Source organism: Cricetulus griseus (genome assembly GCF_003668045.3).
Source record: "Cricetulus griseus strain 17A/GY chromosome 1 unlocalized genomic scaffold, alternate assembly CriGri-PICRH-1.0 chr1_1, whole genome shotgun sequence".
Classification (NCBI taxonomy): Eukaryota; Metazoa; Chordata; class Mammalia; order Rodentia; family Cricetidae; genus Cricetulus; species Cricetulus griseus.
In genome coordinates this window covers 161078802-161222980 of record NW_023276807.1, presented here as the reverse complement: position 1 = coordinate 161222980, position 144179 = coordinate 161078802, and the positions used below count along the sequence as shown (strand labels likewise).

Below are 144179 nucleotides of genomic sequence, written 5' to 3'. Positions count from 1 at the left end.
ATTTATCTCCTCCTAACATTGTAGGAATTGAACTTAGGTAATGAGGATTGGCAGCAAGCCACCAAGCCCTCTCTCTGACCAGTAGCATAGGTTTTAAGTTATTCCTGTCATTGTTGGGTAGGAGTTTTATTATAGGAATTGTAGCCAGATATAAAAACACTTAGATGTCACTTAGGAATCTATTTGAAAAGCACACTCAATGAGGCTCCTGGGGTTTTAAGTTCTAAATGGAAAGGCTTTGGGGTTTTGAGTTTTCAAGGGAAAGATTTCTTAGGGTTTCAATAATTTCCCCCTCTTAAAATTTAAAACTAAAATGGGCCTGGGCCTGTCTATCAAAGTCCACTGGAATACAAATGTTGCAAATGGTCCAGTCACAATTTTACCCGTTATGCAGATTTCACGTGCTCCCCCTGTCCTCCACAGAAATTTGTTCTAGTGACTAATATTTAACTGAGTTTTTCATAACAGTGACTCAAAGTCTTTGAAAAACATCCTCAAGAAGCTACTATGGGATTTCAACTGAGTTTTAACAGCTGTTTCTGCCACTCTGCCTGTAAGTGGAACTTGATTTCCCTTGGGGAAATTCCATTAATTTGTTTTTATTATTTTAGGATAACCAATATGCTTTGGCTGTCTGGGTTCTAACCCTGGAAATGTTGTGGGTGGCATCGTGAGTCTGCTTTTAATCTGTGTTCCTCTCTGGGTTTTCTCTGAAGACCACCCAGATGGATGGATGAGGCAAGAGCAATCTGAGTGGCAATGTAAGCTGCTTCTTGTCACATGCTACATCCAGGATGAAGTAAACCTGCCAAATGCTGGATGGAGTGTGGGGATGGGAGGGATTCTCAAGAGATCAGGGCACTCAACAGTTTTTCCAGGTAGGAGAGAAATACTCTCTTCCTCTTGATTTCTTCTATACAAACTATCCCTCAGGCACTTAAGCTCATACCTATAAGAATGTACCAAGCTGGAGAACTCTCTTCTTGTTACAGCTTGCCTTGGTGAGGCCTGAGTAAAGCTTTAGGTTGTCAGTAAATTAAGGCTCATGAGTGTCTGACAATTTTCTTATGCTAGTGTATGTGCAGTATTAATACATGGAAGTAAGATGACTCTGAAATGCATTTCTGCCATGCATTTATCAAGCACAATTTTTAAATTGTTCTTACATTTTTATTTATCATGAAGGGAACCACACAAGGATCTACTGTGAAGCTTAACTAAAAGCAAGTTTCAAAGAGGCAATGCTTGACAATTTTCTTGAAATATTCAAGAAGTTTGGAAAGTAAAGAATTTCCTAAGTGATTTCATTTTAGTCCATTTAAAAACAATTACACAATGGAATCAAGTACAATATACTCAGTTATTTTTAGTAAACTAATCTGTAAACTTCTCACATAGTCAATCAAGGTAATAAGGATACACTGGAATTGATAGTGAGTGATAAAATGGACTAGGATAAAATGAATAAGGATATAGGTTTGGTGAGAATATGTAAGAAAGGTTTGGATCAAACAATCACATCACCTCCATGAGGACTGTACTTGATGACATCATTACTCTAATTCATTGCTTAGATGTGCCTGCCTCATAGACTTAAGTTTCAGAAGCCAATTTCTCTGCAATGCATTGATTTAGAGACAGTTTCTTTCTTCTTGATTCTAATATGCAAAGCATCCTCAGGCACTGTGCCCATGTCTGTAGCAATGTGCTTAGGAGAGAGCTCTTCCTGTTAGCTAGACTTTAAGAAGAATGAGTGGAATGACAGCAGAATGAACAAAATGGCTTTCTCCATTTTTATTTCTCTGCCCATAAGCCTAGTTGCTTGATGAGTACTGTTGACTGTTAGGATACATGGAGCTGGTAAGATGGGCATAGGAATTAGTAACTTCAAAAAGAAACCCCTCCTCTGCAAAAATTGTGTATGTTTACTGTAGACCAACATGGAGCACCACCAAAGAAAATCTGTTTTAATATATTACTTGATATAATTAAGATGTACCAATCAAAACAAAAGGAACATGAAATGATTCCTATTTAGAAGTGTCCATGTTCCACCTGGAAGCTGTGTATGATGGTTAGGGCTGCTGTAACAGCATGGTATGGGCATAAATAAAGAAATGATTTCTTCACACTGCCTGTAGACTCGGCTTCTGAGAAGACCTCCTGGCTTGCAGATGACTGCCCTCCGCTCTTATTGTGTCCTTAAAAGACCTTTGCTTTGCGCACACTGGGAAAGAGAGATCCCTGCAATCTCTTCCTTGAGGTGGAAGGTCACTAGTCTTATTTGCTTAGGAACCATTTTTTTTAACCCCAATAAATCTAAGTTGTCTCCTTACGATGCTATCTTCAAATACAAATACATTGGAGGTTAGAGCACTAAAATGAATTTTGACAAGACAGGTACCAAATTTTGAATATAAGGATTATTTAATTGGTGCTGCAATAAAGATATAAATAAAATACCATTGCTGCTTAGACAAATTTGGGATGAATTCTGACTGAGGCTGGGTAAAATGTCACAGTGGAACCAGTATTTTAGTTTGTCTTGGAAACTCCTAGACTCTGACTTTGACATGAGGTTTTATCTGCATAAGCTTTACTAAGAAATTGCTCTAGGGAGAAACTAGTGAGGAGGTAGTGGCAACAGGGAGGGAAAAAACACAGGCCAGTGCCAAAAGAAAGCAAATACAGAATAAGGGCCCAGGCAACACTAAGCAGAGGGTAGCTTCAGCTCTATGCTGTATGGGAACCTAGAATTTGGCATCTACCAAAGTTGGCCTGAGTCAGGAGAGCTGGTTGTTCATACTCATACACTAAGCAAGATTTCAGGGTTGCCCTGACACTGGACTGGGATCAGGCAAGCCATTAACTCCCAGGCCCTCCATGCTCTGGCCCTGCTTTTACAATTGCTCCAGGAGTTTCAGGAGAGTCAGTCCCCTGTAGTCAACAATTAGAAGCAAAATCTTATAGGTAATTCCACCTGCTAGTGGCTAGTATATCCTGGGTCATTCAGATGACATGTTCATCTACAGATTAGGTTTCAAACGATAGCACTGTATCTAACCTGACAGTAGTATAAATAAAAATCCCAGACACCTGAAGACATAGGGCCATAACAAAGATGGATGGCAGGAACACAAACTGCGATAAAACTGTGAAATGTTTTGGAACTATTGACTGTAGAATCTAAAAATAGCAGTTATTCCATGGGAGCTTTCTATTTTAAGGCCCCACCCTGAGAATGGATATAAAAGTTGGGAGTATACATGCTTGTGATACTATTTCATCTCCATCCCTGGTCCAGCATTGAGTTTCTTCATGCCTTTAGCTGTAAACCTTGTGTTTTATTTGGTGTTCTGGCCTTTTAAGCCACGAGAAATGACTTTGCCATTTCTCTGTCACTTGCTCAGTTGATATGGCCAGGCTGACTCTTGAGTCTTAACTTAGTTCAGACCTCTTACGTAGCATTTTGAATTTCCTACCACCCTCAAAATCAGCTTCCTAAAGTTAGTTCTAAGTATGCACAAAATCCTGGTTGTATATTTAAAGCCCTGGAGTACTAGAATTGATAAGGTTGAATGAGACAGAATCAGATTAATGGATCCAGGAGGTCTGAGAATGTCATTTATCCTCTCCTCTATCAATGAAGTCCTGAGTTGCTACCATCTCTTAGCTATTTGGAACAATGTACTATGAAAGTGAACTAAGTAAGATGTAGATTTAATAGTTATGATGTTAATCTGAAAACATCAACATGTTTAAAATAATCAAGCAGATGTATTTGGAGGTAAGAGTCCATTTTGAGATAGCTCTGTATTTTATTATACATTCTGGACATTGGAATCATAGTGCTTAAATCCAGGATCCAATTTTTAAAGATATCTAGGATCTTGCTACACTTCTTGGTTACCATTGCTCAAGAAGTAGCTGGGTGGGTGGTGGTTCACTCCTTTAATTCTAGCATTTGGGAGGTAGAGGCAAACGAATATCTGCGTGTTTGTGGCCAACCTAGTCTACAGAGAGAGTTCTAGGACAGCCAGAGCTATACAGAGAGACCCTATCTCAAAAAACCAACCAAACCAAAACAAAACAAAAGAAGTAATTTGTGTATATTCAGCACAGTGGCTTCCACAGCATAAAAGGAGTCCAATACATAATGCCACGACTCAATAAGCACTGGAGTAAACCCTGATTATGGAGAACATCTTGCAGAAGTAGAAAATTCACCTCATTAGTCAGAATATCATAAGCATCCTAATGTTTACTCTCTATATTGTGACTACAAAGCACTAGGCTTGATGGATCTGAACCCTTGACTTAATCAAATGTTGGAAGATTAAAAATAGCATTTGTGTCTGGTTAATTTGGGGTAGTATGCCCTCAGCCAGCTGTAAGAACAACATGATTTCAAATAGGTCCTTTCATGACTGAATTTAACCCCAGTATATTAGGCAAATCCTTTCAGACACACGAATTCCCCAGCTAATTGAGCCAAGTTTCACCAACCATAATTTTTACTGTCATGAATGTCTTCTCTCAGGATTTTTGTTCCTTTTTTGGGATCTGTCAAATTGCATGGTGAGTACTCTCTGCACCACACACTCCCTTGTGGTCCCAGCCCACCTAAGGCCTTGCAGTGTGTAGCTGACAAACAAACTCACAAAACTTTCTTAGTGATTTTTGGTGTTTCAGTGATCTTCCGTGTTACAGGGCAATCTCAGCATGGAGGATGCTACTGGATGAGCTGGTAAATAGTCAGGCATGTAAATGAATCGCTGGGAGGAAAAGTGCAATGAACCAGATTAACTTTGTTATCTCAAAGTCATTCTTAGTATACTTCTGTTCACAACCCCATTCCTTTTAGGCTTGTCAAGATATTTATACTTGACCTATAGCTCCCTCTCCACCCCTACCACGAAGCCCTTATTGTAATATCCTGACTTCATACCTCTGTGTGAAATAAGCTGGGCTACCTTGTTCTGTGAAAGGGCTGAGTTTTATATTTTTTCACATCTCAGCACTCTTTGTTAAAGGAGTCTGACAGTCTCCAATGACCAAAGGAGAGAAATCCCAGCCCGAAGGCAAAGCATACACTTGTGGTGGCAGCTTCCATGGCATCCCACATCAAGTCCCCTCCATGAGAGGGCAATATCTGTTCTCTCTCTTTCCAGTTCCTTTCCAAGGGATATAATTTTGTCACATGGGCACTGTCTACCAAACCAGCTCGAACAGGCAGTGAGTTGTATGACTGTGTACATGGGCAAGGGATGTGAGAGGAACTTGAAGCTGTGGTGCACGGTGACCCCAAAGGGAGAGAGTTCCTGGAAACTGAACTTCAGCCGAAACCTGTGAGTTTAAAAAAAGTAAGAAAGTAAATGTCAGCTTATACCACAAGAGTAAGTTATTGACAGTGGATTAGAGAAAAAACATAGTAATTATCTACACATTCCTATCAACAATATTTTCCTCATAATTTAATAATATTCCCACTAGCCTCTAAGTGGGGTTTCAATGCTATTTGTGAACGTGAAGAGAGAATATTAGAAAATGAAGCCATGAAACATAAAAAGTTTAGTTGTGTTCCTGCTTAGTTTGCTTTCTTGCCTCCCCCAACCCCTTGAATTCACAAATCTCAACAGGAACTCTGTCCCCTCCTCATGATTTTCATGACTTTAGAACTGCAAATGAAAGATGCATAAAAAGATGAACTGCCACTCATTTTTTAAAAATCATTTTCTTTGCTTTGAAATTATATTCTTTCTTTTAAAAAAGGTTCTCCCAATCCTCTCTGTTTCAGTGTAAAATGTATGGTAGGGACCTGTAGTATGCCCATCCTCCTGTGGTCTCTAATAATTTTCCTGAGGACATTCGGAAGAAAGCAGAAAGACATGGAAACCCACTCTTACTCAAGAGATATGCATTCAAATTCTAGTTCGCATCATTTATCAAATGTTTGGTCTTGGGTAAATCTTTCTGCCTTTTCCTGTAGCTTAAGAACAATTAAACCTATCTCACAAAGCTATTTTGTGGAGTGACTGAGATGAGAGTTTCCAGACATCAGATAAGCTTTAGCACAGCACAAGGATTTAAGAGACCACTGGTATAACACTAGGGTCAGTCAGCTCAAAGAAAAGAAAAAAAAATAAAAAAGAAAAGAGAAAACACTTAGCACATGAATTCCTGGTTCTGGGACTCCCAAGTTTTGGATATCTACACGAATAACTTCCTCATTTCCCTTATGTGCTCTGCCAAATACAACTTGACTGATCCCCACTATGCTCTTGGGAATTAGCTATTATTTTCTCATTTCAGAAGGTAAAAATGTTCAGTCAGCTGGTACTGCCTATATTTCTAGCAGACAGTAGAATTAAGAGTCACATCCTAATCTAAACCATAACTCTGTGATGGACCTTCACAGTTATCTATAAAAGAGATTATGTTCTCCCAAATTCCACAATTTATCTTTGGAACATCCAAGACCCTGTAATGATATTAACATTTGTTTTGATAGCTAATGTTTGTGACGGAGATATATGGAAGTTTCAAGAGTCTGAGTATAATATAGTGATAGGAAGTACCCTTTGTACCCTTTACCTGCTTATTACATGTTACATTGCTTTCAGTTACTCTTGTGTGCTTTTCAGTTAATTGTTTTCACCCATGAAAGTAAGGTGCACTTGAAAACCATCCTTATCTCACAGCCAAGGAAACAATTGCACCAAAAGCTGAGTAAATTGTCACAGTATGCAGCTGGGGAGGGAGTAAGAGGACCTGATATGTATGATCTATCCCAAGAGGCCCACAGCACTGTGTCCTTGATGGTCTATGAAAACATATCCACAAAGCACTTCAGTCCAGACAATATATGTTAATACTTATCAATCCTCAATAGAAAGAATTTACATTTTGTGTCTCCACGTTCATAAGATGCATCTCACACAATCTCTGCATCATTTCATCTAAATCCTTGGTATACTTCATGTAGGGAATGAAGATGAAAGAATCCTATATCCTTGTATTTTCTCATTATTTCAGCTTGTTTAGGAACATGGGTGAGTAGAGAGGCATGGTCATGGCCTTTGTAGAGGACTTTCCTTCAACCATTGTGGTAGCCAGAGCAAAGGGTTGTTGTTAATATGTGTCTCTAATTCTAGCTTTCTCACTTATAATTTAGAGATAGAATGCTAACTTAGAGGGTTATTGTGAGAAATAATGAGATGATTATTGATAGTATCTTTCTTACTGTAGAGGTCTAACGAACATCAATTTCTTCCATTTTGTCTTCCATTGGGATGCATTCCATTCAGCTAATCACTCAAACACTACATTAAAAACAAAACCCTAAAACAATCAATTCCTCCTAATTTCTTGGACTGTATAATGTCCATAAAGGTTTTTCAGGACACGTAGATTGTGATCTGTACATAGTGACCTGTTATACAGGTAATGCACAGATGTGGTTTCATGGCTCAAAGTCTGGCTTCATGATAACCTATCTTAAGATTACTTTGACTATTTCAATAACGGACTACTTTAGCTGACATGAGTTACATTTATCATTAAAGCTGTTAAGATAATTTATTTGGATTAATGTTATATGTCCTGGTTTGCTGGAGTCATAGTGATTGCCAAATCAGGCTTATCCCCCCACCCACCCCCACCCCTGCCCCAAATATAGAAGCCAGGGAATGTAAAGGAAAATTTCTGGCTGCTTTTATTGGATGCATCTTTTATTCATTTCCAAGGAAAGATGATGTATAGTCCTGCAGAAAATTCTGTTGAGTGGGAAGATAGTGTCTTAAAGAGAGAAGGCTGAGGAGGCCTTCAGAAGCCAGACTCCAAAGGTGATTTTTGCAAGACTTTACATAAAGGGCTTTTCAACTTTGAAAGTTTGGGGAGAAAGCTGTCTAATACCTCCTGGCACACTGACTCTCTATTCAGGGAGAACTATAACAAGAATTCACTTCCTTGTTGATTCTGGAAAAATCAAAGAAACTTGATTATGAAAGAGATCCTACAAGAGCAAGAGCTTTGCCAGGGTCATGAGGAATCCAAAGCAAAATTAGAGAATTCTCAAGCTGTCCAACCTGCAAAGATAAAAGTAGAATTTAAAACAAGAAAGAAAAGGAAAGAGGTACTGTTTCACAGCTAAAGATTAAAGAAAGAAAAAGGTCCCCACACAGAGAAGTGATGAGTATTTGTGGAGTAAACTTTCTCCAGCTAGGGAATGTTAGAATAAGAGATGAAAGCACAAAGAAAATCTAAATGACCTAAAGTTGAGAGTAAGGTTGTTATCTGGGATGGCCAATTTGCAAGCACAGATGAAATTATCTAGGGCTTAATCTGTATCTCCAAATCAGATAAACTTTGTATATTTGTGAACTAAATTAGAGTCATGTAAACCCTGAAGACTTCCTGGAACATAGAAAAATGGCAGAAACTCAGTTAAAGCCAGCACAAGGAAGGCAGTGTGAAGATTAAATAAGGCAAACCTATCCATCTCCTTGGACAACCACAAGGGGAAACTGCTGACACTTTGAAGCACACAGCAGCAGGCCCTCAGCACAGTTACAAATGGTGGCGGTGTGGTAGTGAGAGAGACATGGTTAGGTTTTTGTTTTTCCTAATCTGGGCATTGAACAAGGGCCTAGTACATGCCAGGCAAGTATTCTACCACTGATTTACATGCCCAACCACCAAGACATCTTTGAGAGTAAGAAATATCCAAGAGTTTTGCTGGTGCATCCCGATGAACCTCAATTTTTGTGCCATTTTTCCCTCCAAGGGGAAAAGTAAATTACATGAAACATTGATACATAAATTATATTTTAGTATATTAGTAATACTCCTTTAGAAGTAAAAACACAAAACAAAACTTATTTCTTCTAGTTGTTTTCACTAACGTGTTAAATTCTCTGTGAAGTTGGGCAATAAAATACATGGTAGACTTTTGAAGGAGCTTAATCCACTTAGAAGTAGAATCACAAATTAACTTCCCAGTATGAGAGCAGTAAGGTTACTTAACCAGTTAGAAGTTTTTAAAGCATTTCTTGGTCACAATTGTAACTGTGCTTACACACACATATACCCACACATACCACACATATGTACCAACACGCACACACCACACACACACACACACACACACACACACACACACACACACACACACACACACACATGAAAGCAGAGAGTGTGGAACTGTAAATAAAGGTGAATTAACTAAAAAATCTTCTTTTCAGAAGAGACTGTTCATCAAAGTCACAGCTGGCTGGAGACTCACTGGGGCTTTGAGACACTGCCAGAAACATCTGGATACCCTTTGGAATATTCAGTCAAACCCGACAACCAAACACATTTAGCACTTTCTGTCAAACAGTAGAATTGGCCCTTTCAATATTTACCCAGTTGGGGAAATACCTCTGACTTGCATGAAATGTAGCTTCACAGGACTAAGTGTATTCTGGCAAAAATACTGAAACTTGGAAATGCATCATTGGCATAAAAATAAATAAACCATGTTTTCTGTTGATGTGAGGATGCTAGGAGGTAACCTTGATCTAGCTTTACTATAAAATAGGTCATATTAAACTTGGACAAGAACACATTTTGAAATGCATAGTTTAGGCAGCTATACTGATTGAAAAACAAGGTCTGTTTGAAGTAATGATGGGGACACAGCTTCTGACTTCATAATGAAAAACCTGAAGGAAGTAATAAAATAGTTGTGCTTAGTCATAGATAGCCTATCTTGGAGTCCCAGAGAGATGAAGTGTGCTGTCAGAGGATGTTGATCTCAGCAAGTTTCTGTATAGAGAGAACAGTTCTTGGAACTCAGTGGTTATCTACAAGTGTAGAAAACCAAGCAGCAGGCATGCCAAAGTTCAATTAATTACAGCTCTTCAGTTGTGCATTGAAATGTTCTAGTAACACAGAACAACAGCTGATTGTCTGGATCTTGAATTCATAGTTCAGAAGTTGGAGTTAGGCTAATCAGTTCCCTTATCTTTGCTGGTCTTTGCCGGTGTTATAGGCTGGATTATGCCCCACCCACAATCACAACAATTAGGTTTAACTTCTAAACCCTAGGACCTCAGATTGATATATATTTGGGAACAAGGTGTTTTCAGGAGCAACTAAGTTAAAATAAAGTCGTTGGGCTAGCACCTATTCCCCTATGGGCTTGTGTCCTTATAAGAAGTAGAAAGTGGGACACAGATTTGAACAGAGGAAGATAATGTGGAGATGCAGGCAACACACCCTTTGAACTAGGAGACACAGTCTATAAGCCAAGGGAAGAGGCCTAGAGTAAACCTTTCTCTCTTACACCATAGAACAAACCAACTAAATGGGTGTGGTGGCATAGGTCTTTAATTCCATCACTTGGAGGCATGTCTCTATGAGTTCAAGGCCAGCCTGGTCTACATATCAAGTTTCAGGCCAATCCAAACTACATAATGAGACCTTGTCTTTAAAAGAATAAAAAGTCAACTTGGCTAACATCTTTGTTTTTGGTCTTCTAGTCCCCCACACAGTAATAAAATGAACTTTACTTAACCCAGTCCATAGTTCTACAGTATCTATCATAGGAGCATTGGCACATGAGTATCAGTTCTCTCATGACTCTTCAGGCAGCTGGTTTGGCCAGCCTGCTGGTTGTTAGATTTCAGTTGGGATGTGTGGAGGACTTAGAGACTCTTCTTGTTTGGCCATGCTCATTCACATGGTACCTGAAAACAAGAACAAGTACTCTAAGATCTTGGAAGACTCAGAACTGAGATAGTATCATTAAATTAAAATACATTGCTGAATTTTACTGATCAGAACACGCCCTCGGACCAGTTAGATACAATAGCCAATAGACTCTACTTATTACAAGGAGGTGATATGGGCTACTATAGCTCTTGTCCTCTTGCCCAATGGCTATTTGACATTGCCTTACTTCTTCCCTAGAAGAGGTATGTGTGATAAGATTATACTCCAGCACAAATTCTGGAAACATTTTGAGTCAAAAATACACACAAGTTACTATCTAACATTTAGGACTAGGATGTTGAACGTCATGGGTGATCTTAAATACATCGATTCTTCATTAAAATAGTATTTCGCAGGACTAGAGAGATGACTCAGCTGATAAGAACACTTGCTGCTCTTGTAGAGGACCCAGGTTCAGTTCCTAATACCCACATGGTAACTTGCATCAGTTGCAATTCCAGTAACTCTGGTTCTGGCCTCCGAGCATATTGCACACAGTTGGTACAAATGCACACATACCGGGAAAGTGTTTATCCACATTAAAATGTTTTTTAAAATGTGCTTTCTCAGTCACACCAGGCATGAACCTACTTCTGGTGTAGTATTTATGACTCATCTGGCAAGTAGGTCTGAGATGGCTGACTGAAGAGTGGCAGTTAGGATGAGCATTCTAAAAGTTCCAGGATAACAGAGGATGAACAGAAACTCCCTCTACACTAACTGTCAACCCTTCTTCCACAGCTGTATGGCCCCTTGCTAAAATCACTTGGAAAGCACTTCTACTCATGCTTCCAACTTCATTGTCCCTTAGCACACAGCTACCTTGAGTTCCAGGAGCACAGAACAGCATAGCTTCAATCTGATGAACTGTATGGAGAAACTCAGCATCCAGCATCAGCTAGAGCACTTCTTCTGTTCCAGGAGACAGGGTTATGTAATTTCTCTAGCAGACCCACCTCCTTAAGATGGGCAGGTGACAGAGAGGTCTTTCATTGACCTGGAATCTGTGTCACTCTTCCAAACTGCAGGTACAGGTGAGCTGCGTGCTGTTTAGAAAATGGATAGACAGCTGAAACTATGTCAAGAGTTAGGTTACTGTGACTCTTGGATTGTGTCTTAGAGATTTCACAGTCAGTCAAACCTTGGCCACTTGAAGCTAGTGGCCACAGAGACAGGCTAAATGGAGGTGGTGACTTCAGACCCTCAGATGTGCTCTTAGCCTTGGGTGCAGTTTCTTTTAAGGTGCTATAAATGCCAGCTGTGCTTTCTGTGGTTCACTGCTGTTGTCTGAGAATGTCTCTAAAGCCAAGTTTGATGATTTTGAGGTGAAGGAAGTTATGATGAATACATATTTCACTAATTTTGAGGATTTCATATGATGGAGACCCTTCTCTGGGTGATGATCGTTGAGGATGAAGAGGAAACCATTGTGGAATCAGAAGAGGTGAAAGCAGGAAGATTTTGTAGACACTCAGGAAGGCAGACTCTGAAAAAAGCCATAGGATGAAGATTTGAAGGTTATAAAGACAAGCCAGAGAGGACTGCTAGCTTGAATTTCCAATAGTAATCAGTGTTCCTGAATACCACCCAGGGGCATTATCTAGGCATTATGATGGCAACAGATCTACTTACCTGTATCATGATCTACATCACTAAGAAAAATAACAACAGCTACTTTACTTAGGCCTGCTATAACTCTCACAGAGAGCTTCATGGGAGCAATTTTGCCTTGTAGGAGTTGATGGAGTTGACAGTGACACCATAAGCACTGGAGAATGAACACATCTGTAACCTGTGGTGTTCTGGGCAAGTGTGCGGCAAGCACATGTTCATTCAGCTGAGGGTGTCGATAGATAAGACTTACTGGTGTTAAGTGTAAATAAAAGTAATCACGAATGAGGAAGAACTGCCTTAGAATTATCAGAATTATCACTTGCACACACACATTAACTGCTCTGTTGTGATGGCAGACGTGATATGGCTGTTTCAAGCATCGCTGCAGTGGTGGACTATAAGCAGGAGCTGGGAGCCATAATGACTTCCTTTCCCATCAAGTTGGTCTCACAGAATTTTATCACATCAACAGGAAAAGAAATTGACACCGATACTTATGTGCCTGCTGTTGGTGTGTGGAAAGCTTTGATAACAGTGTGTGAAGAGATGCAACATCTGAATGAGTTTTGTAATGATGGCTCTAAGTCTAAAGCAGAGTACAGCATCTGGATTCTTTGAACAAACTCTTAGGCCATGATGCCCTAGATGAGAAAGGGCATAAAGTGAGTGATAAATGAAAACATGATTTCCTTTCTTGCACACTATCCACCTAATTCATTTTCCAGACCAGTTTTCTAGTCCCAAACCCATAGAGGAGGAAAGTTGGTACTTAAACCTATCCACTAAGAGGAATTAGTATGTCTGGGTCAGATTACACTGGACCAAAGGATGTGGTGACTTTGTCACCCTTGATGAACATGATGGTTTGTTCTATTGATAATCTCAACAAGTTTCCATAAAAGGCAAACAAAAAGGTAAGAACAGCGCACGAGTAGAAGAGAAATTCTTTGTGGGACTGTCTCCTGAACAGAGACAGGAAGCCATGTGGTTCCTTTGAGGAGAAGAAAAGAACAAAGAAGGAAAGAATAGCGAATAAGAAAAACTCCAGACACAGCACAGTCTGGAGGAAGCTGTTTGGGGGTGAGACAAAAGCAGATGGAGAAGAAGCAAACGAAATTGAGACTGGTAAAAGCAAAAAGGACTGAGAAGTCACGCCAGAGATAGAGTCCTGTGGCCACCTGTGAGCATGCTCAGAAAGAGAAGGCACAATCCATTCACTGTGAACATCTGTGAGCATGCTCAAAATACAGAAGGTACAACCCATTCCCTGTGAACACCTGTGAGCATGCTCAGAAAACTGAAGACACAAGCCATTCCTCATGGTCACTTGTGAGCATGCTCAGAAAACAGAAGGTACAAGCTGTTCCTCATGAGAAAGTGCAAATTCTATAGGTAACTGAGAAATCTTGATTTTTATTATCTCCTCTTCTCTTGGTTTGGAGTTTTAAAGAGTTTGTACATAAAAGGACTCTATTTCAGTCATTTTCTTCCAGATAAGGATATTATTTTGATAGAATTGAATAAAAAATATGTGACAAGGGCCTTGCCACTAGCAAAATTCCCAGAATAAATCAGCAACCAAAATGGGACTTCAACTTGAACTATGAACTCATAGAACCTTAGTACAGATCATATATTCAATTAATAAAATCCCACATACTTATAAAAAAAAGTCCCTTTAAACTTACCATCAGACACGATAAAAGATTATTCACTCAATAAGCAAACACTGAGTGGTTCATTAGTGGCTGCTTAATGTGATAAGTCCGGGGAATACCAACTGGAAACATTATCCCTCCCCCATTGTAGTATAGGAGACAGATAATAGGACTAATAAGTTAATTAAAAACAGAAAGTGATGACCATTAGTTCTTGTGTTAAGTACACGTATTACTATGAAGGAAGTATATGGACCTGAAACAGGACAAAGTCTTTACTGGCAGGGATCTGACAGGGCCAAGTGAAGGTGATCGTGAGCCAAGAACTAAAAATGAAACAAATTACCATTGTAAGGAGAGTTAGATAGGAAGTGCAAGGCCTCAGCGAGTGTAAGATCATATATGATGGAGCAAGATTTCTTAATGGGAGACCAGTGGCTCATTACTGCTGTAGAGCATGAACCAGGTGGAGTATGAGCCAGACCAAGCTGGGCACACTGAGAAGGCAGAGGACTGGATTCATTCTAATGAATGGGATTTTGTAAGTGATTTCAAGTAGAAAGTGACATGGCCTATTACAGAGTATGTGCAGAATAGACCAAGAAGAGAAATAGGGGCAATGAAAGCAAGTTTGAAGTTGCTGCAATATTTCACTTACTGAGGGAGGGTAGCCTAGAGCAGGACCTCTGGATAGAGAACTAGACAACAGAGGTAGGAACTAGGTGGGAAACCATGATGCAGAAAAAGAAGTTTGGCTTCAAGTGAGGACAACAGTGGAGTGGGAAGCTTTCATTCAACTGCAAAAGGAAGACTGAACTTAGATGTAAACAGGCCTCACATTCTGAAGTGGCCATTGTGTCACTTCCCACAGGTACCTCAATATGAAATAGTTCTCAACAGCCAAGTAGACACAAACAAGTTCCCAGGATTCCACCTCCCGCCTCATGACTCTATGTGATTTTACCTGTGAATTGTCAAATGTCAAATTATTTCGAGATATGCTGTTGATTGTTCAAATGCAGTTTAGCAACACCCCTTCAAACTGGAGTGTTTCAAACAGAAATCAGGCTGCATCCCAGACCAGGGGTAGTAGTAGTCTAGGGAGACTTATGCACCAATCTGCAAGGTAAGGTAAGGATCAGACAGTACCTTAGAAGTCAAGAAAGAACTGTGGTGGTACACCAGAGAGCAAGAGGAGAGAAGGGGTCCTGCTTAGACCAAAATGCTGTAGCCAGGTTCAAGGTCTGGTTGTATGAGCGAGAAGCATTGGGGCAAGGCAGGCAGTTTGTAGTCAGAAGCCAGGTCAGATATCGTTGTGGGTCAATTCTAATCAGAAAATGAATATCTTCTCTACTCTGTTTTCCCCCAATAGCTGTATTTTATACTGTCTCTCTATTTTGACTGGAGAGAGGTAGCATGGAGAGTTACTTTGCCTGGTGTGAATAAAATGTCAAAAGCAATATATCGGTCTGCTGGCTCCTTTTTGAAAGACCTAAAAAAAATGACATCATTTTTATTTTTGGAAATTCTCACTTTGTTCTGACTTGATCTATGTGGTTTGCTTTAGAGATAATACAGCAGAAACTCTGGCCTTATAAAAGCTTTTAACCAAACACATTAAATTCTGATATTGCCTACAATAATTCAGTTTTGATTATACCAACTTATTTTTTTCTTTTTATATTCCCATTTTTTCCTGACTTTGCTATTAGCTATAAGCTCTCTTTCTGTATCTGAATTGACCAATCCTCTACTCTGTGAGTTTTATAAACCTGAGATGAGTAACCCATCCATCTTCCTATCATGGGCATGTCCTAAGGAAGGTTGCAGGAGACTTGGGGGAGGGGATGAACTGCATTAAAAATGACACACGGTGTTTAAGGGTAATAAGGAAGCCAATATAGACATAGTAGAGGGAATGAAGGCTCATTAGATGATAGAGTGAATATCCAAAAGCAGGTGATTTCAGAGGCAAGATGGAGAAGGTCAAGTGAGGTAGAGGAGATACAAGGAGAGGGGGAGCAAGAGTTACTCTGAGAATTTAGTTTCAAATCCTCAACTGTGCTAGATGTATTGAGGAAGAGAGGGTCCCCAGAGATGAGCAGAAGCAGAATCCTGCAAGGCTGCTAGGCTGTGGCATGGAGTTTGGACTTTATTTTGTGTGCAGTGGAATTGGGGGGGGGGGCAGGGAAAGATCTTATCAGAAGTCAACATGGTCAGACTTCACATTCTGCAAAGAGTGAATTGTCTGATCAGTGAGAGTGAGGTCTAACACACCTGCAGGTAGCCTTGTTTAGCCCTTCCTGTAGCAGGACAGAGGAGAGACGTTTAAGACCCCAAGTAAGGCAGAAACCAAGAAAGAGAGTGACTGGGCCAATTTAAGGAACTCAAACACTGGAAAGTTTAAGACTTGATGAGGAGATGTGAGAGTGTGATGAGTGGCGGGCCTTGTAGAAGGTTTGAGATGCCTGGCTTAGGAGACAGGAACATGATGGTGTTACCATGAGAGAAGATACAAGACTGCTGTGGGGCAATGGAGTAAACCGACTGTGGAGGGAGAGAAACAGCTCTTGGAGCCATTTTGAGCTTGGAGTGGCTGCATGCTTTTTGAGAAAAAAAAATGCTATGGGATAGTGTACCTATAAAACTCCCCAGCTGCAGGGGGTTCCCAAAAGTGGTTTCAATAAGCCTCATGCCTTTGGGACCCATGTTTGGTGTCTTAACATAGTATCTTCTCTCTATCCCTTAGAGACCTTGCATTTCCTGCTGTGGTTTCTGACCCACACTATGCTGACACATCTCCACCTACTTAATTGAGCTCATTGCTTCCAAGTCAAGATTGGGTCTTCGTTCTTACCAGTGTCCCAGAATCTTGTTCACCCCTTTCATTCCTCTCCTATCATGGTCACTGATTGATCCAGTAAGCCCCCTACCCTCGTCAGTTCCTTTAATTGATATTTCTACTTCTAATCTTTCCCCTTCATCTTTATCATTCAGACTATCACTGGAGCAATCTACTTGTGAAACACAGCTGATCACATTGCTTTGTCATTAGGAAATATCAGTAGCCCCTCGATGCTAAAACAGTTGTGTAAAGACCCCTTTGTTTTCTGGTTTGTTTCAGTTCCACTCTCTAGCACAGATACATACCTGCTGTGTCATTCGTAAATGATGCAGAGATACTCAGACCCAGACTTCTTAGAATGCGTTATTTCAGGCAGGCTCTGGGTGAGTCGAGAGAGGGCCTTTGAACTACTTTGTACTTCTGTTACCATTTGCATACAGATTTAGTTAAAAATTAACTAAGAACACTGGTATGAGTGGACTGTGTCACCCCAAAATGTGGGCTCTGACCCCAGGTTCTTGTGGGTGCGGTCTTATTTGAAAATGAGATTCTAAAGACATCATAAGAGGAACCAGTGAAGGTGGTCCTAATCCAGTACAGCTATTCGTCTTATGGAAAAGGGAAACTTTAACATAAGGAGACTGCTGTAGGATGACAGAGGCAGAGGCTGAGATTCTAAGGAGATAAGCAAAGGGTCACTACCACTGAAAGTTCAGATGAGGGCATTTTTTTATAGGTTCCAGAGGTAGAATGAACTGCTAACATCTTTAGACATCTAGTTTCTAGAATTTTGAGGCAATATATGCCTGTTGTTTTATGCTATCAGGATATAGCATGCTGTTATAGTAGTCCTAGGAAATTGATTCAGAAAGCACATTTTTTTGGTATAGTAAACAGCATAGTAAGCTGGTCCACCTGTCTATGCTTGGGATACTGTTCCTGCATGCCTCAGATTTGCTCCTGTGTTTGTGTGTGTGTGTGTGTGTGTGTGTGTGTGTTTTAATGTGTAATTTTACTGCATCATCCTTGAAGAATTTACAATTTAGGGATTTTGAAGAGAGTATTTACAAACACTGCACTTCTCAGAAATTCAGTATTGGCCAAGCCAATTCATTAAAGAGTGAAAGTTCATCACATGCTCAAGTAGCTGAATTATGTAGGCTTCCAGCTCACCACAAAGTCCATTTCCGTGTAACATCACTATTGATAAAGGCTGTGGGGTGCTATCTAATTTATGTTTACACACTGAACCTCTTTGTCTTTCTTTCCAGACCTGTGATGCATTCTCTCAAAGGCTTTATATTTTATTTTAGTTTAGTCTGGAGGCATTGCAAGGAAAGGGTTCTTGTACATAAGTTATAAAATTCTGACTTTATCTCAATAATTACTGTATGGTGTTTGACTATATTTATCAAGTTTATTTCTTTAACATTGTATTATTTTTAGATGGCCTTGATTTCACAAGTATAGTTTTTTTTTTTTTTTTTACCTTGAATGTCAACCCATTCATCTCCACCAATAGAATGCTACAGAGTAATTTGACAGATAACATATGTTAGGGGTTATATAGTCACGGTTTCATTTGTCTTCACAAAAGGATTAGTGAGGTTTCAAAATGGTGGCCGTGGCACTGGAACCCTAGTCTTTCAAATGACAGAATCAATGGCCCCATCTGTTGACATCTTGCCAAGACAAAAATCTTAGCATTCAAGCTTCACGAAATACTTTTTCTTTTCAAGGTTCCTATGAGCTTTGAACTTAATTTTAATTTTATTTAGCATGCCTTATTTTAATTATTTAGCTGGGTTTGTAGCCCATTAAGTGGAGTTCCAAGATAAGTATTCCTTTGTTGTCTGTGTTTCAGTAAAAGTCCATGCATGGAACTAATATTTCCCAAGAGGATCAGCATAAGGCAATGTCAGGATTTTCTGTTTTACTCTAAACTTCTAGAAAACAGGGAACTTATTTTTGTTTGGTTGTTTTTTCTATTTTGACTCATTAGATTACAGTTTTGTTTGTTGAATTAATGGTATGGTCAATACATGAATGGACAGTTTCAGCTGTTAAAAGACCTCTACGTGGTTAATTTTCCCTCTGTATTTTCCAGGGTTTTAGAGCAACTGATAAATGATCATACAAAGGGACCTGTAATTGGTCTCATTGTTCCTAACCACATACAGAGTGAAGCCCATTCGGCTTTACATGAGGATTATAATATAATTCTAAAATCAAGAAAATGTAAGTATCACAACTGAGGAAATACATTTTTATTTTATTTATATGTTGTCTTACTCACTTGCATTTGGGAATTAAGAATGCTTCCCATAGCTTAGTGATTCTCACACATTTTCTTTATTTTATCTTATTTTATGTTATTATCTGTCAGAAGGTGGAGCTTGGACAAGCTAATTATGCCATTGGCTGAAGTTCAGAGACAAGCAGGGTGGTGATTAGCTTACAGAACACTTGTGACACAGGAGTAATGTGGACTCATAGTATGGATCTCTTCTCAAAGTGTGGTGAGGCCTGGGAACCATTGGGGCTCCTAAGACCTTGGCATCAAGGCATCTGCGATGGGTAACCTTCACTGTCAATTCAACTAGGTTATGGATTCTCTAGAAGACAATTCTGTGCTCATTGGTGAGGATATTTCTATCCTGAATGTTGGTAGCATCATCTGTGATCTGAAGTCTGGACTGGATAAAGGGGCGGGGGAGAGAAAGCTTAGCAAGCAGTAGCTGTCATCTCTCTGCTTCCTGATGGAGGACAAGTTCCCTCGAACATCTACTGTCATGTTACCCCCACCACGGCATTCTCTCAAATGGGGAGTCCAAATGAGCCTGTTCGCCCTTCATGGCTTCCACCAGGTCACAGCAACGTAAGAAGTAATGAAGACAGCATCCTGGATCAGAATGGCTATCTGGACAGCATTGATAACTTATTTTTTTCATTCTTTGTGGAGTTTCCCATATACCTTGTGATAGAAGATAAAGCATTACATTGAATATAGATATTAACACATAAATCTAGACTTTGGCATCTTCTATCAGGTCAGCATTAAAGAGATTTACTTAAAAAATTCTTCTTTTCATTATTTTTTGGAAAACAGCTATTTTTATGTTTGTATGTAACAGTTATTAATAATAGTTATTTAAAAATGAACAAATGTTTATAAAATTTCTTAGCTTTAATTTTGAATATGATAAATATTGATAGACATAACCCACATAAACAAAAATGTGTAAAGGTCCTTAATAATTTTGAGACTATAAAAGTCTTCTGAGACCAAGTATTCACAACCTCTGATCTAGATAAATATGGATTAGCAAGAAGTTTCTGAACCCACTGTCCACCCAGAGAGCATTGCGTCCAGGAGGCTTCGTTCCTGCTGGTGTGGAAGTTGGGTGCCAAAGCCGACAGGGAACCGCATCTGTTCCATCCACTGCTATGTTTCTCTAACCCACACCCTCCACAAAGTAGTTCCCTTCCTTCCCAGGAACCTGCATCCAGAACCAGATAATATTTCACCTCTGGCTCCAGGCTAAATTTTGGTGTCCATTATCCCTGCTGCAGACCCTTCAAACTGTTACTCCCTCAATGCTGATGGATTTGAGTTCCGACACAAAATCTCAGGGCATACCATTGCAATCAGCTCTTGTAGGAGGGATGCTAACTAATTATGCCATTTTTGAAATGTTCTCTCAGTAAAGGAGCCGTTCAGCCATGGAGGGAAGTGGAACAACTGTTAATCGTAAAAAGCTACAATTAAAATCAATGCATGCCTCTTTCGTTTTTCTTAAATTTAAACAAAAGTAGAAGGAAAAAAAAGTCATTCACCTTTGATCTTATAGCTAACAACCCTAGCCATATTCACATACCCACTCAAGAATGTTTGCTGATGACCCAAAGCCACGAAATGGAAGCAATTAGTGGCATTTGACAATGTGTCAAGACAGAAGATGGGTTGCATCTTAGAGCCTTCCAGTGCATCGTACTGGCTACACCCAAGGCCTGGAGTTGATTTATGATTTGCTGTCTCTAAGCAGATGGTTCTGCATGGCGTTATGGCATCAAATGAGTTCATTTAATGGTGCACTGTTTACATAGACTGAGAAAGACCTGAAAAACAAATTGACCAAATGAAGGACTGACTCAAAGCAAGATTCTCAAGTATCCTTATAGCAGGGAAATATTATTGCTTACTGATTAAATGAAACTTTTGGTGTCTTGGAGGGTTTTCTGGAAAGATCAGTTAACAGACAGTTTGAATTTGGAAAATGAGACTACTTTATGTCTCCAACAGGGTCCTAATGGATTTAGCTTCTCTTGGATGATTATACAAAGAGACAAATGTAATGCATTTTAAGCTAAGGTTCTGCTATTTGACTACCAAGATAGGAAAATAACGGTCCATATCCATGTAGTATTATACTGAAGACAAGCCAATGAAAACTAAATAATATGTAAATTATTTTATCTTCCTTATTTTGGCATTAAAGATAATGTAAATTAATGCGTAATGACAACATAAACATATGAAACAAATAAAAATTCAAAACCCAGCCAGTAGTAAAAATCAACCATGTTTCCCTATTGATTTTCAGGTAGGGATGGGTGTTCTTTTAAAATTTATAGTTGGGAGTGCCATTTATAGATCTGTGGCACTATGCCATTCCTATGTGTTGGAGCACATGGCCGCTGGGATTCCAAACAGCTAGCTCATCTCTTGTCACTGCTCCCAAGGACACACCGGGTGGTGGTGGTGGGGGATACATTCTCAAACTGTGTTTCATTCTAAATGGAAGTTATGACTGAATAGATTTTTAATGCTACTTTCCCCCATAGAACTTCTCTGATTACCACGAAGGAAAGTGTGGTTTGGCTCCTTAGGAATTTACAATTTAACCCTACGAGGTCCATGAGCATCTGGATTACAAAACTCTTTGATGGAAGCTGTCATAAAGGCAAAGGCTCTGGCAGGGTCAGGACATCATAAAAACAGGCTCCATGGTATGCCTGATTCTGTGAGACAAGTGTCTGGATTGAGTACATATTTGTTTCTTCTGCTACTCACCACTAATGTTTGGCTTTAACCCTGCATACAGACAGGCACCATGACCCCTATCTTCTAATCCTCAGTCACCTCTTATTACTACAAGGTTATCATTGTCTCCTAGTCCCCGAATACCCAGGCCAAATTAGATTCCACTGAGCTCTTATTACTGGGGTGGCTACCAGAAACAATGTGATCCCTGGACCAGGGATCCCTGCAATGAAGTAGGGAGCCTATAAACAGTGCTATACAGGATCTCAGACAGGAATTTAGTGGATCCAAACTGCATTTTCACATACTCTCTGGGAAGCACATGCATATGAAAGTCAGAAACTTCTGTTTGGGTCCTCCTAGGACACTAGTGCTTTCCTCTGATAGGCAGACTTCCCTAGGCAAGCTACAAATGCAGCTCTCACATGCTAGAAAGCCCTGTCAAAGATTTGATACTATTGAAACTCTGATGACATGAAGCAGATGGTGCCAGTACCATTTTAAGAGCTTTCTGGGGGATGGGAGAGCTTGGAGAGATGGCTCAGTGGTTAATAGCACTGCCAGCTCTTCCAGAGGACTGGTGTGGGATTCCCAGAGCCCACATGGTGACCCACAACAGTCTGGCACTCCAGTTCCAGGGGCCCGACACCCTCTTCTGGCCTATGTGGGCACCAGGAATATACATGATGCACAGACATACATGTCTACAGAACACCTATAGATATAAAAAGAACATTCTAGGCCTTTTTTATTCTAACTTGCAGAGGTTTCATCTCTGTAACAGGTAAAATACATTAACTTATGTTGGTAGTCCAGTCATGATAGCCATATATTTCTAGAAAAAAATGGAATGCTTTTATAATGAAAGAACAGTTTTTGATATGACTAAAATATTCCTTTTAATTCCTGATCTAAAATTGATTACCCATGTTTGTGTACACACACACACACACACACACACAATATGTATACACACATATATTTACTCATGCATGTACCTATGTATGTAATCACACACACTTGACTTTCTAGTTGGCATAATATTACTTTTGGGAGAAAAATTCAAGCCATAATAGTTACTGTTATTTTCACTGTGAAAATTTAAAGAAGCCAATTGCTACATGATGAAGTGACATTTGAAAAAGTTGAACTGTTCCCTTTATAGTTGAAAGAAACCTGACCAATAAAGTCAGTAGGATTGTCATGGAATATTTAGTACCTGAATGAGAGTGGTACAAGCATTTTACCTACTGGGACTGTAGTCCTGCCCCAAGCTTCCCATTTCTGAACAGCTTGTACCACACTCACCCCCCTAAGCAGCATCCATGGACTTCCTGCTGTTCTTGGAATTCACCAAGCTCCCTCTGGCCATTGTACTCATTTTTTTCTTTGTCTTCTGCTCAGCAATCTCCCCTAGGTCATGCTGTGATGGTTTTGCTTCAACACTTCAGAGAGGCCCTATGGGAGCTGCCTCTGGAAGCAACCCTTCACATGCAAACTCTCACCTACAGTCTTCATTACATCATCCAAATTAGAAAAACGTGTCTCATATTTGTATATCTATGTTTGATCCCTTCCATTGTTTCTTTTCTTTGAACACGTCACTCACATTCTGTATCCTGCATAGTTGAACATTCTTATTTGAGTATTTTGTGTCTTTTATTTGTATATGGCTTTGCAAAATGAGTATTGTATTTTGTGCACAGTTACTTTATGTTATATAAAACCTATTGGGCTTTGTATACATACCTCAGCACACACAACACACAAACATACATATATCTCGTGGTTTCAATTTTCAACCATCTTTGCCTTTTCAATATCTGATCTGTTATTTCCAAGTGGCATATATTTATGAAGGGTATACATACTTATCTTCTCAGGGGTAGACACGGAGACTCCATATTCTCCATTCTAACAGAAACAACAGAAGAAGTTGTAATAGCGGGCAACTCTTTTTTGATCCCTGGTGAACCCAAGTGAGACGTTCCCTAGGATACACAGCATATCTAGAAGAAGAACTGACAGCAGACTTGCATATTCTAATTTGAGTAAATTCTAGCTCTCTAAAACGGTTTTTACCAGTCTAATCTCTCACCAGCTAATAATTTAGGGTTATGAGGAAGGGTCTATATCTACATTCTTTCCCTAGCCCTCTATTGCTTAAAAATAAAGAGAATGCGGAAAGTAGACTTCCTCCAGGATGGGTAAGGTTGTGGCTAATTATCAAGAGTCTGAATAATGTACTGCCTGTTAACTATTCAGGAGCTGAATAAGTACAGAAAGCAAGTATGGGTTCAAGGAACTAGATGTCCCTATAAGGAGAGAGAGAGAGAGAGAGAGAGAGAGAGAGAGAGAGAGAGAGAGAGAAACTGAGTGAATAGGCATGACGGATGAAAGGTTGTAGTTACAGAATGGAATAGTCTGTTGGCTTGTGTTCCTTAGAAAGTAGAACTATAGAGCCCACGGCTGAGACTTTATTCAGGGGATTACCCCAGGGCAGCAGGAGGGAAGAGAAAGTGGAATCGAGAAAGTAAAAAAACAGATGCAGGGTGATAATTACCAATTTTACCACAGTGCAGACTCTCTGCAACAAAGTTGGTTGCTGAGTCATGGAACAGCTGCCAGAGGTGAAGAACCACTGAGTCTCAGCACAGCTCTTGGGTGGGCAGACAGGCCAACAATTTATCTGTTGTCTTCATCCTGGCTCCTTCCCCTCAGTGGTCAAGGTCAACTCCACAAGGCATGGACTCCACTGTATTCCTGGGCTGTGTTCTGGTCCCCTCCAGCTAGCATCGAGGGCAGTCAGAACTCCTGTGAGTTCAGACAGGTCAGCCCATGGGGCTGGAGTTACTAAGGATTCCTCAACAATGAGTGTTACAGAAGCTGTGTTAGTGTGCTTCACAGTCCCAGGGAGAGTGAATTAAATGGTGACATTAGCCTCAGCATTATAACTGTGGCGATAGTGTGAGCCACCACTAGTGCTCTTGTGACTGAGAAGCAGAGCCAAAGGTCATGATCCTGGAGGGAGGTGGGTCCAGGCTGCTATGGTGTAGGTATATGCTATCAGAACCAATCATTTCAGTAACAATCCAAGTATGACTGTGGAAGTGATGGCTGAAGTGAAATGGCTATTAGGTATGGGGTCAGTTATGAGGAAACTGAAGAGTTTAGAGGCCATGTGTGGCCTCTTGAAACAGTGTGGACTGGGGGGTCGCCAAATACTATGGCCTGGTACAGAGAGTATGCATGGGCATGTTAGCTGCTTTTTGGTTGTTGTGCCTAAAATATCTGAAGGAAGCTACTTGAAGTAGAGGAAAGATTTCTTTTGGCTCAGCTTGGGTGGAGTTGTTTGAATGCTCCATGTGCACGACTTAACAATCACTGCAGTAGGAAGCCATGGTGGAGGCTTTTCTTCACTTCCTATATAGGTCATAAAGTCCAGTAAGAAGGATCCAGGGGCAAGGGATCCACTCCCCAAGGACCCACCTGCAGTCATCTACTTTTTCAAGCTAGGTTCTACCTTCTGAAGTTCCCCAAACCTCTCCAAATAACACCATTAGTCTACAGCCAATCATATCCCCCCCAAAAAAAACTGTGTTATTTAATGAGCACTCACAAGTAAGAAAAAAGTCACTCTTTAATAAAAATCAATGCAGACAAAACCAGACACCTAGATTAATTTGTATTTTTGTACTTTGTAGGAAAACTTACTATCTGTTGATTCCTGATTAGGCAGAGTGCTAACTCTTTAAATGAAGCAATTATCATTCCAATCCATTGTCTTTATTTCTTAAGGAGAATCAAGAACATCCTCCACATTCTATAGACTCTCGGAAGCACTAGTTTAACTATCCTGCATGATTTATGACTGCATGTGTTAGGAGATATGAAGCAAAGGTGAAGCAAATGGTAGTCACGTCCTTAGGTGCTTACATTCCACTGGAGAGGTATAAACATGGATTGACAGTGGCAATAGAAAGAAGAAAGTGATAAATGCTATGAAAAGGGCTGAGATAAAATGTGGTGCTGGGGGCTTCTGATGGAGGACCAGATGTCTACAAGCAACAATTGATGATAGAAAGGGGGAAGGGTTAGGAACAGAGTCCTGGGATCTTTCGGATGATATAGAAGTTGAAGTAGTAAAAGGAGGAGATGAACATGGTGGAAATGAAGGCCAGTTAAGACAGGGAACACAGGGAGGTCTAGCTGCTGCCTAGGGAGGTAGGAAAAAATTCCAAATGTGTCTGTAATTAATGCCCATGAAGCTCACCCTTCTTCTCACTGGAATCAGAGGGGAAAACTAAGCAAGGTCACTGACCCCTTGGTAATTTTAGGCTATAATGAAGCAATGATCCCAGTACTGGGATTGGAAGATTGTATGACATTGGAAATAGTCCTAAATTAGGATTTGGCAAAGCCAAAAGAAGGAAGACACAGTGGACAAAACAGTTGGAATGCTGCTCAAGAAGTCAAGTTTTAAACTCATCTGGAAACAAGTGAATGAAGAATGTAGGAAAGGAAGCCATCGTAGGAAATGGAGAGAAACTTGGCAAATGGGAGGATACAATGTGAACCAGCAGGATGTTAATTTTGTTCCTTTCATGTCCCAGATCTGCTGACACCTACAAGAAGGCTTAGCATGAGTGTTGAGGGCTCTGAGGTGGACTTTGATGCTAACAGCACAGAGCTTGTTCTTGTGGAGGGGAAGTAGAGTAACAAGTCTGTGTGTAATGGGTCTCCACATGCTCCTCTGCAGCAATTCATCCCAGGAAAAGAACTCCAGTTGAAAGAGATTGAACAGGCATTTAGTAGTCTAGGTGCTTGGGAGTCTGGAAACACTCCTAGAACCTGCTCCCAGCTCAGCTTCTGATATGATTCTCTGTAGCAGGGGACACTGAGACTTTTACAAGGTATTGTGACTGTACTGGAACTTCTATAATTGTGTGTAAAGTGAGGAGAAACGGTCCTTTTTGTTTTCCACATCACTGTAAGCTACACTTGAGTTTCGACATCATGAGAATACCTTCTCTTGTGACAAGGTTTAAGAGTGGTCAAGGGTACCAAGGGTAGAAGAATCACACCCAAGAGGAGGAGTTTTATGCATTAACACCTTTTTTGTGCCCAAGGACCAAAGAAAGGAGCTTAGAGGTAAGCCGCATTCCTCTGTCAATGACAGAGAAAAGGAAGTAGATAAGGACATTCACTCTGTGATAAGACTGAAGAAGTCAAGATCATCAGCTTTGTCAATGCAGTGAAAAGAGTTATTTAACTCTTTGAGCTTGCTTCTTGAGGATCATCTGCCTAGTGCAGTCAATGGTGTAAGTGCAAAAGCATCAAGCCATTACCATACCAGTAAGGACTTTACACAAAGGGATTCATTCCCTCTGCTGGCAGGTGCTTCCCACCTCCAGTTGATTCTTACTCATCTTAAATTTGAATGACATTATTTTTCCTCAGTGAAATGTCTCTGGGTCCCTCTAGCAGACCTGACACTGCCTACTCACAATCATTGTCTCCTTGTCCTCCTTTGTCGAGTCTTCCAATTTGAGGCTGCAGTCTTGAAGATTTCACAGGCTAAACCTGAAGAGCCCAAGTCAAACAACCAGAGCAACACTCCACTATTTCTTGCTTCTGGAGCTGGGCACATGACCCAGTTTTGAGAAGTGGAAGATGAGAAGTCTCACTGGAAGTTTCTGAGAGAGACTGTCCTGTTCTTGAAAAAGACACTGTGTTGCCTTCTGGCAGGGCCAGAATTGCATAACTAGAGAGTCTCCAGTCCAGAAGACTGGGTGGGGCAATTCTGGGGATAAAGCTGGCATGCTAGGGATAGCAGAGAAAATAACGGAAATGGTTCACAAACCTCTCTGGAATTACTCAGTGGGTGAATTGACTGACTAGACACTCTTGACCTTGGGACTTCTTGCTGCATGAAACAATAAATGCCCTTATCATTTCAGACATTTTACTTGGGTTATTTATTAATAGTGGCAGACTCCCGTGACAGCCTCATATTCCCATCCTTTTCTTTCTCACTATTTATCACATGTATATTTAATTGTTTAGTGTCTGTGTCTCCCACTGGATTGTAGACTCTAAGTTGACAGGATAGTTGAATCCTGCTCATCATTGATTTTCCAGGAGTGAACAGTGGGGGTGAGTCAGGGTCAACTTAAAGCCTCCAAGAAAGAATGGGTGACAGCCTCAAATTCCTAAACAATAGTGCTCTTCCATCCTTTTTCCCTTCTTCCTCTTCTTCATTGTCTGCTTTTTCTTGCTCCCCATCCCCCCTCTCCTGAATTGTTTGTTTTTCTCCTGTTTCTCTGCTGACAGTGAAGCTGACCTGAAAGAATACTACCTGGTTGCTAGGAGAGCACCCAAGTTCCTCTTTATCTTTAGTTTTATGCCACTCTCTGTACCCCACTACTGGTTTTCAAGCTTTTACCTCAGCGAATGGAACATACCTGTGACATGGTTGACCTAGTGAACACACACTGGACCAAGAGTTTTCATGAAACACATTTACTCCTAATGTACTTCTTGTATTCTTTGCTCAATGTATCAAGTCTGACTTAAAATCCTTTCTCACCATGACTTACTCATGACTTTATTTTTTCGATGGATTTCCCCCTTTCTTTGGAATTCTTCACCCCAATTTTCTCTGGAAAGGCAGCATTGGAGGCCAGCATAAAATGTACAGACGTGTGAAAAAATACCTGAGCTTAATTTTTCCCCAGTTAGCAGAAAAAAACAAACAACCGCTCTTTATCCTCTGAAAATCAATGGCCCCATTCAATAAGTGTACACGGTCCTCATTCTATGTGGGTTTATGTATGTAATAGTGCATACTGGAGTTACAGGAGACCCACAGCCTCCGGTTGGTTGACAGCCCCAGAGAGAGGGATTCTAACGTTCTCTAGATACAAATCGAAGACTAGACAGACCCTCGCTGTACTGTCCACTCGGCAGAGAGACTGTCCTTGTCCTTGTGAGTCTGCCAGGATGTTCCTCTGGAAGAAGGAAGAAAGGGGAACTTGCTACAGCGGGATCTCACAACACCAGAACACAGAATACCGTGGCGGGTGAGTATGTCCATTTATATTTAGAAAACCAGAATGCACACCTCAGGATACTGTGCCTAAAAGACCACAGGAGAGTATTAAATTACCTGCTTGAATAACCAAGAAAGCTCCGTGCTAATAAAACCTTACAAATTTTAGGAGGTATAATCTCTGACCCTTGAAACTCAGTTCAGCCACTGTCTCCAGCATGCGTCACGTGCAATGGGCAGATTAGAAGAGAGTTAAGGCTCCAGAGTCCTGGAAGACAGTGCGTCCAAGCAACCCCCGGGTCACGTGTCTTCTAGAAGGGCACCACTGTGACACCAGAGACCATGTCCAGGATGTATGCCTGCAGATTTGCGCTCTGGAAGGGAAGGTAGACTAGAGAGAGCCAGCCAGTGAACAAGAGCAAGAGCCTGCAGCGAAGCAGGCTGGAGGCACAGGGGTGGAGAGGGAAGGTGATGATGAATACCCCCCCCCCCCAACTTTCCTCTCCCTCGGCCCACACACTTGAAATAGAAATAATAACACAACCAACCACCCGCTTGCATCCACGATGTTATCGCCCTACTTAAGTTGCCTCACTCCGGAGGTTAGGGGTATAAAGTGCAGACTGTCGCCTTTGCTGCAGGCTGGCTCCGGAGTACAGGTTCGCGCCGGCGCCGGTGACCCCACCTTCAAGGAAGCGGGCTCCGGGCTCTTCCACGCCACGCCGGGCTGACCCCCGCCCTCCTCCGTCCCTCCTCTCCGCCGAGCTCCCTCCTCCCTCCGGCGCGCCTCCTTCTCGCAGCGGCCCCCGCAGACCAGCGAGGCGGCAGCACCCACGTCGCCTCAGCTCCTGCCCGCAGCGCGCCCGCCGAATCCCCGGCTCCCACGCAGCACGAGCGGCGGCGCCAGCAACCCGGACCCAGCACGGTGCGCACGGTGCGGAGGGGCAGAGCTGAGCTGAGCCCGGCTGGGACCGTAGGAGGGTGGCGTGGCCGAGAACGCCTAGGCGCTGCGACCGCGCGGAGGGACGAGCTGCGCACCTGGAAAGTTACACGGCGGCCTGGTGAGGCTGGGGGGCTCCGGCACCCGAGGAAAGCCCGGAGAGGGATAGCATGGGGACATGAGGGTGCTACTGGGCGTGTATTGCGCGGTGTGTACTTCTCCCCACCCAGCGGGTCTCTCATGCTCTTTGCATGTGGGCATGTGGACACGTTGAGTTCTCTCCCTGTGGCGCCGGTGGTTCCATACAGCAGTTGGGTTCAGGACACAATGTGACTGCAACATCCTTGAGTTCTGCTGGGGCTGGGGGCTCAGGGCTGCCATCACGGTGTGCCATCCAGGCTTTGTTCTCCAAGGTCTGGATAGCTCATGGGTTCACACTCCTGCAAGGACTTTTTACAAGTGCTTGTAAACTTGTTTGGCTGTCCTGTCACTCAGCACCCTGAGGCGCGTTCACATTTTTGCGTATCCTGGTGAAGAAGGGAAGCCAGCAAACAAACGCCAAGAAACTGGCCACTTGGGAGATGAGAGAAAAAGAAATGGGTTCTAGCTCAAGGTTGGGAATTGAGCCCATAGGCAGAACAGGGCAGTCGAGGGCCAAGAACAGAAGCAACTCCTGGGACCCTTAGAAAGGATGTCACCTTGCTTTCTACATCTTCATCTTATTTCCAAATTACTGTAGGAGAGGAACAATTTTTCTTAAAGAGAGTGCAGCATCCACCTGTTCCCTGCCACACCCCCATACACACAAAAAACCCTTAGAAACCATTCCTCATCTTTGCAAGTTTCTATTTAGCTCATGGAGAAGGCGATCAACCCACGGAATATACAACAGCTGTTGCTCGCGTTCCTGTTGTGTTTCTCACACCAGGGTAATGAGGTGATGGGGTGAAGAATCTCTTTAGAGAATTAGATTGTTCTCTGCCTTGCGACACCACAGCATAACTAAGAATAAACAACTTGCAAAGATGATGCCTGTGAACCCACCTTTAGCAATAGTCCTTGACTCCCGGCCTCCAAATTCACAGGAGACAGATGAAAACTCACTGAACAGGGAAAGAAGACATGTGCTGACTGGCTGTTGCCCAAGCCTGGTAGTCTCGTATTGTCTGATTCCTCCGTGTTATTTTCCAGTTATTCTCTCTTCCCCCATGTTTTCATTTTCTCTAGCTTCCTTGGCTCATTATCCTGGGCTTATAAGAACTCTCATTTCTACTATTGTAAAAATTCTTAGCATGCTCCATTAATAGCATCCTGAAGATCCAACTCTTGGCACCAGCTCTTTCCCTGGGACCTTTTAAATGAGGTTCCAGCTTCACTTTTCTGAAATGGCTAACGGCTGTGCTTTCCTCTCTCATCTCATTTCTTTTGATGCTTCTGGGAGTTGAGCTGCCACCTGCTTGCCACTTGAAATTTTTATCTCCCTGGTGTCTATCAGACTTCTCTTATTCCTACAAGTTTTCCTTATTCTTATCCAACCCGAAAGGTGTTGCTTCTCTTCCTCTTCTCCCACAAATTAAATTTTCATGGGTATGACATATGTCTGCACTCCACAATGTAGGTATTTCTTTCTTCTCTTCTTCAGTGGTCTCGTCTCCTCATGTGAATTCAAGTCTTACGTCTGTAGAACTGACCTAAATTTTTCCTTCTTTGCATCTTGCTTAGGCATTGCTATCTTGTTGACTCATGGGCATCTAGTACATCTTCTGTCTCCATAAGACTCCCCCTGCATGACTCCTCTCTCCTGTTTGTGTCATGGAGGATCACTGTCAGTGATGCTCCATGGGTGAATGAGTGACAGAGAACGGAAGGACCACTTTCCTCCAACCTGTCCAAGGTGAAAACATTGGAACTGACTTGCCGCATTGTCTCTTGTGCAATTAGAGATTCTACCCCAAATTGAGATTCTCAATCACCTCTATTTTTTTGAGATTATAATATAGTCATACATTTCTTCCTTCCCTTTCCTTGCTCCAAAATCTCCCATGTATCCTCTTGCTCTCTTTCAAATTCATAGCCTCATTTTTCATTGTAATTATATGATATACATATCTAGATAGATAGATAGAGATTCAAAAATACATAGATGGATATATCTCCTGTTCATTCCATACAGTGTTGCTTGTATGTGTATTTTCAGGGCTGGCCACTTGGCAGTGGACAACCAATTGGTGTGCTCTTCCCTGGGGAGGGCCACCTCTTCCACTCCCAGCTGTCCTCAGTTGCCTGTAGTTCTGTGTATGTGTCCCCTTCTCACTTTAACACATAGCTCCTTACCACAGCTCTACTTTTCTTTCCAGTCTAACACTTAGATTTCAATGCTGCTGTTCCTTGTGTGATCACAAATCCCTAGGACCATCTTCAGTTTCCACTTATTTGTCAACGTCAGCTACAGGTCTTTGTTTCTCCCTTTCATTTGGTTTTCTAGTTCCTTATTTATTACTGCTTACTACTCTTGGGCTTGAAATTTGCACAAGTCTCTCATCTTAAGTGTGTCCAAAATTAAACTGTTACTCTGCCTCGCAAATCCTATCCTCATTTTGACTAATGGCATCAGTTCTCATCCAGTTGCTACAAGGTGAACATCTAGTATTGATTCTCTTTTCTCCTGCCTGTCACTCAAATTCCACTGGCTACAATGTCCTGACCTATGTATACCAGCTCACATTTCTGTGTTTGCTGTTTATGTGCTTGGATAGCATGCCCACTTGGATAGAATGCTACTAAATGCTTTTAGCATCTAGAAACCATATTAGTCAAAACATTCATGATGTGAATTCTTCTGGGGTGGGTTTGTCCACAGAGAGCTGGCAGTGGTTGGAAGTTTGGTATGACAAGCTCATATGGTTGTGAGTCGAGAGGAAAGCATTCTCAAAATCAAGAGACTGTGGATAGATAAAACAACAGCAGATTCTAAACTGAGCCTGTTGTCCATTGTCACAGGGAGGGTGGAAATAGGATTTTAATTGTGTCACTGACAGGAGATTTAGCTGTTTCTCACAGGGTCAGTTCTTCAGTACTGTTTGACTTGCTTCAGGAAGAAGCAGGGATTTAGGTATTTAGTGATGGTTAATTATTTTCTAAAAGGGCTCTGGAGAGACCAGTAAATGGTAGCCATACAGATATGCATCAGTTTCATATAATCTTAGAATTTTATCCAAGGAAGCCAGTACAATCCCCTCCTCCAATTTCAAGCTAAACTGCCAATATGATAAAAAAAAAACAACTACTCTGCTTTTCATGATTTATTGAAGGAAAGGAAATTGCAGTTACCTGTAGCCATCACTTCTGTGAAATCCTCTATAGTAATGTTTTCCTCCTCCTAGTTACCATGGAGATAGTCTGTATTTTTTCTACTTCAAGAAGTTTGAGTCATTAGAATAGGTTTGAGACTCCAGGCTGAGTTTAATCTCATAAGCACATCTTACTTGGATTGGTGCAATTGCCTTTGTTTTACTTCCCCTAAGATTTCTTCATTTGGTTTCATAGTTATTCCAGGAGCATTATCTTCTAAAGGACAGATATGACTATGCAGCTTGAAAAAGAACTTGGCTTGCATTAAACCCCAGATACCATAATAAGGCATGTGCAGTTTTGGGTTCTTACTCCAGTATATTACTTTTTTAAGCCTTATTACTCATTACTTTCTTTCCACTCTTCGTACATTCAGCCCATTTCTTCGGTGAGATAGGCTTTAGATTTTCTTGCATCTACTTCATAGTAAGTGTTCTGTTTCCTAATTAATAGGCTCTCTACTTTCCAGTTTTAGGTTCATAGAAAAGTATAGTTAGCTATGTACCACCCCCATGAGTTTCCTTTGTTCCTAACAACTTCAAAAACAGGTTTCTTTTTATTTTTAACATTTACTTTTATTTATGTGCATATATGTCTGAGTGCATGTGCCATATGTGTGTGGTGCCCACACAGGCCAGAAGAGGGCATCAGATCCTTTGGATCTCGAGCTACAGCCAGTTATGAGCTACCCTATGTGGGTGCTGATAACTGAAGTCTGGTCTTCGGGATGTGCAGCCAGGTCTATCAACCTCTGAGCCAGCTCTCTAGTCCCTGTTCTTAGGGGCTTGCAGCAGAATGATATGTTAGCTGCAATTGATGACTCCATATGGACATATAACTAACTAAATCCCATCAGCTATAAATGGGTTTCTCCTTTGTAATGTATATGCCATGGGTTGGGACAAGTGCAATAACATACATCTTTCATTGTAGTATCATACAGAATGGTCTCAATGTCACAAACACTTTCTGTGTTTCACTCACTTATTCCTTTCTCCCCTGCTCTCCAAAACTCTTGGCGGACACTCATCTTCACTGCCTTTACTTCTATTTCCCATAACGCTGTACAGTTGGACTCCTACAGTATGTAGGTTCTTCCAGTTGACTTTTTCATGTAGTAATATGTATTTAGAGTTTTTCTATGTCTTCTCATTGGTTAATCCTACTTCGTATTCTTGAACAATATTCTGTTAAATAGATGGACAGCAGTTTCTTTGTTAACCAGCAGAAGGACATGGTTGCCTCAAAGTTGCAGCCTTTATGAATAACGCTGAAGGTCCTGAGGAAACCATGTGAATCATTGATTAAACAAGGGAAATATGATTAACTTAGTGACAAACACCCACTCTGTCTTCTGAGGTGCTGTATCACCTTACATGTCCTCTGGTGACACCAACCTTCCTGTCAGCCCCCATGCTGTTAGCTCTGGTGCACTCTGTACTGTGAATTGTCATCACTGTCTTGGTATCTCCCTGTTGCATTAGTTTGAAGTTGTCTACCCACAGATGACTGTGTCTTCTTCCCCTTTTCTTTGCCATCTGTAAATCTTGGGTGAGGTATATTTTTAAGTCTTTTGCCGCCAGATTTGTTTAAAATGTAGTGTGTGGAGAACACCTCCTTTATTTGCTTTCTCCCAGACTATTTCACTCTCTTCTTTGGCAGGGTTTTAGCAAAGAATAAACTTAACAATTTCTTTTTATAGTCCTGTATTTTAAAAGTTACCACCAAATCCATGATCACCTAGACTTTCTTCTGGGATATCTTCTAGTTTTTATAGTTTTGTGTCTTACTTTTAGGCCTGTGATCTACCCTGGAGTTACATTTTGTAAAAACTGTGAAGTCTACGCTCAGGTGATTTCATTCTTTCCCTGCATGGTGGCATTGTGTGCCCTCTTCTCCATCTGGTTCACTTTGCTTTCTTCAAGGGTCATCTGATTGCATAATTTGAGTCTGCTACTGGGAGGCTGTGTTCCACTGATCTACACCGGTATGATTTCACTAGGGCCCTCATAGCTACCACTTTCCTCTTCATACCCTCTCAGTGTTTGTAGCTTTGTAGTGAGCACAATGTGTGGTAGAGTCAGGTCTCTGACTGTTCTCCTTCAATAGTTTGCTTAGTTTGATATAACTTTTGATCCATACATTGTTTTGATGGGGATAATTTATTTCCTTTGGTAAATAATATTGACAGTAACTGTCTAGTATTTATCCAGTCATAATGCTATACACAAGGAACAGTGCTAAATTCTTATCATTGTATATGTCATATGACCCTCAAGAGTACTAAATGATATGCAAATAGTTTTATCTGTTTGTCTATCTGTGTGTCAAGCTATCTTTTCTGCTCTTATCACTGAAGCCTAGTAGCTGTTCTGGGGACACAGAAAAACTGATCAAAAGCACCAGGACAGGGACTCTGGCTCTGTAGTCTTAGCCAGCACTTTATTACCATCTCCCAACATAGCTCCATGCAACATATGCTTGCAACTACCCACTCTTCCCTCCCTCCCTCCCTCATCCATCCCTCTTTCCCTCCCTCTTTCTGAGTGTGTGTGTCTGTGTTTTTTGGTGTCTGTTCATGAGGATGCATTTCTATTAGATTCTAAGTGGGTAAAGAGCACATCAAATATTATCTACATCAGACCCAAGATTTTGTTTTTAAACTATTCTAGGGCTGAAGGAAAAATCTATCTATCTATCTATTTATTTATTTATTTATTTATTTATTTTGATGTATTGACTGCAAGGTGTGAACCAGCCTGCAAGTCATTCCCAGTCCCTCTGCCCTTCTGTGAGTAGCTTCTTCTGCACAAAGAGAATTAGTATAATAAAAGGAAACTATGATATTACCCTCTCCTCTTGCTAAATGCCATGATTCAATATTCCTTCTCTCCTCCCTGACTATGAAGTGTATCCCCTCTCCAATGAGTAGTGTTGTGCCTTCAGAGGTAACTCAGTGGGCCTTTTTGATTTCCGAATTTCACATCAGCATGTGAGAATAAGTAGAAGTTATACTAAGGAGTTACCAGACTTAAGGAAACCTGGAAATTCTGGATATGGTTTTGTGTCACCATTCAAACTGTTTTCTCATCTCCAATCTTTTGGTGAGGCTTGTTTCCTTGTTTTATTTGTTTGTTTGTTTATATATTTTTTGTTTCACAATGGTTTCTTTTCTCAATACAATATAAGGTCCAGAAATATAAGATCCACAAGGGAATATTTGCATCTTTAAAGACCTCTTGTTTTCAAGGTGTCCAGTTGCTCAGACTTCTACCTTATGTAGAAATGAAACTGTGTTTCCCCCCTACTGAGATATATGAACCTATCTCTAGTCCCATATTGCTAAAAGAGACCCCTATGTACCTGATGGCTCCTATGTGTTTTGCACTGAACAGGATGCTTTAAATCTCCACCATAACCTTATGACATGGAGATAAATATGCCATTTTATAGATACAAACCTGAAATCAGAGATGCCATGTGATTTATAGGAGGTTGAGAGAGGGCAGGTTGCTCCTCTTCTTGCATAACCTGAATCTAGCGCTCCTGTTAAATTGGGCTTTTATCTCTAAAGTCATTTCTTATTACATTATGCATTGTCCTTTAATGTACAAATGATTTTAATAACCTGTAGCTTCTAGATTGATGAATCAACATCCTGCAGATCAATTCTCCTTGTGGCTAGCAATCCATATGTGAGAAGTCACTTGCCTTCTTAGCTGAGATTTCAGCTAAGAAGCTGCACGTGAATCTAGTCAGGTTATATGTGGCCAGAAACTTGAAAACTTTCTGCGGGACAGCAATGCTTAAACAGGTGAAGTAAGAGCTCATACTAGTCTTGAGCGATTTAGAAACTTGTGTTATTTTGTGACTTGAAAGGTAAGTTTGCTGCTCTCATTTCTCCCCATTCTAGGAATTCTAAATTAAGCTCACAAGATTAATCCAGCTTCTAAGGCAACTTCAGGAAAAGAGGATGCTGTTTGGGATGATTTGACACTCTCTACTTAATTGTGCTTCGGGTTTGTGAGACGATTGGGTTGATTTTGCTCTATCCACAGAACAGAAATGATTCTAGACCTTTTCATATTTAGGGTGTTAGAGCTCTTCTCACTGTCAAATCCAACTTCTAATCCATGAGACGCTATGCCTTGATAGAGTACATGACACTTGGAGCTTAGTAAGCAATTGTTCCCTTACTGCAGAATCAGTCATTAGTTTAATGTTACATTTAAATCTGATTTTGCTTGCCGAGTTCTCTATAAGACAAACCCTTTCCCTCCTTGTCTCTCATGGTTCACAAAGTCTGTCTGCATGATAGAAACCTGTGCATATGTTCATTTCAGAGGAGTGCCTTCCAGAATAGCATTCAAGTGAATTCCCAAGTCTTCATCTAATGTCTTCAGAATGTCTTATTCTGGATTCAAGTCTGTCTAGGCTCACTTCTTTAAATTATACTGTCCTCTGTCTTTGTGCGATGCTAATGCTGAGAATAATAAATGCTGCTGGCTGCATGGCAGCTAAAAGGAAAGGTTATGCGTGCTCCATGTCTGCAGCCTGTTAAAGCAACTCCACAAGGGCTTATGTTTATTAATGGCAGCTCCCAGCAAGAATCCTGGGAGGAGTTGTTGCTCAGTGTTGGAAGATACTTCCCTTCTTGTTTCTGTCTTGGTCCTGGGCAACCTCCATTGGCTGGTAGCACCTATTTAAAATTTGGAGAGTGTGTTGTTACATTTTTGCATCTAGCCGGCCTCTGTGGAGGCCACAATTAATCTGGTAGAAGCAATAAAATCAAGTCAGGATCTTTGTTTCTCCCTGAGCTTGAAACATGAAGGGGGTGGGGTGGGGGAAAAATGCATGTTTATAAACCTCAGTTTCTATCCTCTCTTCTGATTTTTTAAAATCAGAGGTATTTCAGATGATTTTTTGCAGTTGATGCATGATTCCCCAGACTATGCCATCCACTACTGCCATGTGCGGTGTGAGAAGAGCAGCCAGGGCAGCGCCTGCTATATTTCAGTAGTGCAAATTTACTTGGTGAGCTCATGACCTGCAGGTGATTTACTTTTAAAGAAAGATTTTTTATTTATTTAAATTAGAAACTAGCTTCTTTTACATGTCAATCTCAGTTCCCTCTCCCTCCCCTCTTCCCCTGCCCCTATGCACCCCCCCCCCATTCCAGCCCCTTTCTGCTCCCCAGGGAGGATGAGGCCTTTTATGGGGGCATCTTCTAAGTCTGTCACATCATTTGGAGCAGGACCTAGACCCTCCCCAGCGTTCCTAGTCTGCCAGAGTATCCCTCCATGAGGAGAGGGCTCCCAAAGTTCATTTGTGTACTAGGGGTAAATACTGATCCACTTCCAGTGGCCCAGTAGATTGTCCAGACCTCCAAACTGACTTCCTCCTTCAGGGGGTCTGGAACAGTCCTATGCTGGTTTCCCAGCTATCAGTCTGGGGTCCATGAGCAGCCCCTTGTTCAGGTTAGCTGTTTCTGTGGGTTTCTCCAGCCTGGTCTTGACCCCTTTGCTTATCACTCGTTCCTCTCTGCAACTGGATTCCAGAGTTCAGCTCAGTGTTTAGCTTTAGCTGTGGGTGTCTGTGTCTGCTTCCGTCAGCTACTGGATGAAGGTTCTAGAATAGCATATAAGGTAGTCATCAATCTCATTTATCAGAGAAGGGCTTTTAAGGTAGCTTCTCAACTATTGCTCAGAAAGACATTTTTTAAGCTTTAATTATGCATAGGCACCTGTGAATGCAATGCTTATGGTGACCAGAACGGGGAATTGGGTGCCTGGGAGCTGGAGTTACAGATGGCTGTAGACAGTTGGCACTCTTGAGTTCTAAGCCATCTCTCCAGCCCTGACTTACATTTTAAGAATTTACTATTATTTATGTGAAATTGTTTCAGTAAACCTAAACATGCAACTTAATTTCCATTGAAGTAGTAATATCAATGAAACAAGACATTTTTGTGCCAGCCTTTTGAATTTGTAATAAATGTTAAAATAAATACACAGCTTTGGAACTTTAAAAAAATGACAAATCAATTAAAATGATTCCTTGTAATTTCTAATCTTCTTCTTGCACCAAGAGACCCATTGGATTAGTGATAACTTTGGGTTCTCCATGAGATTACGTGTGTGTGTGTGTGTGTGTGTGTGTGTGTCCCTGTTCAGAACGCACTTGGAAGCTAAAGGTCACAGGAGTCATGCTTCAGCAGCCACCCACTTTGTGTTTCTGAGATGGAGTCTCTCACTGGGATCCAGGATTGTCAAATTAGGCTAGATTGGTTGGCCACCCAACCCCAGGGATCTTCCTATCTCTATCCCAGGATTATAAGCCTGACTTCTATCACTCATGCTTGTTTGCCCAGCATTTTACCAACTGAACTATCCCTCAGCTACCATGTGAAGAGACCCCCCTTTTACAAATGTATGTAGTATTCACCCATGTATGCATGTTCTGTGTGTGTGTGTGTGTGTGTGTGTGTGTACACATACACATGCTCACATAAGTCTCTGTGCCTAGGCAAGCCAGAAGTTGAAGTTAGGTGTCATTGTAAATTTATTTCTACCTTGTATATTGAAGCATGGTCTCTTCCCCGAACCTAGAGCTCACCAGTTTGGCTAGTCCTGTTACGAAACTTGTTCTAGGTGGCTCCTGTCTCTTTCTCCTGGGACTAGGAATACAGGCAAGCTGAAATGCTTGCCCAGCATTCGTGTGGGAACTAACAAAGTTCATCACACTTGTGTGGCAAGTGCATGAGCCCACTGAGCTATCTTTTGGGCCCTGAAGATTTTCTTTTAGAAGAATAGACTCTCACACCATGAACCATCACTTTTTCTGCAACTTGACTCTGGGACCTAAAGTGAAGGATGAACAAGAAGCTTCACACAGGTGTTTTCTTCTCAGGGGTCACAGTTTAAACATTTTTAACAATCAGCATTGTCAGAGAGGCAACACTTATGAGGGTGCCAGGCAGGAACAAACTAATAACAAAGTGGTACCAAATCTGCCTCTACCCTCTGATGAATGCAGGCATGTTATTTCTAAACCAGGGGTGCTCTTTCCTAGAGCTGCTGGGAGTGGTGGGAGGGAGTTGTGACATTTCCAAGCCTCTGCCGCTGTGCCTTCTCCCTTGCATCTAATCTCTGCTGTGCTGACATCTAAACCACAGTCTTGATGGATGCTTTTGACAATTGTCCAGAGAGAACAAGCAAAGAGCACAGCAGATGACTCAGGGCAGTTGTAGAAAAGGCTCAGGTGTGATGCTTGTACTGGTGAAAGAAGGAACCCAAATGCCAACTGCTCTCTATGGAGGGATAAAGGACTCCGCCATGAGTGTCCTCTGTACCGATGGAGGAGTTTATTTCTCATCAAAGGGTGGTGACTGCTCTGTGTCTGTTTATGAAGTGAACTGGAAAGGGGAGGGTTGTTAGAAGGTGGAACTCCACTTGCTCATTCCCAGTTCTGTGCCCTCCCTTAGATTCTCGAGCAACATGGGAAATGGTTCGGTGAAACCCAAACACGCTAAGCACCCAGATGGCCAGTCAGGGAACCTCAGCACGGACGCTCTGCGTAACAAGGTGGCAGAGCTGGAGAGGGAGCTGAGGAGGAAGGATGCAGAACTTCAGGAACGGGAGTACCACCTGAAGGAGCTGCGGGAGCAGTTGTCCAAGCAGACTGTGGCCATCGCCGAGCTCACGGAAGAGCTGCAGAGCAAGTGCATCCAACTGAACAAGCTGCAGGACGTGATTCATGTGCAGGGAGGAAGCCCACAGCAGGCCTCTCCCGACAAAGTGCCTCTGGAGGTTCACCGCAAGACATCAGGGCTGGTCTCTCTCCACAGCAGGAGGGGGGCGAAGGCTGGAGTGTCTGCAGAACCCACAACCCGCACCTATGACCTCAACAAACCCCCCGAGTTTTCCTTTGAAAAAGCAAGAGTCAGGAAGGACTCCAGGTAAGCAGTTTCTATGCTTTGTTCACTAAAGTGGCCTGCACAGTAGGAAGGACCAGAGGTATCCACGCAGCTTCCTAAATGGCCAAGGGCATGGAAACCTCGGTTGTGAGTATAGAGAATTTTGTATTATGGGCTTGTCCGGGAAATGTGTTCCTTTATATGCAGCTTTGCCTTCAAAACTGGAATTGTGCTTTGCCTAGATGTTGAGGTGTCTAGTTTCAGAGACAGGTACAACTGAGGGGGCAGATTTAGTAGACACGTCTCTGTTCTGTTGACACTCGCAGAGGAGTGAAGACCATTTAGAAGGTATGCACTAGTCTTCCTAAGGAAGCAGATTAGCAATGTACTCAGAGCATGGTGGGGTTGACCATGTACAGCAAAGCCAGCTTTCTAGCCACTGGTCTGCAAGAGTTCTGAGAAAGGACCATGATGGAGATGCAAAGGAGGATGACATCATTCATTCACTGCTTAAAATAAACAGATGCAGACCTTGCCTTCTTGTGTGGTGAGACAGCACACACAGAGAGACAAATGAGGAATGTGCGATTATTAATTGGGATAAATGACAAAGTGACGAGGAGCAGTGTGGTGGGTAGTATCTGGGGAGTGGTGAGAAAAAGTGAAAGAAGTGTAATTGTCATGAAGGCCTTGCTGATGGATGAGGTGACCTTTTAGCACAGACATGAAGGATAAACACCAAGCAGAAATTAGGTGAAAAGAGCATTTCAGGCAAAGGGAACAAATTAAAAGTTAGAATTAATTTTAAAAATTTGATTGATTTCCATTTAAATGTTTCAAATCAACATGTGATAACTGTACACATTTATATGTGCAGTGTGGTATTTCAAAATGTATACAATGCATTAATCAAATTGGGACTGTAAGGTTCCTGTGCTCTTATCATGTATCCATGTTGGGGATAAAATTTTGAATTTTTGAAAGAAAATATTACCTCTGTTTTTTTTTTTTTGTAAGTGTATGTCAGTGTGTATATGTGGGTACACTTCTGACTAAAGTTTGGTTTCCTGATTAGGAGAGAGTGATTAGAAAGATGAGTTACGGTCTCCTGTATGCATTGTCTTTCAATGAGTAAGTGCTTTTAATTGACATGAGGTCTTTGCCTTGGTAATGTCTTGGCTGAGTCTGTATCTCTGTGCAAGCTCTATGAAATTAAATCAGATTTTAATTTACTCACAAGGACAAGGAACATAAATCAAGACAAAACATTCAACTTAAACAAATAGATGATTAATCTTGACAACAAAATTATGAAAGGCGTTTAATTCTTCACTTTGTTGACAGCAGTTGAAACAGTGAATGATCAATAAATAATTGAAAAGAAAAATAGGCACACTGGGTTATTAATTATACCATTCTGTAGGTGAAATAACTTTGATTAATATTAGACATTAGGAGGGTTTTTTTGAGGCCCAGAATTTTATTACTAGTTGGTTTAGAAAGGTCTTCTCTATTTCTTTCAAAATAATAATTATTTTAGTGGTATGGATTTATAAATTATAGCCACTATAAACATGTGTCTTTTTTAGAACTTGAATATTATCCACTGTTCTTTTTGATAGGCTATATATTTTGATATATGGATGTATAGTTATATATTGTGTATTATATCATTACACACACACAAATATGTACATATATGAGCATATGTAGTAGATTATTTACTGTCATCTCCAAATCTTCCCAAATTGAATCTGGTTTTATATATGGGACAGTGTATGAGGAACTAAGTACTACCATCTTTGACTTTCTAGCCACATAAGCTACTCTCCATCCTCCTGAAACCAAGGATTTGTTTAGTTGTTTTGTCCAAAGGCTTTCATTCATCTCCAGTCAAAACACTGCTCTCCCAGAGATGAATAATATGAGACAAACTTAATCCCTTCAAATTCCTTAGTTAGCCTAGTTACTTACATGGCAAAGAAAAGTATTATGTATACACTTTGAATTTCTAAGCTAACCCCCCATCATTGTTCTTCTGTGAAGGGATCATTGGACAGGCAGTGTGCCTCTGAGTAAGTTTAACAGTGAGTTCTCTCACCTCCACTACAAGCCAGATGTCCTCATGTGTATGTGTAGGTCAGGAGGAAGAAAGGGACTAATTAATATTTTTTTACAGTAGTAGAGATTAAAACACAAATGATTTTTTTTAATGATTGGTCCTAAACAAGGCAGCAGATCATTCATGCCCTAATAATTCTCATCTGCTTTGGCAGAGCCTTGAGGTTATGGGAGAAAAAAATAGAACATGGACCCATTGACTGGTTTGTGTTGCAATTTCACTTGGTAAAGTACAAATACATTTCTCCTTCAGTCTACAGCTCATTCTTAACATTTCTAATTGTCTAGTAAAAGCTCTCAGGCAGCCATGTACAAGTCACTAAAAGGGGCACCCCTGTGCCCCATTTCCGTTCCCCCCAACTCCCTGGTACTACCAACTCATTTCAGAGAAGCCCTTGCTGAAAGTTTAAATTTTCATGGAGAATCAACAAAAGCAGAGAGGGGTTTTCTTGATGGTGTTGTATTGGCTTGTTTTGCTAATGGTAGCATTTAAATTATCTATTATAATTATCTGACAGTTTACCACAAGGCTTTTAAACCAAAATAAGTCCTATATTCTTCAGCTAATAAAGATGTAGTTTTTTCAGAGTTTTAGAAGTAGTTACCACTAACAATTCATTTTCCCCTTTCTAAACACTTCCAGTTTTGGAGAAAAAGACCAAATAAATCTTGACTATTTCTAACGCAGTTTATAAATTTTTTTATATTAAACAATGTTCTGGAAGTCAGAGCATTAGGAATATGCTGGTCATGAGTGAGGCCTGATAGACACCACCCATTGATTCGGCCACTTTCCAAGCAGAACCTGCTAGAAATGGAAGAATGCACTCAGTGAAAATGGCAGTTCTGTTCACTCCTAAGCTCTCATAATTTATTCATGGAGCTTCTGTAATGTTTCCTGAATGAATTGAAATCTAAATTTTATATATATATATATATATATATATATATATATATATATATATATTACAACTTTGGATAACTTCTTCTCTCCACTCCTGTTCAGAAAGCCATTGAATATCACTGTGATATACTCTTTTATAAAGGTTCACAGCTCTCTTAAAATCAACAGTCTTAGGGAGCTATGAACCGTTAGGAGAAATAAGAGGATAAAATAGAATGAGATGACAAATTACGAACTTCAAAGTTCTGTTCTTATGAGGAACTGTCACTCACAGCACCCTTGCCTGTGACTTTTGAGACCTCCCCTTAGATATGCTGTGACTTCTAAGTGACCCTCATTGATCTTAAGCAGCTTCAGCTCGTGCCAGCTTTGTTGACCTGGACCCACCGAGTGTACTTTTAGAGTTTGAAGAGGCAACCTGAACCACTGCACCTGTGTGCTTGAAGTAGGGTAACATGTAATGGCATGGCAGCAGGGGACCATGGCGGTCTAGACATTGTTTCTGCTACAGTTCAAGGGTTTGTTCTTAAGGATTAGGCTCCAGGGTAGTTCAGTTTTGTCTAGTAGGACTTTGTGCAATGACTAAAAGACTCTGTAACCCATGCTGTCCAATGTGGTAGCCAGTAGTCAAATGTGGCCATTGAGTGCTTGAAACGTGGGTAGAGTCTGTAAGTAAATGAATTTTCAACTTCAGTTAATTATGGCTATGTGTCTAAAGACTATTGGTTATTGCTATTCTAGAATATGTGTTTCCTGTAACTACTATTGCAAGTGATAGAATTGTGATCTCTGTGGGCTCTTTGGGAACACTTTATAGACAAAGTAAGACCAGTATAGGTAGAGACACACAAAATATAGATGATCCTAACAGAGTGAGGTGGGCACAAAGCAGAACGTGAAAAGGGCACTGGACTTTCATGTCTCTTTGTAGTCACTTGGCATTGAGCCTATGGACCAGCTTAGATCTTCAAAAGCAGACAGCAGGCACCAGGTTTATCAGAGTGCTCTAACTCACAGGAGAGTCACTATACTCTATTAAGTGTTTTGGTCTCTGATTTAAATGTAATATAGATGAGTATCAGAATATCTGAGAGCTAGAGGAAGCTTAGGGATAATTTCATGCTATCGTCGTCTGGGAAGAGTGTGGAAAGGCACACGTGGCCATTACAAAATATACCACAGAAGGTGGCGATCTCAGACTGGAAATTAAGATTTGATTTAGAGACCTCTAATATTATAGATCTGTCCACAGACTTCAGTCCTGCAGTTCAAGTCCCAAGAAGCTTTATAACAACATAGTCTGTGGCTTAGTATTGCTGGAGCTTCTTCCTTCATCCACATGGAGCTGAGTAGGACCTGTATGTTGCACTGATGGCTAACATGAGCTGAGTCCTAAGCCAAGTCCTCTGAGTAAAGGGTATGAAGAATGGATTCGGCCCAAGCTGTGCTGCTCATGACAGATCACATATGGTTATTTGAATGAATCCCGTGCCTCTCAAGGCTGTGACTTGGAAAGGGTTCCGTATTTCTGTCCATGTCAGATTTGCCTTGAGCACTAAGTTTGCCACGCATTCAAAGATCCGACAAGTTACTGGAATCAAGTGTTCTGTTTCTGTAGACATTGTTTAGCAAACTCCAGCATTGTCAGAACAAAATTACAAGCTCATGCTAAATGTCTGGTGGAAACACAGGCAAATTTATCAGAGACATCTGGTAAGTGACTGGTACGAGCGCCTTGTGCTAAGAACAACGCTTAAACTATCATTTGAAACTATTGTTCCTCTGAGAAAAGGAACGATAAAACAAAGACTTGCCATAGACTTCAGATGTTGACTCCAGTTTTAGGAAGGACAATTAGTTTTATTTGTCACTCCCACCCCAGGAGCTGAATAGGTGAAAGTGGAAACATGCCAGTGAGTCACACACTGAAGGGAGATGTGGAGAAGGAGTGAGGAAGGGTGTATGCTGTTGTTATTTGTGCTTCTTCCCTGAAACGGCACGGAACAGTAAGTGTGCATCAGAAAACCATGGTTCCTTTACCCAACAGGAAACTTCCTATGGGAAGAAATAATGTTGATGTATCAGTAGATGTGTGCTAGTCATTAGTCTGATACTTCACACACATGGAGCTATGTACTCCAGCCACTCTATAGATCTTCACATAACACACACACACACACACACACACACACACACACACACACACACACACACCAGCAACTGTGTGTGTGCTAGCCACCTGTCTAAATACTGTGTAGATGTGAGACACAGAATGTTTACATTAGATCATCATATCCCAATTTCCATATGAGAAAACTAGCACCCGAGGGATGACCTCACTTATTTAAGGGTGCAAAGCTCTTCACTTCCAAACCAGAATTCAAAGACACAGATGCAGTTCTAATCTCTGCTACATGCCTTTTTTTTTTTTTTTCTCCTCCCAAACTGGAATTAGAATAGGACTTCTCTTATTTTGGTTGAAAAGCCTTGTGGTAAATTGTTAGATAATTATAACTAGATAATTTAAGTGCTACCATTAGCAAAACAAACCAATACAACACCATCAAGAAAACCCCTCTCTGCTTTTGTTGATTCTCCATGAAAACTTAAACTTTCAGCAAGGGCTTCTCTGAAATGTGTTGGTAGTACCAGGGAGTTGTGTGGGAGATGGGGCACAGAGGCCTAGTTAGTGACTTGTACATGGCTGCCTGAGAGCTTTTAATAGACAGAAATGTTCAGAACAAGCTTTAGACTTTACCTATCAAGTTTGTTAGTTAAAAAGTTGGTGCGTATGCTTAAAAAACTGCTAGCTTAACCTCCCTATTCATAAAGCAAACCCTGAAGCACTCAGTCCAATAAAGGCCTGGGAAAACAGAAATTCAGCTGCTTGATGGAGTGCTAGAAGCTATGGGTGATGCTTGCCAAGTGCCATGTGTTCAGGAAGTTGTCACGGTGTTCGGAAACAAAGGTTATGATTTATAACAATAATGCTCACACTGACACCCAGATCCAAGCTAGCTGCTGAGGGATGGGATGAGGAAACAAAGTTATCATTTAACTATTAGCTGCTGGTGGTTTTCCATAAATTATCTCTTGGACGTGTTGGACCTGCCTAATCAGATCTGTGCGATTTCTCCATTGTATCAAAGGTGAAATTAAAGCTCAGGGTAATTGATCACGTGACTCAGGCTTGTGGTGTTGATAAATTGTTGAAGCAGCTTTGCAGTTCGAGTCTATCTGATGTCTAATGTATATGAATGGCTTCCCTTACGGTTTTAAAAGCAGGCTTAGGGAATTTTAGGGGGCTGGAGTGGGTGAGAGGTGCCCTTAGGCTTTAAAGAAAAAGAGAGGTTAAATTGGGGGAGATTTATAAGTGTCTAGAATTAAGTGCAGCTGTCTTGTCATCCAGAAGCAGTTAAATGAATTAATGGCTTCCCTAGTGTTGGCGTTCTTCCCCTCTCACTTCCAGCCTCTGCCTCTTTTCTCTGTCTAGGAATACAGAGCTCTGAGCTCCGTACACTCAGCTTCTCTGTCTCTCTCTGTGTCTCTCTCAGAGGCTCACTCTCTCTCAACTCTCAAATTCTTGGCTTCATTCATTTCTACTTTTTATTCCTTCCTGCTGCAACCCTGACTTCCAGCTGTCAGCAGCCAGGTTTTAGGAAAACATTTAATGAAGACTCAGAAAATACCCAGGATATAAAGTCTGACTATTTCTAGTAGTCTGAAGTTCATGTGCTCACTCTAAGTGCTGTGATACCAACCCAAGGTAGCTACCCCCTGGACTACATTCTTTGGAGGAAGCTGTTATAGTTTTATGATACACAGAATATCGATTCTAACCAATAGCTTGAGGTTATATAGCAAGCTGTGGATGGCCCTACACAATAACAAATTCAAATCAATGCTTATTTATTGAATACTCAATCAATGATTCTCAATCTTTTAAATATATTTAAGCCACTGTTGCCATTGTAAACCCACAGAGTGCTAGTACCTGAGGCTTAGCAAGCTGCCTAGTTCACAATCATCATCTGCAGTTTTTAAAAAAAAAACATTTTTATTCTTTGAGAATTTCATATAATGTAATTTGATCATATTCTCATCAGTGCCTCCCAGATCCACCCTTCCCTCCCAGGTCCACCCCCTCTCTCCTTCCCTCCCACATCTATCTCCACATTCCTCCCAGAACTACCTCTACATACCCCTTACATCTGCATCTTTCAAAATGTGTGTCCTTTTTTCTTTCTTTTAATAACGCAAAGACTCCAGTTTGGCTGCCCATATACTCCTAAGTATGGGGCCATCACTGGAGTGTTGCCAACTTACTAAGAGTCACATCCATAAAGAAAACAGACTCCTCTGTCCTCCAGAAGCCATCAGCAGTCCATAACGCCTCAGTTGGGAATGGGGTTCATGAATCATTCCCACTCCATGCAAGAATATTGGCTGCCTTGGTCTTGTGCAGGCAGGTAACCATATCTTTGGTGAGTTCAAGAACACAGTAGTCCCATTATGTCCAGAAGACAATGTTTTGCTGTGTTTTTCCTCAATCCCTGGCTCTTGGAATCTCCCTCCCTTTTGAGATGGCCCCTGAGCCATGGGGACATGGTGTATTACAGAGGTTCCGATTTCAAAGGAGCACTCCACTGATGCTTATTCTCTGAGACTTGAACAGTTGTGAGCTTCTGCATTAACCACTATCATTGCATAAACAAATTAATCTGATCAGGTCTGAGACTTGCACTATTCCATGGGTAGAGCAGCACACACTTAGAAAGCAGTTTGATACTACTATATACATTTAGTAGAATAATAGTACAGTCACCACTGTGGCTTGTGAGCTCCCCAACCATGGTTTCTTGGCTAGATTTCTTGGCAGTACTAGGCATGTGTTTCCTCCTGTGGAGTGTACCTTAAATCCAACTGGAAAACAGTTGGGTACCTCTATAACATTCATGCCACTGCTGCACCCATGGGCGTAACTTGACACGAGGGTCATTATTGCAGTACACAGGATTCACAGCTGGGTAAGGCTTGACTTATTTTCTCTCAGTAGCCTGCACAGCACCTTCCAGAATCCAAAGTATGTGCCACCTCATCTAGATGTTAAGGCAGCTACAACTTAATACCAGCAACTTTGACATGTATTTTACTTTTGCTTTCTGGCTCCTCAATTTGTAGCTATAGACCTCCTTGGTCATTTGGGTTTGGAATTACTTGTGCTAGCTTTGAAACCATCTTGGAGGCCTGGAGTGGGAGCTTCTGGCTTCCTTTAATGACATCCTCTCGGTGTCCTCTGAAAGAGGGTGTGCCTTTCTGATAGTTTCTCTCTTATAATCATTCTATTGTAGACACTGTGTGTTTTCCTTGCTGTATACCCACAGAAGACGGTAGTAGAAATAATGCAGTTGAGAAGACAGTATCTTTCTTCCTATACTTGTTAGGTCAGAAGGTGGCATTACCCGAGAGGTCCAGTTTCACAAACACCTCAGTCTCTGTAAGCCAACACTGCTCCCTGACTTCTAAGATTTAAATAGCAAAACAGTGCCCAAGCAAGAAGAGTGGAGACAAGGCCAACTCTCCGGTGTGTAGACTTCGTGGAAGTACCTTCTTTGCAAGGGATACCTTTCTTATCCAGTGGCCATACCTCTCCTTTTAAAATAGTCTGTCTTTAAACGATTTTTAGTTGTAAATCTTGCAGTGCAGTCTTAACTGACAGGTGTCTTTTTTATTTTTCTTTAAATCTAGAACCAGCAATAGCTGGAGGATATCTTATATATACTTTATATCAAAGTAAGAGTCATCAGGGATCTCTATGTTCATTTAAGCCTCCCACGATTCTGTTTTGTTGCACCAGCTCAGGTGTGTGTGGTGGGGGAGGTAATTTTCTAGCAGCAGTTTTGACAGTCTTTTCCGAAGCTCTGGGAGTGGGAAGGAAAGAAATCTCTGGAGCTTCCAACACCCTACCCCCTCACCACGAGAAGAGGGATGGGGAACTAAGGAGAGACTAGAGATGGTCACTGTTTAAAATGTCTTGGGACAAGGAACTCAGAGAAAACCAGTAATAAGTTGCTGCTCGATTAGCAATGTAAACAACATGTTTGTGCTACCTCAGAGCGTTCCCAGTTGGAGGCCAGTGTGGTTTGTGTAGGTAGGTCACAAGGCTGCAGTGAAGAGATCAGCTGGCTCTGCTCTATTCTAGTACCTTCTAAAGGAAGGTTCTCTACCTAGTCACATAACTATTCATAGAATTAAGTGCATTGTGGGTACAGGAGTGAGGTCTGAGATTTCCTCCTGGTTTCAGCTGAAGGCTGACCTCAGCTAACTTAGACTTGCTGAGAGTCTGCTCCTGTGTGTGTTCCTCTCAGGCCTCTATACCACAGTACACTTCTTTGTGGCAGTTGGGGAGTCTCTTTACAGTTGACTTAGATATGGGTAGCCTTCTGCTATTGTGTGTTTTGTTGGTGAGAAAAAAAAATTCTTGGATATGCCCCCACTGTATGTCAATGTGTTACATAAGGATATAAAGGAGAAGCCATTACCAAACTCTTTTGTTTCTTTGAGGTGAGTCTCTCTGATGAAAAATGGCCATGTGGCCATGTAAGGCATACATGCAAAAAGTTCAGAGTCATACTTCTGTGCTGTTGGCGATATTAATCACCAGAGAGAAATGATAGGACCTACCCAGTGTTTTCCAGTGAATGAATATAGAAACAGAATGCAGTATGCAGAATGCACACCTATGGGATATTATACAACCTTAACAAGATGTTATACCTCATGCTATAACATCAATGAACTATTAAGACACCATATGAAGTGAAACAGACCAGACTCAAACAGGACAAATGTTGTATAGTTCCCCTTATATGAGATATACAAAGTAGTCAAATACACAGAGGTATAAAACAGAGTGGAGGTGGCCAGGGGCAGATGGACAGAGAGATAGAGTGTGGGACGGGGCAGAGCTGGAAGGAGGTGAGTGATGGTTCCAGACAATGGGAATGTACCTAATGCTACTGAACAATGTATTCAGAAGTAATTAAATGGCACATTTTATATAACATATTTTTATCACAGCCTAAAAACATCAGAGTCCTAGGACTGATTGGCAATATGCTCTTGAATGCCAGGCCATGCTTCAAGTTCCAGATGTGAGGGCTGAGAGGAAGGAGAAGGGAGAAGGGAATAAGGGTGTTCTCATTTTTGCATCCATTTGTTATACTGTGAAAGATAATATGCTATATCAAATTGCTATAGTAAACATTGATTATTAATCAGCTATTAATTACTCACTGTTAGTTGATTGTTTGCTTGACAAACTCATACATTTATTAGATATATTTTTGTCATTTTATCTATCTTTCCATTCCTCCCAGTGTTGCAGAACTATAGAGGGAATGATGACATACCTTTCTTACAACTATGGTTCTTCAGTAAAAGAGTTTTACATATTTTTTTGATGTGTGTGCACACACATATATGCAATCCACTGAGCCATGCCACTGTCCCACAGCTATAATTATTAATCTTAAGTATATGCTGTAGTCACCTGGGTGAATTTTTTAAAAGTTATATGGGTCCAGCCCTGGGAGAGGCTGCTTAAATTGGTTTGAGGTTAGAACCCAGGCTTATCATATACATTTACACTGCTCATTGCTAGCACTTCGAACCCCTGTTTTATAAGTGTGTGTACCCCTCTGCACCAAGACTTCCAAAATAATCAGTTGAATGATCTAAAATCGGTGCTAATTAGATACTTAGAACTGTTTACCATTTATACAGAATTACCATCCCATACCATCAAGTGTGTGCATATCATCAAGTGTGCCAGGTTAGCACCCTTGTACATTTTGGTTGTTTTCAGCATTTCATTATCAATCTCTATTCCTTAATGCTCATGGGGAAGGAGCCATCTGCTGAAACCTGAGGAAGAGACTGTCTGTTGTAAGGAGGAAGTAACAGCAATGTGACTAAATTAGAACCATGCTTGATTACATGAACAGCAGGTATAAGAATGGACAGGAGAAAGTCATGCCTGTCCTCTGATTACCATGGAATGACAGCATCCGTGTCGAGGCTGGCATGTCTGTTTATAAATACATGCATTTACTAGGTATCTTTCTGTTATTTTCTGTATCAAAATTTAGGGTGTGGGGATTGGAAACAAAAGATACATATTCTGTTTATCAGTTCTGTCTGTCTGTTAGGTGACTGACATCACTTACACCCATTCTTGCCCCCATGTCCATAATATTTAAACAAAGAGAAGGAATTTGAATGTTTTCCAGATTTCTCAATTTCATTAAATTCCTCATATGTGCCAGGCATAGCTTGAGAGGTTAAGTAATAGGTAGGGGAGGGAAGCATAGCCTCCGTCTTGAAGCTCTTGGTCTCAGTAGGGAAATTAAAATGTTTTCTGCTACAGATGGTGAATACTTCTCTGTAAGAGACAGGTGTAAGGAAAGAAGGAACATTTTGGTTTATGTTTTTACCTAGTTAGGTATTTTGTTTATTTTGAAGTAGTTTCTCACTATGTAGCATTGGCTGGCCTGGGACTCATTATATAGGACAGGGTGGCCTTGAACTAGGTACATCTTCTGTTTCTGCTTCCAGAGTGCTGGAATTAAAGGTGTGTACCACCACACCCAGTCTTAAGAGATCTCAGGTTGGGTATTGAGGGAGACATAGACTGTAGGGATATAAATCGGAGTGACACATTTGGGTTCAGTGAATAGTTCAGTGGGTGTGGAGACCCTGAAATGTGAGGAGACTTGACCAGCAGAGGGGTTAAACCATTAGAAGTTTTAACAACATTTGGAACTTATACAAAAAGTATAGAGTTTTCCGGTTCTCAGTTTGTAAATTGGTGGTGAGTAGCTGATTCATCACGGCAATAGCTAACTCTTGAGCAGTATATTTTATGTCCCAGGTATTGTCCTAAGTACATTATGCTGTTAACTAATTTAGTTCTCGTAGAAATCCTATGACCTGTGGACTATGTTGTTGTTTTACAGCTTGGCAAATCTGAGAAGTTTGGTGACATGCCCAGGGTTCCATAGTTAGTAAATGGAAGACCTGGGAATCAAACTCTGACATCCCAGGTCAAGGTCATGTGTTCATAGCAAGAGTGTCCTATGTGTTTCTTATCCAACTATAAAAATAATCTTTGAAATAAAATGCCATACAGCATATTATGTGGGCATGGAACTGATGCTTGTAAGAAAGAAAGCCTTGGTGGTAACCTTGGGTGAAGAAGCTCACCAGATAACATGGTGATGAGGAGCTATGACTAAGCACGAGACCAAGTGTCGCTATCTGGGACCCAGAAGCTGGACCGAGAGCCCAGCAGTGAGGAATGTGGGTGAACTTTGACAAATGGAATTTCCTGAGCCAGCTTGGAAGATGGGAATTTATTGCTTTGAAGAATGTTGATTATTCAAATTGTTGCTATAAAAGGACTATGAAATGTTGTGCTGTTGCCTCAGAAGGGGATGAATTTTAGGTCCCGCCCACGAGACGAACTTGGAATGGAGCAGAGTTGTCTCGGAAATGCCTTTGTTGCTCTGTGGTTTCCAGAACCTGTTTCCCATTGGTCTCCAGAAAAGCGTGCTGTAATTACTTGTGTTACCAACTGCTGATGCTGCCAGGCATGGAGGATTTCCTGTCATGTTGTCAGAGTTAATGTGCAGTGGATGCCTATGGGGCAGTTGTGGGTGCCATGCCCTAATCACAGCTGAGAAACCCACAATTCAGAAGGCTAAGCAACTGGCCCAGAGTTGTGAAGCTGGGACCTCCCAGAGCTGAGATTTGGAGCTAGAATTTTCTAGTTCCTGAGCCACATACATTTTAAAATAAATTCAGAGAAGTTGTGGTTCTGGGAAGATGGTTCAATGGTTTAAGGTCTTTCCAGGCAAGCATGGGGGCCCAAGTTCAGATCCCTAGTGCCCACATAACAAGCCAGTGTGATAATGTGCACCTGTAGTCCCAACACTGGGAGGTGAAGACCAGAGAACCCCCCAGGATCTTCCCTGCCAGCCAGTTTAGCTAACTGGGTGGGGGAGGGGCTCTAGGTTTAGTGAGAGACTCTGCCTCAAAACAAAATAGTGTGGAGAATGGTGAAAGATGACATTCAAAGTTGATCTCTGGCCTCCACATATGTGTGCTTTCTTACCATATACACAGACTCATTTTCTCACTGAAGCACACAGATAATAAAGTGAATACATTCATGTAACCATCAACCATGGCTTGAGAAGCTCCCTGTGCACCTTCCATGTTTCATCCATGATCCACTTCAAAGTTATTCTTTGTACTACTGTTACCATAAATTGATTTTTATATATTTAATAACTTATTTAATGAAGATATAGCTCACAATTCTACAGGCTCTCACTTTTTTCTTTATATAGCAAAACTCATTTAAGTTATATGTAGTGGTGACATAAGAATTGTCATTACTGAGTGATGTTTATTGTATTGCCCTGCATAACTGACCACCTCTATACTGGATATTTTGGTTTTTCTGGCTTTGATGCATATGAATACTGCTGCCATGTCTTTTGGTGCATGTATGAGTGACATCTAATAGATATAAACCGAGAAATCAGTAGCACAGCAGTACAATGTTTCTAAATTGAAATTTAGCATAGATTGCTGATTTTCCAAAGTAGCTGAACAAACTGATATTCCCCCAGCAATGTAAGTATATTGCCTTTCTTCAAGTTCTCCATAGTATTTGGTAACATTAGCGATTTTCATCTTACCCATTCTGGTGAATACTTCATAATGCTCTGTTGTGGCTTTAGTGTGCTGTTCACTCCCAGTTGAAACTGGTGAGCATTTTCTGATACACTTTCCACTAGTGTCTGTTTCTGGCCAACATAGCACTGTATCACATCTACTGTCTTTTGTCATGTATTTCCACACATCGAGACTGGTTTCTGAACTTTGAATTCTATACTAGAGTTCTTTTTGTCCATCCTCATAGCACTAACATATTATTATTTTGACTTACAGTAACTCTTAATATGATGTTTCATTTTTTCTTGAATTTTCTGAGACTATTGTTTGGTCTTCTTATAAGAATTTTAGAATCAGCTTCTCAAATTTTAAACATAAAAGTTTGTTTTTCTTTTTTCTTTTTTTTTTTTGTTTTTTTTTGTTTTTCTGAGACACAGTTTCTCTGTGTAGCTTTGTAGACCTGCTGGCCTCATAGTAACAGAGATTCAACTGCCTCTGCCCCTGAGTGCTTGGATTAAAGGCGTGTGCCACCACCGCCCAGCTAACATAAAACATTTTGATTAGAATTTAGTCAATTAGAGTATACTTGACATCATTAGAAAGTAAACACACTTGTTCTAGTGCCTGGTGATTTGAATTTGACCCCTGAAACCCACATAAAGGTAGAAGGAGAGAACCAATTCTACAGAACTGTCCTCTGACCTCCACATGAGTGATATGGGGACATATGTGTGCATTTACACTATAGATATAATACACACTAAATAAAATAACATTTAAAAATTCATTATCTAAATTAATTACCACAATATATTCTTGTTATTATATTTTCTCTTCTCTTCTCTTTCTCTCCCTCCCTCCTTCCCTCCCCTCCCTCCCTCCTTCCTTCCCCTCCCTCCCTCCTTCCCCTCCCTCCCTCCTCCCTCCCTCCCCTCCTTCTCTCCCTCCCTCCTTCCCTCCCCCCTTTCTCTGTCTTGGAAAGAGTAGCATCTTCTCTGGAATTTATTGGAAAAAGCAGGAAAGTATAACAGACTTTGTGTTTACAGACATGAAATCTTTGATAACATGCATCAAAGTCAGCTCTCAAGACAAATATTAAGAGCGCTGCCCCAGGCCATGGCAAATATTGCTTCCCCCACTGCCAGGGCCTACCAGGGAGCCTTCAATTCCAATGGTAAATTCTATTTTTAAAAAATTTTCTAATCAGGTCTTTATTTACTTTCTTAACTTTCAAGCCCCAAACATTTTCAGAGGGAGTAGAATAAAACCAGTAGGTATCATTTTCTTTTATTGTGTACATATCTTACATTGATTACATAGTGCAATAAATGCTATATGATTTATGTATATTTATGGACACACACACATATATATTTTGTGTTTAATTTTATAATTTCAATTTCAGTCTCACTGATAGTTATTTTTTATGTTTTTCCGCCATTATTAAAAACAGATTTTTTTTTCTCATATAATAGATCCTAATTATGCTTTCTCCTCTCTCTACTCCCTCTACAGTCTGGGTTGTTTGGAGGTTCCTATAGGAACCCTTTGGCCAACAAATTATATGTAACCCATTTCTAGTACTGGAAGCTTCATGTAGTGACAAGAAATATCCAGCAGGGCTCTGTCTCCCCCCATTATTAGATTGATTTCATATATGTGCATACTTAGGAAGCTGCTACTACCCCTCAAATGGCCCTTAATTTTAGCTGTCTCTTTCCACATTCCCTCCTCTGTCCATCTCTCTTCCCGCTCCTCTGTATTCTTCCATTCCAGTCCTCCCTGTCCCCATCCATCCAAAATTTCCCTTTCCTGGGGGAAATCTACCTGTCTTACCTACTTATTTACTCTATCTCTCCCCTCTGTTTCTCTATGTATTATAGCTTGGTTATTATTGGTTTAACAGATAATATCCACATATAAGCAAATACATACCATTTTTGTCTTTCTAGGTCTGGGATACCTCACTCCGGATTTTTTTTCTCTAGTTCCATCCATTTGTTGGCAAATTTCATGATGTCATTTTTTTTTAATGGCTGTAATACTCCATTGTGTAAATGTACCACATTTTTTTATCAATGTTGCTCTGTTTGAGGGACATGTAGGTTGTTTCCAATTTCTGGCTATTATGAATTGAACAGCAATGAACATGGTTGAGCAAGTGTCTTTGTAGCAGGATTAAATGTCCTTTGGGTATATGCTCAAGAGTAGTATAGTTGTATCTTAAGGTAGACCATTTTCCAGAGTAGCTGTACACATTTTTTCACAAGAGATGGAAGAGTGCTGCCCTTGGTCCACATCCTTGATACCATGAGCTGTCACTGTGTTATTAATCTTAGAGATTCTGAGTGGTGTAAGATGAAATCTTAATTAGTTTTGATTTGCATTTACCTGATGACTAAGGATGTTGAACGTTTCTTTAAGTGTTTCTCAACCTTGGAGTTTCCTCCTCTGAGGTTTCTCTTTTTATAATCGTACCCATATTTTAATTGGGTTATTTGGGGTTTTTTTGATAACAAGTCTTTTGAGTTCTTTCTTTATTTTAGATATTAACCCTCTATTGGATGTGTAGTTGATAAAAAAAAATATTTTCCCATTCTGCAAGCTGCTGCTTTGTCTGCATGATGGAGTCCTTTGCTGTGCAGAAGTTTCTCAACTTCATGAGGGCCCATTTATTAGATGCTGATCTTAGTGCTTGTGTTAACCGTGTTCTGTTCAGAAAGTCTTGTCCTGTGTCAATGATTCAAGACTATTCCCTATTTTCTCATCTATCAGGTTCAGTGTATCTGGACTTATATTGAGGCTTTGATCAATTTGAAATTGAGTTTTGTACAAGGTGATAAGGATCTATTTGGATTCTTCTACATGCAGCCATCCAGTTAGACCAGCACCATTTGTTGAAGATGCTGTCTTTTTTCCAGTGTATATTTCTGGCGTGTGTGTGTGTGTGTGTGTGTGTGTGTGTGTGTGTGTGTGTGTGTGAAAACAAGTGTCCATAGATGTGTGGATTTATGTTTAAGTCTTCAATTAGATTCCATTAATCAATGTGTCTGTTTTTGTGCCAATACCATGATGTTTTTATTGCTATATTTTTGTAGTACAACTTGAGGTCAGGAATGAGGACATCCCCAGCAGCTCCTTTATTACTCAGGATTATTTTAGCTATTGTGGAGTTTTGTGTCTCTATATGAAGTTGAAAATTGTCCTTTCAAGATCTGTGCTGTGTGTGTGTTAGAATTAGATAGGGATTGCATTGAATATGTAGAATGCTTTTGGTAGGATGGCCATTTTTACTATATTGATCCAACTGATCCATGAAGATGGGAGATCTTTCCATCTTCTGATATCTTCTCCAGTTTCTTTCTTTGTTATGTATGGATAGTGTTTTCATTAGTATGTGCAAGGGGATTTCTATTCTGATCCAGTCCCTTTGGTGCCTGTATATGTCTCGTACCTTGATAGGCATCTCCTTCTTTAGGTTGAAGAGATTTTCTTCTGTGATTTTGTTGAAAATATTTTCTATGCCTTTGACCTGGGTTTCTTCTCCAATCTCTTTTCCTATTATATAAAGCTTTGGTCTTCCCATAGTGTTCAAGATTTCCTGGATGTTTTGTGCCATGATTTTTTTTTTTTAGATTTAACATTTTCTTAGGCTGAGGTATCCATTTTTTGAAGCTCAGTGTTTTTTCTGTGGTTTGATGTGTGATCAGTTTTCAGGAAGGTTGGTGTACACTTAGAAGAGTGTGTATTTTGAACTTACTGAGTGAAGAATTTTAAGTATCACTTGAATCTAGAGCTTAAGTAAGCTTTGGTGATCAATTGTTTAAACATGGCTTCTAACTACTGTGGCTACTTGCTTTGCTATTTAGAGAGATGTATTAAAATATCCTAATATTATCATGGAAGTTTTGTCAACTTCTGTTCTGAATTTTGGTGTCATTTTATAGACTTTGATAAAGTCTTCCTAGATGCATGCCTATTTAGCATGTTGACTGTTTCCTGATGTTATCGTCAGGAATGAGCACCAATTCTTTTTAACTGGTACTGACACATCACCCAATTTTCCATTTCTTATCACACTATCTCTAAGCATTTGTTTTATTCATAACATGCCTAATGCTTTTGCTTTGGTATCAGTTTGCAGACTTGGCTTCTCAATGAAATTTTTGCTACACTGGTACATAATGTAAATATACAGGAGTTGCTTTAAACCTAATATGTTAATTAACTTGCTATCTAATCTTATCATTGTCTTGCACTAATTAAGAATATATTTTATTACATTATTTTAGTGTTTTATTTAAATACTCTATGTCTCATTAACTTATGAATGTTTCACATTAGACTTTTACCAATATCTGGACCTCTTATGTTAACTCCATTTGTCCCCCAATCTCCTTCATGTCTTGTTTGTTTCATATATTTATTTTTATGTATTTTATGCTCCACAAGGTATTACTCTTTTATAAAGCACCCTTGCTTTAGTCACCCAAGCATTTTCTTCTTCTGTGGCTCTTCATTCTAATATTTGCTGGTTCTCATCTGGGATTACATCCTCTGTATCTGGAGCTACTTGATAGTACCAGTCTGTTGCCAATGGAAAAATATTTTGAAAATGTGTTTATTTAGCTTTTGTAGGCTGTTTTCAGGGTAAAGATATTGAAGTGGGCTCTGTGGAGCACTTTGGATATTTCCTATTGTGCTCTGGCTTCCATTATTTTTGTTGAAGAGTAAATTAGTCCTGTTGTTGGTCATTTGAAGGTTATGTGTCTCATGTCTTGCTGCTTTATTCATTCTTCTGTTTGTGTTTTACTTTCAGCATTTTAACTTTGATGGGCTTAGATATAATTTTATTTTTTTAAATTTTACTTATGATTATTGATATATATATATATATATATATATGTGTGTGTGTGTGTGTGTGTGTGTGTGTGTGTGTGTAATGTGTGTGATGTCTGTGTGTGTGAGAGAGATGTGTGTGTGTCCTGTGATTCCTCAGTGTGTATGTGTGTGTTTGTGTGTGTATGTGTGTATTTGTGTGTGATGTGTGTATGTTTGTGTGTGTGTATGTGTGTGTGATGTGTGTGTTTGTGTGTGGTGTGTGTGTGTGTGTGTGTGTGTGTGTGTGTGTGTGTGTGAGTGTGTGTTTGTGATGTATGTGACTGTAGGTATAGCATGGATATGAAGTTTCAGTTTACAGAAGAAAACTTTCAGGGCTCATTTCTCTGTTTCCACCTTGGGTTGGAAATTAGACTCAGTACTTTTATCTATGGAACCATCTATTTAATACCCTAGACACAATGTTAATTGTATTTGGTCTGGAGTTTATAGTGCATCTTTTCTGTGGCTTGATGTCTTGTAATTGATTTAGTGACAGTATCAAATATGATTGTTGTAGTTGACTGTGCTGGCTAGTTTTATGTTGCTTAGATACAAGCTATTGTCATTAGGAAGAGGGAACCTCAATTGAGAAAATGCTCCCACCAGATTGGTTGTGGACAAGCTTGTGGTGTATTTTCTTAATTAGTGACTGGTACTGGAGGGCCTAGTTCACTGTGAACAGTGTCAGCACAGGGCAGGTAGTTCTGGGTTGTATGAGAAGGCAGGCTGAGCAAACCATGAGGAAAAAGTCTATAAGCAGCACTCTTCCATAGTAAGTGCATCAGTTTCTGCCTTCAGGTTCCTGCCTTGAGTTCCTGCCCCGACTTCCTTGAATAATGGACTACAAGCTATAAGATAAAATAAGCCCTTTCGTTTCCAAGTTGAGTTTGGTCATGGTGTTTTATCACAGCAATAAAATCTCTAAAGAATATATTGAATTTTCATGTGTATGACAACACTACCTGGGATAAACAGCTTTTACATCTCATGGTAAACAGGAAGCATAGAGCATAGCTCAGAGAGATTCTTCCTGTAGAGTCACTGTTATGTTAACATGTCTCTACTATTCTCAACAGCTGAATCTATCTTCTGTCATCAATCTGTCTAGATGTATGTCTGTCTACCAATTACCTATCATCTTTTGTTGTTGCTTTGTGGGACCAGAGAAAGTTGTGCTGATATTTAGCTGCTCTATCATACTTGTAAATTGAAGTGAAAAGTTCATATTCACCAGTGTGTGTGATGTTTGTGTATGTTTGTATTTTTGTGCACAAGTACAAGTAGAGATCAAAAGTTGGTGTTAGGTGTCTTCCTTAGTTACTCTCCACTTTTATTATTTTATTTATTTAGACATGGTTCTCTTCTGAACCTGGAACTTATCAATTTATCTAGGCTGTCTGACCAATGATCTACAGAGATCTGCTATCTCCCCCAACCCCAGCACTGTGGTTAAGAACTCATGCTACCCCACCTGGTTTTTACCTGGTTGGTAGGATCTGAACTCAAGTCAGTATGCTTTGCACAGTAAACCCTTTACCAACTGAGACACCTCTCCATTCTGTTTATATTCTTGATGGCTGCTCTATGTGTCCTGTAGAAGCGTATGAAAAAGATATTGTCCAGTGCAATTGGCATGAATTCAAGTATCCTGAGAGTAGAAAGGAAGCTTTGTGTGAACTCTGCAGGACCCTGCAGGGTTTTTGTTTGTTTGGTTTTGGTTGACGAATATGATGTGAGTAACTTGAGGTGAGAAGAAAGTAAGCCATGCTAGAGGAGAAAACACATTCCTCTCTTTAAGGCAAAGCTGACAGAAATAGAAGACTATAGCAGTGGAGTGGCCTGCTTCATTAAAGGATTTGTTCAAGAAAGACCTGTGTTGTAAAAAACAATGAATAGTATATTTTAGTATATTGAGTTTTCTATAGACAAAGGGCATATCATAGCACTTCTATAGGATATAAACAGAAATAAATATACAGACAATAAATTAAAATTCATTTTGAAATACTGGCTTAAACATATTTGTTTACCACTGGGCTTTCGTGAACTTTCAAGGTATGGTTTGTGAAGTTCCAAATTTTCCTGAACTTGGGGCACTTTTACATGTTGTTGTTTGTAAGAATGTATGTTGGGAAACTGGGGTATGTGGGCACTGAGGGAACAACAATAGGATTACTACATGAGCGTTGAAAGTTCACCAATGCTTGAGCCTTTTGGATATTGTTCATAACTAGTGCTTGAGCTGAAAAGGATGCCTAGCAAAAGTGTGCTGCAGCCCACATCAGCTGAGAGAATTTTCACGTTAGTGGATAAAGGAGAGTTCAGACTGGAGTGAAATATTCAGTCGTTTTTCTTTTCTAGAAAGATTGGTTTCATGATGCAGTGCAGGATGAGCTGCAAGGAAAGGCTTGAGAAGCTGAAATCTCAGAAGAGAATCTGGTGACTTTGTCCAGAGCTGCAATTTGTTCTCAGACTCTGGTGACATCATTGCCAATTGAAAATAAAAGGGACAACAGTGGTTCTTTTGAAGGAAATCAACATATCTAGATGCCCATCAATAGATGAATGGATAATGAGAATTGTGTTAAAATATATAACTATACCTATTAGATTACTCTTCAGCCTTAAAGAAAGATGAAATCACAAACTTCGCAGGAAATGGAAGAACATGATATACAATATTAGGGAAGGTCAACCAATCTCCCCCAAAGAAAAACAACTTACACATTCTCCATCATTCATGGATCAGCCTATAATGTATGCATGTTTAATGTAAACAAATGATGTGTAGCTACAATGAGGCACTTATAAAGAAGAACTAGGAAGGGTTGTATTAGGTGATTAGGAAAAAGGGGATGCCAATAAAGGACACATGACCTAAGGAAGAGGCTATAGAGCTAATTGTTTTTCTAGTTTCACTTCTAACATGGTTTTCATGGTGGATAAATTAATAAAAATGTAATTTATACTGAAAGCATGGAACCATAAGTGAAGATCTTGGGCTTCAGACTGGCCCTTATAACTGTAGATAACATCACTGAGATATACAGAATTTGGATCTGGGCAAGAGTCTGCTTGAGTGTATACTTTATTCTAGCTTCAGGATACTTTTATTTGTGACAAATACAAACTATAATGCTTTAGATGAAAGAGAAGGGATTTGTCAGGATGGCCTTTGGGTTTGGATGGCTCTGAGGATGGGGGGAGATACTCTAAGAAGCAGGGATTCCTCCAAAGGAGCTCATCTGTTTTCTTCCAGTGGACTAATTATTTGATGAGGTCATGAGGGAAGTTACTAATTTCAGGAAGTCTTAGCTTGTGTTTGAAAACCATTTGTATAGGAAGGGTTTACTAATTTCCAAATAGGAAGACAAAACAAAAGGAAACAAAACAAAACAAAACTACTGTTTTGTTAAAACTACTACTGTTAAAGGGACATTTGAATGAATGATGCAGAAAAAAAGCTGTTAAAAAATCACATTGACAGTAAATGGATTATGTAAAAATTCTGACAGCTCTTGGAGCATCTTTTCCTCTAGCTCAATACTTCACATCATCTTCGACGGAGTAAGCTAATTAAATCATTTAAAACACAATTGAGTAACTATTTTGAGCAGCTGCTTTTCCAAAAGAAGGCAGAGGATTCTAAGATTGTCAATAAGTAAGTCTTGTATTTGAGCAGTGAATAGGGGTGTGACTTCAGAAACGTAGTTTCTGTCCAGGCTAGACATGCCTAGAAAAAAAAAACCCAAGCAAGCCGAGACTTTCACCCCACCCCATGTCAATCAAACCTAAGGAGGATGCCTTTGCCCTTGGAAGAAGTAGTGCGATGGAAATGTCATGGACGGTAGATTCACAGGCTCGGATTTGAAGTCTCCAAGGAGTAAATTTCTTTCTACCTCTCATTCTGCTTCTTCATAAAACACAGGAATAGTAACTATTGTATAGGATTAAATAAGATGTGAAAGAACACTACCACTGGCACTGTACATGTATTTGTGCATCAAAGAAGTGTGCCCATAAAGAGATACTGCTTTTAATCTCACCAATGCAACTTCTTCCCGTTTTCCAGATCTGCTTCCATGTGACAACTGCATGGCATGGGGATTTTCCATTGAGAGATGGGATTATAAATGATAATTAAATTGATATCATAATAACTACCAGAAAAATATTCAAGATATTTGTAGGGGTTTGACACATAATATATGGTAATTCTTTGCGAGTAGTCTTTGATGAGACCAGGGAACACATACATCTCTGCAAAAAAATAAAATATAAGCATGTAGATCATAATATCAAAACCCAAAATGAAGTGAATCATTCATGCTTTTCATTAGTTGCAATGACCATTTATTTTCTGTTATGGCACATAGTGAGAAAAAGCTCATCACAGATGCCCTCAATAAGAACCAGTTTCTGAAGAGGTTGGACCCACAGCAGATCAAAGACATGGTGGAATGCATGTATGGGAGAAACTATCCACAGGGCAGTTACATCATTAAGCAAGGAGAACCAGGCAACCATATCTTTGTGCTGGCAGGTGAGTTTCACACATTTTTTTGAGTTCTCATATGAAATTATTTTTTGCCTATTTTGGCTTTTTAAAAAATTTTAATTTATTGCCGGGCGTTGGTGGCACATGCCTTTAATTCCAGCACTCGGGAGGCAGAGGAAGGCGGATCTTTGTGAGTTCGAGGCCAGCCTGGTCTCCAGAGCGAGTGCCAGGATAGGCTCCAAAGCTACACAGAGAAACCCTGTCTCGAAAAAAACCAAAACAAAACTTAATTAATTTATTTATTTTACATCCCAACAGCAGTTTCCCCTCCCTCCTCAACTCCCATTCCCTCCTCTGCTCCTGCTCACCTCCCTCCCCTCAATCCACTCCTCCTCTGTTTCTGTTCAGAAAAGGGCAGGCCTCCCATGGGTATCAACAAAGCATGGCATATCAAGTTGAGGTAAGACCTTCCCTTTGTATTAAGCCTGAGCAAGTCTTTCTGGGTCTAGGTTATATCACTCAGGGTGATTTTTTTTCTATTTCCAACCATTTGCTTTCAAATTTTCTGATGTCATTTTATTTGACAGATGAGTAATATTTCATAGTGTAAATGTAGCATATTTTCTTTATCCATTCTTCAGTTGAGGGGCATCTAAGTTGTTTCCAGGTAATAGCTATTACAAGTAAACCTGCGATAAACATAGTTGAGCAATTGTTCTTGTGGTATGACTGAGCCTCCTTTAGGTATATGTTCAAGAGTGGTATCATGGGGTCTTGAGATAGAATGATTTGCAATTTTCTGAGAAACTGCCATATTGATTTTCAAAGTGGCTGTACAAGTTTTCAGTCCCACCAGCAGTGGAGGAGTGTTCCCTTTGCTCCATATCATCTCCAGTATAAGCTGTCATTTGTATTTTCAATCTTAGCCATTCTGACAGGTGTAAGATGGAATCTCAGGGTCCCTTTGATTTGCATTTCCCTGATGGCTAAGGATTATGAACATTTCTTTATGTGTTTCTCTGTCATTTGAGATTCTTCTGTTGAGCATTCTCTAGGTCTGCGCCCTAGTTTTTTAATTGGATTTTTTTATGTATAATTTCTTGAGTTCTTTATATATTTTGGAGATAAGCCCTCTGTCAGATGTAGGGTTGGTGAAAATCTTTTCTCATTCAATAGGCTGCTGTGTTGTCCTGTTGACAGAAGCTTTTCAATTTCAGGAGGTCCCATTTATTAACTACTCTTAGTGTCTGTGCTACTGGTGTTCTATTCAGGAAGTTGTCTCCAGTGTCAGTGTGTTCAAGGCTATTCCCTGATTTCTCTTCCATCAGGTTCAGTGTAACTGTATTTATGTTGATGTCTTTTATCCATTTGGTCTTGAGTTTTGCGCTAGGTGATAAATATGGATCTATTTGCATTCTTCTATGTGTCGACATCCAGTTATACCAGCACCATTTGTTGAAATGCTTTCTTTTTTTCATTGTATGATTTTGGCTTCTTTGTCAAAAATCAAGTGTCCATAAGTGTGTGGATTTATGTCAGGGTCTTTGATTTGATTTTATTGATCAATATGTCTTTTTTATGTCAATGCCATGTTGTTTTTATTACTATAACTCTTTAGTAGAGCTTGAGATCAGGGATGGTGATACCTCTGACAGTTCTTTTATTGTACAGGATTATTTTAAGTAGCCTGTTTTTGTTTTTCCATATGAAGCTGAGTATTGTTCTTTCATTGTCTGTAAAGAATTATGTTGGGATTTTGATGAGGATTGCATTGAATCTGTAGATTGCTTTTGGTATAATGGACATTTTTATTATATTAATCCAACTGATCCATTAGCATTTGAGATCTTTCCATCTTCTGATATATTCTCCAATTTCTTTCTTCAAAGACTTGATATTTTTGTCATACAGATCTCTAACTTGGTTGGTTAGAGTTACTGCAAGATATTTTTCATTGTTTGTGGCTATTGTAAAGGGTGTTGTTTCCCTGATCTCTTTCTTAGTTTCCCTAATCCTTTCGGGGGAATAATCTTCTACCTAGCCACTTTGCTAAAGGTGTTTATCAGCTGTAGGAGTTGTCTTGCAGAATTTTTAGGGTTACTTATGTATACTATCATATCATCTGCAAATAGTAATACTTTGGATTCTTTTCCAATTTGTATTCCCTTGATCTTTTGTTGTCTTATTGCTCTAGCTAGAACTTCGAGAACTTTATTGAATAGATACAGAGAAAGTGGACAGCCTAGTTTTTCTTGATTATAGTGGAATCTCTTTGAGTTTCTCTCCATTTAATTTGATGTTGACTTGCTGTATATTGCTTTTATTATATTTAGATATGTTCCTTGTATCCCTGATTTTTCCAATACTTTTATCACAAAGGGGTGTTGAATTTTGCCAAAGGTTTTCCAACATCTAATGAGATTATCATGAGATTTTTTCTTTCAATTTGTTTATATAGTGGATCACATTGAGAGATTTTCATATGTTGATTCATCCCTGCATTTCTGGCATGCAGCCCATTTGATCATGGTGGATAATCTTTTTGATGTGTTCTTGGATTTAGTTTGCCAGTATTTTATTGAGTATTTGCATCAATGTTCCAGTTTGGCATTTTTGCAAACATTATAAAACCAAAACAAAGTTGCTCTGTTTGAAGAAAATAATCACACTGACTTCGTGCAATGAGGACATTGGTGATGTGATCATGACAACAGTTGATGTTTTTGTAATATGTTGTATGTATCATATATCCCATTGAGCACTTGACAGAGAGATCTCATTTCATTTCTCACCTATCCAATGAGAACAAACACAGACCTCTCAATGTTATCAGTGGAGACAATGCTCCACAGAGGTTAAATTGTGTATCTGAGGTCTCACTGCTCACAAGTGGTAAATGTAAAGCACATACAGGAAATCCAACTTCATGCTTTTAGTCACAATGCTGGTAATTAAAAAAGTTTTGTTCCAAGTGTGACTGCTTATGTTGACACTTCTGACATTGGTCCAAGGAGAATTTGTTTTTGTGGTTTTGAAAATCACCTCGATCAAGACCAGGCTGGTGAAACCCACAGAAACAGCTGTCCTGAACAAGGGGGAGCCCATGGTCCCCAGATTGATGGCTGGGAAACCAGCATAGGACTGATCTGGACCCCATGAATGTGGGTGTCAGTGAGAAGGCCTCAGAAATCTATGGGGCCTCTTGTAGTAGATCAGTACTTATCCCTAGAATACCAATGGACTTTGGGAGCCCACCCCACATAGAGGGATACTCTCTCAGCCTAGACACATGGTGGGGGGGGGGCTAGGCCCTGCTCCAAAGGATGTGACAGACTCTAAAGATCCCCATGGAAGGCTTCACCCTCCCTGGGGAGCAGAAAAGGAATGGGATAGGTAGGGTATTAGTGGGGGGCAGGGGAGGAGGGGAAGGAGAGGGAACTGGGATTGACATGTAAAACAATCTTGTTTCTAATTTAAATAAAAAATGGGAAAAAAAGAAAAAGAAAATCACTTTGATTGTAGACCAATGATTTCAAAGGATAATTTAGGTTTCTTTTTAACAAACGAATCAAAGGAAATGTCATATTAATTAAACTGGTATTTTTAGAGCCATTTAGTTTCCATTCTCTTTAATCATTTGAACACTCATGCTTGGGAGATAGTAGGAGACCTATCTAGGGACTTTTAAGTAGTTGCTAATATATCATATAAATAAGCAAAAAATTACTTGGATAATGGTTGAAATTATTGAATTTCATGTAAAATTCTGAAATTCCTCAACATTTTGGTGTTTGGAAAGAAAATTACACTTCCTTAACCAGGTGGTGTGGCAGCCTGATAGATTCTGTGAACTTCTACCTAGCAGAGGGTTCCCCATGATCGAAGCAATCAAGCAACATTGCTTTTTTCTGTTTCCTGTGGCCTTAGAAGTTGCCTATCTAAGCAAGTTAATGGGCTTGTATTTTCCTGTTTGTAATAAACTGAAGATTGTTTCCTTGTATTTTGTTCTAGAAGCCCATCAGATTTTGTAATTATTTGTGTAGTATATGTCATATAACCTTTAAAGGCAACTTCAAAATGAGTCTGTATATGAACAATTATACTATTCTTGTAGTGAGTTATAATCTTAATCTAGACAGCCTTCGATTTTTACAGGGATAGGTGACCCACGGTGATACTTTCTTCTTACAACTTTTTTCTTGGCTGCTTCACATCTGTTTTAGCAACTCAAAAGCATTCTGACAGGAGAAGAAAAGTCATTAAGTCAACAAATATTTATGGAACCTGCTAAGAGAGGACAAGAATCTCACACCAGCCCATCTTGTTCTTTGCCAATAATTCTGATGAAAGGCTTGGGGAAGAAACATTACTGCAGCCATTGATACCAGGCATCCAGCCCACATAGAAGTGAAAATTGGATGGCTTCTTATTTGAATTAATTATGGTAGCATCTAAGGACTGAATTGCCTGGCTTAATTATTTGCCCGAGCAAATTAATTTAATAATTAAAATTCTCTCCTTTATAAAATATAGCACGAATATTAAATAGTATAGCACAGTTCACTTAAACTCTTGATATTCCATATAATTCTTCAGTATTACTCAAATCCCATGAGCCATAACCAATTAAGGAAAGAACCTTGACATACACTAAGATTCAGGATATCAATGAGATAGCACCACTAAGTGGTTTTTGATGCAGTTAGAATTAGCTGTAATAAGAAATTATTAAACTGCATATCTAATCTGTGGAATTGAGAACCAAAAGAAAAGGATTTTTTTCTTGCTAGAATATAGTTCTATCCTAATAAACATCTTTGTATCTCTTGCCTGGCACTTATAAAAGTTCCTGGAACAATGTCAATTCTCATATCAGATTTGTTGAATTGAGTGGATGACATAGTGACCCAAGCTGTTTGGGAACAGGAGAAAGAAAGGCTGACATTACTTCCTCCATTTTTCTTCTCTAAAAAGTTTAGATATTTTTGCTTACGGTTTTTTTTTTTTTAAGAAAAAGTTTTGTTTGAGGAGGAAAGAAAAGAGGGTTTCCAGGGCAAAGCAACTGTAGGAAGTTTGCTCAGTGCTGTTTTCTTTGCTTTGTGTAGCAATAGATATGAGCCAGAGAATGGGAGGGTTAGCAAGCAGAAGAGGACCATGCAGTAATGTATTCAAGGTTACACAGTCAACAACTAATGCAACCCACATGGAGAACTAGGTAGCTTGACTTGACAGGCAGGGCATCATGGCTCTGCTAGGTCTTCCTTCCCTCACTGCAACAGCTGTGCAGTGTTTTCAAGACACATGATTGTTGAGCTCCTAGTAAGGGGGAAATGGTTTCATTTTTCACAGGGCAGAATGAATCTTGTTAATATTCACATAACTTTTAGCTTGTGCTATCTAATGTTTTATGTTCCCTACCAGGATTAACATTGAATTCTCATGATAAGTGCATGAAATACACATGATTCTTCCCATCATCCATGGTGTGAATAAATGGCAGGTCTGGTTTCAGGCTGGGTCTTTTAACTACCCCAATCAAATCAGATTCCTAAGTAGCCTGACTGAATAATTTGTATGATTTTTGGTTATTTTTTTCTCTGTGGAACACAGGTAGATTTTGATGGTTTGTATTTTTCTTAAATTCTACTTCATAGAGGGTAGACTAGAGGTGTTCCAAGGAGAGAAACTGCTATCGCCCATCCCAATGTGGACCACATTTGGGGAACTAGCCATTTTGTACAACTGTACGCGGACCGCCTCTGTGAAAGGTAAGAGGAGAAAAGCTGCTCCCAATCTCTACTGCATCTAAGGTTGGCTCCTCAGCAAAGCTTGTGCCATTTTGCTCCATATACTGTTGTTCATAGAACACAATTTCGATAAAAAGATTTGTATGTGAGTTTTGATAGGAATAATTCAAATTAAGAACTTTCCCTAGGCTGGGTACTGGCACTTGGGTAGCAGTGTCTAAAAATCGTGAAAAGACGTACATCCACATCCTTGTGCATACAACACTTTTAACTTCCAATTACGAACCCTTTAGTGTCTGGATTGGCTACTGACTTGGGAACATACCCTGTGGATGTGATGTAAAACTGGAAATTGCAAAATATTTGAATATCATCCTACCCAAAACATAATCCAGGTACCTTCTTTCCAAATCCTGGTAGATTTCAAAGCTGAAGTGGTGTTAAAAATTACCCACACTTCTGTTATTTCCTTTCATTTGCATGTTTAAGTAATACATTTCCAACAAATATGTAGTCACTGGCTAACATTTTGGGCGTGTTTTCTTTTTCTGGTGCTAAACACTGTTGTATTATTTTCTCGAATTTTCTAAAGCTATTACCAATGTTAAAACTTGGGCACTGGACAGAGAAGTTTTCCAAAACATTATGAGGAGAACGGCCCAAGCCAGGGATGAGCAGTACAGAAACTTCCTCAGAAGGTAAGAGTAACCATGTGGAGGGAGTCCAACCATTGTGTGGACAGAGTAGTGATTTCCCTAGAAGCTTACCTGATCCAAGCAGTTCCTATATTATTAAAGGAAAGAGCAAAAGAATTCCCTTTCAGTAAATGGCAGCAGATGCCAAAAATTGTATTTGAGCTATTTTCTTGCTATTCCTGTTACTTCTCTATTGAAGGAATTATAGCATAAAAATATGCAAAACACCTGAAAATTTCACCTACGTTTGCTCACTGGGCTTTGAATTGAGAAAATACAGCAAAAGAGTAATCTTGTAATATTAATTTTAGTTATTATTTTTGCATTTTATTTATGTGTGTGTGTGTGTGTGTGTGTGTGTGTGTGTGTGTGTGTGTGTGTGTGTATGTATGTGTTTGGTGTGTGGTCATGTGCAAGCAGGCCCACAAGTTTGCCACATGACAAGTGTAGAAGTCAGAGGACAACTTCCGGGAGTTGCTTCTCTTACTATCAAGTACTTCCAGGGATCAAGCTCAGGTGGCCAGCCCTGAGCAGTACAGAAACTGGTTCAAGCCTTTTTTTTACCCTGAGACATCTCATCAGGCCCACTGAGACATTAAGATGAATTCATTTTACTATCCTTGCTTTATGGGTGACATTTCTTTTCTCATTTGCATAACCACACTGCCTTCCAAGTAACCATTATTTGTAGCAGCTTAACTTGACAAAAAACGTTACTATACTTGTCATGATGACATGGATACTAGGACAGATCATTTTTTAAAAAATGTTCTGTACCTCGACATCATGAGTGAGTCCATTTATAGGGAACCAAATGTCTGTATAACTTCAAAAGAGAGCTGGAAGAAATAATTCTTTTTAGGAGTGTACATTCTTCATGTACAATAGTTTTGTATCATATGTGAGAGTTTTGGTAGCCTCTGAATTTGAACACATCATGTGATGAAATGTTCTTAGGATAAGTGGTAACAACAATTATGAATTGTGTGACTTCCAAAAGTAAATTTCAAGTTTTTCCCAAATATAATCTAGTAATCTGACCTTCCATAGACAGCCTGGACATTCAGAGATGTTAGATCTGTCTATGCCTTAGTGTTTAGTATGGGCTCAGAAGTACTGCAAGAACACATAGAAAACCAACAGAGCACAGCCAGCATGCAGGTTCTTATAGAGCATCTCTCTACCACGCCCTCCTAGAGACAACAATGACTCCTGACAAAAGTCATCATGACGAGCAGGTTTCTTATCTCTAGTAGCATGTATCTTAACTGTCATGTGGTAGGATCTACCTAAATAAATATAGGTGATCTTAAAATTGTACAGCTGAATGTCACAGGTCAGCATTTGAAGTAAATAAGCCACACTTATGCATGAGGTTTAAAAAAGGATACATGAATAAGCCGGTGGCTACAGGATGTAGTTGATTGTGAATCAGCCTGTAAAGCAATAATCCCCTCGGAGCCCACTCTCCTCTGCTGGAGTTGAAGGAGCCCAGAGAATCTACTAGCAGATATTCCTTTCCCCCATCCTTCTTTTTGTTATTTCCTTCATTCATTCAACAAATATTTATTTCTAGACACCAAACATTGTGGATTCAGTGGTGAACAAGATAAACCTGACCACTGTCCTCATAGAGCAAAGATGAACCAAAATTTCTCCTCATCTGTTTACCTACCAATTCCAAAGTCGACAGGCTTTCTATTCATAGATTTCAGTTTGGACCAGAAGGAAAATTTTCATAAGTATATGGAAACTGAGTTCTAGTTGCCTTTGCCATCTCAACAGGGAGGTACTACGCTAGACAAATTAAGTTTTCTTTGTCTCATAATATATAATAAAAATGTTAAATCTACAGTTTTTAAATATGGCATGTAATGTACAAGGCCTGTAGCATATTTGTAAATCACAAAATCTCATAGCACTAAGAACCCCATTACCAGGAATAAATCTAAAAAATTAGATCAGTATGTTGGATGAGACATCTGTGTCTCCATATTCTTTGCAGCACCATCCAGAATATCTAGGAAATGGATACAATCTAATTGACTATGAGCTCATGAATGGTTAAGGAAAATATGGTACATGTAGGGTGGAACAATATTTAAACATAACAAAGGTTAAAAATCGTTATTTTTAACGATTTTTTTGAGTCAGGGGTGATCTGACTCAAAATTTAGACTGTTGTGTTTAGTGAAACAGTTTAGGCATAGACAGACAAATACTGCATAATCTCACTCATATGTAGACTCTGAGAAACTGCATAGAAGTTGATAGTAGAATGGTGCTTCCCAGATGCCTAAAACAGTAAGGGGAAAGGGATGAATGAAGGTTGACCAGTTGGTTCTAAGTTAGAGATGGACAGGAGTAAGAAGTTGTGATATTTCATCATAAAATGATTATACATTAGCACCTCACTCTAACCCACTGAGCTAACCGGTCAGCTGTAAGGTGATTATACATAATAACAATGTATATTTTTGAAAGGTTAGAGGAAGAATTCTGAATGTTTTTATGATAAATTTTTGGAGAAATAGGTTTTTACCCACATTTAAACATTGCAAAATATATACATGCATAGAAACATCATAAAGTACCAATTTTATGTACATATATCAGTTAAATTTAAACCAACAAATAATGGTAAGTATCCATAAAGTAAGGGACGTCCCCAAAATGCCTGTGATCTCTGACATTGTCACAGACTTCTGGCCCTTCTCCTTTCAGGTGCAGTGATTAATTAGTCCCTTGGTCTTCTTTGTAATTTTGCTTATGACTTGATTTAACTCATTTTGAACTCGATAAGAATGGTGTTATTTTTGCAACCCATTAGTTCTTTACCTGTCACCCTGAATTCATCTGTTCTGCAGCAGAGGTTCATTTTGCTGTTTTGCAATTCAATGCACCTGTGCAGTCATTCTTACAGATGTCTCCTAGCCTTGTGCTGCGGGCTACGTGTGTGTGAGAATTTGCCTAGAGCTCCCTGCCTTCACAAGATCTAGTCATGCATTTGGGAATAATATAATTTTTCCTGTAGGGCTGTCAAATGATAGATGGTCAAAAAGAAATATTTCTTTTATAGAAACTATACCAATAGTCTCAAAGTTGTGTAAAATAGAAATTGCTTTAATGAAACAATTTAGTCATATTGATTAGCTAATCATACTGAGAGAAATTTCTGAATTTTTTTAAATAATGGGTTTCAGTATTCTATTTCACTCTTAGCAGAAATGTTTCCATGACCTACCTCTAAAACATTGATCTAAAAAGACAGTACAGTAAGATTAATAATCAAAGAGTATGTCACTGTTAATTTCCATGTCCCCATAGGTTCAATCTTTACTTAATTACAAGGATTTAGATGAAAATCTGATCCTTCACCTTGAATAGAGCAACTCACCCAGGGTATAAGAGACATTGGGAAGTGGAGAAAACACTTCCAAATGCAACTACAATGTGCAGTGGGTGCCCCTCAAGCAGACAGGATGTGATTGCCCCATTGTGAGGATCTTGGTACTTCATTTTTGCACCTATGACAAAGACCTGGGATAGTATATTACATTTGAACGATTTCCAGTTGTCAAGAAATTCTGTTATTTATGTGTTCTCAGTCATTTAAATGCTTACTTTGGAAAAACTGAAGTTCATTGAATTACAATAGTAAGTGAATGTTAGAATTTAGTGTCTGCATAGAATATATGTGTTTTTTTTTTTTTCAAACTATAATTAAGTAAAAGCTGCCTGTGGTGTTGCATGCCTATAATCCCAGGGCTTTGAAGGCTGAGGCAGGAGGATCATGAGTTTGGGGGTAACCTGGCCTATATAGTGAGACTGTATCTCAAAAAAAATTTTAACTAAAAAAAGATAATTAACTTAAGATCTCTTTTTAATTTTGAAGTGTTTCCTTGCTGAAGAACTTACCTGAAGATAAGCTAACCAAGATCATTGACTGTTTGGAAGTGGTAAGAAATTTTAAAGTAAGAAATAAATATCATTAGAAGATTTTAGAATCTAGTCATATTAGTACTATAAATAAATGAAGAGGAAAAGATGGTGTGACGCTAAACTAGAGAGACCAGGAGCTGTGTTTGTGCAAAATTTTAGGTCAACTCACACTGAATTAAGGGACTAGCCAGGGTTAGATAGCCTTGGAACTTGCAAAAAGAAATTGGATTTGCATGTGTAAAGTGAAATTTGATTTACATATTTTAATCTTTTTAGTACATTTTATACAACTAATCTGCCTTACTCAAGAGGCATTTGATTTTCTGCAATTAACATCACAATCCCTTGCAGAGTTTTCACAATATAAAGGAATCAGTGAGGCATAATTAGGAAACAGGGTACAGAAAGGGCATTCTGGGGCTGTGGGGGAGGTGTCTGGAGCCAGACCACGCAGCCTTCTGTATTCAACCATGGAAACACATTTGAAGAGATTGCACAGGAGCATTTTACCTATTTCAATATCTAGAGGCAAGTGGCAGATTGGAAAGTGTTCAAAAGCTTATTCCTGGCATCCCCAGATGGCTGGTTTTAGTCTAAGACTTGTCAAGCCTTATTGGGGATAATGCTTTTATAACGTACCTTGCTCTCCATGGTCCTCAGTTTATGAAATCCTCTTCAGATCTCCGAGATTACAACTCAGAGCAAATAGTCTCTCCCCCTTTCCTGGGGGTTCATGTCACTGAAGCCAAAGTGACTTCACTGAAGTTAAAAGGAGGAAGGGATTGGTGGCAATATCATAGCTGGAGGTGGTGCTGGTATAGAGCTGCTCCCAGTGGGAACAAAGTATAAAGCCCTGCCTGTCCGTTTGTGGCTAGATTCATGTTCTGCCAATCATGACAACCAATGTAAACTCCTGTTTACTGAGAAGGAAACAGCATCCATTTTTTCCTAAACCTAAGTGACACCAGTAATGTTTAAACATATAGTCATAGAACATCCAATAGTTTATCAAGGACAGGCTATGGGGACACTATGCCTTGCCTCCCGTCCCTGGGGGACTTTGGACATGAAGTCAGCTTCAACAAGTCCGTGTCATCATCTGTATCCCTTTGGGATTTTCCCAATGTAACATAAACCAATCACAGATGTTACAAATTAAAAATTCTTCTCAATTTCTCAGGGCGTTTCTCTTTTCAGGCCAGAGAAGCCCTATATATACACGCATTTTAGTGTTGTTAACCAGAGAAATCTGTTTTCAATAGGCTGCTAATAGAGGGGATTTACCTGAGGGGAACCTCCTGCTGACAGCAAATATGTGAGCTTGATGTTAAAAACAAATGGCCACTTAGACATATTTATAGTGGCCATAGGCAACAGCTACCAAATAGATAGATGGGTCTCTCAAATTATTAACTCGGATATTAATTAGTACACAATTCAAGTTTGTAAGCTTCGTCTTTTAAAACACCCTGGGAAAGCATGACTACAACTCAGTGTCTGCAGACAGTGGCACCATCTACAAAGGGCTCTTTATCCTACCTGGCAAACAAATGTGTCTCTGTAATGTGTGAAAATTCCCCGATGTGGAAGTGATTAGCAATGGAGTAATGGGATCTCTTTAGTTCTAAGAAAAGCATATAATCTGCCAGTGCAGACTCCTGACACATCAATAGGGGTCCTCAGCCCAGTGCAGGGAGGTATGACAGAGCATGTTGTCTCCAGGAGACCCACAGTCTTTGAGAAAGCTGAAGGTGTCTGAAATGAGCTTAGAGGTGGATAGGTGCCTGTTTTCCTTTGTGTATGGGGAGACAGGTGCAGAGAAGGGTTCAGGGTCATTGTGTCTGTTTGTCAGTCTATCAACCCCCCTCAACACACACACACACACACACACACACACACACACACACACACACACACACACTAAGCAGTGGATCCTGTCAAGTTCCAAAGAAACTGAGGACAAGCATCTAACTATGCTGCCTATTAAGCATACCAAAGTGCACTGGCCACCAGGCTCTCTCAGTACCTGTGGCTCCTCTCTGCTATTCTCACCCTGCTCCCTACACTAAAACTCTGTAGCCCAGAGACTGGGCTTCCCTTCCCCCCAGCTTCTCATTCCTATATAACCCTGCCATTTCAGCAACTGGTTCGGTTGGTCCTTATTCCCTTTCTTTCCTCTCTCTCCTTCTCCTCTGCTCTTGGCTCCTGGCCTCCTCTCATGCCCTTCTCTCTTCTCTTCCTCTCACCCCTCATGGGCCTGTTCAGTCTGCTGGCCAGGTTTAGTCTACTTTTTTCTCTGCCTGCTCTGGGCTCAACAGATGCCTGACTGTTCTCTCCCTCACATCTACAATAAAACCCTTCTCCTCAAACTCCATACTGTGGAACAGTCATGTCCTCCTTTTTCATTCAGATCCTGTGTGTTTAAGGCAGACTGCTGAATTCCTCCACCGAGTATTTGTCTCTGACAGTTCAGTTTTCCATCCATTTCTTGAGCACAAGTCTCCCAGAGCATTCAGTTTGCAAGGCAGTATCTTCTGGAAGCCTCTGCTCATGCTCTGACTAGAACATGAGTAGTGATAATGGAACACAGTCACTGCCATGATTAAGGATTTAGCTAATGACAGTCATAGAGAAGGATGCAGGTTTGGAGTGGTGGCTACAATGGGTGATAATGAAAATTCTAATGTGGCTAATGTCCCTGGGCAATCATGACGCTGGGACAGGTGACCCAAGAGTGTTTGTTTCCATGCAGGCAACAGTGGAAAGTGTGGAATTTGTGTTCTGAGTTGCAGACACAGAGATTAATCAGGAAGTTACCTGGTTGGGGCAGAGCTCTGGAACCTGACCCAGTGTTTCTCAGTACTGCCACCCTGATGGCCATGTCTGCATCTTTCACAGAGCTCCAGTCATGGCAGGGCTGTGAGAGGCACAGTGATGTGAATGTCTTTTTCTTTCTTCAGATCTGGGTACCAATAGAAAGGCAGAATCCCAGGTCTTGTCCCATGCTCACTGAATTAGAAACTGGTAGAGAACCCCAGTTCCACAGTTTTAAGATGTCACCAATGGGCTTATTAAGCTCTCTGCAGTTTAAGAAGCACTGGTGTGTGTGTGTGTGTGTGTGTGTGTGTGTGTGTGTGTAAAGTGCCTGAAAGACTGTTTTGTAGAGTGTACCATGGTCTGCCTTTTCATTCCACACATTTCCACTTTAAATCGTGTTTTTCAAACTCTCGTCTCTCTATGCATATAATATGTAGTTCAGGTGAGTGTGTAGGTATGTACGCATGCATAAAGGGATCAGAGGGCAATTGTTGGTGCCATTCCTCAGGCACCATTCCCCTTTTCTTTCAAACAGGTCTCAGAATTTACTGATTAGATTAAGCTGGCTGGCCCCTGAGCACTAACAATCCACTCATCTCTGCCTCCCTAGTGCTGGAATTACAAGCAAGTGCTCCCCAAAATACAGACTCTGGGATCAAACTCAGGAACTCCTACCTGTAAGAAAATCACCTGACCGATGGGACTACCTCCCCAGCTCTATGAACATGTTTTTAAACAACAGGCTGGGATTTGTAGTTGCAGAATGAGCTATACATGTGTTGCTTCTATGGATGCGTGTGCATTTGTATGTGCTATATCTTGTCAGTCATCAACACATTTTTTTGCAATGAAAATATGTAGTACAATTTCTGGATTGTGAGGAAGCCCGGGATTATCTTTGATTTTACTCTGTCACTCTGGAGTTTCTTCCTGGTTCTTGTGTTTTCTGTGTAGGAACTCAATTTATTGACTTTTGCTTCCTCAGCACAAAGCAGGTATCTTCCTAACAGTGGAAAATCATATCTTTAGGGGCTGCTGTCCATTTGCATTATTTTCTTCTGATCTTTCTTATTCTGTTCTGAAACTGATTTCCTTAGTTTATTTATTTATTTTTCACATATACTGTATCTTTCTCCAGACTTCTAGAAGTCTTCCTTTAAAAATTCCTTTTTGGGCCATGAAACCAATCTAGTGAATCAGTTTGGCATAATGAAAGTGTAGGCACAATTTCAAAGACTGTTTCAATTTTATATAAGTATCTATGTGTGTATACCTTTATGGTTATATCAAGTATACCTGTAAAGTGAACCATCTTTCTACGGGATAGAGTCCATGACTTCTTCGTCTTCTAAGGGACACCATTGCGAAGTAACCACAGGAGTCACCGCACTGTTTGCACTTCTCTTTTTGGTTGCAGTGGCTGCCCTGGCCTGACTGCCTGCATTCCCCAGTTGACAAATACTGGGCAGTCTAGCATCATAGCCAGTACTCACCACTATGTATTTTTGGTCTGACCTATTTCCACAGCCTTTCCTCATCTATGAGTTACTGTCGACACACTGGGAGGTATTGTTTGCCTTCCTTCCATGGTTTTGGGTGACAAAGAATCACCCCTGGGATGATTCCACTGGGGAAGCTGCCCTTTAAGAAATAATAAGGCTCTTTTTCAATGCCCCCTTTTAAACTTGTCCCCTTTGAACTTAGCTGGTTGGCAGGAATTAAAGCCACACCTCTGCACACATATAAGGGGTTTTGTAATAGCTGAAGAACAGTCTGATAGCCCTTAAGAAACTTCCTGTGTCACTTCTGTTCCATGTGGGTGATAGCTGCTGAAATTGGAGTGGGGACAAGAGACACAGAGAACAGATCCTCAGACATGGATCTGGCAGGACACTGCAGCTTTACTGAAGAGATTGGTGTCTTACAGAAGGAAGACATCTTGGGTTGTAGGGTTATGGTCATTGTTAAGGGTCATAGATAGTCATTGCCACTGTAAAACAGAGTTTCACTATAGTGAAGACTTCTGAAAAATACAAGTGAGGAAAAAATGAAGAGCTGGGCTAAATGAAGTGATTGTAAAACCTTACTGTTTGTATAAAATAGAATTTGTCTCTTGCTCACCTCACAGAGTAGTCCAAGGGGAATGTTCTCAGTCATTCAGAAATATAATTCAACTGATGGCTGCTTTGCTATTTTCATTTAGCAAATGGTTTTCAAGCTGCCTCTAGGCCATGCAATTAAGGATGCACACATGAAATGGTTTGTGGGTCTGGCTCAGAAGTGGGATGCCCTGCATTTGCCTGGTTCTTTAGGACATAACCTAACTATATGGGTGAAACTAACAGCAGAAGTATCAAGTATCACTTCCTTGGGTAGCCACATATGCCTGTGGAAGACTCTGAGAGCCATCTTGCAGTCTCTTTGCAGGAATTAGCAGTTACCAGGTGCTTGCTGTGTACCAAAAGTTCTACCATGTGTTTCACGAACACTTCGGCTTCATCCTCAGACATTGATTGATAGGTGCAGTAGATGTACAGCCTTACTTTGGCAAAGAGGTAATTGAGCTTCAGAGGTCTGACAATGAAACACATACCACTGTCCTTTTCCTTAAAGCATCAATAATTAAACAAACATTTACTATGTTTAAGGTGTTTCCCAGTATTTCAGGAAACACTGTCTTATGGGGACATGCAGAATTGTACCTTCAAGTGCCCATACCCCAGCCCCTGACTGGCTAGATGGGAAGAATGCACTTATGGAAGCCTTTGAAAGGAGCCAAGCATTCTATGTGGTATTGGAAGCAGAAGCCAATGAGGTTTCAGAATGGAATACAGCTCCTTCTAGCACCTAAAACTCAATCTTGAGAAGATCTCAAGTAGAGAAAACCTGGCTGCTCTATTCTGTCCTTGGGCTTTCTGACCCATAGAAGCAGGAAGCTAATCAAAGGGTGCTGCTTAAAGCCACTAGATTTGCACTTGTTTGTTTTAGCATCTACAGAAAACTAATGAATTTCTCTAGCTTTGAGGGTCAACATTCTTAGTTGATGTATTCATTTAAAAGAAATTCCATGTGGAGCTGGTCTTTGAATCTGGCTCTTTTGGTTTCATGTTTCTTTCTAAGAGACACTGAAATGTCTCATTAGGCATATAAAATACTAGGAAACTATAATGTGTATTAATTGATTTGAGGAATAACATTCAGTCCCTAAATATTTATTCTGTTATCTTTGCTCATTTTGCCTAAATGATGAGGAAGGTATTGAAAGGCAAACAAAGTACTTTAGTTTACAGTTTACTTTCCAGTCTAGAAGAAACAAATGAGTGAAATTATGTTGTCAATTTTGCCATTTTAAGAAATTAAACAAACCCATTTTGTTAGTATAAATAACTAAGAAATCCGTTTTAGTTCTCTGACTTGAGATAGCATCAAATTAAGGCAATACAGGTAATATCTGTCTGGGTGTTCTAAGGTACTGGCTTGCTCCTTGGCTCTGATGAGTGGATACATTACTACTCTCTGCTCAAGGATTCTCAGATTACACAAGGAGGTCTGAGAGACAGAAAACTTAAGCCAAGAAAGAAACCAGTGATCATTTGCAGTTCCATGGGGATAAGTCAACACTAAGTCCAGAATTTGCACATGTAGGTCTGATGTCTCTGTGGTCTTTTGTGTTGAGGTATCTTTAGAAGTAACAGCCAGAGCCTCCTGTTCTGTGTGCAGACTTCTGTAGGTGTTGTTGTTCCACAAAGAGTTAGAAATGGAGGATTCTGTTCCTCTTACCCATTGGCAGTATGTTCAAGTTATCATGCGACCATGCAATCCTTTCCGAACCTTTGGCCTACTCTTCAGATAGTTACTAGACATTGCAGTTCAGCTGGAGGTGAGATCACACTGTGTCCCTGGATGCTGTCTTACTTTCTTTTCTCATCATATCTGTGCCCTCCATAACTGAAACTGAATATTGAATAAGTGAAGTTTCTCAGTGAACAGAACAAGCACAAATCTTGCTGATCTATAAGGCAACTCTCCGTACTTTTACCCCAGTATTAATGGCAGGGAAAGATAGCTTACATGCAATCCATGCCCATTTAAAGACAGAGAGGGTTCTAATTCTCCCATCATACACCTCTACTTGATCTGATGTTCTGCTTGTTTCTCATCCCAATAGGAATACTATGACAAAGGCGATTACATCATCAGAGAAGGAGAAGAAGGAAGCACCTTTTTCATTTTGGCAAAAGGAAAGGTAAATGCTAAGTAAGCTTACTTACTCCATAAAGACTTCTGCTGTGATCGGTGTGCTATCAGTGTAGCAATGTTCTGCATTGCCGTGGAAGAAGTTGCTTGACTGAAAGAGTGATGAAGTATCTCTGACAGTCTCTGGGGTTCTCTATGCAGATGCCTGGGTTTGAGGATGAGGGCATAGAGCACATCTGATGGACCACAGCTGACATAGTACCTTGTCAATAACTGCCCACAGGTTCCTCTGTCTTCTGTGGAAGTCTTTCTGTGTGTGATGTTTGTAATGGCTGGTTTATTTTTACTGACCCTCCCTTTTTAGGAATGAGCACATGATTGTTTATCAGCCCAATGGTCCAAGAACAGGGCTGGAATAATGTTTTTTTTTAATTCATTTTACATATCAAATACAGTTCCCCCTCCTTCTCCTCCTCCCCTTCTCCTCCACCTCCTCCAAACTCACCTCCATCCACTTCTCAGAAAGGGTAAGGCTTCCCATGGGGAGTCCCAACTGAAGCCTGAGACATTCCATTTGGTGGGATGTGGAATAATGTTTTTATATAGCAGATATGACCAGCAATCTAGAAGAATGAATTCAGCAAGTAAAGTTCCATTCTTTGAAAGAATTCTGGCTAATAAAGAAATTGCATTTGTTATCATCATTTAAAATATTAATTCATTGTGACATTCATAAATATCAATCAAAAACTCTAGCCATTGTGAACCAGCACCTATTAACATATTAACTATAATAATTCTGGCTGAAACAGGTAATATTGTAAGATTCTGTTTTGGAGGCCCATGAGAAGTAGCCTACCTATGGAGAGACTTCAAACTGATACTCAAAATTATTCTTGTTTGTTGTAAACTCTATTAGACTTTTTGAAACAACAGAGCTAGGTCGCCAAGGGACTCATATTACTTGCTTTGAGGATCTCTCAAAAAGAATCACTGGATTTACATTTTACAAACTGACCATTGGAGCCAGATGTGGTAGTGCACTTCTTCAATCCCAGCACTTAGGAGGCAGAGGCAGATCTCTAGTTTGGGGCCAGCCTGGTCTAAAGAACAAGTTCCAGGACAGCCAAGGACACCACAGGAAACCCTCAAAACAAAACAAAACAAAACAAAACAAAACAAAACAAAACCCTGACCTTTGGGAGGTGATTTGATGGAGAATTCTCCTGTTCCAGAGAGTTGTCTAACACCTGTCTTAACAAGAGCAGAGTGCTGTGGATTTCAAGAGCATTGTGCAGCAGCATATTACAGTAACAGTGTAAGGACTAACATGGTAAGGACTGTAAGGGTGTGACTACTGTAATGGTGTAACTACTGTAATAGTGTAATGACTCTAATGGTGTAACTATAACAGTGTGAAAGACTGTAACATTGTGATGACTCTAACAGTGTAAGCACTGTAACTGTAATGGTATAAGGACTGTAACAGTATAAGGACTGTAACAGTGTAAGGACTGTAACAGTGTACTGATTCTAATGGTGATACAGCCTCCTATTCTCCCTCCTTCAGTTGTTGCTGAGTTTGATGGGTGTGTGTTCAGATCCCTCGTTTACTCTGATCTCTCTTTTGAATTGTTTCACTTTGTTTAGGTGAAAGTCACACAGAGTACAGAAGGCCACGAGCAGCCACAGTTGATCAAAACCCTGCAGAAAGGGGAGTACTTTGGAGAAAAAGCTCTGATCAGGTGAGTGCATGGATTTACATGGTGCTCAGAAAACAGGCTTGGAATGTTTTCCATCTCAAGACTACTCACTAGCCAAACACTAGTTTTGCCCAGGAAAGTCTTATGTCAGTAAAAACAAGATTGGTTTTTAGCTTAAAATATTAACAAAAGAACATAAAATGAGGAAATTATTAAACTTGAGCAAAGTTTTATGTTGCTGTAGTTTGCAATATTATCCTACTCAAAATATTTCTTTTTTAATTAAAATGTGAAGAGTTCTGGCAAGATGGGTCAGTAGGTGGTGGCACCTGCATCCAAATCTAATGACCTGAGTTTGATCTCCAGGACCCATATGGTAGAGGGAGAGAACGGACTCCCCAGATTGTCCTCTGACCTCCACATGTGCATCAGGACATGCACATGCGCGCGCGCGTGCACGCGCACACTCACACACACACACACACACACACACACACACACACACACACACACACCACATATAAACAGAATAAATATATAACTGTAATAAAATGTTTAAACATCACAACAACTTTTCATATTCTGCATCTTTAAAACACATCAAAATAATCTATGTTTAAGAAATTTTTGCTGAGTGGTGGTGGTGCATGCCTTTAATCCCAGAATTCTGGAGGCAGAGACAGGTGGGTCTCTGTAAGTTTGAGAACTGCCTGGTCTACAAAGTACACACAGAAACCCTGTCTCAAAAAACAAAAAGAACAAAAAAAGAAAAAAAGAAAGAAATTTTGTGAGCTTAAAATACAAGTTTTAGCAGCAGCTCAAAATAATACATTTGAAATTTCTATGTGACCGTTCTATCTTTTGAAGTATAAGTTTGTGTACTATTGACCTAAGTCATGGAAATACATTTTTATAAAGCTGATAAGTGGCTTAAGGGGTACTTTGTACTTCCTTAAACAAACAAGCAAACAAACTCCATATCTAAAGAAATACATTTTCCTAAATAGAAATAGTTTCATAAAATAGCAATTGAGTTCAGAAAAAGATCCATTTTTGGAGTTACATATGTTTTCAAGTGAATAATTTGGAGTAATTTAGGAAATCACTTGGATTTTATATTACCAGCAAATGGTTTTATGTCAAGTATATGTTTGAAGAAAAGAGTTAATGAAGATCTGGGTAGTGGTGGCCCACTCCTTTAATCCCAGCACTCGGGAGGCAGAGGCAGGCCAATCTGTGAGTTTGAGACCAATCTGGTCTACAACACCTAGTTCCAGGACAGCCTCCAAAGCTACAGAGAAACCCTGTCTCAAAAAACCAAATAAATAAATAAATAAATAAATACATAAAGAGTTAATGAAGAAAAAGCTATTTCTGTTGGGCAGTGGTGGCGCACGCCTTTAATCTCAGCACTTGGGAGGCAGAGGCAGGTGGATCTCTGTGAGTTCGAGAACAGTTTTGTCTACAAAGCTACACAAAGAAACCTTGTCTCAAAAAACAAAAACTAAAAAAGAAAGAAAGAAAAGAAAAAGAAACAGGGAAAAAAAGAAAAAGCTATTTCTGACCTTTTATCATTTTCTTAACTTTCACCTATGAAGCTTCTGTAAGACAGGCTACATAATTACAGCACAAAGAGAAAGTGCTCTGTATTTACCCAGACATATTTGATTATCTAAAATTTATACATCTTTTATTTTTCAAAGAACGCCCAGGTACTAAAACATAATACATTGGGCTTTAGCTATTATGTAAGAAATTTCAAAGTATAATTTAAAGACAAACTGAGTTTTTCTTTCTTATTGCCTAGCTGGTAATGAACTCATTATTTGACAATAATGAAATTATCTTTTTTTACACTATTATAATTATCCAAGACTTCAACTTATTTGTTCTTAATATTTACAGTTTATTTTCTACCCACTTGCAAGCTAACCAGACAAACTTTGAAGATTCACAGGACTCTATTATGCAGTGTAGATATTAAGCAGCTCTCAAGAGCTAGCATGCGATCTAGTTTTAAGGGACCTGAATTAATCTGTGCTGTCTGTTGTAGCTAGCCAAGTATAGTTTTTTCCTATAGGAAATATGAAAATTTATGTCTCACATAGATGACCAACTCCCCAAAGCATCTGAAAGCACAAAAATAAAATGAATGGGAAGGGGATGTGGATACAAATGTTTCTCTATTTTTTTTTTTTTGCACATTTTTATGATCCTAATTTTTAGAGCTGCTGACTGTGGTTCAGTCTTGCTTCTATTTTATATGTTTGCAGAATGACATTAAATAGTCTCAGGGGTTCTTTCAGAATTTTATTTATGAAAATAAATCCATGGCACTTAATGCACAGCTACTCTGAAAGCACACGTGGGAAACTGTGGTGGTTACAGCGTGTGCAGAGAACGGTCTTTGTGACAATCGTGAAGTGGACATGCGAGGTGAAAACCTTAAGTATTCCCTTGCTCTGAACTCACAGCCCAAGGTCGTGTCCGTGTCTATGTCTATCCTTGGTTTCCTTCCACCATTTCTGCCTCTGCTCATACCTCCACATTTCCACCTCCACCCCTGCCCATACCTTAACCTCCACCTCTGGCTCTGCTTTTTATATTCTGGCTCTCTTGTATGTGTAAATGACTAAAAGACCCCAAGGCTCAGTTATTTTCACTGACACCCCTCGAAGGAATCCTATAAACTAAGGTCAGACTGTAAACTGCATAAGATGGTCTTTGAATATCATGTAGAAAGAAAGGGGGTTTCTTAGGCATGCAAGCCATGGGCTGCCTGAGTCTTCTCTGTCCTAGCACTAAGGAAATGTGAAAGGATCTACACAATCGCTATTGCTGATAAATTGTGCAGCGCTGTCCTTGTGATGACCGCATTTCGTCGGTACTCCTGGGTTACTCTAAGCGAATCTCTGAGCCCTGGATGCTATATGTATGTGCCTTTGTTTAGTGTCTAATGTATAACTAGTAGAGAAAGAAAAATAACATGTAAGTCAAGGGCCTCGAGGAAATGGCTGATGCTTTACCCATCTCTATTGACTTAGACAATTACACAGCCTTCAGCTCATGTATAATGACTCATTGTATCTCAGATATCCATGGTAAGAGTCTCCACTCCATTACGTATAAGGAAGTTAACAGTGCTATTTGTGCTATGATTCATCGTCAACTGTAACACAGATACTAATTTTAGAGATTTTACTGAGAAAAAAATTATTCATTTTATATCCTGTGACCATGAAAGTGTTTCAATAGTCAGTTAATCCATTGATATGGCCCTGTAAACACATGCCTGGATTCCATTTAAACTGATTTCCTATCTGATACTAGCTTGGTCATTTCCCAGAACATTTCTCTGGTCAGTTGGTTTCTGAACTGCCTCCTTGTTCATTAGTAATTTTCCTTTGATGGGAGGCAACTATTCTGTTCTGGCTGTGACAAAACACACAATGAGATTCCACATGGCAGTTGGTGATTCTTCTGTGCTCACAGCACAGTTCCCTCCCCTGAATTTTTTGTGTACATAACCTTTACTGGGACACATTTCAAGTCCATTTCTAAAGGGTTAAATATAAAGTATGGCATTATTTAAAGACACCGTAGTCTTTGGATGGTTTAACAGTGGGTATGAATTCACATAAGGCCTGAGTTCCCTAACAAAAGAGACTTCTAGTTTCTAATTGCGGTGAAAGCTGACTTCTTTCTTTCTTCTGCAGTGATGATGTCAGATCAGCCAATATAATTGCTGAAGAAAATGATGTTGCATGCCTCGTGATAGACAGAGAGTGAGTATCCTGGTTTTGGAGAACGCAGGCACCTGCTGCTTGGAAGACTTGGCTTCTGTGACTCGGATCCCTCTCTGTTTTCATGTTCATCACCACTTGGAAATGCTGGTCAATGCTCAGCTGCAAGTGCATTCTATTAAAATTCATGAGCAGGAGCTGGATTCCTGATCAGAATCTGTCTCCACAGTGGCAGATGCTGGCAGGCTAAATATTTTGTGTGCAAAGTTGATATGTAATTATCAGCGATGGGCTGCTTCAAATTCTGTTTCTTTCAGGGAAATCAGTTTGTTAGTGCTTCTGTGAGTTTATTTATGTGTCTGTGGTTATGCCATCAGTGTGAGTATCCAAGGATACTGGAAGAGAGCTCCAGATCCCCGGAGCTGGAGCTAGAGGATTTTGTGATCCACCGGACATAGATACTAGGAACCAGATATGGGTACCAAATGTGGGTCCTCTTCAAGAGCAGCAAGTGCTGCTAACTGTTAAGCCATATCCCCAGCCGAGAATCTTCCTCTGAAGACATTAACTGATTATCATTCTAGAAAGGCATGACCATCTGTAGTAATTTTTAATGACATGCATCAATATTGATATCGTTCTTAGATACTTTTAAAAATAAGACTCACTTTGTTTCCGTCACTACTTCAAAGCCCATTTTAACCTGGATCCTTTGACCCTTCATTAATCAGTTAAATATTGACTAGTTATACAATCAATCTAAGGAATACGATTTACGTAAGCCAAAACTAAGACATCGTCTATGTGAAGCAGTGGTGTCATCAAAGAAATAAGATGCACTCCTATGAAATATTAACAAAACCAGTAAAATGACAAGATATAACAGTGGAATATTGTCAGTCAATTATTGTTTATAGCCTTGACTGAATCATACATGTGAAACACTGGAAAGAATATTAGAATATTGCAAAAAAACCCTTTTTTCATGGAAATTTTCAACCATTGAAAAATAGAATAACATTGTAAACTTCATAATGCAAGTACATTAGTTATGCATTTCTAATCTATAACCCACTCCATGGATCCATTCCATATTTGTAGTACTTTCAAGGAAACTTAAAATATGCAATTATTTTATGTATAGATTTCTATAATTTCTCCAAAAGCCAAGTACTATGTGTAAACCACACAATCCTAATGTTAGCATATCTAAAAATTAAAATATCTAGAAGGTAATTTTAATATCCCTCCAAGCTATTCTAATTCTTTCCTACAGATAAAACAAGTGAACCCCAGGTGGGTTAAACGTCTTCTCTCTACTGCCCAGGTTCCCCGACTCATTCCATCATTCTGCCAATCATGCCACCAGGCTCCCATAGCACCTGTTCAGAAAGAGAAGCAACCGTGGTTCTGTGAGGTGGAAAAGGCTTCCTTTTATTTCTAATTGATGGAATGTTCTTTAAAACATCCATCAATTAGTTTATCCTTGCTTAGAAAAACTGTAGAAGTCACTCTAGGAGAAGTAAAACTGCAAAATCCCAGGGCCTAGGAAATGCAAAATGTGTTTAGATAAAAGCCATCCTTGGATGATGGCTGTTGGATGGAAAATATGTTAGTTCAAGATTGTCCCACTAATAAATCTGTTTTGTGTGTGTGTGTGTGTGTGTGTGTGTGTGTGTGTGTGTGTGTGTGTGTGTGAGTTTCTTTAAAATATATGTGTGTTCTGAGTAACAGCTATGGTATAATTGCTCTTGAAGCCAGGGGAAAATATATGAGAGAAGAGAAGAATGGGCTTCATCCATAATCACATAGATCAGATAATGTCACTCAGAGTCTGTGAAAAATGCAATAATTTTATGTACTTTACAATGTGTAGGCTTATAATTTCAGAATTTTGATTTATATGGATATTGGTCTGAGAATATCCATCTGCCACAATGAAAGATAAAACATTATATGAATTAAGGGTGAGAAAGTTGAACTGTCAGGTACAAGTGGGTTGAACTACGTCCTAAATTTCTGTGACCACTGGGTTATGTATCTGTGAGTAACATCTCATCTCACTCTGGAAATAAGTCCAGTTTTGATTATAAATGAAATGATGACTGTAGTTATGACTTATAGAATAGGTTAAGATCCTACAGCAATTCACAACACTGTATGATCAAATTGATACTTACAGTTTAATTTATTTAGCACCTGTCCTGTCAACCTACTATTAGCTTCAGGGACACAGAAACATGTCATTTGTACATTGTGACTGCAGGGCCAGTATCTGGCATAGTCCTTGACAAATGAGAAATGATCACCAGATGGTAGCTGGACAAAAGGGTACCATACTTACACTAAAATAGAGCGACAGAAAATCTATAGATTATTATTTCTTCCTCCATATTTCACAATTTTAAGCAAACTCTTTTGATTATAATGAAAGAATATAGTTGTTTCCTTTCTTATTTTGAAATTGTGAGGAAACATGTGAAATAACTATATGGTAATAAAAAAAAAGGAGTGGGGAGGTAGAGAGAGAGTCATATCTCCGGGGCTTTCTGGCCAGCCATCCAGGTCTAATTGGCAGGCTCCAAGCAAGTGTGAGACCCTGTCCTAAGAGAGAGTGGATGGACAGCTCCAGAGTAATAACACTCGAGGCAATGACTGCCACACACACATGTAAACGTAGAAACAGAGACATGGAACAAAAAGTGTTAAAACTGCCTTGATACCTTCACAACAGAACATCTTTTAATTTTATTTTATTTAGAACATTCAACCAAACCGTTGGGACATTTGAAGAACTCCAAAAATACCTTGAGGGGTATGTGGCCAACCTGAACCGCGATGATGAAAAAAGGCACGCAAAGTAAGTGAGAGAGTTTTCTCTGCCACCAGCCACAGCTGTAGGTTGTGATCCCCTGCAGGGTGGCTTTCAGCAAGCTGTGCTAGAACATTCTAGGGACACCAGTTCAACTCAAGGGTGGAAAGTTTTTAAGCCTCTAAGTAAAAACTTTGAGTGTTGAATATGAATTTGAGGGAGAAGTTTCCTGGTAAAGGGAACACTTCAGAATACTGACTTCCACAGGTGAAGAGAAGGGTTATAGCTTGGAGTTTCTGAAAATTTCCAAGAATGTTTTTGTGGGTAGGAGAGGGTAGAGTACATCACTGCAAATCTAGTTATACTGTTTTTTGTTTTGTTTTGTTTTTAAAACAGGGAACTTTTGTTAAATTACAATTACTTAATAAAACATTTAAATTTTATTTTATTGTAGTATTTCTGTGCTGAGATTTGAACCCAGAGCCCTATAATTCTTGGTGGATATTCTCCAATCTGCTAACCCCAGACCTTAAGACCTCACAAGTGAAAGCCAAAGCTTATATTCATGAGATAGGTTTCTAGAGAGCTACACTCAAAATTTCTAGAAAGACTAAATTAAATTTTGAGTTAAAGTGTTCAAACAATATTTTTCTTCAAGATAGTCATTCACAATTTTTTATGCCTTTGACCTCTTAAAGTAGTAGTTTATCCATATATAAATCAGTAAGTTTTAATTCAAAGACAAAACGTGTATTTTATAAACAACAATACTTAGATGTAAAGTGTACTTTCATGTTTCATAACACAGTTATTCTGCATGAGACATGGAAAGCTTTGTTGAAAAGCAGCAGACATTCTTAGTGTGGCCTTCTAAGAATAACAAAGTTACTGGTTTCATTCTCCTCCACTGCCTAACTTCCTGCTGTTAGCAGCTCTTTTGAGATGTGTTCCAAATGCTACAAAATTCCCATTGAATGTGTTTGTCCTCGATCCCATTGCTTTTCTCCCCGGATATGAACAAACACATCCCTGTCAAGATCAGGATAGTCTTGTTGCGATGATAGGCAGTATTGCAGGTAGAAATGTGCCCCTGGAGAATAGAGTTTGTGAATGGCATGGTAGTGGTGTGACTCAGCATGTATGTGACATCTCACCTCTCTCTTCAGGCGCTCTATGTCTAACTGGAAGTTGTCCAAAGCCCTTTCTCTGGAGATGATTCAGCTGAAAGAGAAGGTGGCCAGATTCTCTTCAACCTCCCCATTCCAGAACCTTGAGATTATCGCAACACTGGGCGTTGGTGGGTTCGGAAGAGTGGAGCTTGTAAGGGGTTTACGTTTCAAGCATCTGAGTGAAGCATACTGATTTCTTGTTGTTTTGTTTTGTACCTCAGCTTATGTTGGAAGAATATATGAGTTATCATTGCTATGTTAAAGTATTCTAAACTGAAGGAAGCAAATGTTTCAGCCTGTTTGTGCTTGCAAATAGTAATTAGTTGCTCTGCCAGTCTTCAGACATCACATCCTGTGATGAATTTTTTTTTGATAGTGATTATTGGAGAATGTACCAAGTAAGCATTCCGAAAGATTATGAAATGTAGATGTATTTCCTAGCAACAAATTACATGTGCATAGATGTGTGCAATTATAACACATTATCTCTCTAGACTAAAGAAAAGGAGAACGTGGCCCCAGAAATACTGTAGATGGAATCCTCAATATTCTAGCCATATTACTTAAACAACCCCACCTCTCTGTCTGTGTTTGGCTTTCATTACCCTATTTTTGGGTTGTGTAAAACTTTCCATCAGAGACAAAGGAGAGAAGGATCTTTGAAGAAAAGCCTTCTGTAGCACTCAACAAGACAGCTGGGAGCTTCAGCCTGATTTCAGTTATCTTCCACATCACCACCTGTCTGTGCTTAATAATCAGCTCCCAAGAAAGAGCAGAAGTCCTGCTTCGTCAGATCAAGCGTTCTGAGGGAACTGCGCAATAGAAATCTGTGCTCTTGCTGGGTGCAGATGGCTCTGAGCCCGTGGCAATTACCAAGCCCTTCTTTGCCCAGACAATTTTTAACAATCCACTGTACAGTGACCTCCAGGAGCTATGTTGATGCCTTCCTTTGTCTGCAGAAAGGCTGGGCATGAACAGCTGTGAAATGCTACTACAGGCCCCACCAGGACAGTTCAAACCCATTCCAGACCTCATGCCTGATGGGTGGAGGGAAAACACTTCCTAACAGGATGAAGGATGTTTGCAATGGGGCTTATGCTCTATGCAGACATTGCTCTACACTGGTGTTTTCTACCACAAGCACAGCTAACAGATTGAATTAACAATGGCAAGATCTTCTTTCCTAGATAGTAACTGCCAAAGCAGTAATTTCTCCACTTATTTAAAATCTATAGACATCACCAATGGTAAATATGAACAAAACATGGGATGCAGTCATCTCCATTTACTAACCAGTATTGTCTGCTTATGCACTTTTATAACTGTCAGAAAAAAGTCTAGTTGGTTCAACCTTGATTTTCTTTTGAGAAGGAGTTGTGATTTTTGTACACAGAGGAGCCCCCTCTTAGTGTCCCAGAGTGATTTCTACCATGATGGACATGTGTCTCTAAGCTTCTATCACCTGATATGCCCTTTGAGGTTTGGAAATGTGCCTGATACAATCAAGGAAATGAATTTCTACTTTTAATCAATTTAAATTTAAATGACCTCATGTGATTAGTAGGCTGTCCACAGACATAGATTTGATATGAGTTTCTTTGAAAATTAGAGGCTAATATCAAGAAATAAGAAGTCTTGGCAGTTCTTATTAACACTGTCCATGTTTCACAATCAAAACTGTAAAAATTTCTCTCAGTGAAATTTAAGCAGATTTTTTTCTTATTTCAGTACAAAAATTTTAGAACCAAGTTATATGAAGCATTTTGAAAATGATTGTCAGTGTACAAAGTTCTATAGAAGTCAGTTCTAGAGGGATAAGTGGTTAAAAGCTTATAGAATCTTTAAATGTAAAACAATTTAACTCTAATTAATCAACATGATACATTCCATATTGCAAATTGTTGTAATGCATTAATTATGAGTCTTTCATTTCTCGCCTAGGTTAAAGTTAAAAATGAGAATGTTGCTTTTGCAATGAAGTGTATAAGAAAAAAGCACATTGTCGACACTAAACAGCAGGAACATGTCTACTCGGAGAAGAGGATCCTGGAGGAGTTGTGTTCCCCGTTCATCGTGAAGTAAGTGAGCAGCTGGCATGCCAGGAAGCATTACTCTGAATTTTCCTGTGAGATCTTGGGTAGGAGTTTCCAATTGCTTTTATTCTAGGGAAGCCATGCTAATGTGGTGTGTGCATGTGTGCAGGTGCATGCACGCATGCGTAGGGGGCTATTATAGAATAGTTGGAGCTCATTATTTCATCCAAAGCTAATGTAGAATTGGGGAAGAAGGAAGCAAGAGCCCACAAGCTGCTGCTCAGTGTGGGTGGATGTTAAACTTCTTCAGGGAGGGTCATTTGGGTACACACAGTTACCAAAGTGCAAAGTTACCAAGTGGCCATCTCCTAATAGTTATTCCTCTTTTTTCTCTGTACTTGTTATCAGCATGGAAGAGATACTATCTAGACCATCACCCTCTTCCCTGGTGTATCCACAAGCTACTGATATAAGCCATTTTTAATTTTCATTTACTTTTTAATGATACCTAAGTGTAGTTTCAGTAATGTCTGGTGATGTACAGTCTACAGGGTAGACCAGATGCTTTGAGAAAAATCTTCCTACTTACCCATACTCTCAGGCTCAGTTTTTCATGGTTAAAAAATAAGACTGATTCCAGGCAATGATGATAGCATTCATTCAATTATGTTTATATTTTTCCAGCATTCCCTTTTAAAGTTAATATTCACCAATGAACTGTGATGGGCAGCTTAAGGGTTGTATTTCTTTTTTACAACACCAGCTCTTTGCAATGTTCTTGACATGCAGGATAGCAGTAATGGTATTTAGAATAATATCAGGGAAGACATTTACTATGCTGTGAGATATACAGATTTAGACAGGGATGGCGGTGAGATGACCATGTTTACATCACTGGTCCTTTATGAGGAAGCAAACCAGAAATGTACATGTGTATTTTCCATTAAATACTTATTGACAGTAATATATAGATAATGTATAGTCAATATATAATCTGATTAATTTATATGTAAAAATGAGAAGCTGCAATTATATAACTAATGGGAAAATAGGTGTCCCCCATGACATCCTTCCCCATTCTCCACTCCTTCTCCTCTTATTCTTCTTACTTATTTTTATTTTATGTATGTGAGTGTTTGTCAGCATGTATGGATGTGTATCATGTGCATAAGGGATGGCCATGAAGGCCAAAAAGAGTGATGGGTACCCTGGAGCTGGCATTGTAAATGGCTATGAGCTGCCATGTGGGTGATGGGAACCGAACCTAGGTCTTTGGTGAGAGCAGAAAGTGCTGCAATTGCCAAGCCAGCTCTCCATGATGCCCACACAGATTCTTTTTGAATTCTAAGTACCAGAAAATGTTTTCACCCAAGTATTTAATGATCTGAACCACTTTACTCACCATTTACTTTCTAGGGTCACCCAAGGGCAGTAGAGATCCTCAGAGGTGGGCTTTTGTTGACACTAGATCATACAGCATCTAGCACCCTCAGCCAGGCTACTTCCTACCTCAGGTGTCCTTGCCAAGTCCTTCCCCACAGGCCTGGATACTTATAGGTCTTTATCCCTGAGTCTATTTCCAAGACTAGCTAACCCAAAGGATATGATAGACTCTGATGACACCCTATGGAAGGCCTCACATCCGGGGGGGGGGGCAGAAAGGATATGTGATAGGTAGAGTTTTAGTTAGGGGAGATGGTAGTGGAGGAGGGGAGGGAGAGGAAACTAGATTGTGAAACAATCTTGCTTCTAATTCAAATAAAAAAAGTCTGCAGAAAAAAAGACTGGCTAACCAGTTAGAGGATATACGACATAAATATAATGAACTTTTATGAAAGGCACTATTAAAATGATACATTCACAGGCCTGTGGCTTTGGGGAGGAAGGAGAGGCCCTATTTGGTAGTGGGATAATGAACCACTTTATGATGAAGATGTCCTTGGTGCTTTCAAGGAGCATGACACTTTCACAGGGAAATGGAGACGCAGACATTCAGTCTGTGCTAAGTACAGGATAAGGCTGGAGATCCAAGGCAATGGGAATGATCAAAGAGGATTTGGGAGAAGGTCTGTGCAGCTGTTGGATATCTGTATGGAAATGGGAGGTATTTTTTTCAAATGTTGCTGAAGTAACTTAACTAACTTATGTTTTCATTTGTCTCCACAGATTATATCGTACTTTCAAGGACAATAAATATGTGTACATGCTTCTGGAGGCCTGTTTAGGTGGGGAGCTGTGGAGTATATTAAGAGACAGGTAATGAAAAGAGATCTGTAAGCAATAGCTCTTATCAGCTCACGTCTGTGCTGGCTATGAGGATGGTTCCAGGGAATGATTATGGGTGTATTTTGCTAGCTAACACTACAGAAGTATCATAGAGAACATCTAAAGTCTACTAACTTCCTAGAATATGGACTGAAGGTTTCAGACACAGAACATGTGTGAGCTGGTGGAGATCACATGGATTATAGAAGGCAGACCCTGTGTGTAACTCAGAATCAAGATTCTAAAATAGACTGTGATGGAGAGTGACTGGGTCCTCCCTCAAACAGAACAGAGTTGGATGTCCACAAATGTTTGCTTTAGTTAAAGAAATAGTGTTGATACAGTCGTAAACACAGATGGCCACCAAGCATCTTCTATGTAGAAGGCACAATGGTGAAAGTTTGGAAGCTTCTTTCCTAAATGACATAGAATTTTCTATGTAAAAGGCTATAAAAGTATTAACTTTAGAAACACAAGTTTAGAGTTTACCTGAAGAAGGTGGGTGATATTAAAATATGACACTAATATGAAAGCTAAATAATTACAGAGAAGCTACATATTTGTAAGGAAGTGGTGAATTGGGGGACATTCTAAAATGACAAAGACTGGGAAGGACAGAGAAGTGAGGAAAGACATAAAATGACAAAGACTGGGAAGGGCAGAGAAGTGAGGAAAGACAAAGCAGGGGAGCTGTGGACCAGGAACAGCAGGGAGGGAGAAGACAATGTCACCGAAAGAGGAATGGGAAAGGAATAATGCCGCCATGTTAGAGAAAGGGAGTTAGTGACAGGCACGCCTTTGGACATTCCTCTTTGACACAGTGGCCCTCAACCTTGGCTGCATCACACAACTGCATCAGGAGCTTCTGCAAACCAAAAATGGTGTGTCCTGACACCACTTGTTATGATTCATTTTGTTGGTGTGGGGTCCAGTAAATCATTTGTTTAAATACTTCTCAGTGCACTTATGACTGAGACCCACTGAGCTAGGCATGTATGTGAATGAATGTTGTGTTAAGAGCATATGAGATTCGAATTGGAAGAACCATGAAAATGAAGGAGACATTCAGGATTCCCGAAGAATTGTTAGCACAATGCATCTTTGCTTCAGTGGCTAATTCTGCTTAGAAATCTGTATCCTTAGAAAAGAGTGTTCATGCTGCCTGGTAGGCACTGTGCTTACCCCAAGGGCAATCCTGGTGAGTAGTAGCACAGCCATCTTTGAGGCGTGGCTCTCCAGGCTTTAAAAACTTGGATAACTCACCAGAGGACATAGAGAATGAAGGAAGCTGAGTTTTCAGGAATCAAACTGAATTTTCTCTCCTAAGACACATCTTTTGCTTATAAAATGTGAGTAATCACTACCACATTTAAAAAAATCAGTGTATTAAATTAGATAGCATCCTTATATATGGTAACTCTAATAAAAGTTCAAGGAGAGCCCAACAGGGAAGTGCTATGGCCAGCTTTCTCTAGGGGCTACTGGTTTATGCTACATAGACAAGAACGGAAGTGACCACCAGAACCTTTTTAGTCAAGTGATAAAGTATGTAAGACTTGGTCAAGCTTTTCATCGAAATAGTTGCATATCTCCAGGATATGCCACAGGTGTCTAAGTCTTCCTGTTTTGTATGTTCACATATGATAACCAGAAAGAAATGCATAAATATAGGCTTGTTTTAGTGAAATTTGTTGTAGTTTTTATGAAGTGTTCCCATCAATTTCTTAATGATCTGTACATAGCCATCAGCATATAAAATATATTTTAATGAATGTTAATGATATAAAAAACCCATTGCTATAGGCTGGGAGATGTCTCAGGAGGCAAACTGCTACTAATTGTGAATCAGGACCCGAATTTGAGTTCCCATAACCATGTAAAGCTGAGCATGGTGACATGCATGTGTAACCCCAATGCTCCTCCTGGGAGATGGAGGGTAATTCCTGGAAGCTTGATGGCTAGCATGATGTACACAGTAGCAATCAACACAAACAAGACCCATAATCAAATAAGGGGCATCTGAGTTCCACATGTGCACCATGACACATGTGCATCCCCCCACACACACCATATGAATTTTATAATGCAATCTAGATGCCTAGAACAGCACCAGAGACATATTCAGAGTATTAAGAAGAAAACAATGTCATTGCAGAGGCAGCTTCGATGAACCCACCTCCAAATTCTGTGTCGCCTGTGTGACAGAAGCGTTTGATTACCTGCATCGACTAGGCATTATCTACAGAGACCTGAAACCAGAAAACTTAATTCTGGATGCCGACGGCTACCTTAAGTTGGTAAGGCAAGTTTTCTTACAGTATCATGTGGAATATTTCCATAACAAAGTTGTGCTATTGTAGCAATCTTTCAGTTTTGGTGCAGCTGCTATTTTTACTCTAGGGGATGCAGCCCTTGAATACTCCTGCTTAATATTGTGAGCAATGCTATTTATGTAGTCTATTTAAAATGTTTGTTTATGTGTATGAGTGGGTTGCCTGCACACGTGTGTGTGTGTGTGTGTGTGTGTGTGTGTGTGTGTGTGTGTGTGTGTGTGTGTGTGCACTGCATTCACACCTTGTGCCTACAGAGCCAGAAGAGTGCATCAAATACCCTGGAAGTGCAATTGTAGGTGTGAGCTGCCATGTAGTTGCTAGGAACTGGTCTAGGTCTTAAGCAATATCAGCCAGTACTCTTAACCTCTGAGCCATTTCTCCAGTAACTGAAGACTCAAATCATAAAATGCCTTTAAAATTTGTTAGTATTGTTTAAAAATTTTAACTGCCTTGTGAAGAATAAAGATGTTAGTATGATTTCTATCTCAAGGTATTCACTTTCTAAATAGGAAGAGAAGGAAACGTGATCATTGGTAGCATTTGCGAAATCTTTCTAGTTGTTCTAATAGGCAGTGACTATTCGGAAACTATGAGACTATAGGCTCAATAAGGATCAGATTTCCTTGCTGTCTATGTCTGGGGTCCATTAATTCCCAATAGGAATCCATAGGACATTACACAAAACATAAAAAAGATACTACATAAACTTCTTCCAGTGAGAAACTAGTAGAACTTGATGGTTGAACTGAGGGAAAATAAAGGCACTCTGGACCTCATGAGGAAACCTACAGGATGGGAATCATGGTGGCTTCCAGATGTCTATTTTCATAGCTCCTTGAAGACATCAGGCTATATCCGAATTTAACAGTTGCAAAGACATGGTTACCTCAGGGTTTGGATGTAAGAAAATACCATTATTTACTGATCAATCACCATATGCAAATGTCTTGTTAAAACTGTCACAGTGACTCTATTCAATAGTGTAAAGATAGGTTTAATTGGTATAATTGTAAAATTCAGCCCAAGTGATTACATTTGTTATGTTTAATTTCTAAGAGATCTTTTTCTATGAAGTAAAATAAGAGCCTTTTCATGTGAAACCTGGCTCATTTCCAAGAAACATTTTGATCCATTCAAGCTTTATTTTGTCCATGAAAGACAGCTTTCAGAACTGGTGCGGTGCAAACACAAGGCTCCAATCACTTCTCTTACAAATCTCAATTCCTACATTGACTGTACCTCCCACAGCCCTTCAGGAGAACTCTCTGGAATATTCTAGAAGAAAGAAAAACTCTCTTGAGGGCTACAGACTGTTTATTAAATTTATCTCTTACATTTTGTACCTGTTTTTTCCCCCAAAACCTCAGGTAGTATATCTAATATTTATAGGGATAGATGGCAGAGACTCCCCTATTTGCCATCATTATCTAGCCTCCTCATTTATTTATCAGCCAACAAAATAAACTTTTAGTGATTTTAGTTATTTAAAAAGGCAATGTTGAATTTTCAATTGCCAATTACATTTAAAACCTGAAATATCGTGAAATTATTGTTGCTGCGAAATGTTTGAAAATGCCAGATGAGACATGAGAAAGATTGTTAGTGATGTATAAATGTGTTCATTAGACAACACAGGCGTTTCTGTGGGCCTGGGCAGATGATGCTCAGTGGTGGATGGTGATCAAACACTGATGTGATCAAGACCTACAACAGTTGCCTCACATGGCAAAGCCCCAGGTTAAGTCTTCAGCACCAACATTGAAGTTGCTGGCTTGCATGGACCAGCAAATCTAAATAACCTTAAAGTTTGATTTAGTAGCTGTGTCTTTGAGGAATGGGAGACCTAACTTCAGATCTGGGCATTGTGGGAAAGTGGGCTAGAGAACTCCCTACAGTGGCAGCGACCATACAGATTAAACAAATATCAGACTTACAAAGATAGTATATGCAAACAAATATGCTTTTCTCATCGCTAGCTCATGGCAGAGGGATGAAAGAAGGCTCCTCTAAGAATTATTGGCCACAAGCTGCTCTTAATGGAAAAATCCAAGCAAAAATTTAAATGAAAACGGATCTATGCTGGAACTATGCCAATGTTCCTAAGCATCACTGCATAAGCTTTTTAAAATAATACACTGTCAACTCAGGACACAAAGAACTTCTGGAGATGAAATTCCAGGAAAGAGAAGCTAATGTTAAAAATATATTAATAATAAATGTATGAGGAAAAAAACTATACTACCATGGGCACTCGTTGCTAAAAGAATGAAGAGCCAAAGTAGATGTATAAGTGCCATGGGCTTTCAAAAAGAGATCTAAGAAGTTTCCAGAAAGATCTAACAGATAAAATGTCTACTGAGAAAATAAGACTATAATAATTAATTAAATAGACAATGGAAGTTTTAAAATAATGACAGTGTGGCTTGCATTGAACCATCCAGATGCAGCTAATTTATATATAAAGTGTGAAGGCACTGGAGAGCAGTAAAAATAAATCAATATCTAAGCCTTGATAAAGGGCATCCTGCTAGATGAGACCCACATTTGAAAACTGCTGCATAGGTGTTTACTGAGAGCATGCTTCAGTGGATAAGGAGTTAGAATTAAACCTTTCTTTAACATCATACCCAATAAGTGATACTGGACAGTCTTCCATTAGATGGAGAACAAAAAGAGATGATCTGATCTTAGAATATTAACCTTGTAATAGGTTTCAGGAAATGAAATAAACCAAGAAAGGACCCAAATCAGAAAATCAGATGAGTCACTTCTTTTTATTTATTATTTTATTTTTATTATTTATTTTTTATTTAATATTTCTTAGCGATGTCTAAAGAATTCATCAAAGAAGTACTTAGAATGAGTGAGTTAGCCACCAAGGGCAAAAAATAATAATAATAAACAAGTAAAATTCTGTTTTTCACCGAGTAATGATAAAAACTTATAAATGAAATAAAATAACATAATATTGAAATTGCAAAATATTATGTTAAAATAGTATCACCATTGTGAATAAATAATGAAATAAATTATACAAAGATGTATAATAGCTATTCACTGAAAATCATAGAATATTAATACAAATAATTATATGACACTGTATACTATGTTCATGATTTGTAGAAAGTAATATTTTATAAAGCAAAATTGTCTGAAGATGTCTATATTTTCCAAGTTGATTTATAGATTCTTTGTCAGTGCAATCAAAATATGAGTGGATGGACACATTTTAGAAATGGTGAATGGTTTTCTAACGTTTACATGCAAATATAGAATGTTAAGAAGAATTAGTAATTACTTTGTAAAAGAAGAGCAACATACGAAGCATTACTCTTTCCAGTGTCAACACCTTATTGCAAAGGTACAGTCCTCATAGTGATGTGACATTAGTGTAAGGACAGACACATGACCTCGTAGATATGCACATTAGTGAGAAAATCTTATTAGAAAGCTCCAGTTGTCATAGTGCTGTGAAATTGGTGTGAGGATAGACACATGACCTCCTAGACAAGCACATTAGTGAATCTTATTACAATGCTACAGTTGTTATAGTGGTGTGACTTTGGTGTAAGGACAGACACATGACCTTGTAGAAAGTTCACAGACAGACATGCACATTAGTGAAAGAATAAGGCCGTCCTTTCCAAAAGACACTGATGGAACAACTGGAGAATAACCACCTGTGAAACAAATTAAAAACCTGATTCATACCTCATACTGTATTCAACAAGAAAGAAGTATCATGCTATTACATCTGGGATAGGCAGATTTTCTAGAAAGCGAATAGTATTAATATTAAAGGAGAAAGGGGTTCCTTAGACTCCTAAATATCAGAAAATACTGATTATTAGTGTATACTGCCAAGAAAGCACATAGGCATGATATAAACTGGGAGAAATATTTATGCTTTATTGGCATAACAGTGAGCTTGTGTCTAGAATATACAAAAAACTCTCACAACTCTTCAATAGTAAAAAAGAGAAAGTATTTTTTAAATACTCAAAAACCTTGAAAACACATTTTATTAAAGCAGGCATGTGAAGGATCACTCCCCACTATTCAGTCATCAAGAGAAAATTCAATGAAAGCCACAAAGAAATGGCATTTCATAGACACTACAATTAATACATTGACAAAAAATAAAAATTCAAATGTCGGTGAGGACATTCCTACACATTTCTTGTGTAGGAGTTTAATCTGCATCAAATCCAGTGAATTGCACACCAAAGAGCAGTGTGCTTTATTACCTGTAAATTATTTGTCTGTTAAAAAATGTAATAGAATATTGTCACAAAAAGAGAAGTCAGGGACTTAAAGAAAATTGGCTAATTACAGAGAATGTAAGGGACTTAAAAACTGGAACTAAAAAATAAATGAAGAAATTTAGAGAATACAGTAAGAAAAAAGTTTGGTTTTCGATACAAAAATAATATAGAGAGTGGGGCTAAAAGAAGTATTAAACAAATAAACAACAACAACAACAAAAACACTAACGACTGGGTAAAAGGTTGCTGGGGCCAAGCCTGGTGACAGACCTGAGTTTGATCCCCAGGACTCACATGATGAAATGAGAGAACTGCCTCCTGCAAGCTACCCTATGACATTTACATGCATACCACGATACACATGTGTATAGTTGTACACATATCTGTATGCATACACATGCACACACATACACACACACACACACACACACACACACACACACACACAGGAACAGAGAGATGACAGACAAAGAGAGACAGACAGAATAATAAATGTAATTTTTAAATATTTTAAAAGCTGAAAAATTTCCACCCACACATTCATACACATATACTACACACACACACAAATAACAGTATCACATACATGCAAACTGATTATGAGGTAAAGAAACACCAACAGATTTACACTAGGACAAATTGTACTTGTTTGATCTCCTATTCTTTCACATGTCAATCTAAAATGAGTTTAAAATATTAATAATTATTTGTGACCTCACAGCCTCTGTGAGCTGGGTCTTTGGAAGTGGATTTGTTAGGGTATTAGCTGCTCTCATTTTTGCAGTAACAAGCGAAGGCAACGTGAGGGGGAAATGATTTATTTCCATGCACAGTTGGAAGCATCTACGATGATGGGAAGCCCTGGAAGTGGAAGCTTGAGTCATCTGGTCACGTTACATTCACAGTTTGGAAGCAAAGTACAGTGACCACTCTTGATCAGCTACCTGTCCAGCAGCTGATAATGTCCAGCAGTTAGGAAGGGTTTTCCCATATTAATTAACCTAATCAAAATTAACCTCACAAACCTATTCAGATGATAACCCAATCTATATAATCACTGACAGGAATGCTCAGAGGCCTGCCTCCTGGGTAACTCTGTCTTATCAGCTTGACAAGCAGTAGTAACCATGACATATTTCAGTATCACTCGTGGGTGGAGCTCTAGTTAGAAGTTGGCTGAAGAAATGGTCACTTGAAGACTTGCAAACTGGATAGGGTAGAGAATCTGGTCTGTCATGGCTCACAAGTTGGTGTTGGTTGTCTGTTGGAGGCCTTCATTCTCCACATGAACCTCTTCACAGGACTGGTTGAATGTCTCTATGACAAGACACACGGCTTCCAACAAAGTGTGTCATGCAGGTAACTTTGGACAAGCTACTTGTCTTGTAAGACCTGCTCCTTGATGCCACTAGTGAGCACTATACTATATTCTTTTGATCACACAGAGCCAGCCAGTATTCTGTGGGAGGGGAACCTCTAAATGCCAGGGCAACTGGATCATCCTAGCTCCTTGCTGTTGGCTATTGTAGTAGGGAAATAAGAATTCAAATAAAGAAAACCTTAAAAGAGAAAAAGCAGATAGGTGTAAATGGAAAAATATAAAGGGAGGAATTATCAAGGAGGAGGGGATTTTTTAGTTGATATCTTGCCAACAGCAAAAGAAGCCAGACTCCAGGGGAATATTGTGCTAACAACCCCGAGCAAGAATAACTGACAAACTTTAATTATAAGCCCAGAGAAACCACCTTTCAGGAAGGGTGCAATGACATATTTAGACAAAGATGAGAGCTGCTTCCTATATAAAAGACTATGATTATGAAAGGTGAAGAAAAATGAACCCTTGTCCCCCAGAGAGTGCAAAGCAGTAAGGAATGGTGACTACAGGACAGTAGTAAATCTGCCAACTCATTAAAAATAACAGTGTAAATCAGTCATCAATGTAATACGTTACATTTTAAAATGAGAAAATGCTAACTCAACAGCAGTGGCATAGACACTTAAAGTAGGAGCCACTAAATGAAAACAGGGATAAAATGCCATATTCAAAGAAGGCAGCAAGAAACAGTAGGAAAGCCAGGGGGTGGGGAATGAACATGAACTAAGAAATTAGAGAAAGATCCAAGATGGGTAATTGAACTTAACTCTCCACATTGAGAAAAAAGTATTGTCAAATAAAAGTATAAAATGAAAATCAGCTATATGGTGTTTTCAACAGAAAGACTTAAACTATGGGGTGCAGGAAGCTGAAACTAAGGAAGAAAAGAGATATGTCTGGGAAATTTTAAGTCAGTTCAAAAGCAGGTTTCGCCGTGTTACTGTCAGAGAAGTATTCCTGAAGATAATGACAGACCATATGATGAGAGGGCATACAGCTCCTCAAGGTTATAGAAAAGGCCTGTTTTTTTTTTAATTTTTCTTATAAGATGCCTCAAAAATACACCACAGACTGGAAGAATTGGGAGGCATGAAGAGTTACAGACATTTTAATACATCACTCAGAAATTGATAGAACATTTGGATCATAGATTGCTAAAGCATTAGAAGATGAGTACAACACAGTTAATAAACTTGATCTAATAGGCTTGTGGAACATTGTTCCCAAAAGGTGTAGAAAGCACATAAGCAAAATTTTAGTAGATGATGGTCCATTAAACAAGCTTTAGTAGAGAAAAATTTAGGGTTTGGGCTGTTGGCAGGATATGCCACAAAACTACTTTGACTGAAAGCTACTGGGATGGCTGGAAGGGTTGGAAAGGGTGGGAGTGCCTGGTAGAAGCACACACAGCAGGGATCACAAGGGCCTTGTAACAAAAGTGTCCTTGGCCCCACTTGCATGAGTGTGTGTGTGTGTGTGTGTGTGTGTGTGTGTGTGTGTGTGTGTGTGTGTGAGTACATACGTACACATACATGTATTCATGTATGTAGTTCTCCTTTCATCCTCTGAAATGATCACGGGAAGTAGGAAAAAAGTTTTCACCAGGAAAATAAGACACAAATTCTGGGGAAAAAATAACCTAAGTATTAGAAAAGTTTAGGTTTTGGGCTGTGTATCTTAGAGGGCCATAAAAATGTGCCCATGGCGGGTAACTATAGACCTTATGTCTGTGGTGAAGAATGAAGACCTCATTCTGTTCTTCCTTTTCAGTTATGAGTGAAATGACTTTCATTCTGTTTTGTTTTGTTTGTTTCATTGATTTGTTTCAAGTCAGATTCTACCTGGGCCCTAGTTGTCTTCACCAGGAAACACTCTAGGTACAGACTGAACAGTCAAAGGATCATGAATATTCGCACTCATATCCCTCCTCTGACCATGCCGTAATTTCTTAAATATTGCTTCACCTTCCCAGCCAATGAAAGCAATAGTGCTAAGAAACCATTGTCTGGTTCTATGGATGAATAATGCAAACCCAATTTTGAAACATATTGTGTGCTATTTAAAGTTTAACAAAAACTGTTCTTAGAATAAACAGAGGTCATGTGATAGCTACCCTCCTTGAGGCTACTCAGGAGAAATGTAGTTGTGCTCCAGTAGCTCTCAGCTGTCCCTCATCAGTGAGTATTCTGTATGATTTGTGGTGTTAACTCCTGAGAAGTACACCTGAGCCAAACATCCTGCCAGCCAGGATTTTGTGCAGGTGTGAAAATAGAGTGGCTTAATTTTACTTAAGAGTCTTACATAAGAAAATGCAAAATGTGCTCAATATTGACATTGTTGCTGATTTTTTTTATGATCTATAAGCTTCTTTCTACTCTGAGGCAGCTTGTAATAGCAAACATACCAGTGTATTCACAGTTTAGACCCAGTATGGTGTTTAAAATGAATGGATGGATGGATCGATGGATGGATGAATGGATGGATAGATGAATGAATGAATGAATGAGTGAATGAAACAGATGTAGTAGTGTGTGACTGTAATTATCAGAGTTTCCCAGGGCCTAGATGAATCTTCTCTACATAGAGATTTCCAGGCTAGCTGGGGTCACATAGTGAGACCTTGTCTCAAAATACATGAAAAACAAACAACTACAAGGCCAATACAGCAACTTCCCTCTCGATCTCAATATACAGTTTTTGTTCACTGGCCTTGACATATTTAAAATAGAAATCAACAAGTCATTTGAGTGAGATGTTAAAGATGCTAAACTAACTTATCAGTCATTGGAGAAAAAATGTTAATACTTGAAAGCAGGAGAGAGGATATACTTCAAACAGCACATGTGAGGAGCAAATGAGAAATATCTAGAAGGACTAAAAAGTAAATAAGAAAATAAAAAAAGTACCAGTGAGCCAGCATCTAACTTTAGAAGTTGAAATGATGGGAAACAACAACAACAAAAAAAGACAATGAAATTAAAAGGGGAGATGAGCATAAATTTTTATTGAATAAAAATTATATTCATAGCTAAAGTTGATTATTTGAACATGTTGATAAAATTAACAAATCTGTACAATTACTGTTTGTCAGTTACTTTTCTATTGCTACTATAAAACACTGTATCCAAGGTAACTTGAAAAAGAAAGCTTTTAATTTGGAAGCTTACAGTTTCAGAGGGCTAGAGTCAATGAACGCAGAGCAAAGGCATGGTGGCAGGAACAGTGGAGAACTTCCATCTTCATTTACAAGGTGGAAGCCGAGAGAAGAAAGACTGAGAATGGTGTGAATCTTTTGAAACTTCAGTACCCACCCCCAGTGATTCACCTCCTCCAACAAGGCCATCTCCTTCATCTTTCTCAAACAGTTTTACCAGCTGGGGACCAAGCATTCAAATATATGAGTCTAAGAGAGCTGTTCTTATTTGAACTACCACAGTCCACCCCCTGGCCCTCATAGGCTTGTAGCCGTATGTTCATGCAAAATGCATTTAGTCCAACTTCAAAAGTCCCCATAGTCTTTCAGTCTCACCACAGGTTAAAAGTCCAAAGTCTCTTCTGAGACTCAAGGCAATCTCTCAACTGTAACCCCCATGTAAAATAAAAAAAGGAAGTTACATCTTATACAATGGCACAGAATATACATTACTATTATAAAAGAGAAGAATGGAGGCTAAGTGAAGAAATACTGAACCAAAGCAAGACTGTAACAGCATCAGAGGGCTTTAGATCGCTCTTCCATTTCAGCTTTGCCAACTGCAACATACTTCCCTCTCTTGGGCTGGTTCCACTTCCTGTGTACAGCTCTCCTAGGTAAGTGGCTTTGGCATTTCCAACACTTTGGGGTCTCCAATGCAATCTAGGCTTCACTTTCCAAGCTTTATACAATGACTGGTCAGAGCCTCTGTACAGGGATTCCTCTGCCACACACCCATCCTCAGTGTCTCTCTGCAACCACAGAGGAAGATTCCACAACCCCTTGACTTGTATATCTTTCTTTATGCTTCTCATCCCGTTGACTACACATCTTGGTTCTAACATTAAACACCTGGTGCTCTTCTTGCTTCAAACAGTACAGTTTGTATTTCTTTTCTCTTACTTGCCCTTTTTCATTGTAGACCTGCATAAGAGTGATTACTCATTAGGAAAGATACTAAAGACTGAAAAACAAACAAACCAAGCCAAAAGCAGACTGTGGAACTGTTATGAAAGATGTAACTAACGTAAGTAGAGTAGAATGAGATAAGGAGGGGAGCAAAAGAGATAGAAGCGATGCTGGAGACAGCAATGACAAAAAATATCTCCAAATTTCTGTCAGCTACAAACTCACAAATTCAGGAAGCCTGGAGTGTTCATTGTCTGCACATGAGTAAAATGGAATGACAATAATGATGTCACTATTGGGACTATCTTGTTTTATTTGTGAATGGCATTGTGCCATTTGCATGTTTGCATGAAGGCATTATAGTGCCTGCTCTCAGGTTACATGGCATTAAACTAGAAGTCAGCGGCAGAAAGATAACTCATTCAGTGTAAATTATACACTTATTTATATATAATATTTGGGTATCCGTGGTTGTTTTGCCTTGTTGATTTGATAAAATACTCTGACAAAAGCAACTTAAATGAGAAATGTTTATTCTGGCTCACAGTCTTTAGGCTATAGTAGATCATGGTGGGGAAGTAAAGATAAACACCTTGAAACAGATGGCCACATCATATCCCCAACTGGGAAGCAGATGCCAATAAACACATGTCATCACTGAGTTCCTTTCCCCACTTGTACAGTCCAGTATCCCTACTAGGGAATGGTGCCACCCACAAAAGACAAGTATGACTGCAACCACATTAATCTCCACAGGCATACATAGCAGCTCATATCCCCAAAACCACATCAAGTTGAGAACACTAACCATCACAATGGGTCAATAAAGAGGTCTCACAATACATTTTTAAATATTTTGATTCAAATAAAAATAAAAACCAAGCTTATCACAATTTATGTAATGTTCCCCAAAGCAATGCTTACAGAGAGGCATAAAGCATTGGACACTCATATTATAAAAGGAGAAAGACAAAAAAATCAAACATATATATTTCTTACTGAAGGAATACCAAACAAAAACACAAACAAAACATTACATTAAAAGTGACTCTAATAAAATAAAAAATGGTCAGCATAGAAATCATTACAACTGAAAACAAAATCCATAGAGAAAAATCAGTTAAAAAACTGATGCTTTGAAATGATCAACAAAATTGGTAAATCTCAAGTTTGATAAGAAAAAAGAGAGCTCGCAGATTATTAGTTTTGTAAATGCAGGAGAAGATATTACTATATTTGTTATGAATACTGAGATGCTGATAGAGTAACACTGTCAATAGCCCACAGGGCCAATAGATTAGATGAAATGGGCAAATTCTCTGAAAGGCAAATGTTACATGGAAGAAATAAAACATAAATAAGCTCACATGTGATAAATGACCAAAGGTGATCCATCTGGTAAAGATAATCTTAAACCAGACCAACCAACCAACAACAAAAACAAAATAGAACCTGGCACTGGAATAATGGCATCAATAACCCACCCCCACATAACCCACAGAGAGAACTTACACCATGCATAAAACTAGGTCAAAATCAATCATAGCATAAATATTAGACAATAACTCATAGGACTCCTAGAAAATAATATTGGGGAGAACCTGGATGACCTTGAGAATGGTGATGATCTTTTAGGTACACATGGGAGAGATAATGGATTAGCTAGACATCACTGAAATTAAAAGGAACTGTTAAAGACAGGCCAAAGTCCAGAGAAAATCATTTTAAGAGATATATCTGATATTGGACAACTGAATAAGATGTGCAAAATATTTAAAACAAAAGATCTATAAAGATGACACCAGCTAACAATCTAAGCAACAGAAGAGAGGCTACCTTAAATGCCCTCCCATGATAATGAGATTGATGACTAACTTAAATGCCATCCTATAGCCTTCATCCAGCAGCTGGTGGAAGTAGAAGCAGATACCCACAACTAATCACCAAACTGAACTGAAACCCAGATTCAGAGAAGGACGAATGAAGAGCACAGGGGTCCAGACCAGGCTGGTGAAACCCACAGAAACAGCTTAACTGAACATCAGGGGACTCTTGCTCCCCAGACTGATAGCTGGAATACCAGCATGGGACTGATCCAGAACCCAGGAACATGGGTTTCTGTGAGGATACCTCGGAAATCTACGGGACCTTCTGTAGAAATTCAGTACTTATCCCTAGCATAGGTGTGGACTTTGGGAGCCCATTTCATATAGAGGAATACTCCCTGAGCCAACACACACGGGGGTGGGCCTAGGCCCTATCCCACAGGATACAATAGACTTTGATGACACCCTATGGAAGGCCTCATCATCCATGGGGAGCAGAAAGGATATGTGATAGATAGGGTTTTAGTTGGGGGTGGTGGTAGGAGAGAACGGGTGGCAGAAGGAAAATGGGATTGTCATGTAAATCAATCCTGTTTCTAATTCAAATAAAAAAAAATAATAAGCAACTTGATTAAACACAGACTAAGGACATCTATGGATGGCTTACTGCAGGAAATTTAAAGATGGGAAAAAGGCATGTGAGAAATACAAAATCATAGATCGTTGTGGGGTTAAACACTAAAACAGCACTCCACCACCACATGCATGTTAGAGTGGTTAAGGTCTGGAACATGGACAGTACCAGGTGCTGAAGAATGTGGGTTGCCTGGAGTTCCCATTTGCCCTGGGATGATGTGAGTGGCTCAGCTGCTTTGGAAGGCAAGAGTGCTGGTTTCTTAACAAACTAAGCATACGTTGACCAACTGTGCAATTATATTCTTTGAGCTTACTGAAAAGAGCTGGAAACTATGATTACTTAAAGACTAAAAACAAGTGTGTTCTCAAATCATGAAAGAACCTTGTGGAAATTTTAAATGCTGTTGGTAAGCAAAATAAAGGCATTCTAGAGATGTTGCATGCTGTATTATTTAAACTGTAAGACATTTTGTAAAAGGAAAAACTGCTGGCGACAGTGAAAAACATTAGCAATTGTTAAGATGCAGGATGTGGGAAAGGTGTGAGGATGGCTAGTTTTAGGACAGTAAAAGTACTTGGTATTGCATATGGTAGAAACATGGAATTATTTATTTTTCCAAGACTATAAATTATACATTGATTGTGAGCCCTAATGTAAAGTAGGGACATTTGGGGAAGTTGGTGTGTCAATAGGGGTTCATCAGTTGCAAAAGGTGTCCTGTTCTGGTGTGTAATGTTGACAGTGAGAGGGGCTGAGTGTGATGGGAACAGGAAGTGTATAAGAAAACTTGGTAGCATCTCTTTCAGTCTCCCTGGCTGATTCACAAGACAATAATGGCTTGAAATAAAGAAAAATTCATGTTAAAAATCATACTCAGCAATTTTAGATAGAAACAACTCTATAATGAACTCAAAAGCTCCAGCAGAAACAGGCTACATAAATAGATTTCTCTATTCATGTGTTAAAAACTAGCAAAATTAGAACTAGGAAAAATTCATTTTCAATCTAGTAAAGGGTACCTAACATAAGCTAGAGCAAATTATGTATATACATATATGAATGTATATAATTTGTAAAGCATTAACATATTATCTTAAAAATCTTAAAAACTTATAAGTTGTGAAATTTCCATGGTGCTGCTCATAATGCTTGCCAAGCTGATGCTAGGAATTTATGTTCGAATAGCCAAGCACCCAGAATAACCACGGCATTTATGAGGCCAAATAAGGAAACCCAGGTAGAAAGAAATTGTCTCCTCAGTTATGTGAGCTGATTGCAGCTCAACTACTCACCAGCAGAGGAAGGGCAAGTTGGAACTGTAGTGGTTTTTTCCTTACAGATAGTAAAAGGGTGTTAACTAAAGGTTGGTACAAGGCAGCAACAAGCATAAGTAGATTTCATTGTTTGGTAAAATCATGGGTTTGAGTGAGAAAAATCATGTTGCCCAAGTTGGTATAATAAGATTGATCTAAAGATTAAAAACTAGAAGCCGTATCATATTTGTGATAGTAGATGTGTGGTAAAGCTAGAAACGAATGGAAAGATTTGAAAATGTATGCATTAGAGTGGGGGTGGTCGCTTGGCCATGGGCCAGAACACACAGGGTAGGACTTCCATCTCAGTTCTCCTCTAGTGACTGAGCTGGTGCAGCACCAGGCCTTCTACTTCTCATGCATTTGTGTCACATTTTTTAATGTATCAAGAATTTCCTAATGTAAAATATGGAAATAACCACTGGCCTCAACCATTTTCTATAGATTCAGCATTGCTACTAACTTACTACGGGAGAGTCAAGCTTTTGTCATCATTGCCTCTGTCACGTGCAGCTGCTTCTCCTTTAAATATCTTCTGCTTCAATGCACCTGATACAAGAAACTTATCTTTGAATGCTGGATGGGGACTTGCATCATGCAAGTGTGCATGGTGGCTTTTCTGGCCACAATGTATTTTATTTAAATGGACTTAAACATTTAATCACCATTTTTTTCCGTATAACAAGCACAAGTTGAGCACCCACCACATTCCAAAAACAGTTGACTAAAAAATGGATATAAGAATACTCTTTTCAATGGGCTAGGTTTAGTGATCCAGTTAGAACCTGCTACCCAAAGGCATGTGAAATAGTGGTAAAGACCCCAGAAGGAGAGAGGAATAGGGTCTGTGATTTGGGAAGCCTTCAAGGAGATGGTGCTGTGAGAGGAGCCTCAAAGGATTTTCCTAGTTTGCCTTTGTGTATAGTGTTCTTCCCTTTATCCTGCCCAGCTCAGTGCTCTGAGGAGTCCAGTGAATCACTCCATCCCATCTAGAAGGGGCTATTTCATAAAAGGCTCCTCTGCCTATCCCACTGCCACTGAGGGAAAAGAGAGAGAGTACCAACTTTCTTCTCTCCATGATCCTTTGAGGACATGGACATCATGCTTTCTTCCAAAGGTCTTCTGGTGGTTTACAAATCCATGCTGGATTCTCATGTCCTTTCTGCCTCCCTTGCCTCTATGTACCATGGCCCAGTCACATTGACTTTGACAGGCCTTGAACTGAACACCAGTATTTGCTTCTTAAGCCTTTGTGCTATCTCTTCCTCCTGGCAGGACCCTGCTCCTTAGATATTTACAGAACTCTTTCTGATTTCATTCATATTTCTGTTCAAGTCTGCTCAAATGCTGCCTTATTGAAGTGTTTTCCTCATCCCCTTATTTCAAGAGCAGTTTCTCTTTTTCTCTGCACCTAAGTCTTCTAAATGCTTCTCCTCAGCATGCCTTATCATGTGACATTGTATCGTTTTTATTGTACATTTCCATGTTCATTATTTTTCACTTCTTTCTGGTATAAGCTCCTTGAGAACTAGATCTTTGTGTGTGTCCTGGTCCTTGCCATAGGATGAGGTTCACTGAGTGTCACAGAATAAAGGAAAGAGCAGCCTAGCTTTCTGCTGCCTAGAGAAGAAAGAGCAGGCTCCTTGGTGTAGCCATGGTGCTGAGATGAGGTAGGGGAGCTTGCTCCTTATAGAAAATACACAGACCTTGGCATCTTCTACATTAGTGACACAGCTTTGGATGCCTCTGAATGCCAATTTATTCTGGCCAAATGTATTAGATCAAAGCTGGTATGACCTAAGTAGACAATGAAAGTGATACAATTTTGTAAATCTTGGAATGTTAATATAATTGTTACTACTGCCTTGAGCCAATATGCAAATATTGTGTGAGCATGTTGGCAATTCAAGTTAAAATATATTATTTAAAAAATTAAAATAGCTCTCCTAAATAGCCAATGAACTTCTAGCAATTCTTAAAAGGAAAATTAAATACAATTAAGAAACAGTCTAGAGGCTGTTATAAAGCAACAAAATGCCATATTTCTACATATTCATATATACAATTGCAGTTATAAGTGCCTCGTTCTCACCTCTTAAATTTCAGGCTTTATAAAATTAGCGAGGGCTTTCATTATTGGTTTTTTCCCCCCCTCTGAGGACTAAGTGGATGTCCTCATATCAGCTGGTTATGCAGTTCAATCTTATAATATTCCCAGCCATCCCTCAGACTTAATCTTTGTGAGTCATGCTGTGTAGTTGAAGGCAAACAGGAAAAGCCCACTTTGGATTAAGTTGTTTGAATTCTTTTTTTTTTTTTCAATAAAGAAATCTTTGCTACTATGTGATAGGTATGAATAAGTCTCAGAAAGGGAAGAGTTTCTACAAGACCTCTTTAAGGAAAAACAAAAGCTTTAAACATGAACATTTGAACAAAGGAAGGTGTTAGATGCTTTTGTTTCTGGACCCCGATTTTCAAAGTGAGGGCTGCTTCCGATGTTAATTTTCTCCATTTTTAAATTTTTTTTATTAGTTCAAATTAGGAACAAGCTTTTTTCACATTTGTCAATCCCTTCTCCCTCTCCTTCCCCCCTCCCCCCACTTACCCCCTACTTTATCCACCCTTCCACTTCTGTGGGTGCCTGCCTCTGCTTCCATCAGCCACTGGATGAGGGCTCTAGGATGGCATAAAAAGTAGTCATCAGTCTCATTATAGGGGAAGGACATTTAGGCTATCCTCTTCACCATTGCCTAGATTGTCAGATTGTGCCATCCTTGTAGGTCTCTGGAAATCTCCCTAGTGACAGATCTCTCCTCGGACCTATAATGGCTCCCTCTAATATGGTATATCTCATCTTGCTGTCCTCTATTCTTCCCCCAACTCAATATTTCTGCTCCTCCATTTCCTCCTCTCCTCTCCTCTTCTCCTCTCATTCTGGCGGCTCTCTCTCCCCTACCCTCATGCTCCCAATTAGCTTCGAAATTCCTGCCCCTTTCCATTCCTGGGGTCCATGCATTTTTCCCTTAGAGTCCTTCTTGTTTCCTAGTGTCTTTGGTGATGAGGATTGTAGGCTGGTAATCCTTTGTTCTATGTCTAAAATTCATATATGAGTGAGTACATGCCATGTTTGTCTTTTTGTGTTTGGGTTACCTCACTCAGGATGGTTTCTTCTAGTTCCATCCAGTTACCTGCGAATTTCAAGATTCCATTGCCTTTTTCTGCTGAGTAGTACTCCATTGTATAAATATACTGAAAGACCCGCTCGGAATGCCCCTGAGCCCCCTGCCCCGAAGCTGCCGGGGCCTCCCAAGCCTTCACCCCGGCAGGGCTCGCGCCCCCGGCCCGCCCCGCCTGGCACCGCGCCTCGGGGCTGGGGCCGAGCAACGAGCACCAGGTGGGCAGGCATGAGGGCGAGCACCAGGTGGGCCGGCACGAGGGCGAACACCAAGTGAGCCGGCCTAGCCCCCGCCCGATGAGAAACACTCCGTCCCAAGGTCTCCGCCCCCAAGGTCAGCCATCTGGACGCGGAGGGAGGGGGAATTGAGTCTGTTGTACCAGACACCAGACCTTGAGAATATGCTGATCTGGAATGGCTCTGTGTCTCATTTGAACCATCCAATAGAAATGATTCTGTATTTCGCCTCATTTGAAAGACTCTATGTTTCACCTCATTTGAATAACTCTGTACTTTGCCTCATTTGAATAACCCTGTATAGCGCCTCATATACATTGACCAATGGGAATAGCTCTGTATAATGCCTCATTAGAATTATCCAATAGAATCCCTGCTCCTAGCTTGCGCCTTTTTCCCTATATAAGGACCCCTTTCCCTTGGCTCGGGGCGCTTAGCCACACAGAAGCTAAGTCGCCCCGGGTACCCGCGTCTCCAATAAAGCCTCTTGTTTTTGCATCCAAGTTCGTGGCCTCGCTGATTCCTGGGTGTGGGTCTCCCTCTACGAAAGTACCTCTTCGGGGGGGTCTTTCAATACCACATTTTCTCTATCCATTCTTCAGTTGAGGAGCATCTAGGTTGCTTCCAGGTTCTGGCTATTAAAAAAAATGCTGCTATGAACATGGTTGAACATATGTCCTTGTTATATGGACGTGCATTATTTGGGTATATACCCAAGAGAGGAATTGCTGGATCTTGAGGTAGAATGATTCTCATTTTTCTGAGCAATAGCCATACTGATTTCCAAAGTGGTCTTACAAGTTTGCACTCCCACCAGCAATGGAGGAGTGTTCCTTTTTCTCCACATCCTCTCCAGCATAGATTGTCATTGGTGTTTTTCATTTTAGTCATTTTGACAGGTGTGAGGTGGTATCTCAGAGTTGTTTTGAGTTGCATTTCTCTGATGGCCAATGATTTTAAGCACTTTCTTAAGTGTCTTGCATCCATTTCAGATTCCTCTGTTGAGAATTCTCTATTTAGTTCTGCACCCCACTTTTTAATTTTATTGTTTTGTGTTTTAGTGGCTAGCTTCTTGAGTTCATTGTATATTTTGGAAATCAGCCCTCTGTCAGATGTGGGGTTGGTGACTATCTTTTCCCATTCTGTGGGCTGTCGTTTTGTCTTAGTGACTGTGTCCTTTGCCTTACAGAAGATTCTCAGTTTCAGGAGGTCCCATTTATTAATTGCAGATCTCAGTGTCTGTGCTACTAGTGTAATGTTCAGGAAGTGGTCTGTGCCAATTCGTTCAACGGTATCTCCCACTTTCTCATCTAGAAGATTCAGTGTGGCTGGATTTATGTTGAGATCTTTGATCCATTTGCACTTAAGTTTTGTGCATGGTGACAGATATGGATCTATCTGCAATCTTCTGCATATCTGAATCCAGTTGTGCCAGCACCATTTATTAAAGGTGCTATCTTTTTTCCATTGTATAGATTTAGCTTCTTTGTCAAAAATAAGGTGTTCATAGGTGTGTGGGTTAATATTGGGGTTTTCAATTCGATTCCATTGATCCATCTTTCTATTTCTGTGCCAATACCAAGCTGTTTTCAGAACTATGAGTTTGAACTCAGGGATAGTGTTGCCTCCAGAAGATCCTTTATTGTACAGAGTTTTTTTTTTTTTTTTTTGGCTATCCTAGGTTTTTTGTTTTTCATATAAAGTTGAGTATTGTTCTTTCAAGATCTGTGAAGAACTGTGTTGGGATTTTGAGGGGGATTGCATTGAATTTGTAGATTACTTTTGGCAAGATTGCCATTTTTACTATGTTGATTCTACCTATCCAAGACCATGGGAGATCTTTCCATTTTCTGGTATCTACTTTAATTTCTTTCTTTAAAGACTAAAAGTTCTTATTGTACAGGTCTTTCACTTTTCGGTTAGTGTTACCCCAAGATATTTTATATTGCTCGTGGATATTGTGAAGGGTGATATTTCTGTGATTTCTTTCTCATTGGATTTATCATCTGTATACAGTAGGGCTACTTATTATTTTGAGTTAATTTTTGTATCCTGCTACTTTGCTGAAGGTGTTTATCAGCTGTAGGAGTTCCCTGCTAAAGTTTTTCGGTCACTTATGTAGACTATCATATAATCTGCAAATAGTGAAAGTTTGACTTCTTCCTTTCCAATTTGTATCCCTTTGATCTCCTTTTCTTGTCTTATTGCTCTAGCTAGAACTTCAAGTACAATATTGAAGAGATATGGAGAGAGTGGGCAGCCTTGTCTTGTTCCTGATTTCAGATGAATCGCTTTGAGTTTCTCTCCATTTAGTTTGATGTTGACTGTTAGTTTGCTGTATATTGCTTTCATCATGGTTAGGTATGTTCCTGTTATTCCTGTTCTCTCCAAGATCTTTATCATGAAGTGATGCTAGATTTTGTCAAATGCTTTTTCACCATCTAGTGAGATGATCATGTGGTTTTTCTTTTTCAGTTTGTGTATATGGTGGATTACATTGATGGATTTTCATATGTTGAACCATCCTTGCATCCCTGGGATGAAGCCTACTTGATCATAGTGGATGATTTTTCTGATGTGTTCTTGGATTCGATTCGCCAATATTTTGTTGAGTATTTTTGCATAGATGTTCATGAGTTGTTCTATAGTTCTCTTTTTAGTTGTATCTTTGTGTGGCTTGGGTATCAAAGTGGTTGTAGACTCGTAAAAAGAATTTGACAATGTCTCTTCTGCTTCTATTGTGTAGAACAGTTTGAGGAGTACTGGTATTAGCTCTTGTTTGAATTTCTGGTAGAATTCTGCAGTGAAGCATCTGGCCCTGGGCTTTTTTTGGTTGGGAGGCTTTTGATGACTGCTTCTATTTCATTAGGAGTTATAGGACGACTTAAACTGTTTATCTGTTCTTGATTTAATTTTGGTAAGTAATATCTATCCAGAAAATTGTCCATTTCATTTAGATTTTCGAATTTTGTGGAGTACAGGTTTTCAAAGTATGACCTGATGATTCTCTTGATGTCTTCAGTGTCCATTGTTATGTACACCTTTTCATTTTGATTTTGTTAATTAGCATGCTCTCTCTGCCTTTTGGTTAGTTTGGATAGAGGTTTGTCTATCTTGTTGATCTTCTCAAAGAACCAACTCTTTGTTTCATTGATTCTTTGTAATGTTTTCCTAGTTTCTACTTTATTGATTTCGGCCCTCAGTTTCAATATTTCCTGGTGTCTACTCCTCCGTGGTGAAGTTTCTTCTTTTTGCTCTAAAGCTTTCAGTTGTTCTGTCAATTCTCTAGTGTGACTTTTCTCCAGTTTCTTCATGTGGGCACTTAGTGCTATGAACTTTCCTCTTAGCACTGCTTTCAGAGTGTCCCATAAGTTTGGGTATGTTGCGTCTACATTCTCATTAAATTCTAGGAAGTCATTAATTTCTTCCTCAACCCAATTGGGTGTTATTCAATTTCCACGAATTTGTAGGGTTTCTGCTGTTTGTATTGCTGTTGAATTCTAGCTTTAAAGCATTGTGATCAGATAAGATACAGGGGGTTATTTCAATTCTTTTGTATCTGTGGAGGTTTGCTATGTTGCTAAGTATGTGGTCAATTTTAGAGAAGGTTCCGTGTGGCACTGAGAAGAACGTATATTCTTTTGTGTTTGGATGGAATGTTCTATAGATATCTGTTAAACCAAGTTGGGTCATAACTTCTGTTAGATCCTTTGTTTCTTGGTTAAGTTTCTGTCTGGTGGTCCTGTCTAGTGGTGAAAGCAGGGTGTTGAAGTCTCCTACAATAAGTGTGTGGTTTTATGTATGGTTTGAGCTTTAGTAATGCTTCTTTCACAAATGAGGGTGCCTTTGTATTTGGGGCATAGGTGTTCATGATTGAGACTTCATCTTGATGAACTTTTCCTGTGATGGGTATGAAATGCCCTTCTTCATCTCTTTTGATTGATTTTAGTTTGAAGTCTAATTTGTTAGATATTAGGATTGCTACACCAGCTTGTTTCTTGGACCGATTTGATTGGAAAATCTTTTCCCCAGCAGAAGGATGGATTCTGTCTTTGTATTCATTCTATTAGCCTGTATCATTTTATAGGCAGGTTAAGACCATTGACATTGAGGGATATTGATGTCCATTGATTGTTGGTTCTTGTTTGTTTTGGATTTATTGTTAGTGGTGTCATTGTGTGTGTGTATTTCATTCTCCTGTCATGTTTGGTAAAATTGGATTATCTATTGCCTATGTTTTTGTGAGTGTAGTTATCTTCGTTAGGTTGGAATTTTCCTTCCAGAACTTTCTGTAGTGCTGGATTTGTGGATATGTATTGTTTAAGTCTGTTTTTTTTTTTTTTCATGGAATATATTGTTTTCTCCATCTAAAGTGATTGAAAGTTTTTCTGGGTACAGTATTCTGGGTTGGCTTCCATCCTCCCTTAGTGTTTGTAGGATATCTATCCAGGACCTTCTGGCTTTCAAAGTTTCCATTGAGAAGTCGGGAGTGATTCTGATAGGTCTGCCTTTATATGCTCCTTGGCCTTTTTTCCTTTGCTGCTCTTAATATTTTCTCTTTATACTGTAGGATTGATGTTTTGATTATTATGTGTCAAGAGGACTTCCTTTTGTGGTCCAGTCTGTTTGGTGTTCCGTAAGCTTCTTGTACTTTCATAGGCATATCCTTCTGTAGGTTGGGGAATTTTTCTTCTATGATTTTGTTGAATATGTTTTCTGTACCTTTGAGCTGTATTTCTTCACCTTCTTCTATACTTATTATTCTTAGGTTTGGCTTTTTTCTTGGTGTCCCTTATTTCCTGGATATTTTGTGTTAGGGATTTGTTGGTCTTGAGATTTTCTTTGGTCGATGTCTGTATATCCTCTAGCAAGTCTTCAACAACTGAAATTCTCTCTTCCATCTCTTGAATTCTATTGGGTATACTCACATCTTTAGTTCCTGATCATTTATCCAGCCTTTCTGTTTCCAGCATCCCCTTGTTCTGTGTTTTCTCTATTGTGTCTATTTCAGCTTTCATTCTTTGAACTGTTTCAAGTGCTTCCTTCACTTGTTTGGTTGTTTTTTTTTTCTTGGCTTTCTTTAGATTATTTAAGAGATTTGTTTACTTCTTGAATTTTTTGCTTTGTCTTTTCCTCCATTTCATGTAATTTTTTGCTTGTTTTTTCTTCTATTTCTTTAAGGGATTTTCTTGTTTCCTCTTTAAAAGTCTCTATCATCTTCCTAAGATAATTTTGAGGTCCATCTCTTCTTCATCCTCTGTGTTGGGCTTTTCAGATCTTGATGGTGTGGAGTCCCTAGATTCTGGTAGTGTCATATTGGTTGTACTGTTGTTAAGTGTGTTCTTACTCTGTCTTCTTCCCATCCCTTCTTCCAGTGAGTGCAGGTGGGGTCTCTCCCTCTCTCTGGTGGCAGGCACAGGGCTCAGCCTTTGGATATCAGAGGGTGGTGGGTGGACAAGGGCAAGGTGTGTCAGGACTCAGGGTGGGCCTTCCTGGTCTAGGCAAGTCCACTCTTGTCAGAGGGGGTTCAGGAAGAAGTGAGCAGGGGTTGATGGGGGAGGTTGGCAGTGTAGAGCATCGCCCAGACTCACCTGAGGCTCAGGTGCCCGCTGCAGGACAGAGGACAGAGTATGGACAGGGGTAAGGTGTGTCCAGACTCAGGGTGGACACTCAGAGTGTGGACAGGGGTCAACTTTCTCCATTTTTAAGCATAAATTATTGCTATGTTATTGAAATTAGCCACATGCAAAGCAGCCATTAACATGGGCACAGTGAGCCCAGAAATAATTTCTATGCCTGTTGCCTGAAGGAGGTAGAAGTAAGTTAAAGCAAAATCAGTACACACTGTAGATGAGTGGGTATGAGTTCACCTTCCCTTTGTGGAAGCCAGTTGTTGTTCTGCAGGGCTGGGTTTCAGTGAGGGACTACTGAGGCTCTGGCCTCCTTTCTTGTTTGTTCCACAGAGTTCACTGGGTAAAAGTTTGGAGAAGTGAGAGATACATCCTACAAGGCAGAGGAGGGGAGTAGGGACTCCTTACCAGGGGAGAGTTCCTAACCCCTAGTCAGGGACAACCACAGGTGTCACCTCCTGGTGTCACCCACCCTCTCACAGCCCTATCTTCCTAATGTTCTGGATTTTAGCTCTTTTTTTCTCTTTACTTTGAGTTTATGCTTTCTTTCCTGTTATGTATCATAGAATGCTGTGTTAACTATGTGTGCAAAAATTTTCCCAGGACCCAGATTCTCATGGTCAACTCAGTATGATAAAAATAGAAGAAAGTCTAAGTCAGAGTGGGCACTGACCCTACATTTCCAGCAAGTTAATGTTGGTACTAGCTACCACCCACCTCGCTAGTGGGGACCAAAAGTGTTCAGAGCTCAGAGCAAACTAGGGAAAGATGCTGTTGACTTTGTTTCTGACCGGTGAGATAGACAGGAGGTACACATTGTGACCAGTGCTAGGTAGATGTTTACAACTCCCTTCCTAGCAATAGACTCTTTCTCAAACTCTCAACTTTGCAATTATTTTAATCCCTGGTGGGGTAAAGGCACATATTTCTGTCGTTTTCCCCTTCTCTAGTCAACCCATTGAATAAACCAGCAAATTAAAATATACTTCAGACTTGTTTTCTGGGAGCATAAGAATGATTTTGAATTGTCTTCAAGGGTAATGAGGTGAGGGATATATAATGAAACTTTCTCTTAACAACTTGATTGACATATGACTTACAAAGGAATGTGTGTGTGTGTGTGTGTGTGTGTGTGTGTGTAGGAAAGTTTGGGTTGTATAAAACTCAGAGTTAGTAAAAAATTTAAAAGCAGAATTTGTTTTATAACATATTCAGCTTCATTTGACATTCTGTCACAGGTTGACTTTGGATTCGCTAAGAAAATTGGCTCCGGGCAGAAAACATGGACGTTCTGTGGGACTCCAGAGTATGTGGCCCCTGAGGTCATTCTGAACAAAGGACATGACTTCAGTGTGGACTTCTGGTCCCTGGGAATTCTAGTATATGAGCTTCTAACTGGCAAGTAAGTGTGAGACTGCACTTTGTTCAGTTTTGCCCAGCCTTTTCTTCAGAGCAGCACAAAATAACCCACTAATGATAAAAATGTAAAATCCAAAATTTAACTATCTGAAAATATTTTTTTAAAACTTTTCTTTTTCCTCTGTATGTTTCTTCAAACACCAGCTTGGATAGGGAGTTTAAAATATACATAAAGGATTCAGAAAGCTAAAGCAAAGGTGTATAGAATTGTTACAGTTTACCTAAAATGGCAAGTTGCATTGTTACAGATGACACATTAACTATGTGAAGGTTTTATAATCCAGGAACAGAAACAATGAAAGCTTTGGATTTGGTAGAATTTCCTTCTTTTTAAATTAATGATGAAAGCTGTTTTCCTAGCTCAGTAAAATTCATTGATCAATCAAACTAAATTTAGCCAGATTCTTCCCCACATGTCATTAACCAGAAATGCTAAGAGAAAGCTACAATGCTGAATTTAAATTGTAAATACCCTGCCAACTCCTTTCCAAGGTGCTAATGAACAGTCAAGACACAGCATGGGTTTTAGCAGTTAAGAGTAAATTGTCATTCCCAAAGAGATGAAAAGATGGGTTTAATGAATCTTCTGTGGCTCTAAATATTTAACACAGTGCAGTGTGAGCATGGTCAACCACAAATGCACACATATACACAGGCAACACAGCCTTCACATGTGTGAAATACTTCACTCTTTATGAAGCACATATACATAGAATCTAGTTTATTTTTCATACCCTTGTGTGAATTAGATAAGGTAGGAATTTTTATTATTATTTTATGATTCACATGTTTTGATTATTTCATGGTTTAAATTATATAACTTAGACAACTAAGCCACAAAACTGTCTGCCTGATATCAGTAATCTGATCCCAGATCTTCTGGCCCTCTCTGTGACGTACTTTCCATGACACATGCATGCTTTATGGCCCTTTATAGCCAGTTGTGCTTTTAACATTAGTTGCAGAGAGATTTGACTAGGAATTTTCTAAGAAATACTGAAATGCATTGTTAGTGTAAATATCAACATGCAAAACAAAACAGAATTTCATAGAATTTTGTCTAAGTTTCTTCTTTTTGCAACAGTAAGGACCTAAACAGGGCTTTACACACTCTAGAGAAATCCTCTGCCACTGAGCTATGATTTTCCTAAACTTCTTAAATACTGGAATTTAAGTATTTAACTTGGTGTTAAATTACCTAAGTCATGGTTCACATCTTTGCACTGGGGAAATGAAAATCTATATTTTATCTGAATCACTAGTCATCATCTATAACCATATTTAAATATTCATCTTTAAGATGTGCATGGAAGAATGGAAAATTTCCAGGTAGTTATTGAGAAAGACAAGTTTGTTAAGGTGTGGCTAACTTTGGGTTCTTTGCAATATTTTTCTTCCTCATCGTAGAAGTTTCTAGGGGAGAGGTAGTGACATAGTGGCTCTTGGAGCTGCTGGAGAATAGACACGTCAGTCTTTGTCATCTGGAAATGTGTCATATAGAGTAGCAAAATAAACTGGGGGAAATAAAGGAGGGAGAGAAAGCACCATAGCCTGAAATTGCTAAGGTGGCCTTGAACTGTCGTAAAGGATGTTTTGCCGAACATTTTCAGGGTAGGGCAAAAGAAAAGTCCATTTTTAATTGTGTGATCTGGTGTTTAAGTATGTAAGGGAAAATGAAGAAAAAAAAAAACTAAAGAAAGGAAGTAACACAGTTATCAATATGTATCTATCTGTGTTCACTGAAGATGTCATATCAATAGCTCTGTTTCCTCCTTCATTTTCTTCACAAATGAAGCATAGGTTATTGTAAAGTTGTTTCTTTGCCTTTGCTTTTTTGTATAAAGGGTGAATACTATTGGTTTCCATAGGGTGCAAGCCTGGTTAAGCTGTAACAGAGTAGTTAGATCATCTTTAATTTTCAAAATTTAAATGGCATACTAGACCAGACAAGAAGGTGTTTTAGAAATCAAAGTGATATATGAATGAAAATTTTGCTCAACTTGGTGGCTACATCTCAACAAGTTTTACCCAGAATTCCTTGAAATACTCTCCTTGGTGGTTTCCAGGGCTTCCTTAACCTACACCAATAGCTCTTTCACTGTTTGCATTCCAGATTCTTCTCATTTTCCTGATAGATTAACATTGGACCAGTCAGTTCATGGCCTCTTTTCTATCTAACACTCATAGGGTAATATCCTCAAGTCCTACGGCCATAAACCATATGACATGACCCAAGTCATAATGCCTTAGTGACTTTCCTCAATGCTAGGCTCATAAATCCAGCTCCCTGCCCAGCAGTTCCATGTGGTTCTGGAAAACAATCCTGATTTGTTTCCCCTATAACTAGCTGCACCACTGTTGAGTCAGTTGACTTCCCATTGCTCTGGCCAAACACCCGAGATCATTTATGAGTAAGAAAAGATTTATTCTAGTTCCTAGTATCATTCTATGGCTCATTAACTCTGTAGATTTGGGGACATGGTGCATTATGACAGGAGCATGTGGCAAAGGGGTTCTGTTCACTGTGTGGTGGCCAGAACATGGTAAGAAGGAGATGAGCATATCAATATCCCAGTCAAGGTCATCTCCCTAGTGGCCTAACTTTCTTCAAGTATGCCTCATTTCAAAGGTTCCATTGCTTCCCCATTGTGGAACAGCTTGGGGACCAGGTCTCTGGAGATAGCCTAGATCCAAATGACACCTCTTGCCTCTATCCTAGTTTGCCTCTCTTAGTGACAATAATTTCGTTCTGTGGGCACTCCTGCCAAACATTGTTTTCCACCCCACAGACAAGGTTTCTCTGTGGTTTTAGAGGCTGTCCTGGAACTAGCTCTTGTAGACCAGGCTGGTCTCAAACTCACAGAGATCTTCCTGCCTCTGCCTCTCAAGTGCAAGTGCTGGGATTAAAGGCTCAAACATTGTTCTTGAATCACTTTTCTGTCTTTCACATTGCATCTACTACAATAGCAAATCCTATTAGCTTTATCATCAATCTTAGCTTAGGCTCTAAAACAAAATACTGTAAGCTGGGTAGCTTTTTCTTTTATCATTGATTTCTTGCAATTTGGGAGGATGGAAGCCTCAGCAAAGAGCTGAGTTCCAGTGAGGCCTGTCTTCTGGTAGACCTGACTAATTATGGGATCCTCACTAGGAACAAGATGGACAGCCAGCATTCTGTCTCAGAAGGTCACTAAACCTATTCATTGATGACCCAACCTCAACCTAATTAGCTTCATTAGTGACCAGGTATCATCCCTTCAATGTTCAACTTAACAAATGGACATAACTAGTACATTTCCCAGCCTAGATAGAGCCCTGACTGTTTCACCACCTCTAGCACCACTTCCCACAGCCAGCCTTCCAGGCTCACCACCCCACACCGTACTTTATTTCTTGTTTTAAAACAGATGACTGGAGTTTCTATAAGTAATACTGCTGACTCAGAATGTATCCCCAGATCCTTACGGTAGCCCACTAAATACATATGATGCTGTTATAATTTCTCACACCCTTCAAAGCTTACTCACTCCACCATCTACGCTGCCCACTGCTGCCCACTCCCAACGCATTCCTTCACACTTCCTGTCTCAGAACTCAGTGCCCACAAACAAGTGTGTAGCTCATCCACTCCCTCTGTCCAGTCAGACTTCTTCTCTTTTGTCAGCTCAAAGAAGAGGGTTTTTCTACTCACGGTCTTAAAAAAAAAAGAAGAAAAAAAAAGTCACATCTACTCTCCCTCTCTATCTCCATGGCTTTCTTCATAGTCATTATCACCACTTGACATGTAACTGTGTGTATCATTTAAGTGATATGAAAGGCTTTTCCAGAATATATACAAATCTGTTGTAAAGTAACTAACAAGGGAGGAGAGGATTAGAGAGTCAGGAAAAAGGAGGAAGAGAAGTAGGAAAAGAAAAGTGAAGTTCTCTTAGGCACTCATTGAAGTGTGTCTTATTTTACATCTTCTCCAGCCCACCCTTTTCTGGGGTAGACCAAATGATGACCTACAATTTGATTCTCAAAGGAATTGAAAAAATGGACTTCCCTAGAAAGATAACAAGGCGACCTGAGGATTTGATCCGGAGGCTTTGCAGGTGAGAATGACCATCAGTAATGCCTAGCATTGGAGGAAGTGTGAAGGCTTTCACTCACCTGCTGTGGAGTGTGTAGATGCTTCACAGTTAGGTTTCTGTGTTCACTGCTTGAACTTTTTATGTTGCTGTTATAACTGAAGGAAGTTTTTAAATTAAAAAAATATTTTTCAAAATTTTGTGTGTGGGTTGACTGAGTGTACAGGTGCATAACTGGAACCCTGAGAGGCTAGATGTCATCAGATCAGGAGTTGGAGTTACAGACTGTTGTGAGCTGTCATATGGGTGCTGAGGACCAAATCCAGGTCCTCTGGAAGAGCAGCAAGTTTTCTTAACCACTGTGCTGTATCTCTAGCTCCTTAATATTCATTTTCTTTTCTTTCTGTTTTTAAAAATAGCTTTTAAGAAAAGAATTATTTAGCTTCATTTTATGTGTATGGGTATTTTACTTGCATGCATGTCTATGCGCCATGTTGTGCCTCCTGGGGCTGGGGTAACAGATTATGAGCTGTCATGTGGGGGCTAGGACTCTAATGTCCTCTGGAAGAACAGTCAGTAAGTGTTCTCTCCAGCCCCCAATAGTCTTTAAAAAATAGAATTTCTCCAGTTTTCTTTTAAAATATTCCAGCCTTGTACTTACTATAGAAACCACCATTTTTTTTTCAGAAAAAAAATTAGAGACTTCCAGAGGTTTTTGTTTTGCTTTGATTTGCTTAAACTACAATGTGTTGTGGTACCCCCTGCTCCATTTTTTAAAAATATTGAAGGATTTAAAGTTAGTAAAATCATCAGACCTAGTTTGAGCATCACCAACGACCACCTACAGACTTCTAAGATTGCAGCTTGGATGTAAATGAAACTCTAAGGCATTTCCCAGTTCTCTTAGCCGAGTTTGAAAGGTAGCATTTATTCAGCATCTATTCGCAGCTCATATAATGAACTGATAGATGTATCAACACTCGGCTGTGAATCCTATGTGGAAGGGCTGTGACTTTGTTCTCTTCCTGTGCTCAAGTGGCTGACCCACACTGTAGGATCTGATGAAAGTTATTGAGTCAATGAATTAAAAAACAAATGTTACTCCCCTATCTAAAATCACTCAAATATTGCCATTATAAACTTCTTTCATAAATTATTTCAGGCAAAACCCAACAGAAAGGCTGGGGAATCTGAAGAATGGGATCAATGACATTAAGAAACACAGGTACTGTTTTTCTTTGTTGCCAAGATAAACATAGAAATATATAGAATGACCAGGTGTCTTAATTTGGGTTTCTATTGCTTTGATGAACACCATGGCCAGAAGCAACTTGGGGAGGAAAGGGTTTATTTCATCTGACAGCTTGTAGACCGTTATCCAGAAAAGTCAAGGTAAGAACTGCTGCAGAGGCCATCGAGGAGTGCTGCTTACTGGCTTGCCCACAGGCCAATCTGCTGGAAGCATTTTCTCAGTTGAGGTTCCCTCTTCTCAAATGACTCTATCTGGTATCAAACACACATGAGGTGATTGTGACAGGTTCTCTCAGGAGACCACCATGTTCACTTTACAGGCTTTCAACTTTTGGATGTTTTGGCATTCAGTTTTTCTTTGTTGTTTGCTAGTTGTAGTTGCCCAAATCAGTCTCAATATGATTTCTCAAATGTTGGGCATTCATATGAAAAATGAGCAAAGTTATTTTAAAGGTTATAAAATCACATCTTTCAGTTATAGAAAAAGTTTTTATCCACTGTTGTTTTTATTATTATTAACTAGTTTTGTAAAGGAATTAAATCTAATTTTTGGCATTGAGTTTATAAAATAAAGTAGGCTGTAATTCTCAAAGAGAAGCAGAAGATAATGATATAGTTTGACCCACTGCTAAACAACACCGACTAGTGAGTTTTTACTTTATGGTGTTGTGAAAGCAATGCATTTAGTAGAAAGTATGGTGAGATTTTTCTCTGGCCTCATCTACATCTTCAACCATTAAAACTCCATTAAATGAATTCACAAGAAACAAGTGTAGTGTAAATGACAGGGGAAATTTCAAGGGATAAGGGTGTGCAGTGGCCAAAGGGACCATTGTAGAGAAGAGCCCTCTCATGCCAGGGGACAGTACACAAGGCCAGCAGGACCATTGCTTTGGCTCATATGTTTAGTTATGTTTTACCATTATCCCTTCAGCCTGGGAACAGACAGCTTTCCCCGAGGGGCATTTTCCTGCCCACGTTGACAACCTCACTTGGGTTCACTCTTGCAGGAGGGGTAAGGATTTGTCAAAGCTTCTGCTAGACAGCAGTCTTACAATGTTTGGGGTTTCTGCATCCTGTTGTAGATAGTATTGATGGCTTTCTGAGCAGTTCAGGAGGTCACATCTCCAGGGCCAGAGATTTGACTCAGGTCAATTAAAAATAACTGAAGTCCTGCAGCTCCAGTCCTTGGCTTTACATGCTGTGCGCTATGGGGGAGGGGCCCAGCACCAGCATCTTTAAAGCCTGTTAATGTCTAAATAGCTCCACACAGAAACCATATCCTGACATCTTAGAATCCTTTCTGCAATGAGTTATGAGTGATGTCCTCTCTTACCATGTCAGGCTGTGGCTGTGAACCACGGCATCCACAACCGGGAGAATAGGTGACTGTATCACTTACAATGTTCCGTAGTTTAGGTTGTTAAACCTTTTTTATTTAGTATATTTTCAAATGACATTAATTTTTGTCAGTACATGACTTATCTTAAGTCACCTGTATTCTTTTTCAGTTTTAACTAATATTGCATATTCATTTTAAATATAATGTCCTTGAATGTTTCTTTAAGTTCTGAAACCTCAATTTACAAATGTACATTGATTTGCACTGACCCACAATGAGTCGTTCTCTTGGGTGATCTAGCACTCCCCTTTAATGGCTGCTAGACACTCCCCCTATAACTAACTTGACATTCCCTCTAATTTCATTAAATATTCAAATGTGGCATTTTGAGCCTTTAAGATTTATGCTTTTTAAACAATCCTTGGTAAGACCAGGAATTTTCAGGATGTTTTCATTTTTGCTTACAATTTTCAAACAGAAACTCTCACATGTAACCCTACTTTGATGGTCCCATACATAATTGTGAGAATTTCATCATTGCAAGCCTTTGACTATGCTGATATATTGTTCACTTTCCAAAATAAAAATAAAAACACCTGCAATGCTTTCTTCCTCTCAGATTGAGGGGTGGTGTTTCTCTCTCTCTCTCTCTCTCTCTCTCTCTCTCTCTCTTCCTCTCTCTCTCTCGTCTCTCTCTCTGTGTGTGTGTGTGTGTGTGTGTGTGTGTGTGTGTGTGTGTGTGTGTGTGTGTGCTGGGGATCAGGATATAATCTAGTGTTCCATGCATGCTAAACACGTGCATCCCCAAGCCACACACTTCACCCTCTAGTGGTATTTTTCACTACAGGAGGACATTAGCAGCGTGAGCCCAAAAAGAGGCTGTGACTGTTGTTTGTTTTCCTTAACAGTAGCTGCAAAATGAGCAAATACATAAATAACTAAATAGATTCTAAGTCACCAGTCCTGCTGTCTGAATTCATGATCCCCCTTTGCCATCAAGCCCTGTGTTCACCATTGTGAAACCAAGCTCCCCCATAGAGGGAATTAGAAAGAAAAGGAGGGAAGGAGAGGAATAGGAGAGAGGGAGACATAAGACAGACTCATCTGGAACTCTGCAGACATTAAAACACTTGTAATACTTTATTCTGTGTCATCCTCTGGATGGCCTTCAGCTGCAAAGCTCACTCTTGGCCTTAAAATCCAATTCATCTTCTTGTGCCTCATACTGTTACCACAGCTTCTTTTCTCATTATAAAATGACATACATACACACTATTCATAAAGACAGGTGTCCCACCAATTGAAGTGATTCTTACTATCATGCCCCCTCTTTCTCATTAAGGAGTCCTCATGCTTTGCTTTGTGGTGGTTGGAAAGCAGAAGGGATCTAATTGCAGAGAAGCTCTGGCTTTATATTGTTCTTATTTACCTGAGGCTCATTCCTATGTAGCAGTCAGATTGTGGCAGGGTGTGCATGCAAATGGATGCTGTTATTTGACTTTTCTTCCCTGTGAGGGTCGATTTGTCCATTCTCTGTAACAGGCAGAATTACTGCCACCACATAGAGGGCTTCAGAATCAGAATGCAGGGGACAGTTGACAAGAGACAACAGATTGAGTACTGCTCTCCGGGCTAAAAATCAGAATTTCTTCTATTCTTCTCTTCTTCTGTCTCTTTTTCTAAGCTAGCAAGCTAGGGGATAGCTTCAGGGTGTCTGTGGGGAAGCCTATGTGTATCTCTCTAGATAAAAGGGACTTTAAACTTCGTATAAATCTCCCTGTTTTACTACCCAGTATGTTCTTAAAATTCAACAATAGCAACCTTCTTTTAGGGGCTAGAGGGATGGATGGCTCAATGGTAAAGAATGAATACTGTTCTTGCAGAGGTGTTCAGTTCCCAACACCTATGTCAGAAGCCCATAACTTCCTCTAAGTCCTGCCTCAGGGGACCTGACACCCTTTTCTTGCCTCCTCATTGGGCATCTGCATTGAAATGAAGTCTGTCTACACACGCATTCGGAGGCACACACGCACACAATTTTATTATTAAAAATAGTAAAGTACATCTTTAAAAATTCTTTTTAATGGTTGTTAGATTTTCCTACTCTGTCCAAAATTAATTTTTAAAAGAAAACTTTTCATTCTAGTTTTGTAATTTTTTTAAAAAAAGTATACCTAAGCATAGCACCTATTATATGAATTTTACAATCTGTGCATTCTTTATTAAATCATCTTTGCCCTCCTTGTTCATTAGCTAACCCATAAATGAGGCATCTTTTTTTTTCTCCCAACATCCATTTTGAAGGGAGGTGAGTAAAACTGGGTGCACATAATTACACATTTCCTGGCAGGAAGAGATGTCACATACTTTACCATTACTTTTGAGAATAACTTCTACAAATCTCCTGGAAACAAGCATTTTCTGTCACTGTCAGCGGTTCTTTGCAGAATGTTACTCACATGACATTGAGTGTGTGCTGGCACTTGCATTGCATAAAATGCAGCCAATCTCAAAGGCCACTCATGCTAAATAATTGTCCTCATTAGCCAAATTGCAGCAAGTATGTTAAGCAATCCAAGGCTATTTTTTTCAGTAGAACAACAGAGATGGATAGCATTAATATTTCTGGGGTTCCTTGGATAAAGAGCTTTGAGAGATATGCTGGAAATGGTTCCTGTATTTGATGGCAAAAGAAGATCCTGCAGAAATGTGCACCCTGCAATGTCTGAAGAGGGAGCCCCACACACTGCCTAGACTGATAAGTGTGTCCTAGGGAAAACCATATGGCTTCCCGTAGGGACAAAGGATAAGCAGACATGAGCTAACGTTGTCTGACTCCCGCTTCTTAACTAGAATTGGAGGAGCTTCTACCAAAATGACAGCTAAAGTGTAATGCACTAGTTCTCAATCCATTGCTAAACTCAGCTTTGCATTGGGAAATCCAGTCAAGGACTAAACCAAAACTCACAAGTGAGGTGAGCCTGTAAAAGGAGGGAAGGCTTAACTTCTGGCGTGGCTACAAGAGGACAGTGACAGACTCCTAAAGGTATCCTACCTTTAGTCGCCACCACTGCACCACTGTGCCCCTGTGGTCATTCTCTAGATGACCATAGTTACCTTTTAAGAACCAGATTATGTTGTTTCCCAACATTTTGTAATGTAATGAAATCCAAAATTTAATGTGCCCTAAACTCCAACAAAGCACCTGAATATGATCTGGCATTGATCTGAGCTGTCCTTCCTTTCACAGTTTCTTATACATCTTCAGTCATTTTTGTTTTTAAGATTTATGTTTTATTTTTAACCATGTTTTTATTAATTCTTTGAGAACTTCATACAATGAATTTTGATCATATTAACTGCTTCACTGCTATCAAATCCACTCTCTCCACACTCAACTCCACCCACCCAGCTTTGAGTTTTCTTCTTCATTCTTTTAAACCCTTCAACTCCAATTTGTGCTTCCGAACTACTCTTGATAGGAGCAGGCTGGAATATGTTCCACCCAAGGAGCTCACACTGCATAGTGGCTCACCACTATCTATAACCCCAATTCAAGGAAATTTTACACCTTCTACTGACCTCTAGATATGCACATACATGCATGCAGGCAAAAAAAATCCTTATACACATAAAATAAAACAAGTAAATCTAAAAGTAAAAATCACAAAAAGATATGAGGATATCATAAAGATGAGAGTCTCAGATGAGAGGGTATCTGAAAGTCTGGAGAGGTGATAAACCATAAGTTATGAATCTAACTATGACAAGGAAATATCTAGGATGGTTACTGGGCTGGGTGAGTGCCCAGTAGGCATGGATTTAACATGAAATGGATCAAAACAACTCCTTCCCTGTTAACTTCCAGCTGCTTGCAACAGCACTTTTGGAGATAGGGAGTGACAAAATGGATTACTAGATGACATGCTATTCATTTATTACGTGATGCTGTTCATTTATTATGAAAGTAATATCCTCCATATTTTTCTCATTTTAGGTGGTTAAACGGTTTTAACTGGGAGGGGCTGAAAGCACGGAACCTTCCATCACCTTTACGAAGAGAGGTATGGTGTTTGCTATGACACTCCTTTGATAAGTATGTAGCAATTTGTTTTTAAAACAAATATATTTTGAGAGATGAGAAGGAGAGAGAGGGAAGGGAGAGGGAGAGAGATAGCATATACACAAGAGAATTTAGGTGCTTTTTTGAACTGTTTCTTATTAGGTGATTCTCCTAGCAATTTATTTTATAGGAACTTGAATTGTATTTCTGGGGCTGGAGAATAGACTCAGTTGTTCAAGTGCTTAGCACACAAGCCTGAAGCCCCCATGTCTGCATAAAAAACTGTGCATTATAGTGTGTCCTACACACTACAATTACTGTCCTACTACTAATCCTGTGGTTGGGGAGACAGAAGCAGAAGAGGATCCTTGAAACTCGTCAGTGAGCTATTCTTACAAAGGTGATCAGCTCCAGGTCCAGGGAGAGACACAGTCTCAAAACATAAGGTGGAAAGTAGTGAGCAATGGCACCTGGCATCAGCCTCTGACACGCACAGGCATGTACACAAATGTGAGATATGCAGTACCCCCCCATGTGTAACAAACTCACATATGCTCCATGAATACACACAAGTAAGAATAATAGTATTACCTACTTGATAGCACTAAGGTAACCTCTCAGAAATTAATTTTATGCCAGTGTTCCCTAAATCCCAAAGTCATCAGAGTTGCTCAGATACACAGCTGAAAAGTAGTTTATTATTAATTACAGTAAGAGTTGTAATACATTTGTCCTTTGATAACACACGCTACTAAAATGTAATTATAACTATATTTAAAAGAAATAATTATATTATTATGGAACTAGGAAAAATAAAATATAAGGCATATAAAGAATAGGCAAGAACGATGATCAATCATAAAACTATTTTCCATTAAGAGAAGAATTTTAACTTTCTAAATTTTGTCTTAATTTTAATAAATGGATGTGATTATAACTAAGTTGAGTATAATATAAAGTTATTAAAATTTTAAGGTAAAAATTCAATTCCATGAAATAAATTAACAGGTAACTTCCTGGTTTTTTTTTAAAGAAAAGTTATATAGGTAGAACAGAATGAAAAAGGAAAAATAAGGAGTGTTGTAATGTCGGTGTATGTTTTAAATGATCAAATCTTCTTCTACAGTTTTTCAATTATAGTAAGTGTAGTCCAAGAAATTAGGTAAAATCACATTTTATTTTATGTGAATATGTCAGAATAGAAATTTCATTCTCTGCTGCTATTAACTTTTGTGAAAACTTTGAGCCATCAATGAAGGAGTGTACAATGGAAGACACAGCTTCCACACTTCTTTCAGACATCACTCACATAAATTTGGTAGTTCTTGACACATTTCTCCCAAGTCATGTGATATTTCACTTTCTCTTAACCTATGCTGACCAGTATGACAGCCACTATGCATAGTGGTGACAATCCCAGGAGTGGCCCTCAAACCCCCAACACACCATAGAAAATCACAATGGTATCATTAATGATTTAATTAGGTAGGTGCTATGTAATTTGTTTTAAGTAAAGAATTTCAAACCAGAGTCATTTATTTTCTTAGTGACATTTCAGTGTCACTAAGATTTTGGGTTGTCCATCTGTAAACTATTTTGAATACTTTATAAGGATGAATTGACAGTTCAAATTCAATGTTGGTAGGAAACCTAAATGTTAGAGGAACTCTGATAAATTTTTATTTAAAAATTGTTTTGGAAATATTGCTTGATAAAAGGAGGTAGATGGTACTTATTTCAGCTTTTCTTTAGATAATACTTCCTCATTTTTGCCAGCTCCTGATGAATGTACCCAACAATAAAATCATTTGCTTTTAATGGAATGATCTCATGGGGCTGGGGCTGTGAGGTAAGACAGTCAATTGGCCATCTTTTCTCATGTGTAATATATAAGAGGCTCCAGTGTGATGTTAACACTCAGATAGAGCAAGCTTAACCTGGATGTACTGGTCACCCTTGTCCTCACCTTTGCTTTATCCTTTCTCCATTAGCTCAGTGGCCCGATAGATCACAGCTACTTTGACAAGTATCCTCCCGAAAGGGGGGTGCCTCCAGATGAGATGTCAGGCTGGGATAAAGACTTCTGACAGAAGAAAAGTGATGGCATGCCACAGAAGAGGACTGTGAGGCCAAAGATACAGTGATGACTATTCCTCTCTTCAGAGCATTGGAAGATCGCTAGGGAGAAGAAAACCCTGGCTGGGTCACAGAAGGAGAGTGGCTCGATGTGGTTCTGAATGAGAGTGTCTCGTTCATATGCTGTGGATTATTCCTGTATTCCATTCTGTACTTGTCCCAGACGCCAAAGGCTGTCTCCTCCCCTTTACACCATCAGACCTATTTTTGTTGGCATAGCATAGTTTTCTCTAAAATCTATTGCTACCTCCAACTCATACTCTCCTGCCTAGAATCCTAAGGGAAAAAAAATGAGTATTTTCTTCTTGAGCACCTAAGTCATCCAGTTAGGAGGAAGAATAGGAATATGAACAACTTTAGAAGAATCTCTCCAGGGTCAACAGAAACCAAGGACATATTGTGATGTCTTCAAATGGTGGTTTCCAGACACCTTGGGTAGTCGAGAAAATGAAGAATTTTACTTTCTTCTAACCTAAAAATACACTAAATTGTTTTTTCTGATGCCATCTAGGGAAAAGAAAACATCTGAATATTAGCTAGTGATACCAGTTACTAAAGGAAGTCAGTTAATCAAAACAGATAATTACATTATTTTTTAACAACTTGAAAAAATAAACAAAAACTTTGTTTTTCCTTTGATCAGTTGTGAGACCTCAGAGAATTTTCAAAAACTTTATTAAAAATCATTTAGAAACTATTGCTAATTATTGGACCTTTGGGAATGTTTCACCTTATATTAAAAAATATTTCCACTATCAAAGTAGAAAACATGGTGGAATAAAATACTGAGGATATTTCCTTCTCAACAAAGACAAAGTACATGAACTCTGATAGCTAAAATTGCTGATTCTTTCAAGCTCTGAGATCTATTTTTCAATCCTATTATTACTCCTATTAGTAAACACAAAGAATAGAATGAACACCTTTATTTTTTTGAGTAGTCCATTGGCAGATGTTGGTATTTGTAATCTCTGTAGAGTTAGTGGCTTTGTTGAAAAGCATTTGAGTAATGTATATAATTATAGCACAAGCTATTGGGGACATGATAGGATTTTGGAAATAAAGGAACACTCAGAATCTGGTCTCTTTCTCTTTTCTAAAGTCAGTCTTCCAAATAATGAATCTGAGAGTTTCAATGCACTGGACACCAGTCCCTGAGAATTCTACCAGTGAGTGTTTGTAGGTGTTGATCATAATCACTTCCTCCCTTCCTTCCAAAATGATGACAGATTTCTCTCTATGGTTTCAGTCTGGCAGGGTAGAAACAACAGCCTGTGCCATTCCTAATCCCTGTGTCATTCATACTTCTGATTGTATTTTCATATGATAATATTCTCTGTGAAAAATAAACTTCACTGTAGGGGAAGCTGTAGCCAGCCCAGATATAGTGGGAAATTACCAATACGGAGCCAAGTGGAAATATAAGGGTATTTAATAGGGAAAAGCCTTATTTACAGAGCAACCTAGCCAGCCGGCGTGGCAAGCCCAAAAGTGAAACCGAAAGAGAGACGAAGTCCCCTTCAAGTCTCGCTCTACATCACCCTGACCATGCCCGCGCAAGCATGGTCAGGAACACCTGTAGCCAGCCCCTAAGTAGGCGTGACTACAGCTTCCCCTACACTTCACCAACTCCACACATATATTTTCATTCTTTAAAGAAAGTCGGCAATCTATTTCCTGAAGATTTAAGCCAGATATTCGAGGCCCAGTATAAGAAAGTGCATCCTTAATAAATTATATTTACATAGAGTCCTTTTGCTGAACCAAAGAGTTTTGTTTCTTCGGGGAGATTTTTAAAGATTATGTATTGTATATAGAAAAGCCATTTTTAATAGGATTAATATAACATGCTTTAAGAATTTCTAAAGTTTAAAAATATTTTATTTGCATTTGGTTTGTATGTACTATATGTTTTTCCATGTATATATTTTATAATTACCAACATATACAGGCAGAAAAATGAATATATTTGATGGACATTAGGACTGTACAGTTATGATAACAATGGTATTCTCAACAGTGTTCCATTATTATAATCGAAAAGAGTATTACTAAATGTATAGAGTTAAAACCCAACCTAGAGGTTAATTTTTCCTGTGAGTGGTCATATCATATGTAATTCCCACATATGATTTTATTGTGTCTCCTTTATAAAGATGAAGATATGTAAGACTGAATTATCATTTAATCTCAGCTTGATTTCTAGCTCAGTGACCTTGAAAAAATGATTTGCCTTTTGGTACCAGTCTCACATGTAGAACAGAAGTGAGATAAGGTGGTATCTACAGACAGATCCTTGCCTGGTTTCTGTTAAATGATCCTTGATGCATACTTGGGAAGTACTGTTACTGTCTCTGTTGAAATTAAAGCGGCCTTATTAATCATTTAGTTCTAAATCATGTGTCAGTGGTGTCTGTATGCAGAATTGAGTTAAATCAAGTCTCTGCAGTAAGTACAGTTGACCAAACTTCAGATTATAAAAAGTGTTAACCAAAATGAAGTTCTCTACGGGAGTGACCTACATTCGACTTTTATGAATTAAAGACACATACACACACACACACACACACACACACACACACACACACACACACACACACACAAAAACATCCCTCTATGTGAAAACCCGTCATATTTTAAACCATTAAATTATTTCTAACTTCTCTTTTCTATGATATAATACTAATTTTTCATTCATTAGGGTTTTCCATATGGGGTCAATTTTTCATCATTGTAGTTTATTAATTTTTTACCTAAGTATTAAAATGTCTTGGAGGATGGAAAAATGAAGTTTGTAGAAAAGAAAGGGATGAGGCCCTGGATTTGCATGACTTTAACAATAAATCACATCCTTGTTCCTCTGTAATTTCAAAATAGAAGTTTATAGTTTTAAAACATTGGACCTAAATATTGGCACTAGAAGATCACAAAGAATAATCACTTAAAATATGTGCATGTGTTTCTTTTGACATAATAATACAGCCTTTTCTTTATTGCCAGACATCATGCTAGGAGCACTTACATCTGCTATTTCATTCACATAAGATTCTACAATTATATTGATCACCAACTGTTGACTCTTCCTGAAGTCCCGTATTGGCCTTACATACATATTTCATTCCCAATTTAGTTGTAATGTTTTGCCTTGACTGGTGCTCATTGTTGTACATGTCCTGTAAGTCATCCCTAAAATTAGAACACTCACTGAGGATCATCACTTTGTCATTCTCAGATCCTACAGGCCAGAAATCTAGACAGGTGGCCAAGATGATCTGTCTGCCCACAACACCAAGGCTGAGAGCTAGAATGATCAGGAGTCTTTCTCATTCACGTATTTGGTTCCTTAGCTAGGTTCAGTGGCTAAAATTGCATCAGTTAACTTGTTAACAGTTAACTTGTTGTTGCCTCAACAGTTTGGAATCTTTACACTGCAGTATCCCTAAACTGGCCAGATACCTTGATAGCAGTACGGGACTCAGAGAGAGAGAGAGAGAGAGAGAGAGAGAGAGAGAGAGAGAGAGAGAGAGAGAGAGAGAAAGAGAGAAAGAGAGAGAGAGAGAGAGAGAGAGAGCTCTAGCCAATGAGGCAGAAGCAACATGCTTCGTATGAGTTACTCCTGGAAGTGACCTAACGTCCCTTCTGATATATTTTATTGATGGAAATGTAAGCCCACCCAGACATGAAGGATTGGTACAGAGATGTGACTTCTTAATGAAGAAAGTTTCAAAATTTATACACTAAGTCTTAAAACTGTCACAAGTCGCTTGCTGGCCACATATTGCATTACTCCTATATGCAAAACAAATTCATTCCTTCCCAGGTCCTCTATAAAAATATCATCAGGCTCAGGCCCAGCATCCAGGATATTGTCATCTAAATCCTACTCAGGTGTAGATGGAGGCCCTGGGTACAGTCCTTGAGTATATTCTTTCAGGTCTGAAAGCCTCTGAAACAAGTAAAGAAGTCATCTACACTGACACTCACAGCATTCAATGGTGAAATGATCGACGGGTAACTGCAACAGAAATTTGTATTAGAAGAGGAGAGATGGTGTAGGCACAGACAGACTCTAAGAGGTGTATCCAACCTGTGGCTCATGGGCTGCATTCATCTCAGGATAGCTGTGAATCTGGCCCAACACATTTGTACAGAACAATGTCATCACCCAATATCAAAAAGGTAGAATATTCCTGAATACACTAACCCAGAAATCTGGGCCTGGCTTGTGGTACCATTCTCTGTTCTGGCATTTATATAGATGTATGGGAATGGTTCTTCAGTTATTTGCCATACATGAATTGACAGCGTACTCTATTAGACACAGGCAGTTGTCAAGAAGGACTGAATAGCACAAACTTGAGGCATTTTAAAAAGTCTGTGTAGCAAACAGCTTCAGAAACACTCTGAGATGCTTCTTTTATGTCTGCCTTTTGTGATCCTCTCCTCTCGAAGACATGTGATAGTACACACCCCTGTAATTCCAACACTGGAGAGGTGGATATAAGAAGATTAGGAGTTCAAGATCACCCTTGGCTACAGCATGAGTTCAAGGCCAACCAGGGTTTCATGATACTTTATCTCCAAAATCTGGAACTAAAACAAACCACCAACTAAAAACTCCGTCTCCTTTAGAATTGCTCGAAGCCAACAACTTCTTACTAATAACCAGACAGGAGAAGCAAGAATCAAGCAGAAGCAAAACAAGGACATTGAATCCTTGAGGGAAAACTAACATTTGTTAAGGCAGAACATAGGCCATGACCATTGGAGCCTGCATCTGGCTTTCATGATGACCAATCTTGTCATGTTAGGCAAACTTCCGATCACCCTCTAACCCTTCACATCTTCCTTGTCTGGGATTTAAAGACACTGGGAAAGCAATATGTCTTTACCAGAGAAGAAGCTACAGTTCTGGCTGCTGTTTCTCGCAAAGTGAGTCCTCTGGTCACGGGCAGTGTGCAGGCTCTGCAGCAGTGTTGCACTTATACACACCCCAAGAGTACCAGTTAGTCTGGGTCCCATATCTACCTTTCAGTTCAACACTCTTATGCAAAATTACCTTATAGAAAGATCCAGATCAGAGCAAAACTGAGAAAGGCTATCCAGTATAGGGGAAATCCTGGCCACACCCACTTGGTAATGTGGGAAATTACCAATATGGAGCCAGATAAAAATGCAAGGGAATTTAATAGGGAAAAGCCTTACTTACAGAGTGACCTAGCCAGCCAGCAGGCAGCAGTAAGTACTGCAAACCCGAAAATGAAAGCGAAAGCAGGGCCACTGCATGAGCATCCCTATCCCTCACTCTTCCACCTCCCTACATCACCCTGACCACGCCCTCGCAGGTGTGGCTACAGCATCCCCTACAATTCCCCTTTTAGTCTAAAAGAGGATTAAAACTTAACAGTGTAAAGTATCCAAAATTAACAATCATAAAGGTGAAATATAAGAAGATACAACAATCTGCTTATGTCACATCCTATCTATATTAACTAAACCCTAAAGTCATCTGAAAGAAGTGTCCAAGCCTGAACAATGGGGGAAAGGGAGTGTAGCATCCTCCAAGTTACTTCCTGCTAAAATGGGATGACGACAGCCTTGTGGGGAGAAAATGTTAGTGTAGTGAAAGTCTTGAATGGATTGTATCCAGTCCATGCTAGATGGGATTATCTTGATTGAAGATCTCGCTTGAAATTCTCAACTTGATTGAAGCCAGTACCCGAAGCTCTGGCCAGAGTGTCCATTGAAATGGAGCAAGTTGGATCCATTGCAGTCGAGGAGGTGTGGCCCATTTTCCTTCCGGGGCATCCAGGGATTGCTATCAGGCAGATCTTCATTGACTGTGTGGGACTCAAACATAAATGTTAGCAGAGAAATGTTTGCTTGTGTAAGTATGTATACTAGAAAAGGCAACCATGGGAGCATAACAATTATGAGAGGGTGTACACCTTGAAAGAGCCAAGAAAAGACAAATACAGTCCCCAAATTCTTCTCTTATTCTGTGTTACATCAATTGGCTTCTTGATACAATACAGAAACTCTAAAGTTCAGTTAAACAACATGCTTGGATTTTAAGAGGAGGAAAGCCAAATCCACCTCTAAATCCAGCATTGGTTTAATTGAATATGGACTAGGAGAAATAGAGTTCTCTGAGAGACAGCTGTAAAGTTTACCCTATGGCATGTTCCTTTTGTTTGATGGTTATAACTACCTTCTCTTCTTAAGTATCTACCCATGCAGTGTCCTTTGCCTTCTGCAGATTTGTTTTCCTGTGAAGATAAAAGCAAAACTCTTCCCTTTCCTTTGGGAGGTTTCTATTTAGTTTATGAAATATACCTTAGTAGAATACCTGTCATTTCTCCTCATCGAGAGGTTTTTCCTTTTCAACTAGAATCTTGATCAACTTTGATCGTATCCAAAGTTTTCCTTCTCCTGTGGAAACTAATGCAAGACCTCTGCCCAATCGTAACACATGTCCTGGTTTCCATACAGAGGTTAGTACATCTTTGAAGTATACCGGCTGATTCAATTCAGCAGTTTTTCCGTTTGTCCAGTGTTGTTCTGCAGCTGTTTGTCCTTTCTCACTGACATTAAGAAAGTTTAATGTTAATAAAGCATTATGCAACCTATGTTTGGGGGGTTTTGACTTCCTATCCTGTCTATGGAGCATTTCCTTAAGTGTTCTATTAGATCTCTCAACCATTGATTGTCCCGTGGGATTGTGTGGCATACTGGTGAGATGCTTTATGTTATAATATTTGAAAAACTGTTCCAATTTTGTGGAGACATATGCTGTAGCATTGTCAGATATTATTTGTGCCATCACCTCTAGCAGTTGTGTAATAGCAGAATCAGCTTTTTCAGAGTTAAGAGCAGTAGCCCATTGGAACCCTGAGAATGTGTCTATAGTATGATGCACATATTTCAAATTTCCAATTCTGCAAAATGAAAGACATCCATCTGCCAAACCTCATTTCTCCGAATGCCCTTAGGAGTACAGCCTGCTGGCAATGGAGTTTGGTTATAAAAGGAACAAATAGGACAGTTTCTCACTATCTCCTTGGGTTATTGCCAAGTGATGGAGCAGTCCTTTTTCAAACCTTTGCTATTTACATGATGTTTCTTATGAAATTCTGAGGCTTCTAACACACTTTCAATTAATAAACGATCAATCTCATCATTGCCTTGTGCTAGTGGGCCAGGCAGACCCGTATGGGATCTGATATGTGTAATGTATATAGGATTACTTCTGTTTCTGACTGTTTCCTGTAATTATATAAACAGTGAAGTTAATTCTGTATTATCAGGAACGAATTCTGCAGTCTCAATGTGTAACACAACTCTCTCTGCATATTGAAGATCAGTAACTATATTAGGAGGTTCTGTAAAATCCATGAGTACCATGAGAATTGCATATAATTCTACCTTCTACCTACAGATATATATGGGCTTTGAACTACTTTACTTACCTCACCTGCTTTATAACCTGCCTTACCTGATTTGTTGGCATCAGTGTAGAAGGTAAGAACTCCAGATATGGGAGTTTGTCTTACAATACATGGAAGAATGCAGACTTTCTTTTTTATGAATTTAATTCTGTCAGTTTTGGGATAATTGTTGCTAATCGTTCCCAAAAAGTCAGTAAGAACTATTTGCCAATATTCATTATCCTTCCACAAGGAGGAAATTTCTTCATTAGTCAAAGGTACTATAATTACTGCTGGATCTTTTCCAGTCAGTTGATGAAGTCTTAATTTGACCTTTAAAATCAAATTAGAAATCTTTTCTATATATGTCTTTAACTTTTTATTCTGTTTATGTGGCAGAAATATCCACTCCAATACAGTGTCTTCCCTCTGCATCAGAATCCCAGAAGGGTATTCTCTGGATGGCAAGATAACCAGAATACAGTCTAAATCAAGGTTTATCCGATCTACATGTGCATCCAATATTCTGTTTTCTACCCATTGTAACTCTTTTTCTGCCTCAGAAGATGATATTCTCAGACTGTTTAGGTCCTTATCACCTTTAAGGGCCATTTTTAAATGCTTTAAGTCATGTCCTTCTACCCTAATAATTGTCTGTAATTGAGAAATTTCCCCTAATAATTTCTGAAGAGAATTAAGAGTTTGATAAAGATCCCTTCTAATTTGTACCTTTTGAGGTCTGAATCTTTGTAAGTCCATCTTGTAACATAAATAGTTAATAGAATCTCCTCTTTGTATCTTTTCTGGGGCAGTCTGTAACCTCCAACAAGGCAGAACTTCCTTCACCATTTCAAATATAAGTTCCAAAGTTTCCTTATTAGAATCTGATAAAAGAATGTCATCCATGTAATGATTAACAAGAGATTTCGAAAATTTCTTATGAATTACTTCCAAAGGTTGCTGTACATAGTGCTGACAAAAAGTAGGACTATTTAGCATTCCTTGTGGCAAAACCTCCACTGATATCTCCTAACTGGCTGTGAATTATTAAGAGTTGGTACAGTAAATGCAAATTTTTCTCTATCATTTTCCTGTAATAGTATTGTGAAAAAAAAAAAACAGTCTTTTAGACCAATGACTATGATAGCCCATCTTTTAGGTATCCAGGAAGGGAACAGCATTCCAGGTTGCAGAGAGCCCATTGGTTGAATTACCTTATTTATGGCTCTCAGGTCTGTCAGCATTTCTCCACTTACCTGACTTCTTTTTGATAACAAATATAGGAGAATTCCAAGGGTTGGTAGATTCCTCTATGTGTCCAGCCTCTAGCTGTAACTGTACTAACTTTTCTAAAGCCTCTAGCTTCTCAGAGGTCATAGGCCATTGCCCGACCCAAACAGGTTCATCTGTAAGCCACTTCAATGGCAGGGGCTTTGGCTCCTCTGAAGGTCCATCACTTGTACCTAGTTTCTGTACAGCCTGGTTGATTGACAACCGTTTTTCCATAGCGTTTTACCAGATCTTTTCTACTATCAAAAGATTGTAAATAATTCGTATCCAACACTGGAGGAATATTAATCTGAGTATTCCATTGCTGTAAGAGATCACAACCCCAGAGATTTACAGCTATATCTGCCATGTATGGTTTCAGTCTCCCTTTCTGTCCTTCTAGTCCAATGCAGACCATCGAGTTAACACTCTATCGAACTCTGGAAAGAGTTCCAATTCCTAAAAATTGTACATTCGCCTCTCTAAGAGGCCATTTCTAAGGCAAAGACTTTTGGGTAATAATAGTCACATCCGCCCCAGTGTCTATTAAGCCAGTAATAACTTTATTATTAATTTTCACTTTCAACTGAGGCCTTTTGTCATTAATAGAAGTTTGCCAAAATATGAGTTTCTCATTTTGTCCATTCACATTTGATTCTTCATCACTATTCAAACTACCATCTAGAGCAGTATCATTTTCTACAATAGGCAAAGAACTATTTATTAGTCCTGTGAGAGATTGTCTTCCACTGCTACTGGGAATGACTGGACCTTTCTCAATGTGGGGGCCTTCTTGATTCCCCCCTCGGGTTTTCCCAGCCTTAACTGGTTTCTTTGCATGTCCCTGGTCGATCTACATTCATTGG

At 39.5% G+C, this 144179-nt stretch overlaps 1 protein-coding gene across 2 annotated transcripts; it reads left to right on the top strand.

The window, feature by feature from the left end:
* Window positions 1-40754: 40754 nt before the first annotated feature.
* Prkg2 (protein kinase cGMP-dependent 2) lies at window positions 40755-134568 on the top strand. Of its 2 annotated transcripts, none has more exons than XM_035453219.1 (18): window positions 40755-41215; window positions 64199-64365; window positions 69975-70088; window positions 70660-70765; window positions 74658-74721; window positions 81690-81767; window positions 83369-83463; window positions 87138-87206; window positions 89926-90024; window positions 91143-91209; window positions 93087-93223; window positions 95345-95434; window positions 97599-97740; window positions 121575-121738; window positions 125727-125849; window positions 126988-127050; window positions 132416-132482; window positions 134473-134568. In XM_035453219.1, exons 1-18 carry the CDS (start codon window positions 40755-40757, stop codon window positions 134566-134568), a joined length of 2202 nt encoding a protein of 733 aa, XP_035309110.1. The 2 variants fall into 2 exon arrangements, with proteins under 2 accessions (XP_035309110.1, XP_027243405.1); XM_027387604.2 differs by having other exon boundaries at window positions 91143-91296.
* The last annotated feature ends 9611 nt before the right edge of the window (window positions 134569-144179 follow it).

What these genes read in the sequence shown, in the direction of transcription:
- Prkg2 (XM_027387604.2), top strand. Translation starts at nt 40,755, where the DNA reads ATGGGAAATGGTTCGGTGAAACCCAAACACGCTAAGCACCCAGATGGC. An exon ending in GGTTCGGAAGAGTGGAGCTT is followed by an intron (nt 91,297 to 93,086) that starts GTAAGGGGTTTA and finishes TTTCTCGCCTAG; the next exon opens with GTTAAAGTTAAAAATGAGAA. An exon ending in TATGAGCTTCTAACTGGCAA is followed by an intron (nt 121,739 to 125,726) that starts GTAAGTGTGAGA and finishes CATCTTCTCCAG; the next exon opens with CCCACCCTTTTCTGGGGTAG.